Here is a 133,701-nt window from a genome sequence, read left to right as displayed (position 1 = left end):
TTCAGAAACTTCTAGCCAAAATCAATTAACAGATGAGGAAATGGACACCTAGCTTTGGGATGTGTTTCAGCCCCCCCCACCCCCAAGTCACACTGATAGTAGACATACAAAACTATCTTCCTGTTCAACACAGAAAGGTCCTCAGGTCAGTGGGGTAGTTGGGGGGGGGTTAGTTTGTGAAATAGGTTAGCAGAGTATTTTCCATTGTTAAGAGTAGGACCCATTACAAAGAAATCCCCCAGTGCCATCATCACCCTCTTCCCTCTCCAGAGGGATGGACTCTGATTCTGATGACTATAGGGACTAGTTCCAAGCCTGACCTCAGGCCTTATTTCTCTTAGAATCTCAGTGACCCACAAAGTCCGTCAGAAAGAGACCTGCCAGGACTCTCACCCTCCACATTTCCAGGCAAAGGAATACCTTATAGGTCACAGCTGCCCCTCTGGTTCAACCCTCCCCCCAAGAAATAAAATAAACAACAACAGTCTGACTAAACATGGAGAAATATTTATTATTAGAGAAAGTCCAGGGTCCAAAAAAGGAAGGCTAGATCCAGAGAAGAGGCACAGATAGAACCCCTCACGTGCTGAGGGGTCAAGAGGAAGAAGGGACCCAAGTGTCCAGGCAGCAGTTCTAGACGGCAGTGGCAAAGCCAACCCTGTTGTTGCCCACGTCAAAGACGGCATAGTAGGACCTGAGGAAAACATCTCCAAGGATCCAAGTGGGCTGATCATTTAAGAAGAAGTCAATGGATTGGATTCCCACCATGCAGTAGCCATCATCCTGCTCAACACAGAAAGGAAGCACTTATTCTGTTGCTTATACATTAGTTGGACACTGCTCAGTCCTGAGCTCTGGATCAGGGACATAGGTTTGGATATGTGCGAGTCAAGGACTGTGCTTAGAGCTTGTAGGCCAGCTGGTCCACCAAGCAGGGGCTAGTGAGAGGGATTTCTCAAATAGGTGAATTCAGGCTACAACGGCCCCCAGCAGGTCAGCTCTGCACAGGCCTCCTCCTGCTCCTGACGTGCTGCAGGTTAGTCTGGTCCAACTTAGATTTAAACCTTAGCGTATTCCTGATTAGCTGTGTAGCCTTCGGTCAATTTCTCAACCTCTCCAAATTTTCACTTGTAAAACAGAAATGAGCTTTGCCCACACCAAATGCTGTGATAATGCAGTGGGATGGCCACGCGGGGTGCTTTGTACAGTGGTAGCCCAGTGTCTGTCTCTACTAATGGGTGGCACTCTTCTGAGAGGGGAAAATAAAGGGGTGCTGCCATTAGTTGGAGAATGGCACAGAAAAGGAAGCTGAACATTTCTGACTCTGCATCCCTTCCTCCCTCCCACCCATATCCTGGTGGCTCTGCCCACGGAGAGCAGGACTTACACTAATGATGTAGTCAGAGGGCTTCAGAGGGAACCGCACACCATGGATGATGAAGTCGAGTGTGGGCAGGCTGTCGATGCTGTCACAGCTCACAAAATACTGCAGCGAGGAACAGGGCCCAGATTGCCTCATCTCCCACCTGACACATCCCCCTAAGTCTGCCACCTTGGCATCCCAGGCCCCAGCCCAAGCCCCCAGACTGGAGGGCACAGCTGCAAGAGAAACCTATGTACATGACACCAGCATTTCACATGTGGACCAATATAGATGGGTGGGATTTGGGGAGGCCTGAGGATCTTCTCCACCATGAAACGTTCCTCTTGCCTCAGTTTCCCCCTGAGAGCTTAGGAAGAGTCTCTTTTAAAATATATGGATCCGTAGAAAAAGCACCCATTGGTCCCCCAAAGTTAACAGGAATGGGCTCAGGACATAAAGGGGCAGGGTGGTGTGCCCCATGTGGATTAAAGGATTGTCCCTTTGTCACTCACTCTCTTAGACCATGTTCCAGTTATTTTGCTCTAACCCCAAAGCCCAAGAAGAATTTAATCCATTTCCCTGAACCATTGTTCTCAGAGGAAATTCCTGCCTAATAGCACCTTCTGTGTCCTCATCTTATCCAGAACCTTAGGCATCCCAGGTCCTTCTACCACCAATGCCTTGGGCAGATGAAAGCATGGAGACCAATATTTCAGCTATTCTCCAGTTCCCAGGAGAATCCACAAGTGCCTTTGGGCCAGTGTCCCCTGGGGCAGGGAGACTCCTCCACCACACCACACCTACCTCTCCAAACAGGCTCTCCTCGGCCCCTATGGCCTGCATTAGGGTACTCAGGTAACTCTCGGGCACGGTGAGCAGAGAGGTGCCTGTGTCCACAATGCCTTGGCAGCCCTCGGAACACACGCCAGAGGCCTGGTCACTAACGAGGAACCTGAATGCATGGTTCAAGAAAAACCGAAAGCAAGGACCACCTATCAGTTGAAAGAACTTGGGAACATAGCTCAGTTTCTCATCCATGTGCCCATGGGGTTAGAAACAGGGAATCTAATGTTGGAATTCCAAGTCTAAGCTGAGCTGGCTTTGAGGCTCCTGCAGAGGTCACCTGTGGTGGTCCTCTGTGCCCACCCATGCCTCCATAGCCTCCAGGTATGTGAGACAGAGGCTGCAGTGAAGCCCACTCCAAGAACAGCCAAACCCCAGGCCCCCACCACAAACTCACTCCTCGATTTCAATCTGCCAGTAAAGTTTCTGGGTGACAGAGGCCCAGTGGATGTCCCCTTTGTACAGGCGCTTGTCCACACCCCCGAAGATGATTTCTCCCCCATCCTTAGATCCTTCTTTCCTGCATGAGACAAAGGGAGGAGTAAGTCAGGGAGACGCTGCAGAAAAGGACATCTGTGCCAAGTAGTCACCTTCAGAGGGAAACAGAGCTTCCGGGCTTCAGATCAGGGTTCCCTGATGACAGGCTGTATTCCACTCAGAATGGGGTTACCTGAAGCTAGGCTAAATCTCCCTCAGACTGGGGCTCCCTGACACAGGGCTATGCATCCCTCATACTGAGGCTCCCTGCCTGGGCCTCCCAGTGCCTCAGGCTCCCAGTGATGCTGCCAGCAGAGCCCTGCCTCCAGGGAAGCTGCTAGTTGGTGGGCCTCCACCCCACCTAATGCTGTGTTCTCCTCTGCCTTTCACTTCCTGCCACTAATGGAATCTGTCACCGGGAATCCCATCCATGCCCAACTTGTTACTTTTCTGCTGGAATTGGAGAGCGGTAGGGCTCTGGTGGAGGGTAGGGAAAGACCTCCCATGTCCGTTCCAGAAGCTTCCCTGTAGGTAGGACTGGGTGGAACTCCTTCGGGTTTCATATAGAGTGAGTGTAAGCAGAAGCAGAAAGGAAGTCAGCAACATTTGGAGCAGAGGGACAGTGCTTAAGCTGCAGGGAGGAGATGTGAGCTCTCTAGAAGGTGGCCAGCTGAAGAGGAAGGAAGAAAGGCAAGGCCCATGGCACAGATGACAGAATGACTGCGGTGCCTGCTTATGTTTGTTGGAAGGATTTACAACTGCTGAGGAGTCAACTGTGAGCCTAGACCAGAAGACTCCAGGACCGGCTGGAACAAGAGATCAAAGGAGATGAAGCAATAGATTACAATACAAAAGAGGTACACAGTAGAAAACATTGGTCAGAGCTGTGAGCTCACTGGGACCTGACACCGGAGGCCGCCCCAAGAAGCCTGAGAATCAGGGCCGCAACACTCAAGTTTAGCTGGAAGTGGAGACTCTGTCCTGGCCAAGCAATGCAAAGAAAAGTGGGCTGGGTAGACAGAGATTGTGGTTGGGGAAGGATTCAGAAGCCCAGGAGAGAAGGGGTGCCTGGGTTATGTGCCTGGGCCGCCAATCCCCAAAGCGTTCCAGGCTCAGTTGTCCAGGGCAGCGCTGGGCCTGAGCTAGGAGCTGGGAATCCTTAGGGTGAGATAGATGCTCACCTGCCAAGGTAGACACTGAAGAGAGGACTGGAGAGAGCACCCTCTTTCAGCATGCCCTGCAAGGCGGTAGTGGCGTCCCCAGCGGACAAGCTGGGATAGGCCAGGCCCATGATGCCATCGAACTTTGCATAGACAAAAGTATAACCTGGCTCTTTCTCACTTAGGCCAAACTCCTGGTTGGGGACCTTGATGTTCTGGACCTGGAGGGGGATGCACAATGGAGGGGAGGTGACAAGTCTGACCATACCCATTGCCCCCAGTCTCTCCCCCAAGAGAGCCCCTCTAGGCTCATTCTTCAACCTTGCTCACCTCTACTCCTCCCCTTTTTGACAGGTCTTGCAAGGCCACCTTCTCTTCCAAGTAGCCTTCCCTGACTACAGCAGCACTCCACCCCGCCCTGACTCCCTCTCCTCTGAATTCCCCAGGCTTAAGCTCCTGAAGGAAAAGGACCATGTTCAACTGACTCATCATGGTGTCCCCAATGCCCAGCACAGGATGGCCCTCAGTGAGTATCAAAGCCATGATTACACAAGGCCCTGTTGTGCTGAATTCCTTTCCTGCAGAGCCCAGAGTTTCTATTGTGTTGCAGGGGCTCCATTAAGTCCCTCATAAGCTCACATCCTTCATTCTGGGGAGGGAGCTGCACTTACAGTCAGAGTGTCATAGCCAAAAAAGCCAGTGAGGCTACCGGTGCCATACTGCAGGGAGAAGGTCTTCTTATCGGTGTGGTAGGTGGAGGACTTGCTGGGGTTGTAGCGGGGATGTGTGGCTGCAGAGAGAGGCAGGATATGAACTCAGGCTGATGATTAGAGGGCTGCTTGGCTCTCAGGAGCTCTCTGGAACTTCCTACCTCAGCCTATTGCTCACACTGTGCTCACAGCCTGGGGCATCAGCCACCCAAGCTAGGGTCTTCAAGACAGCTCTGGCTCTCGGCACTGTAGCTTTGACCCCATAGCTCCCTCTGACTTACAGATGACTGGGCTGCTCCAGGACAATGGCCTCCCTGGAGACAGGCTGACCTAGACACCCCCTCAGTCATAGGCCCCAGTGGAGTGCTGGCACACTGACTGCTGAGTGACTACTCAGTCAAAGAAGGAGTTGAATGGGCCTCAAGGCATCGCTCATCCCCATTTTCCACCCCATCAAGACGCTGGTCACACCAGGATCCTGAGATACCATGGGGGAGGTCAAGGAGGAACCCTTTGAACCAGAGCTGTCAGAGCCTAAACCCCAAGGCTTTGGCAGGGAGCAGAGCAATCTTAAGAAAGTGAACATTGTCAAAACCATGCAGGGCAGTGACCACATCAGTACTGCTCTGTCGTATCCCATGGAGACACCCAGTGAGAACTTGCAAGTAGAGTAAAGTGGAATAGAATGTTGTAGAATTGTGTGGGATGGAATGGAGTGGAAATATTCACAAGGAAAGGAATGGCATGGCCCAGAGGGTACAAAATGAGGTAGGATGGAATAAAATAGGGTGGGGGTAGGTTGAGCTACAATTGGTCAGTAGGGAAGGCAAAGAAGCCACCCAGTTCTGGGCTGGGCCACCCTCTTCCCTCAGATTTGGGGACACTGTGAGACCACACAGGTCCTTAGTCCTCTGTAGGAACGAGCTACTGCCAGCATCCCCAGGGAGTGCCTGTGCCCTGCTGTGCCCACTGCTCCTCCCTGTCCAGCCCAGCACTCACAGCAAGCCTCGCTCTTGCAGTAGATTGAGGGCACCCACAGGTTGGAGGAGCCAGTGTCGAAAAGGACCAGGAAGTTCTGGGGTGGAGTCCCGATGCTGATCTCACCAAAGTAAGTAGCCTGGGGGCAGAGGAAAGGGGGGGCGAGGACAGGGCAGGCTGTTAGCTCACAAGGGAGCCAGGAGCCCACAGGCAGAGAAGTGAAGGGCGCAGCCCCTGTCCTCCAGCCCGCACCACAAACAGGAGCCCAAGCCTTCCATCCACACCTGCCCTGAACCCACAGCCCCTCAGTCTGGGGATGCCAGGACAGCCACAAAAAGCGCTGGTGGACTCTGCTAGTCCCCAGATCATCAGGGGCCCTTCCCACACTTTGCCCAAGCACTTGCCACAGGCGAGGAGGCCCCGATGGCAGGACTGGGAGAAAGGCACCAGCCTCAGAGTAAGACACCACAGAGCCCTACGCTTGGGAGCAGGACAGGGACACCCCAGGAGGGTCAGGACTCACATCCATGTAAGTCATTCGTTCATGGAGAACACTAAAGTCACCGAAGTTGTTGGCGAGGTACTTCTGAGCAGGGTCATACTTGTGGGTCTTCAGGAACTCCTCTAGCAAACCCTTTTCCTTCAGGGTCTGACGGACAGACTTGGCTTTCCTCAGGGGGATTCTACAGAAGACTGTGCATCAGAGCAGGGCCCTGCCTCCTTCTCCTTGCACTTCCTAGTCTCCCAGTCCTCTGTCTCTCTCTCTCTCTTCTCTCTCTCTCTCTCTCTCTCTCTCCCTGCCCTACTCTGTCCCCCACATGCTTTCTGTTTGTGTCTCTTTTTGTCTCTCCCAGTTTCTGTCTCAGTCTTTTTCAACCTGTGCCTCTCTCCTTCTTCCCCTTTCTCTTCCTCTTTCTCAGTGCTTGTTCCAAGATTCAGAAAACTACAATCTTCCATCTTCTCCTACACTTTCCCTCACCCTATCTTGAGGCCCTCCTACTGCTCTGGTCTTCCACTTTCAAATATCTCAGAAATTCCTTCCCAGGATGGGGATATGGGCTTTGGGCACCTCCTTTTTCAGTATGAGTGCAATTTTAGAGAAGGCAAAGTTTACCCCAAAAAGATTTCCAATTGTGGTCCTCTGGCACTGGGTGAGTGGCAGAGCATGGAGTAAGGGGAACAGTGGCAGTTCTGCCTCTATTGCTAACTCTGTGGCCTGGGGGATCAATGCTGTACTTATCAGGACACCAGGTCCACAGGGAAGGCAGCCAGGGAGCTCTGGAACTTATGAATCATGGTTTCTGCCCATGTCACCATGAGCATAGTCACCATTTGGCTATCTTCCTCCAAGAACTGCTGACTGCAATTGCCCAGAAGTCTCTGAGGGTCTCCCTGGGCCTAGTTCCCAGATCCAGAATTCCTGCTGCTTTGACTTCTTTCCCCATCTTAATCCCCATTCCTTCTGACCCTGCATTCTCCAGAAATTCTCTGCTAAGCCCTCCACATGAGTTGTGAAAACTGATAGTTGCTTCATGCCAACCACCTCTCCCACATTTGAGGACCAGGTTCTAGTGGCTCTCACTTACAATCCCCCATGGGCAGAGATCAGGGGGATTACAGTTCAAGGCCATGCCTGGCAAAAATCAAGACCCTATCTCATAAATACCAACACACATACACACACACACACACACACACACACACACACACACACACAAAGAAGGACTGGTGTAGTGACTCAAGTAGAAGAGACCCTGTCTAGGAAACATGAGGCCCTGAGTTCAAACTCCAGTTCCATGAGGAAAAAAAAAAAAGTTTCTAAGAGTAGCCAGCTCCTCACCAAATCTGTGATGGTCAAATTCCCAGCTAGGCATAGGTGTTGTATGTAACATACACCTCTTCCCACACACTTCATCTTGAGATTACTTGTGACACCTAAAACAATCCCAGTGCTAAAGCACAGTGCTAAATAATTGTTGTACTGTACTGTTGAGGGAATAATGACAAGAACAAAGTTTGTACATCACTTTTTCCTGAAAGCTTTCAGTCCATGTTTGATTGAATGCATGCACACAGAACGGGAGGTATGAAAGGCTGACATTAATCTATAGGTATAACAAGCAAGGCAGTGTGGCAGGCTGGGTCCCTCCTGACGTCCTGTAAGCCTTGCCATGTGTGCCTCTTTGACTTGTCTCCTAATACCTCAGAGGGGAATGATTTACATATACTGCTATTTCTGATGACATGATTTTGGCACCCCATAAGTTTGGGATCTTTAGGAAATTTTTAGGAAGGAGTATCTTATTACTTATCCAGACAGGATTATTCCTTTCTGTAGGAAGAAGCCATACCTGTCATTCAAGGGCTGCTTGGGCAGTAGCTACCCCTACTCTCTCTGTCTCAGGTCCACGTTTTTCTGAGACAGGGAAGGGACTATGCCTTTCCCATTGACTAGAAGTGTCCAGAAGGCAAGGCTGTCTCCTCCTGCCTGATTCCTCCATGACACCAACAAAGACAGCTTTCCCTTCTCCTAGCAGAAATCCCTGTGCAGAGCTAGGCAGCCGCTGGCCCAGCTCCCTCTTCCTTGCAGAGCTCCAGCTCCTGCCTAAGGCTCCCTGCACCACTAACCAGGCCCCCAGCTCACCTGGATATTGCTGCCTCCAAGAGTGGGAGGCAGAGCAAGGCCACCACTATCCACTTCATGATGCTGAGTCCCAGCTGCTCAAAGAGGAAAAGCTACTTCGAGTTTGGCTGGTGCAGTGGAGAGAAGACCTGAGTTCTCCTTCTCCCTTTATATTGCCAGGATCTGTCCCAGCCCCTGACTCGCTGCCCTGGGTAAGCATGACCCCAAACTAGGGTGTCCCTTGGGTGCCATGTACCAATTGTTTCCATGAGTTTTTCCCTCTGGAGCATGGCCACAATAGAATTTTCATCTTATTGACTTTTTAAATCAATCAGTAGAGACCAGGAGGTACTGGTGATAAGAGAGAACAAAGTTGCTGTAAGATGGAGTAGCAAAGATTACTCTCATCTAGGAAACAAGAGGCATGATGTGGGTATTTTGAGGTGAAAGCCAGAAAAAGATAGAGCCAAAGTGAGGGGAGTGGGATCTATAGGAAGAATTTCTCGACTTTGGTGTTAATGACATTTGGGGACAAGTATTTCTTTGTCTTGGGCACTGTTCTGGGCACCACACAATGTTTAGCAGCATCCATGACCCTTACCCACCAGATGCCAGGAGCAGTCCCCAGTTGTGACAACCAAAAATGTTTCCAGACATTGGGCATTTCCCCAAGGAGGGACAAAATCCTTGAGAACCCACGGTCTATAGGAGATGCACTTGGACATCCAACTAAGTCCAGCATCCCTGAGCTCTTGGAGATGGAGTCTGAGTATCTGGGGATTAGGGCCAGTAACTACCATGGTCATTATGAACATGCTGGTGGTGGGCACTGAAGGCAGCAACGATGGTGGTATGAGCAGTGCTGACTCTGGGTCATGGACGGGATGCCAGCAGCTGAAGTCAGTGTTAACTGGGGTGACACAAAGGCTTTCACAAGGTTAAAAAATGGGACATTTGTCCTAATTTATTGCATGCCCAGGATGCACAGAGCAAGCCATGCAGCTCTGGCTGTACCTCTCACCTGAGCCAGAACAGAGGTCTGGAACAAGGCATGAGAAGAGGGACCAGACCTGTCCCTTGCTGCCCTTCTTCTTTCTCTCTCTTTTACCACATTGTGACTCTACCTGTCTTTAGTTCTAAAATGTCTCTGCTCCCTGATTGTCCTCTTCTAAATCCTTGTCTGCTCTTTTCCTGGGCCCAAGTCTCACTTATCCTATTCCTCTATCCCTCACCTGCAGTCTCTCCCCTCCCTGACATCCCCTATCTCCCATCTCCACTCACCTCCCAGCTACAAGCTTCCTATGGCCTCAAGTAACCTGGAACTGGGCCGCCAACCTGGCCCAGGGAAACTCTCTGTCTGGGGATAAGTGGAAAAAGTCTCCCATGAGCACCCTCTGCCACCCCGTACCCCACACTCAAGACTCCAGTTAGATTTATCAGACCCTTGGGACATAGGCAGGAGGCCAGGACCAGACCTGCCAACCACTGATATCATCCTGCCAGGGAGTGATTTTCCACTCTGGCCACCACTGCCCACCGTCCAGCTGGTGCTTTGGAGCCTCCCCAGGCCCTATGATGAGGGAGGGAAGGAAGGGCGAAGTCTACCCAAGCCTGGACAGACGGGGTGGCCCCTGCCTGATTGTGTCTTAAGGCAACTCAACTCCCCTTGCAGTCCCCAGGGACACATTGAAGTCTGGGGTAAAATGAGAGGTAGGGAGTGGGGGAGCCCAGATTTAGAAGAGCAGGAAACAAGAAAGCTATTAAAATTGGAATCTTGTCAAGTTCATGGAATACTCTAAATCTTGTGCGGTCCACTGGACTCCCCAGCAGGGGCCTCCAGGGACCTTTCCTTACCTGGTAGGACCCGAGGATTCTGACAACTGTCAGACTAGCCTTCCCCATGTCCAAGTGACACCCCACTTCTTTGAGCATTCCTGGCTTACTGTAGCAGGCCCGGGCATCCCTGCTCAGCTGCCGGGCCTTTGGGGCTCTGCAACCCCTGACTGCCCAACCTGACCTTTGACAGCTCACTCAGTCTCCTCAGGGTGTCCAGGCTTCCCAAGTCTTCTCTTACTCTTGGATGATCCCATCTTCATCTACCCCATATCTAAAAAGCCCACTTTTCTACATGACAGGGATCCGTAGAAGTCTTCCAGGGCTACCTCCTACTGAGTACAGTTCATGGAAGCCTGTCCTACTCGCTCCCACCAAGTTCATCTTCTCCTAAACCTAGATGGTGCTGTTCCATGGTGTTGGCTAGGATAGGTCTCCAGTTGTTTCCTGGAAGTGCATTTTTCCTCTCCATAGACTACAAACTCTCAGAAGGTAGAGGCTGAGGCTGCCATCAGTGCCTGGGCCAAGCTCTGGAAATTGAGACTAGACGATGGAGTCCACAAGATTATTCTCGATGGGGCTTAGTGATATCTCCCACACCCCAGTAAGTACTGAGATTTCCACCTCAATGGGGTCTCCTGGGAGACCACCAGGAGGAGAGCTCAGACCTATGGTGTCTCCCAGGAAGGAGGAATTTTCTCCTCACTCTCTAATCCCACCTCCTCTTACATCTCCTGACTCAAAATATTGCTTATTGGTGGGGCGTGGTGGCTTATTCCTGAAACCCCAGCTACTCAGGAGGCAGACATCAAGAATATCAAGGTTCAAGACCAGCCTTGGCAAAACGTTAGCAAGATCCCCATTTCAATCAAAATCTTGGCGTGGTGGTGCACGTCTGTCACCCCAGCAACACAGATGGTGCAACTAGCCTGGGCAAAACCTCGAGTCTCTACCTGAAAAATAACTAAAAGAACAAGGGCTGGGGGGTGGTGTGCTCGAGTAGTAGACCATGTGAGGATTTGAGTCCAAACCCCAGACCCCCCTACCAAAAAAAGTCCAAACCTGTTACTCTGGTCCCAACCTATGTTTCTAAGCTCACTTTCTGCTACTAAGCTAGGCATACTCCTTGCTTCCTCCAAGGAGGCCTGCTATTTTCCCTCCTCCATGGCTTTGTCCTTATAGTACCCTCCATCTGAAAGAGCCTTTCCAGTACAAAGGCCAGTGTCTTCCCTTCTGTGCCTGCCTACTCTGAAGCCACCCTCTACTGTGGAGTACGTTGATTTTCTCTCTCTTATGGTGCTTACTGCATATCATCTCATATCCTGGTGAGTCGCCCCGAATGCTACAACTTGGAACTCAAAGAAGAGGTGTCTTCCTGCACATTTAAGGTCTCCAGAATCACTGTGGGAGCCATCAGTGTCTCTAGAATAGAGTGACAACTACCTAGCAAGCTTACTGTTGCTGCTTATCCTTCACCCGTGGCAGACATCGTTAAATCAATCATGCTACTCGTTCACACAGTGCACAGATAGAATCCTTCTGTTAGTGTACCCTGCAGCCTTTCTCACTGTATCATGAAATAACAATTCCCAAGTCTTTTTTTTTTTTTTTTTTTTTTTTTGGTGGTGGTACTGGAATTTGAATTCAGGAATCCACACTTGCTAGGCACGTGCTGTACCATTAGAGCCACTCCACCAGCCCTTTTTTGTTTTGGGTATTTTCAAGATAAGGTCTTGCAACCTATCTGAGTTGGCTTTGAACCTCAATCCTCCTGATTTCTGCCTCCTGAGTAGTTAGGATTACAAGTGTCAGTCACTGGCACCTGGCTCCCAAATCTTTTCATCAAGGGTATTCAAAAAGAATTCTGGGTACTAAATTTCATTTAAAATTCTGTATTGCATCACCAGGCACTGGTGGCTCATGAGACTCCATCTCGAAAAGCCTGTCACAAAAATAGGGCTGGTGGAGTGGCTCAAGGTGAAGGCCTTGAGTTCAAGCCCCAGTACCTCAAAAAACAAAATCTGTACCACTTTTTATAAAAATCAAGATGTGGCTGGGGTCTACTGCCCAATGGTAGAGTGTTTCCTTAACGTGTGAGATCCTGGGTTTGATCCCTAGTGCCACAAGTTTAATAAGAACTTGAAGCCACAACTGTTTACCCTTTCTAAATTATCTTCTAGCCCCTATTGTACACACTTAGATTTTAAGCATAACTGTAATCAGTGTGTAAATGCAACTTCTGTTCTTCTCTTATCACATAGGCACAATGCGTATGGCACATGTGAATGCATTTAGATAGGCCACCTGCGTATCACTTGGTTATGTGGCGCTCTATCATCTCGGCAGCTAAGATTACTTGGCCCTATTCATTGGGGTGCTTTCCAGTTTCCCTCAGCTATCCATAGCACTCAGCCTTACTAACTAAATTTCATCCCAGGGGCAGAGGAGTGAGCTGCCCACGACCAGAGGCATCTGAGTCAAGACCAAAGGGGCACTTTTGAGGAGCACGGGTAGAGGTGGCTCTTACTGTGAGTGTGAGATTCCCCTGAGCGTTCTAACCCCTGAGCTTGTCACATCAGTGCTGGGACAAGGACTCCATAATCCTTCTTGTCGGCAACTGCCTGCATGAATTTTCAGTAGTTTCAACTATTCTCTTGGATTTTAACTTTTTTCCTTAAATATGGTGTGTTTCATACTTACATCATTACCTGCACCAAACCCACTGCAGACATATTGGGCCTGAGATTTGTTTTCTGTTTTGTTTTTTTCAAGTCCAAGGGTTTGGGAGTGGGGTTTGAACTGAGAGCTTCGCACTTGCAAAGCAGGTGCTCTAACTCTGAGCCACACCTCCAGTACATTTTGATCTGTATATTTTGATCAGTTTATTTTGGAGATGGGGATCTCAAGAACTATTTGTTCAGGCTGGCCTAAAGCCACTATCCTCCTGATTTCAGCCTTCCAAGTAGCTAGGATTACAGGCGTGCATCACTGCCATCGGCAGGTTTATGCTTTTTTATTTTCACATAATTCTAGTCTTGCAGAAAACTTGCAAACACAGTATAGAACTCTCACACAGCTTTCATCCAGCATCCCCTGACATTGTCATCTCACATAATAGCCACACTACCATGATCAAGCCCAGGAAATTAACCCAGCTATTACACTATTAAGTAACCTTCAGTCTTTATGTAAATTTCACCAGGAGTCCCACCACTACTCTTTTCCTGGTCCACTGTACAATCTAGATTCCCACATTGCGTTTACTTTTCATTTCAATCTCCTCTGGTCTCTGACAATTCCTCAGTTTGTCTTTGTCTATTATGACTTTGCAGATTTTCCCTTTTTTTGAGGCAGGGTCTCCACACTAGCCTGGAACTGGCTGTATAGCCCAGGCTGGCCTCAAACCCAAGATCCTCCTGCCTCAGGCTCCCAAGTGCTTGGATTACAGCTGTGCACCAAAACATCCTGTTGGACTTAAGGTTTTAAAATAGGCTCTTACTCTCCAGCCAAAAATCGCTTCATGGAGGGTGTGCCAGACAGGTGCTTCGTATCTGTTTAATCATGCGGCCCTCACAGCAATCCCACAGATAAGTCGCCTTATCCCCTTCTCCAGAGGAGTGCATTTTATTCGCCTATACCACAGACATCTGGAGACAAATCTTTATAAATCAAAGGATAATCCCCTCTGGTGGTCTCTTGATTAATGTACCCTTGCTCAAAGACTATTGCTTGCTAGTCTAGTTTTGGTGGAAAAGGAAACTCCCTAGGTGGATGGAGGGGCATGATACAGATCAGGCCTGCTGTAGGAAGGGGAGGGAGAGGGTGGAGCCTCTGGATTAAGTAGAGTCTGGGATGAACACTGCTAGAACCCTTTCTTTCTCAGTCCTGTTTTGCCACTCCCCACCCCTTTAGCTAGTTGTTGTAGTTCTTCCCTTCCTCCTCCTCCTCCTCTTCTCCTTTCTCCTCCTCCATCTTTTGAGATAGTGTCTCTCCGTGTAGCCCACACTGCCTTCAAACTTTCCATCCTTCTGCCTCAGCCTCCAGAGTACTGGGATTATAGGCTTGCACCACTGAGCCTGGCTAAAGCTGGCTTTCTCTGTGTAATTGACCAACAGCTGAGCTGCATATTTCCAGGGAAAGAGTGGGACCAAAATTCCTAGGAAAGTTCTCTGCTTGGCCCATGTTAGGTTAGACACCCACTCCTGGGCCCATCAACTGTGACCAGAGGAAGGATCTTGTCAAGATATTTGGAAGAGTGTGGACAACAGCCTGGTGCCAGTGGCTCACGCCTGTAATCCTAGTTACTCAGGAGGCAGAGATCAGGAGGATTGCAGTTCAAAGCCAGCCCAGGCAAATAGTTTGCAACACTCTGTCTCGAAAAACACTTTACAAAAAGGGCTGGTGGAGTGGCTCAAGGTGGAGGCCCTGAGTTCAAGCCCCAGTATTGCCAAACAAAAAGAATTTACAGTTCATGTTTTATCGTGTTCTTTGCTTATTCCATCTAGGTGTTTGACTCTTAAGTTAAATAGTTAACTCATTCACAGTTAAAACCACCTAGTAGCTTACTTCCTACTGTTTGGTTCTGGTTTTTTGACAGCATCTCCTGTTTTAGGCCAACCTCGAACTCCCCATCTTTCTACTTCATCTTCCTAGGTGCTGGGACTACAAAAGCACACCACCATGCTTGGCTTCCTGTTCTTAAATTATTTATAATGCTCTCAACTCACTAAATATAATTAGCCTCAACGTTCAGATCTTGTCAAAATCTTCAGGAAACTAGTACCAATCCAGATATCTAACTTCAAGACCACTGGCAGCCCAGGAGTTTTAAGATACATTTTACTATGCATGGTTAGGTACTAGAAAACCACTCCAGGGCTGGTAGACTGGCTCAAGCAACAATGGGGCCTGCTTTGCAAGCATGAGGGCCTGAGTTCAAACCCCAGTACTGAGAAAAAAAAAAGAAAGAAAGAAACCACTCCAGGAGATCTAGTACTCCTTCTGGAAAAATGGAAGTTTTATTATCCTTCAGGGCTTAGCTGTTTCAAAAAGAAGGAAGAAGCTCTGTGATTTCATTTGTCAACAGGAGCAGACCAAAGAGGCAAACTTGGCGTCTGGTAAGCCTACCTCTACTTGCTGCTGAGTGTTCTACTCAGCACCACAAGATAAGAATTGAGCTTATGCAGTGTCCAAGTTGTGCATTGATATTGCTCCAATTTGGGTACACAAAAAATAATTTATAACTCTAGACATTATATGATTAATGAATGCTTTAAAAAGTTACATTTTGCTAAGACATTTGCAAAAGGTATACACAGAAAGAATGATAACTCTCAAACAGGGTGGGGCATGACACGTGGGTGCATTTGCATACCATGCAAACTTTATTTTGCTGTTCTGCAAGTGCAGCATAAATAACAAAGGTGATTTCAGGAACAAGCTTAGAACAACGAGAATATATTTCATATCAGGCAATAACAATAGGCTTAGGAAAATAATTTAATAACCTAAAGTGCCTTAAACTACTTCCTTAGGGTTCCCTAGGGAACAAAAGGAAATGCAAAGGGCAGGCCCATCTTAAGTATTGATCTTACAGCACGTCAACACTCTTCAGTAAGCAATTGTGGGATTCTGATGGTTAGTTTTCAGAGCTAGAGTTCCCTTTATTTTTCCTCCCAGGCAAAGGGAAGCTGGATTTGCTCTGGGGCTGGGATAGTTTACTAGCTAATAAAGTGAAAGGTTCGATCAGAGTTTTCCGGTCTGTGACAGTCACCTCCCACAGTCTCACTTTCTCGCTTTTCGCCCATTGCTGTGCCACTTCAGCATCCACTTGTCTCTGCTCAGAAAGGTCGATTTTGTTTCCTAATACAACAATTGCCACCTGCAAGAAAGTGGATTAAAGTTGACACTGGAACTCTGCCATCATCAGTTTCCAGGCAAAAATGGGTACATAAGGAAATCCATTCCATATACAAGCTACTTCACTGAAGTGATCCTCAGTGTGACAGCAGTATTTGTCACCTCACTCATCTCCCTGATTGCATTTGTGTTGGAAATACAGATGCACTATGGATTGCTGTCTGCAAAAAAAAAATGTTTTACATTAACAACACAAGTTCCTCAGCTCAAGTATGAATGGAAAACAGACTTGGAAACTGTATCTAGGAGGATGGTGTAAGATGATGGTTTCAGTGTGTCTGCATTTCATTTTGGCTACACTTGTTATTGGGGAGGTTTGCAATACAGTGATTCACTTCATTCCCAATCCCTGAAAAGTGCTTGCTAATGTGGTGTTAAAATGGGCCAATGTGAGTCCTTCACACCAAATACAAGTCAGTCATCGTAAATGTGCATTTTACCATTCACCACTCAATACCTGAGGTGACCAGAACACAGCAGTTACCACAGTGTTGAAGCCCAGGGGAAAGGAGAGGATGGTGCCCAGGCTTGTCCAAGAAGGCACTTCTGAGCCATGGTGGAGTTCTCTAGGAAGGCCATGCCTTCCTGGCAGGGTAAAGGTGCAGGACCAGGGCTCTGGGTGCTCCTCCACTGTACAGTAGGACCCATGTCCCCTACTGCCCTCCTCTCGTTCATCACCTTGATTTTCAGCTTCATGTTATCCTCCGGTGTGACTGCTGCTTCCATCTCCTGCCTGATGGCATAAACTCTTTTTGCCCTCTAGAATTTGGCAACCATCCCTCTGGCTTTAAATGGTCCCTTCATCTTCTTGCCAGACTGAAACCTGACTAGCCTACAGTCTAGCTTTCTCTACCATGCCTCTCCTACCACAACCACTGGGCCCTGAGAAGGGCTAGGGTGGATAAGTGTGTCTTTGTCCCTCAAATGCTGCTCTAAGTGTGTCCTTAAAGACCCCTGAAGAAGATGGTGGCACTAGTTTAAAGTATCTACTGATTCCACACACCTCTTCCCCCACACACTTAACACTGCTCATGAAAGACCTGCCTTATGGCACTACCGTGGTCATAGTTCCTAATGATTTCACTAACTAGGTGCTTCCAGTAACCTGGCCTCTCAGTTTTCCCAATGATACGACCTTCTCCTAACTTCACCATTCACTCCACAGGCGAATCCTACGCCCTGACATCGTAACTGCTCCCCTCTGCAGTAATTCCTGGCAATCCCGCTCTGGCCCACCTCTCCCATCACACCTGACACCCTAAGTTTAACAATTCTGTACACTACAAGGACATACAATCTACTGTGCTACTCCCTTTATCACTGCCCTCTACCTCACTCAAGTCCCCAGTTCCTGCTCATCCGGCCCAGGCTCTTGTCATTTACCCTTAGCCCTGGTTATCCCATCAGTTTCACCAGACACAACCTCCCTGTTAAGTTTAACTGTTACCCAGACTCTGTCCTATGCCACTTAGTTCATGTGGCTGGAGAAAAATATACAACCCTGCTGGCCGCTCCAATTCATAACCACCAACCTCAAGCTGGTGTTCTCCAGCAAACATGCCACATTTCACATCTACCCTAACTGGAGAGAACAGTCCTTGACCCTCTTCTCCAAGCTTCAACATCTCTTCTTCCTTCCCTACCTTCCTTTCAGCTGATGACTCTGCTGTTTCATAGTAAGAAAAGAAGCAATGGAAGACAACTTCTCATGTTTCCACCATACAGAACAACCTGCCATCTTCCCAGCCCATCCAACTGATTCTGGAACACATCCATCTTCTTTCACCTGGAAAAGGATGTCACTCCAGCAGTTACTCCTCCTCATCACCTGTTCTCCCCTCTGTATTAGTCATCCTGTTACCATACAACACGGTGTTACCTCTCATGTAAACACACCCTCTCTTTACACCTCATCCTTCTCCAGCTCCATCTCTTCTCCTTATAGCAAAACTGTTTCACAGCGCTGACTTTCTTCTGTGTTCCAATTCTCTCCTGTGCACTCCGCTCAGACTTCATCTCACAATTTCACTAAAACCGTTTTGTCTAGAACCATCTATTAAAGACTAACCAATTCTCAATCATTAGCCTTTCTGTCCTAACTGCAGAACTTGGCACAGTTTGATCACTCCTGGCTTTAAAAGCTTAGGTCTCCTCCTGGGAACTGGCCACCTGCTTCTCACCTGTTCCTCAAATGTCTACTCCAACACAAGAGCCAAAATGATACTTTAAGTTGAGGCTGGACATGGTGGTGCTTGCCTGTAATCCAGCTACACAGGAGGTGTAGGCAGCAGGATCACAGTCCAAGGCCAGCCCAGGCCAAAGGCATGTGATCTTATCTGAAAAATAACTAAAGCAAAGAGGGTGGAGGAGTGTCTCAGGTGGTAGAGCACCTGCCTAAATAAGCTCAAAGCCCTGAGTTCAACCCCCAGCAATGCCAAAAATTAAAAGTAAAAGCAGCTGAAAGTTGTTTAACTTCATTTGTACTAATGAAACTCCATTTTCATAAAATGTACAAGTTTAACCATACACTTGTCAAGAGTAGAGAAAAAGGCATTTCAATGAATCTTATGGAAGGTAATTTGCAATGAATCTACCCTATGACTCCATAACCCCATTTATGCTGATTGATTTTGCAACTATATTGTGTGCAAAATATTAAATGTTCAAGATTACTCACTGTAACCTAATTCATAATAGCAATGACTGGAAACAACCCATGTACCTGCCAATCTGGAACTGGTTAAGTATGATACATTTATGTCCACACAGTGGACATTATTTAAAAAGAAAGGAAATGTGGGTATGGTACTGATACAGGAAGAACTACAAGGTGTGTTAGATGAAAAATACAAGGTAAAGAACAGTATGCTACCTTGGTTAAACAAAAACAAAAAAGAAAAAAAAGAGGGGTGGGGTAATTTTAAAAATCCCTGTATCCCTACTAGCTTGTATTTACATAAAGAAATTTAGAAAGGTACCTACAAACTCATAAAGGGATAAAAGTACTTTAAAAAGGCTTGCCTGAGGTACGTGAATCATGTTTCCTAGTGTGTGGCAGGATGTGTGGTGATTAACCCTAGGGATCCTGCAGAGACCAGGCATGTGCTCTAAACTCCTCTAGGTTTAGGGGTAGAAGCACACACTTGGTAAGACTTCAGATCTAGGTGTAGGATCTTGTCGGTTAAGAACTTTACAGCAGTCTTCTTTACATATCATTTTTATTTTGAGCCATGCACAAACACTACTTATTTAATTTCTTTTTCTTTTTCTTTTTTTGGCTTAGGGATTGAACTCAGGGACTTGAGCATCCTGGGTGGGTACCAGGTACGCTACCAGTTGAGCCATTCTACCAGGGCATTTGTGTTTGTGAACTATGAGAGAGGGTCTTGCTTTATTCTGCAGGCCACCCTGGACCACCATCCTCCTGTTTGTGCTTCCCAACTTAGCTGGGTGTTGACAGGCTGTAGCCACCACAACCCAGCCATTGGTTGAGGTGGGGCTCTCACAAACTTTTTGCCCAGGCTGGCTTTGAACCACAATCCCACCAATCTCCACTTCCCAAGTAACCTTGACTATAGGCTTGAGCCACTGCACTAACCCTGCTTATTCAATGTTTTTAGATATGAAAATTAATAAATGAAACCTAAACCCAAAACCAATGGCTGTGATCTCACTACAAGTGAAAGGCAAAGTGCTGCCCTCAGGTCCTATGACTCGCTTTCCTAACCTGCTCTCTGGCCTCATCACTGCTTCCTGAATGCCGCCTCAGACCCTCGCACTAGCTATTCCCTCCACAGGGAGCGTGCTACTTCCCTGCTCACTTCCATCAAGTCTGCTGAACATCACCGCATCAGGGAAGCCTTCCCACTGTGCTCCAAGAGGACGCCAGCCCTCACTATATTCTCTCTTTACTTTTCTACAGTTTCACTCTTCGTGCGTACTTGTTTTGCGGCTCCCCTTCCTTCCCCCATAACGGAAGCTTTTATGGGAACAGGGCCTCTGTTCTTTTCTCCATTGTATTCTCTGACCCATGCCTGGCACACAGCAGTTGCTCAATAAGCAATTTTTTAAAACTGGGCTGCCTCTTAGGCCCATACCAACCATCTGAGAGACTACTATTATCCTCATTTTACAGATGAGGAAACTGAGGCAACAAAGCTGAGCAACAAAGCCAAGGTTTAAGAAGCAAGTATATCAGTGTTTGCTGAACTATTCTTTCAGCTTTTGAGGGACACGAAGGAGAATCTGGAGGAGACTCAAAAACATAATTGGGCTGGTGATAGGCTCAAGTGGTAGAGCACCTGCCTAGCAAGCATGAGGCCCTGAGTTCAAACCCCAGTACCATCATACACACAAAAAGGTCAGGCACCAATGGCTTATGCTTATAATTGCAGCTGCTTGCAGGCTGAGATTGGGAGGATTGCAGTTTGAGGCCAGCCTGGGATGGGGGAGGGCGTTTGTTCACAAGACCCCATCTCAACCAATAGCTGGGTGCAGCAGTCCACGCTTATCATCCCAACCTATGCAGGAGGCTGAAATTGGGAGGATCACGATTCCAGGTCAGCTTGGGCAAAAAACATTTGGAGAACCCTTTCAACTGAATAAAACTGAGTGTGGTGGCACAAGCCTGTCATCCCAGCTTCAGCAGGAAGCAGGTTCCAGGCTGACCCTGAGCAAAAGGATCCTGTCTCCAAAATAACCAAAGAAAAATTGCTGGAGACATACTTCAAGTGGTAGAATGCCTGTGTAGCAAACATGAAGCTCTGAATTCAAATCCCAGTACAACACACACACACAAAAGAGTTATAGCAGGTAAGCGTGGTAGCATATTCCTGGATCCTAACACTTGGAAGGTAGGGGCGGGAGGATCATGAGTTCAAGGCCAGCCTGGCCTACCAAGTGAGACCCTGGCCGGTCTCCAGGTACACTGAGATGTAAGTGATAGGATTGGCATGGGGCCAGTCTGGGCAAAAACGCAAGACCCTCTCTGAAAAAGAACTAAAGCAACAAGGGCTGGAAATGTGGCTCAAGTGTCTGCCTAGCAAGTGTGAAGCCCTGAGTTCAATCTCTAATAACTCCAATAATAAAATTAGATAAATAAATAAACAAACCACCAACTGGACGAAGGTATGGAAAAGCTGCATGTGAGTGTACAATTTCAAAGTAAAATATTAGGATAAAAATAAATGAAATTTAAAAGTCTAGGGTAAAAAGAGCTACCCGAGCTCTTGGCCAGTGCACGAAATGGCTCCCTGAAGGATGAGTCAGCCATGGGAAGCTCTGGGTAAGGTCTAGATAAGAGAGTTCCAGGCAGGGCATTTAGGGGGACAAAGTCGGCTGCAGGAGAAACAAAGTGGACCAGTGCAGTGAGAATGAGGACAAGGACAAGCCACGTAAGCCTTCACAGACCATGGTAAGGCAGATCTTATTTTTAGGTGGTAAATAGGTAGAAACTAATAATTACTTACTAGCTTGCTTTTGTCTGGTAAGGCTGGAGATAAAACAAGGAGGCTGTAAGAGGCCAGAGGACACGGTGATCCCAGACAACACAAAATGAACTATGTGGTACTCGAGATATGAAGTCATTAAAATCCAACTTGTACATAGAAAAACAAACCAGAGGCAGAAAGTCAGTGCTGGGCCTGAATGAATTCAGTTCATCCTGTCTTTCTCAGGCTAAGAAAAACATGATGGTTACAGATATTGAGAATAATAATTTAATGATTTTTAAATGTGTAAACTACCCAAAAATCCACACTATAATCTAAATAGTATTGTAATCCACACTTAGTATTTTTAACACGTGCACTTACCTCTTTTTTGTCTTTGAACTTATCTATTTCTTTCTTCAGAAGTTCTACTCTCTGGAAGGATTCAAGGTTATTCACACTGTACACAAGAACAAAGCCATCGGCGAACGAGAAGTAATGCTTCGGCAGCTCCACGCCTTCCTGCAGGCCTCGTGTGTCATACAGGTGTAACTGCTCCTTCACTCCCCGGTCTGTCTCCACGGACGCCATATACACATCTTCCATTGTTTCACTATCTTCCATGCCTGGGATTAAAAAGAAATTACTCTCTTTGGATAAGCCAATGTCAACTGTTCACTATTTTCTTGTCCTTTAGAGATTGGATTTCTTATTTTTCACATATAATAATCACATTCCTACTTTACTACTTCTCGAAAATGAAAAGCAGTTGTTCATAGTAAATTAACAAAGTGCTATTTAAAAATATTTCTTTTGGGGTTAGGAATGTAGCTAAGTGATGCAGCCCTGGGTTCTCAAAATAAAAAAGAGTTCTCCATGAACCTAAAAGTAGTACTAACATTTGGGCAATGAGCTGGCCACCAGTGGCCCACCCCTGCAATCCTAGCTACTTGGGAGGCTGAGACTGGAGACTTGCGGTTCAAGGCCAGCCCAGCCTGGGCAAATAGTTCATGAGACCCTATCTTCAAAACAAGCAGAGCAAAATGGATTGGAGGCATGACTCAGGTAGAGCCTGCTTTGCAAGCACGAAGCCCTGAGTTCAAACCCCATTCCCACCACAAAAACAAAACAAAACAAACCACTGGCAATGACATTTACCTTTACATATTTTTTTCAGGTCAAGAATCAAGGAACTTGGGTGGGGAGAAGGAAGGTGGAGGGGGATGGTGCCACAAACAATGTATACACACAAAAGTAAGTGTAAAAATGATAAAATAAAAGAAAAAATACAAACAAAATCATTAAATTCATCAAATTCATCAATTTAATAAAAAAGAATCAAGGAACTTAATTCCTAAATTGGACAGTTAAAGACTGATTTAAAAAGTAGCTTAGGGCTGGGGGGTAGGGCTCAAGGGGTAGAGCACCTGCCTAGCAAACTGGAGGCTCTGAGTTCAACTACCAATGCCACCAAAAAAAAAAAAAAAAAAAAAGTAGCTCCAATAATTAAGTGGCCTCTTTTCTTTTCCATCACAGCCAAGAACAGGATCTGGGAAATTTTTCTGTTTTTTGCAGAACTCCAGGGTCTCTTTAAGAGACTCAAAACTGCACGTGTCCAGGGTCAAGCAGAAAATCAGGCCTTTGATTCCCAAGTACCCACTGGGCAATCCCATGTGAAGTTTCCACAGGCACCTCAACCTACTCATACTCTCTTCCCTCCCCACACCTGTTCCTCCTCCTTGGTTTCTTCCCTGCATCACCATCTACTGGTCAGTTTTCAGAGTTCTTTTTGAGCAATGACCAAAAAAGTGTGAAAGTTACTATAAGGCAGCCAAGTCTACAATTTAAACATCTGCCTGATCACTGCCTCCTCCAGTGCCTCTAGCTGGTTATCTTCCCCTGAACTTTGGCAGCATAGAAAATACCTGGTAAAAGCCTCTTACCCTTTGAAGATGCTGCTGAAAGGGCAATTCTGGAGACCTTCTCATAAGAACCCCCTTCCCACTCTGCTCTTATTGGTCCCTGTACAGGAAACAGCATTTTATACTTTAACCTTTTCCATTTCTGTCCCTTGCAACTGGAGTATTAACACCTCGAGAGCCCAGATTGCATTCTATCTTTGTAGTTCTGAGAACAACTGACTTCAATTAAACAGAAGGGCCTTAGTAAATGTTGCTGAAGGAATGATCTCATAACTGATGTCCCAATTTCAGTTCCCTTCTTGCCTGGGACCTTTTAAAAACTTATTTCACCACTTCGTTCCCTTCATACACGGTTTGTCCCTTCAACTACACGTAAGTGGCTTAAGTGAAAGGAACCATTTTTGTTTGTTTTGTGTCTGTTTTTTAAGACAGGGTTGTGCTATGAAACCCAGGCTGGCCTCAAAGTCTCAATCCTTCTGCCTCAGCTTCCTGAATGCTAGATTACAGGCATGCCCACATTGAAAAGAATCATTCTGTGCACACAGCAAATACTCAATAATTCTACATTGATCAAGGAATTAAGAGGAGAAAATTAACACTTTTTTCAGTACTGGGGTTTTAATTCAGGGCCTCAAGCTTGCTAGGCCCCAGGCCAACACTGTGTTTTAATCAGTAGAGCAGAAGCATATGGTATGGTCCCAGTAACCATGTTCTTATTTATATTTTGTATTTTAAGGGCTGGGGGAGTGGCTCAAGTGGTAAAGTGCTTGCCTAGCATGCACAAAGCCCTGAGTTCAATCCCCAATACGGAAAGAAAATTTTTATATTTTAAAAGAGCTACGTTCAGAGGTAAAATTATATGAATTAAAACCTATACACACACCCAAATTATATTATGTTACACTTTTTTGAATATTCTGGTTATAGTTTTCCTAAACAATGTAAATACTGCAGAATGATTTATTGTAGATACCTTACATGAATTGTCCATAAGTACTAAGTAAAGCCTCTTAGGTATTAGTTTAAAATGAATAATTACATAATGATATATAGGTTGGATCATGAGAAAGCAAACATTTACTCTCATCAGCATAAATATTTACATTAAGGAATGTGTTTAGTGTTTAGGACAGAAAATGATTGATTACATGTAAGTGGCTCTGTGTCATCTTGTTATAAATTAAGCCTTTAAAAAATTAAAGGTTATTCTAGTAAGATACACACTTACTGGGCTTTGATTACAAAGAAAGTTTTCCTCTCTCCTGCTTTTTCTCCTCTTCCACCTCACTTTTGTCTACCATCTTCAGTTCAACATGACCGATAAAAGCCCTCTACCACTTTCCAGAATTTAGATACTACAGGAAAATAATCTTACCGATAGTATGATTTCCATAGAGAAGTTGCTCCAAAATTGCAGTTTTCCCCACAGATAACAGTCCACAAACCACAACCTTGCAGCCTTTTCCCATCTTCTCTCAGGATGTCACTGTGAAGAGAGTGAAAGGGCTTCCATAGAAAGTAAGGCCTCTCCTTACAAACTCCATTCCACAGCCTCCCATTTGCTCTGCTGACCATCGGTGTTATGACTTTCTTTCATACCCTCACAGAGATAATGTAGATACACTGCTGGAAGAACACACCAGTGGGTATGTACCTGTGACTATTTTGAAAAGAATATGTTTTATACAAATATATCAGTACTAATTAAGGCTACAGGAATGCAACAGAATCTTAAGATTCCATGAAAAAGACTGCCTTTTCCAGTATTTACCTGGAAAAATAAACATTTAAGTAAATATTTAAGAAGGCATGAAGACAAAACTTTTGGGGAAAGAGTGGATCTGATTTTTTTTTTTTCAAGAAGCATTAATGCTTCTATTACTGCTGTCAATCTTTTCCCAGTACAAAGATTGGATTTTGGTAGTTGCATGAGCTCTTAGTCATCTTTTGGAGGAAGACTTAGATAATGCTAGAAAAATTGCCTGGGCATTTTACTCTAGAAAAAGGGAAATTCATCCCTCCTTACTTCCTGTTATACCCATGGAGGAGCAAGGTCAGGTGACATTTTCTTCAAGACATCTGTTTTCCAGAAGGCAAGGTGCCAGGAGCCAAAGTAGAAAGGAAAATGGCTCACTCCATACAACAGAATAATCTGACTTTTAGAATTCAGATTTCCTCAATGCTTTTTGCTTTCTTTCCTCACCTCCATCTTCCCCCCAACTCTCCTCTTACCTACAAATGAACATGCCGTACTTTGGCTAAAGGGGCATTACAACTTCCTGCAGTCAGAGACAACTACAACAAAAGGGATTCTGGGTAGCTTTCTGTGCTCTCAGGCTCACTGGGCCGTCAAAACTAAAAACCCAATGCAGAACACATCTTAACAGGGACTGAACGGTAGCTACCTTTGTATACATGTTTGTTGCACAGCTTATGATTTTTACCAACTGTGAAAACATGAAGCAACATCTGAACATTCCTTAAGTCTTTTCTGCTTTATTCCCTCAAAGTCTATAATTTCTTGTGACCCAAACCACCCACAACTGCTCAGCTGATAAACAAAATTCAATGCTACTACCATTATTGCAGCACAGTAACACAGTGCTCATTTCTAAAGCAGTGCACTGTGTTTTGCCAGTACACAAACAAGCATCACGTCTGTGACACAACCATCATTTCCTGGGTGGCAAATCCAGGAAATAATCTTTTTCTCTATTTTCCAAGAATATTTACCACTTGCTTCCATGAGCTCCAGTTCTCTTAGGGGGCTTTTTCTTTAGATTTTCAATAGAACTACAATAGGAAAATGCTCAGGCTTTCTTTATAAGGGTGGTGCTTTGTGAAGCATTGGTCATATATGATATGGTATCACCTATGTCTGCAGCTATGGCCTATTTCAAAGGGTTTTCTACACATACCTCTGAACTGATGATTAATTTAATGTTACCTCATTTATCATAGGATTCTGTCCTTTTCGAATACTGTGGATTTTCTAATAATTATGATACCACTGAACCTTTCCTTCAAACATTTTAATGATAATAGCTGAAACTTAAAGGAGGTTCCTAGGTATATGAAAAGACTTGAAAAGAGAAAGAAATCCTTGGGTGGGGATGTAGCTCGGTGGTAGAGTGTTTGCCTAGCATGCACAAGGCCCTGGGTTCAATACCTTGCACCATGATACACAACAAATAAGTAATTTTTAAAAAAGAAATCTAGGACTGGTGGAGTGGCTCAAGCGGTAAGAGCACCTGCCTAGCAAGTGTGAGGCCCTGAGTTCAAACCCCACTGCTACCAAAAAAAAAAAAGGAAAACAAATAAAAAAGAAATCTACCTGTGGATGGGAAAATAATGGCAGTACAGTACAATTCTGTTAGAAAATGATGCTGAAATAATCTAAATTCTCATTTTCCTGTGGTTATTTCCTTTGCTCTGAAAGTCCCAGGAGCAATTCTTTCTCTTTTCCCCCATGGTGCTGGGGATTGAATCTAGGGCCTTGTGCATGCGAGGGAAGTACTTTCTTCTTCCTTTTTGTTCAACTAGGGGAGCCCCTATACCACATGACACCCATCTTCTGAAAAAGCTGAAGTGCCTTAAAATGGCAGACATGTAGAATAGCTAAGAGAAGCAGGGCTAGCTATAATGAAAAACACCCAAGCCCTCTGTAAAAAGGAGGCAAAACTGAGTGCTAGCACTTCATCCAACAGGAAAAATGCTGAAGCCAACAGAATCTTGAGCAATGCCAAAATCAAATACTGTATTCCAAAGAATCTTTGGAAAAGGTCTTAAAATAGCTGCTCTAAAAAAGGTGTCAAGCACTGGTGGTTCATGCCTAACTTCTTGGGAGGGTGAAAACAGAAGGATCAGGATTCAAGGCCAGCCTGGGCAAGGAGTTGACGAGACTCCATCTTAACCAATAGCTGGGCACAATGGCATGTGCAAGTCACCCCACGTTTCTATGGAAGCTGAGATCAGGAGGATTGCAGTTGCAGGCAAGTCCTGGGAAAAAAGTTCATGAGACCCCATCTCAATAGGAAAAAAAAAAAAAGCTGGGTGTAGTGGTGCACCTCTGTCATCTTAGTGATGGAGGGAAGTTTAAAGTAGGAAGCACACAGTCCAAGCCAGTGCAGACCAAAAACAAACAAACAAACAAAACACAAGACCCTATTGCCAAAATAACCAGAACAAAAAGGACTGAAGGCCTCGCTCAAACCCCAGTACCAAAAAAAGAAAAAAGGTAGTATACTATTAATTGTATTTTAATTTTGCTTTCTGATTTGGGACAAGGTCTCACTATGTAGCCAAAGCTGGTCTCAAATTTGATCCTCTTGTCTCACCCTCCTTACAGATGAGCACCACCACCCTGGCTCCTGTAATTGTACTTTGATCACTCACTGATACTAGGATTAGAAGATAAATTTCTTTAAAATATGCATTACTTAGCTGGGAGTGTAATCTTAGTTACTCAGAAGGTGGAGACCAGGAGGATCGTGCTTTAAGGCCAGCACAGGCAAAAAGTTACTGAGATCCCATCATAATAAAATGTGGTTGGCATGTGATCCCAGTGACACAGGAGTAAGTAGGAGGATCACAGATCACAATCCAAGGCTGGCCCCTGGCAGAGATGCTAGACCCCGTTTGAAAAGTAATAACAAAAAGGCAAATATACTTTCACATTTATGTGTGTATAAACAAATAAGTTGGTGATTCACTTTGCTGTTACCAGAGAAGACTTCATTAAGAGCAACTAGTAAACATAACTGAAGAGAGGCAGCTCAAAGCACTAGCTAAGAGATGAGCAAGGCGGTGCACCAAGTAGTCCCAGCTACATGGGAGAATGAGGCAGCAGGATCACTTGAACATACATGTTCATGCATTCGAGACCAGCCTGAGCAACTGAGTGAGATACCCCACCTTAAACAAACAAAAAACTACTAGATAAGGACTTTAAGGTTTTTCAGGAAGAAGAGAGAAGGAAAGGGATAAAACACAATAGCCTTCAGTAAGGATTTAACACTATTGAAAGGAAAGCAAAGATGAAAATACAAGTGTGACTAACCAAAGCATGGCTGAAATATTCTAGAGTCTTAGTTGTCCTTCAAATGGAAAACATTCTGGAAAAGCAGATTACATCAGGAGTTGTTGCATCACTGTAATCCCAGCAGTCAGGAGACTGTGGCAGGAGGATCCAGAGTTTCAGGCCAGCTGGGAACAGGGAGATGCTGTCTCAAAAAAGAAAACAGAGGCCCAACACTGGTGGTTCACACTTGTAATCCTAGGTACTCAGGAGGCCAAGATCAGGAGGATAGTGGTTCAAAGCCAGCCCCACACAAATATTTCATGAAACCTTATGTGGAGAAAATTCATCACAAAAAAGAGCTGATGGAGTGGCTCAAGTGGCCCTGAGTTCAAACCCCAGCGACACCAAAAAAAAAAAAAAATAAATAAAAGACCTGTTACCATCAATTAAAAAGTATGAATTTCTAGCTGGGTGCAGTGGTACATGTCTGTAATCTGCCTCAGGAGGCAGAGATCAGGAGGATTGAGGTTCAAGGCCAGCCTAGGCAAAGAGTTTGTGAGACCCCCATCTCAAGCATTAAAAAGATGGGTATGCTGGTTCTCGTCTGTTATCCCAGATACACAGGAGGCATACATAAGAGGATCAAGGTCCAGGCCAGCCCAAGGCAAAGGAAAAAAATAAAAAACCTAAAAGCAGAAAAGGGTTAGGGGAAAGGCTCAAGTGGTAGAACATCTGCTTAGTAAGTGCAAGGGCCTGAGCTGAAACCCCAGTGGAAAGGCTCTGGAGCAGATGGATGGTCATAGTGTTCCCTCAACACTGTGATGCTATGACAGGGGAAGCTGCTCAGCCAGAATAGGCATCACAGAGATGCATATACTGCACAAGTAGCTTACCGCTACTTGGTATAGTCCCCACCCTAAGAAACTGGTGTGCAATAAAATTAGTGAACCACTAACCGTCATCTTAATAGACAAGATCCAGTGCAGTCTTCAATGCATAACTGCTTTGCTTTCCAGGCTTGTCAGTAATGCTGCCAGAGGATAAGTACTGCTATGAAAAAACACTGAGGTCTGCCAATACTTTCCTTGAAGATCTATTAGAAACAGCTCCTCCAAATTACAATATTTCTGTTCTTTTGCATAAAGAGAAACTCTATTTTTATAAACAAAGCCAAACTTTTTTATTGCAACTAGAAAAATAATGCCGAAAATGTTCACATCCCAGGAGAGATGTTATAAATCTTTTCTAAAAAATAACATCAAGGGCCAGACATGGTGGTGCATGCCTGTAATCTCAGCTACTCAAGGCCAGTCTGAGCAAAATGCTGGGCAAGCAAGCCTGACATGTTGGCACACTCCTGGAATCCCAGGTCCGTGGGAGGTGAGGCTTTGCAAGAGGTGGAGGGCATGTCTTGCAAGCCTGAAGTCCTGAGTTCAAACTGCAGTACAGCCAAGCCACTCTGACATCATGTCCTACTTTCCAAACTTGGGTTGATCCCAGCCACACTACTTCTTTGGTATTCATCTATTAGTTCTGGCTTGATTCAGCCTCCTCATTTTTCTGTCTGCCACAACCAGCTCTGCACCTCCAGCTCATAAGTTGAGGTTTGGGGGTTTTATATGCTAGTTTGGTGCTGGGGACTGGCCCCAGGATCTCCTTCACGTGAAGCACCTGTTCTACCTCTGGGCTACACTCCTAGGCTTCAGATCTGTTCTTAAATGTCACCTTCTAATCCTAAACACGCCATCTGAAATGGTAGCCTCCGCCAGGTGTGTCTCTTGCACAATCAGCCCCGACTTGCAGGCCCGTCTCATGGTAAGCAGGACTCAAGAGGCACGGTGGTGCAGTACAACAGTGATGATGGTGATGCGACTGTCACCCAACACCCCCAGCCCTTCGTCCCCCTTGATGCTGACCCTTAGCACCGATCACCACACAACGCATGCTTACTTCTGTTTTGTGTTTGCGTCTAAGGAGAAGGCTAGAATGTCTGTGTGCATTGTTCGCTGCTTGTCCCCAACAGTGGGGAGAGCACTAGGAACGCATTAGGCATATAATAAATATTTCTCCAATCCATAACCAGGTGAGAAATCTTGCAATGGTAAAGCTGTGACTTAAAAAAACAAAAGAAAGAAAACATGAAATAGGAAAACACAAAAACAAAAACAAAAAACCCGAAGCATTTGCACCTGCCAAACAAGTCGTGGCAAATAAATACTGTGCATTTCTGCAAAACTGCGGTTCTGACGTTAGCAGATTAGGTTTCAAGCACGCGAATGAAAGGCGCCAGCCGTACCCCAACCACCTACAGGGGACAGAACCTGTTATGTCATATACAGGATTCGTGTGCGCCGTGGTGGCCGCCAGGGATGCCCCCACCCTCCAAGCTCCATCTCCACCAATGCCCACCTCGGGGTGCAGAGGCGTCGGGCCCAGGTCTCTGCGGCCAGCCGTTTGGGGACCCCGCCGCGACAACTCAGGTAAACAGACCTGACACTCCGCAGCCCTGAAGACACCTCGCGCGCACACTGCGCGGCTCCACCGAGGTCCGCGGCCAGCTGCTCTGGAGCCCCGCCCCCAGCCGGCCTCCTCCGCGCAGGGGACCACGGAGGACACTAGTTCTCCAGCCGGTGGACTCGCCACCTCTCTGTCTCCGCCCCTGTCTCTCGGGCTCAAGTTGGCGGGGTCGAGGGCGGGACAACCCCAAACCGCGCCCAATCCCAGCCGAACTCCGCCCACAGGACTCGCTGCCGGAACTACATATCCCATGAGCCTCTGGGCTACTGCAGCGTTCCACCGGAAGCAGGCTCGGTGAAGTAGAGGAGGAGCCCAAAAAGAATTGTGGGAGAAAGGTCCCTTCCTTTCCGTCTGGCGGTAGCCATCAGGTAGGCTGGGTTGGGTCCTTCGCTCTTGCATCCGCCGCTAATCGCCGTTCTTTTCTGCCATCCGGGCTTGAAGACTTTACGTTCTCGGACCGCCTCCTGCCCCCTGTGCGGCGAGAGTCTTAGACGCGATGCAGGGCAGCTAGGGCGTAGAGAGGCGTCCCCCAGAGTGCGGTGGGGAAAGACGTGATGGCGGCGCGAATTCGAGCTGGGCCCCGAGTCTGAAGTAGGCGTGGGGCAGAAGAATGGAAGGCTTGGCTTTGGGCGGACTAACGCGAGGCTGGCTTTTTGGATGGGAATATGGTTTTCCCTAGAAAGTTAGCCCTCGGTGATTAAGACGGCGGCAGCTGCACCTTTTCCTATGGCATCGGAGACAGCTCCTTGCCGCGGAGAGGGGAGGCGAGCCTTTGGGGACACGCCGTGTGTCGCGGCCGCTCGTCCCCTCGGTATCCAAGTAGCTATGTCCGTCCCGCTCACTTTCCAGTCGCTTCCCTGGGCTGTGGGGGTTGCAGGGGTGGGGGCTGCGCTAGCTGTCTGCTGCACTTGGTGCAGAGCTATTTCTAATCCCAGCGGTTTGCTTGTGGCCGGTGGGAACCAAGATGGACGGATGAGGTGCTCTCGGGCTGCTTCAGTGACGGCTGTGTGGTAACACCCGGTGTTGTCTGTCTCGAAGGTAGGCCAAGATGGGTGCGTACAAGTACATCCAGGAGCTGTGGAGGAAGAAGCAGTCGGACGTGATGCGCTTTCTGCTGAGGGTGCGCTGCTGGCAGTACCGTCAGCTCTCGGCGCTGCACAGGGCTCCCCGCCCCACCCGGCCCGACAAAGCGCGCCGCCTGGGGTACAAGGCCAAGCAAGGTGCGTGCTTGCACAGTTGGCATTGTGCTCATCCAGAAAAGCTAAAAACGGGAAGACACTGTCGCCCCGTTGTCTTGGCTTTGCTAGCAGTGTGTGTCGTTCAAAACATTGGAATTTTTTTTTTAATTTATGAGTCTTACAATCTGGTGTTGTTGTGTATAGGTTATGTCATATACAGGATTCGTGTGCGCCGTGGTGGCCGCAAACGTCCAGTTCCTAAGGGTGCAACTTACGGCAAGCCTGTCCATCATGGTGTCAACCAGCTGAAGTTTGCGCGAAGCCTTCAGTCTGTTGCCGAGGTAAGTGATGGTGCAGTGATGGTAGTGATGGTGGGCAGGAAGAATTTGAGCAGCTCTTCTCATTACACGGAGGGGAGCCTCCTTATGTAAGATAGGGTCTGTGGTTTTTGACTGACTTAGTCTTGGCAGAGTAGTTTTGCTGTCGGAACTGTCAGTCTGTTACTGATCTATGCTTGTATGTATACTGAAAAAAATACAATTAATGAACTTGTGGAAACTAAGCTTTTTAAATGGCAGTAAACTTGGTCTTAGAGCACATTGTCAGACACATTTGTTTCCATTACTAGCCTGCAGGTTTTCTTCTGGATTAATAAATAAAGGTATGCTCTGTTGTAGGAGTTAGCAAACGAAAGCCATACGCTAAAAAATTTTTTGTCTTAGGACTTCTGCAGGAATTTTGCTGGCTTCTCCCACGTAATAGAAATGATAGGATTGAGGCTGGGGGTGCAGCTGAGTGGTAGAGTGAGTGCTATGTGTTGCCATGGGAAGGTGGGGGTTCTAATAGCCTCAATTTTTTATCCAAATATTGCCGTTTGTGCCTTAGAAGGGAAAGGAGTGATGAGTGAATGATATGTTTCGGTGCGATAGGGGGTTTGTCCAGTGGCAGTACGGGAGTTTGAGCTCAGGCCCAAGCTTATTAGCCAAGCACTCTACCCCTTTCAGCCACACCTCCAGCAAATGATGTACCAACGCGTAACATTTTACAGTCTGTTTTATCTTGCCATACTTAACGGTGACAGCCTCTAGGGAGAGATGCTTATTAAACATGTGTGGACGGCTTTAGTCTTTTGTCTAGGAGTGATCCAAAGTTAACAGTAAGGATACTAACTTGGCTTCTATAAGCAATGTGGGAGGCTGACCTTAGGCCTTTATTCCTATTCTAGGAGCGAGCTGGACGTCACTGTGGGGCTCTGAGAGTCCTGAATTCTTACTGGGTTGGTGAAGATTCCACATACAAATTCTTTGAGGTTATCCTTATTGATCCATTCCATAAGGCTATCAGAAGAAATCCTGACACCCAGTGGATAACCAAACCAGTCCACAAGCACAGGGAGATGCGCGGGCTGACATCTGCAGGCCGCAAGAGTCGTGGCCTTGGAAAGGGCCACAAGTTCCACCATACTATTGGTGGTTCCCGCCGTGCGGCCTGGAGAAGGCGGAATACTCTCCAGCTCCACCGCTACCGCTAATAAAAGTAATGTTTGTAAAATTCATACCTAATAAACAATTTAGGACAGTTGTGTCTGCTTAAAGGTGTTATTTGTCTGTTAAAACTAGTCTGCAGATTATTTCATGAATGCTTTGTCAAGTTATGGAAGTGCAATAATGTTTGAAGACTTAAGTGATGGTGTATCTTGTTTCTGATAAGGTAAACATTTTGTCTTTGCTTTATCTTATTAGGGAGTTATGTCAGTGTTTAGAACATGCTGTGTGGTCTAATAGGTGTAAAATAAATTCTTAAAAGTTGAGTGCTGAAACTAGCTCTGTAGATTTGTTCAGTGCATGTGATGAAACTTACAGCTTTATTGGGATGATGCAATGCTCTGCTGGTTTAAAGTGGCTGGGGTTTTAGAGTTTGGCAGGTACAAACTTAAATACTGGATTTTGCTTTGAGGTTTTTAGGAGAGGAGTATATTCTAACCAGATAACATGGTTCTATGTAGAAAAGTAATTGCTACTTCTGAAAGAGAAGTATCCAAAATGCCACGGTTTTCAGAAGAATCAAACCGGTTGTAGGAGGTTTCTAAAATCTAGGTTAGCCTGTATAAAGTCTTGAGTCTCCACGGTACCATGGAAGTTAACAAGGGTTATATTACTTCATGGGATGAAGAATCTTGAATTTGGTACACAGCAGTCAACGGTAACATCTTTGCACATTAAGTAGATAAGAATTACCTACCTTAAGGTTTGTAAGAAAGTGGTACAAGCTAAGAAGGGAAGCTGGTATACCAGTGGCTATTCAGTTAGTGTGTTTCAAGTGTGAGCTTAAAAAGTTCAGCTTGAGTCAAGATTTTAAAATATCCATAACTATAGCTGATGAGCATTAGGAAATCTGTAGCCACATGGAGGTAAGATGCTCTGTCACCTGAGCCACATCCCCAGTTATTATGCTTGGCTATTGGAAAGTACATCTTTGCTCAGTTCAGTCAACACATACTGGGATAACTCAGTTTATCTGCTCCCATAAAGCTATTAGGAAAGCTGTCAATACAAGTTACTGTTGTCTGCAGTTAACTTTTCTCATCTGTGGTTAAATTGCCCTCAAAATTTCGTAGCAATCAAAAACCATCAATTAAGCTTACCACCATATTGGGGTTTTTTTTTGTTGTTGTATTTATGTTGTCTTCTAGTAGACTGGGCTATAGTTTCCCAGAGTAGATTTGAGTGTGGGAGAAATAAAGAAGGAATTTTCCTTAATACAAATGCCGAGTTTACAATCTTCATAATAGATGGCTTGGTTTTAAAATCTGATGATTCCCTGAACTGATTTTTCTCTTTTATTTTCTCTAGGGGTTTTAAAAGGTGCCTGCTTATTTCCAGAAAACATGCATAGCGGGCTTATAAAACATTGAAACCTAAATTCTTTCTGCTCAAAAGAAACCATACATATTGATTGTGTGTAGAGGTTGTTTAACTAAAGGAATAAATGTGTATTAAACTAAAGTGGACCTTATGTTATCTTTTGTCATCTAGTTCTAATGTGCTTTAAAGCAAACCAAGTAACTGCAACAACAAAAAACTACTGGCAGGAATATTTTGAGGGGAAATAAAACATTTTACTTAGGAGTTTTCTCTTGGTTCTTTGCTTGTTGTGCAAATCAGAAAAACATCTAAAGAAAAGATGCTAATTTGGGAAGGAGAGGGAGTACTCTGCCAAAGGTCAGTGTCACCTGTACAGAAAGGGTTTGCTCCCTGGACACAGCGACACGGCAGCTAGGGGACTCTTCATTGTTAATGGCATCCCTGAAGTAGAAAGCAAAGTCCTCACCATATAACCTCATGTTCTATTGTCCATGGGGTCTCCTCCCAGCCTCATTGTCTCTCACTTTCACTGTAGTACCTTTATGATGATAAATGTACCTAGATAGTAAACACCACCTTATTAGGTACTCTTTGACCACCCACAATCTGCTCCAATAATTTTTTTGAGCCAGGTCTTGCTCGCTGGCTCCATTCATGACCCCCTGCCTCAGCCTCCTGAGTACTTGACCTGGAGGTGTGTGCCACCACACAGCTTTTGCTTTTATTTCTCTGTCAGCATGTAAACAAAACTGCTCAAATTTTCTTTAGAACATTTAGGAAAATGAACAGACACCTAAATAATGAAGAGCAAGAATATAAACTGGGACGGTATTAATGGGAGAGGGGAGGGCAAAAGAGTGAAAGCGGTGAGTATGGCACACTTTCTATACAAGTATGAACATGGAACACTGAAACCTGTTGAAGTCACCTTAAGGGGACCAGGTAGGAGGGAAAATAATGGAGGGGATTAACCAATTTGGGTATAAAGCAAACATGGAAATGTCAACCCCCCCCTGTATAACTTTGATCCCCACATTTTTTTTTAATGAAGGTAAAACAGGTCCCTGTCCAAGGGTGGGTACTCCCTGAACAACTATAAAATGCTAATTTGAAAAATTTAAAAGAAGCCAGCCCCTGGTGGCTCACGTTTGTAGTCTTAGCTACTCAGGAGGCAGAGCAGGAGGATCACAGTTGGATTACAGTTCAAAGCCAGCCCCTGGCAGATAGTTCATGATGCCCTTGCTTCAAAATACCCAACATAAAAAAAGGGCTGCAGGGTGGTTCAAGTGGTAGAGTTCCTGCCTAGCAAACAGTTAAACCCTCAGTTATGCAAAACCAAAAACTTTTTAAAAGAAAAATATAGCACTTGAATCCTGGTGTGGTAGTACATTCCTGTAATCACAGCACTTGGGGAGGCAGAATCAGGAGGATCACAAATTCAAAGCCAACCTGGGCTACATAGACCCTATCTCCAAAATAGAAAAAAAAAAAAAAAAAAACTTGGTTTCTCACAACTCGAGATATCAAGGTATAGCTACCAGTATTTTACTGATGAGGAAGCACACAAGATTAAGCAACTTGTACAAGAACATAATCTAGACTTAAATCCATAAACAATTGTAGATAATACATTCAACATACTAAAACCTTCATGATACATCCCTGAATGATTGCATCCTTGTATCTTTCAATAGGACATTATGTACATACATATGTGTGTGTGTGTGTATATATATATTTTTTTTTTTCCTTGATGGTACTGGAATTTGAACTCACGGCCTCATGCTTGCTAGGCAGATGGTCTACCACTTGAGTCACTCCACCAGCCCTTTTGTATTGGGTATTTCTGAGATAGGGTCTCCTGAACTGTTTCCCAGGATCCTCCTGATCTCTGCCTCCTGAGCAGCTAGGGTTACAGGCCCAGCCCACAGCTACATTTCAATGAACAGCCACCCCACAGAGAACGACCCAAAGTTGCAGTGTTTATCCAGCAACCCTCTTCATAGCCTCATCATCACTCCCCAGTTCAGTTGGGAGGGCTGGCTAGACATGTAGTCTGTTCACAGATATTAGTTAATAGTGCAGTGATCATTAACATACATGTAGTTTCCAACTTTTGTTCATTTTCGGTTTTTTGAGACGGTTTCACTATGTAGTCCAGGCTGGCCTGGAACTTACTTATGTAGTCCTCAAAGTTGCAATCCTCCTGTGCCTATTTTTACACAGGATTAATAAATGAAAATAGAGGTTCTTAGTAGGAAACAATACAGTTGACCTTTGCCCTTACAGCTCATAAAGCGTTTTACTGTATGTTTCTAAATGAGGTAAGTGACACACATGTTGCAGCTTACTTTGAAGTACTGACAATGGACGCTCACTCCTCCAAAACTGACTAAGTCATTTAATCTAGTTGGCATGCCATGTGCCTCTGATGCGTTTGCTTGCAGTCCTCATGGCCATTTAGAGAGGTTCGTTATTTGGCAATGCTGGTTTGTTTAGAGACAAACAAGGTATAGTAGTTGAATTGTAAGTCGTCTAATCACTCAGCTTTCTATGATAGCACGAATACACTATTCAAGTTCTAGAGGCTGATTATTAGTAAGCTAGGAAGTTTCATTTCTCAGAAAGGAAAATTTGAGGAATGATCACCCCATTGAGGAATTCTGTCCAGTCGTCCCAGCTGCATTCCATTGGTGAGATCTGCTACAACCTGTCACCGACAACACATCCAGCATTAAGGCTGTGGTTCCAGTGAAAGCACTGTCAGCGTTCCACTCCTTCCCAGTGTAGTAGTTCTCTAACTTACTAAGGCTTAGTGGTGGTGGTGGTGGTGGTTGGCTGATTTCTCTTTTGAGGCAAGGTCTTAAAGTTCAGATTTTCCTGCCTCAGCTTCTGGAGTGCTGGGATTGCAGGTGTGGCCACTGTGCCCAGTTTGTTGTTGATGTTTTCCTCCTCCTCCTCTTTTGTGTAATATAGGTTGGTAGATTTACTCCTTAAGGTTCTCCTCATTTTTTTTTCTTCCTATTCGTTTTGCTGTGCTGGGAATCAAACCCAGGGTCTTACCTATGCTAGTTAAGTGCTCTACCACTGAATGGAACACCTAGCCCTTCTTCCCTCTCTTGTCATCTGTCACTGAGGAGCGAATTGTAGCCCCCCTCACACTCCCAAGTAAAATCAATACAAAACCTAGGGAAAAGACCAAGAAGTGCCAACCCCAAAGATACCCTCACTGAAGATGTCACTGCTGCTGCAAACTTTTCCTAACACAAACCCTCCTTCAAGGTAATGGTAGCAATTCATATGTCAGAACACACTGATTATTTTACATGATTTGTAAAATATTTCTGAACTTTTTTTTTTAACATTTTGAGCGATAGCATCACTATTGTTTCAAAATGTACTTTTCCTCTAATTATAACTCATGAATGTCACCAGATATTAGAAAAGCCATTGCCTTTTTAAATAAAATACAACTTTCATCTCAAGGTCTGTAGAGGTAGGATTGGGCAACTGGACCAGTGAAGACTTTCCTGACCTTCTGGACTGGTCATGGTCACCACTACCACCACTATGACCTTCTCTTAGACTCTGTAGTACAACTGGGACCAGGAGAAATCATTTGAACAGAACAAGTAGAATTCCTAGTAGAGGGAAACAAGGAAGAACTAGGGGGACATCCAGATAGATAATTAGATTTTACCAGGTAAAAAATACTCAGAGATGCCCTCACTTCCTCAGGCAAGCTTCTTACTCTCGTGTCTGTTTCCTCTCGTAAACACAAGATGATGCTGCATGTTTAGAGGTGGTAGAAAGGATGCTGGAGTCAGATATCTGGGGTTTGAACTGAAGGCCTCATACTTGCTAGGCAGGTGCTCTACCACTTGAGCCACTTCACCAGCCCTTTTTATGTTGGGCGTTTTTGAGATACAGTCTTGCTTTTTGCTGGACTGGCCTCCAACCACAATTCTCCTCATCTCTCTCTCTGAAGTCGCTAGGATTGCAGGTGTGAGCCACTGGTGCCTGGCAGATTGCCTGAGTTAAAACTCCCACCCCGCTCTGTTTTTGCAGGAATCATCTGGGGCAAGTGGCTTCAAGTCTTTTAAGTCTAAATTCTCTCATTTGTAAAAGGGTAAAACAACGAATGAAGGTTTTGTCAGTATTTTTCCAATTCTACCTGGAGAGGAAATGCTTTGCGAATCTAGATCAGACTTTTTAAAGAGAAATAGATCTATAGTAGAGAAAGTAGGATCTCTTAGGGTCTGACAGCTTGAATGAAATTTCACTTAAGAGTCAATTCCTAAGCCCAGGCTGCCTGTGAACCTCAAACACCTATAATCCCTGCACTCAGGGAGCAGGCCACCAAGTCCAGCCAGCCTGGGCTACATAGCAAGACCTGTCTCAAAAAACAAACAAATAAAACTATTCTTTTACCTCTAATTCTCAATTCTTGGCTTCTCCAAACAACTAATTGATAATTTGAGCTTCTAAATGGACCAGAAAAAGCTTTTTTTTTTCTGCACACCATAGGTTTGGACTGTCAGTTTATATCATCGTCATAAAATGTCTCATCTGAATTCCATTAAGTGTCATAACCCCCAGCCCTAATTAGTGACTGATAACATTAACTCTCTCTATAATGAAATGAGTTTAATTCTGATATATGTCATATTTGACGTGTGTAGAAAAATAAAGCCAGTTGCATCTTGAACATGGCCCACAAAGGACATTAAGAAAAGTGGTAATTTGAGCCGGGCGCTAGTGGCTCAGGCCTGTAATCCTAGCTACTTGGGAGGCTGAGATAGGGAGGATCGCAGCTAGAGGCCAGCCCAGGCAAATAGTTCAGGAGACCCCCATCTCCAAAATAACCAGAGCAAAATGGACTAGCGGTGTGCCTCAAGTGGTAAAGTGCCTGGTTTGCAAACATGAAGCCCTGAGTTCAAATCCCAGTCCCACCAAAAAAAAAAAGTAATTCAAGGGGTCAAGAGTCCCCATGCTAGCTATTTATCACCCCAGTACTCTTAAGTGGACACAGAAAGGCTAGAGAAGCTGGACAAGGAAAGAGAGGACAAGACTGAGTGTTATTCTAGTCTAGGTCCTACAGGAGTTGTTTCTGCCTGATCCCACAGGTAAACTGGAGTGGAAGACACACTTCCACGTTTGCACCAACTTGTGGCAAGAACACTGGGTTTCATACCACTGTGTCCAGCACCCATAGGCAAAGCCTACCCAGGAGCTTGCAAACTCCCAGGTGGTCACTTTGCCCCAGGAGCAGGCAAAGTGACTTCAACCTGTCCTATGAGAGAGCTACACACAGGCCTCTAGGAACAAAAACACAGAAACCGCAGAGCCACAGAGAAGCACAAAAGTAAAGTTACTGCATTTTCCTCTCCCTCAGTGACAGCATCTTCACGATCAATACTTCCTGTGGCCATTCAAGTATAATATTTCAAGTAAAATAAAACCAGCGAATGATTTTGTGTTAATTATCCAGTCTTGCATATTTTGGATCTGTTCTTAAAACATAACCAGTTCTAGGTAATTATTTAAATACAATGTTGCAGAGAACAGGAAGGCAGAACAGGTCTTGTTGGGGGGTTGATACCAGTGGGAAGTCACAGGATATAAGGGAAAGGTGGAGGAGGGTGAATGCGGTAGAAATATTAGGTACTCATTATGAAAATGGAAAATGAGACCTGCTGAAACTGTTCCAGGAAGGGGGGAGGAGAGGATAAAGGAGAATGATGGAGGGGTGAATTCAACTATGATATATCGTAAGAACTTTTGTAAATGTCACAATGTGCCCTCCGTACAATAATAATATGACAATAAAAATAAATAAATATGGCATTTTAAAATAGATTTGTGTCTTCAGTGGGGGCATGACTGTTCAATTATATGTAGTTTCTCTTATATACAATGGTTTTCTAACAGTCAACTAAATACTGTAATTTCTAGGCTACAGATGTTCCATAAAAATCTTCTCATCTATCTATAAATGTGATCGCTCTTAACAAGCTTGCTGAAAATCAGTTTTAATTTTGAACAGTAGTCAGTTAGTAGACTTAATGGCTAACCAAGTATAGAGACCATTCCAAGTCCTCGTAAGATGCTTGGATTTTTTAAGAACATTATTTAAGGGAATACTTAAAACAAAAAACTTTAAATTAAAATTAAATCCATGTCACAGATGGATACAGAAAAATTGTTTCAATATTTAAATGCACTTACAACGTGCAGGACTCGCAAACATCTTAAACATAGTGCTAGCATTGCAAGATCTTTTTCTTGCCAGGCATGGTAGGTCACACCTATCCCAGCTACATGGGAGGCAATTCCAGGCAATACCAGCCAAGCGTTGGTGGCTCATGCCTGTAATCCTAGCTATTCAGGAGACAGCGATCAAGAGGATCACTGTTCAAAATCAGCCTGGGCAAATAATCCACAAGACTCTACCTTGAAAAAACCAATACAAAACAAGGTTGGTGGAGTGGTAGTAGTAGAGTGCCTGCTTAGCAAGTGTGAGGCTTGAGTTCAAACCCTAGTACCACCAAAAAAAAAAAATTTATTAAGACACTGTCTCAAATAAGCCTGTGGTTGTGTGCTCCTGTAATCTTACATAGGTAGGAAAAACACAATCTGAAACTAGCCCAGGCAAAAAGCATGAGATGCTTCTGAAAAATAACTAGTTTTTTTTTTTCTACTGTTTGGACTGGCAGTGTGGCTCAAGTGGTAAAGTATCTGCCTACTAAGTGCAGAGTTCAAGACCCAGAGTTCAAACGCCAGTACCATTAAAAAAAAAAAGTCTTTTTGGCAGTACTGAGGTTTGAACTCAGGGCTTCATGCTTTCTCTTTTTTAAATATAGAAAATTGGAAAATACAGAGGCTAATAAATTATCTGAATTCCACCACTCAGAGAGAAACATGTAATCATTTTGGCTTATTTTCTTCCCCTCTCTCTCTCTCTCAACTTAGGAAAAAGTATAGGAAAGTTCTAGTTTTTGTAATGATGGAATGAGTAATTGGTGAAATAGGTAATCTGAACAAACTCTCCCTCTGAATTCAACTGGAGGGAAATGGTGTGTGCATGCGTGATACTAAGTCCATTTAAAGGCACTGGAGAGCTAACGAGCACTGAGGAATTATGGTTCCAGATCTGGAGGGACGTGGACACTCCAGAGCTGGCATGGCCTTCAGGGCTGCCTCTCCTGGCCCCTATTTTCTGAGAGTCAGAGAGGCTCAGCAAACCTTAGCAGCTTTGGTGATTAAAGGGATAAAAACACAGGGGTACCAGTCACTGGTCACCAAAAGTCCAGGGGAGGGTCAGGTTCCCTGCCATCTAGTCACAAAACAGCAAGAAGTTTCTGAAATTAATAGGTCATGACACTCTGTGGTTCAAAGCCTTCCAGTGACTTTCAACTTCAGAGTAAAAGATAAAATAAGGGAAAACAGGTCCACAAGACTCTTACACTAGCAGTTTTCATGCCTAGTTTGGGGGGTGGTGAAAGATCCTTATAACATCCTCCTTACTATTCTGAAAAGGAATGTATAGACAACTGATCAACAAACATAATTTCAAAAGTCAGTGCCCAAAGTATAACCTAGAGGAAAAAAGAAAAGTAATCTATAAGAATGCAATATGTATTTCGATATGCATATCTCTGGGTATTATTAGTTCAGAAGAGGTGGTGAAGTCTTAAGACGGTGTTTACCTGTGCTATCTGTGCCACCAGCAACTCAGATACCATAGCAGTCTTTCTATCAAGGACCTGGTTTCTGAAATGCTTGAAAATTTTTGCTAAAGTTCCAAACAAAACAAGTTCCTTCCATCACAAGGTAGCTACACTCCTAGAAAATACAACTTACATTAGAACTGTGCAAACCTGCGACTCACGCCTGTGACCCAGCTACTCAGGAGGCAGAGATCAGTATATATGTGCAACAAGTACATCATGTTTATACGTGCACTGAAGTTAAGTTGTAGGCACTGATAATAAGTGGATTTTTTTTTTTGGTGGCACTGGGGTTTTGAACTCAGGGCTTCATGTTTGCTAGGCAAGCATTCTACCCCTTAAGCTACTACATTAGCCATTTTTTTGTGTGATGAATATTTTCCAGATAGGGTCTCAAGAACTATTTGCTGGGGCTGACTTCGAACTGTGATCTTCCTGATTTCTGCTTCCTGAGTAGCTAGGATTACAGATGTGAGTCACCAGTGCCCAGCTAGATTTCTTTCCTTACTGTAAATGTCCGGCAAGACATTAGAAAGTCATGCTAACACAGGACAGTTCCCTATTGAGTGGGACTTTCCCAAACATTTGCAACCTTTTGCCATCCCTGGCTCCTATTCACAAAATTCCAGTAGCTCCACCTTCTAGCATTGTCACAATTGATACCATTACCAGGTGTGGTGGCACACACCTGTAATTCCAGGAGCAGGAAGGCTGAGGCAGGAGGATCTCGAACTTGAGGCCAGCTTGGGCTGCATAGAGGGATCCTGTCAAGGAAAGAAAGAAAAGAAAGGAGGGAGAGAGAAAGAGAGAGAGAGGAAGGAAAGAAGGAAGGAAGGAAGGGGAGAGAGGGGGGAAATCAAACCCCTGAGTGAGAGAAATCACTGCCTTTGCCTTTGCACACTGCTCCTTTAGGGATCTGGGGCTCTGTTAACCTCTCTGATTCATTTCCTCCTTCTCTTCTTGCTTTTGCCTCTGCAGCAGGACCTGCCACTCACCCTTTCTCAGATCTGATGAAGCCTGCAGCAGCTTCATGCTCTTTGCAAGAGTGCAAGAGCTGTTCCACCTGCAAAGTTCTCCCAAACACACGCATGGCTCACTCCCTCAGCTCCTTCAGGTCTTTGCTCCAGCATCACCTTCTCAGGAAACATTTCCAGACCCTTTATTTAAAATTTCGCATCCTCACCCTCACCCCTCAGCTCTCTCCCTGCTTTATTCCTTTGACATTTTTTGTGTTTTCTTTCTTTTGTTTTTTGTTTTTTGATACTGGAGTTTGAACTCAGGTCCTTGCATTTGTTGCTAGGTAGGCACTCTACACTTGAGCCGTTCCATCAGCCTGAATTTTTGGCAGTAGTAGGGTCTGAACTCAGGGCTTGGCACTTGCTAAGCAGGCTATCTACTGCTTGAGCCACACCTCCAGCTATGTTTTCTTTTCTTTCTTTTATTTTTATTTGCGGTACTAGAGTTTGAACTCAGGCCCTACACCTTGAGTCACTCCACCAGACTTTTTTGTGATTGGTTTTTTTCAAGATAGGGTCTTGAGAATTATTTGCCCAGGCTGGCTTCGAACCACAGTCCTCCTGATCTCTGCCTTCTGAGTAGCTAGGATTACAGGCATGAGCCACCGGCACCTGGTTGTGCTTTCTTATTTATAGTTTTCCTAGCCACCCTAACCCCAGAGGTTTTCAATATAATATAGTTAGATTTACTGTCTATTTTGTCCACTGCCAAGTTCAATAAGTATTAGTGGAACGGTTATCAGAACAGGGAGGTCTCCAGAAGAGAGGAGGTCTCTACCTGGCTCTTGGGTACCACAAAGAAAATAAATAAAAAAATAAAAAGTACACATCGAGGTAGAGACTAACAGAGTTTATTATCAAAAGAAAGATAGTACACATCCAGAAGTGGATGTGGTCAGATCTGATAAGAGGCACACTGAGTGCTCTAACACCAGTGAAAAAGTGGGTTGGGGTTTGACTTCAGTTTTGACTTAGGATAAGAGCTCCCTTTTGTTCTGGACACCCAGTACACTTAATCATCCCTGCTGCTACGCTGTTGTGACATTATCATTTGGGCCCAGAGATATCAAGTCTGGTCAGTTTACTAAAATTGAGTCCTTGAGACATAGATGTCTGTTTTCCTTTAAACAAAGGATGAATTTCATCAGACTCTTGTATTTTAAGACAGGTGTCTTCCTTAAGATAAATATTTTTTTTTCTTTGCAAACACTTATGTGATCAAAGGCCTGTGATTTGTTCCCAAGGCAATGTCTTTCTCTAAGATATCTTTGCTCATTTCCCAGAGCATCATAATCATTTTGGTCGTGCAAGAGGTAGAAAGAGCTATTTTGCTGTTGTTCTTAATCTGTTGCAGTTTAGTGAAGGAGTATGAAGCCTAAAGTGAAGAAAGTCGTGCTGTGTGTTTTGAATCAAGTCATTCCCTAACACAATGTTGATCTCTGAATTCCTGACTCCTGTTACCCTTGACTCATTTTCCCTGATCTATTCTGTCTCAGGAGGAAGGGAAGGGTGAGGGGAAAGGGAGGAGAGGAAGGGAAGGAGGAAGGAAGATGGAAAAGAAAGGTGGGCTTCAGGAAGTAGCAAAGGGTCTTGAGACCTAAATTCATCTTCTCTCCCTCAACTGACCTGTGAGTCCAGTGGGTGTCAGTTCCTTGCCCTCAAAGACTGTCTGTCCCTTTTTTCCTTCTCCTGGGAACAGGGCAGAGACATGGTGTTCTATCATGTCTTCACCTGATGACCTGATGCTTTATTTGTCAGCAGGGCCTGCCTGTGGTTCTTAAACCTTTTGTGAACGGATAGGTTAATTCTGTAGGGGAAATAGTAAATTATGTTACCCAAAGGCAGATGGTCAGAAAGGAGACTGCTTAAGAGTCCAAACCCTCTAATGATCTGCATTTGTGGCCCTGAAAATTCACAACTAAATGGCAGTCAAAAGTGGTCAAAGGGCTGGCCGAATGGCTCAAGTGGTAGAGTGCCTGCCTAGCAAGTGTGAGACCTTGAGTTCAAACCCCAGTACCGACAAAAAGAAAATGAAAGAAGTGATTATAGATATAGCAGAGTTTTCAAGGGCTTTAAACAATTGTTATTGTGAAAGTACCGAAGAAATAGGACTGAACTGAACAAAAGGGCATTAACAAAGAAATTCCACTATGAAATTCTAGTCATTTGCATAAATTAAAATACTAAATGATACCTAGAAGTCCCTGTCTTGAAGGGTAGTTCTTTAAAAAAAAAAAAAAATCCCACATTAGGACTGTGTATTATTGTCTACCACAAAATAACCTACAGTTTTAGAAAGCAGAAAAAATTGCTAATCTCTCTGAGGAAACAGTAAGAACTGGCAGCATGCCCCACTTTTACTTCTTCTTCCTCCAACACTGCCTCTTGTTTCAGTAGATCAGAATCCGTAATGTCAAGGTTAGTAGGATCACCCCATGTTTGTGGTAGGCGGAATAATGGTCCCCAAACACGTCCAGATTTTAATATTTGAAACCTGTGAGTGTGCTGTTACAAAACAAATGAAAATAACGGTTGCAGTGGGATTAAGGTTGCTATCAGTTGACTTTGAGATGGGGACACTTCCCATGGTCTAATGTAATTACAAGGGTCCTTTAAATATGTAAGAGGAGACAAAAGAGCCAGAGAGACAGCAAGGTGAGAAGGACTCAGCCTGACTGCTGGCTTTGAACCTCCAGAGGAAACACCTTGATTTAGTTCGATGACATCTGTGTCGGATCTCTGACCTACAGAGCTGTAGGATCATAAATCTGTATGTGGTAAACCACTGTTTGTAGTAACTTGTTGAAAAACTAGAAAACCAATTCCATATTGTTCTGCTGTTTGCATTTGTCGTTTAATCTCACATGCAGAAGTTACTCTGTCCCACCACATCCCCCGCAAAACCCTTTCCACTGGTGGCAGTTTCTTCTGAATCATCCTCTGTTTCTCAGTGGAGAATTTTGAGGACAATTTGGCCTGTTGGACATTTGGCAACGTTTGGAGACATTTTCAGTTGTCACAACTGGGAATGGGGTGATGGGGAGCAGGGTTTGTGACTGGCACACATTGGGTGGCGCTGCAGACCTTCCTGAACATCTTACAGTGCTGCCTGGTATGGCGGCTCGTACCTGTTGTCCTAGCACTCAGGAGGCTAAGGCAGGACATAGCCTGGACTGTGTAGGGAGACCCTGTCTAAAAGAACAACAAAACCAAAACATCTTACAATGAATGAGCACGAGAGCTCCCCACAACAAAGGATTGTCCAGCCAAAGTGTTAAGAGCATCACTGTGGAGAAATTCTAAGTATCGATCAGCTTATGTAATACATGGGGTTGGGGGTAAGTGCTACATGTGAGGAATTTCTGTACCTGCTCCTCTCACCCCTACTTTTTTTTTTGGTCCTGCTTTCTTCCTTTCTCTTCCCTTCCCTCTGTCCCTTCTTTCTAACCTTCCCCTTCTTTCCTTAACCCCCTTTCTTCCTCCATCCTTCCCTCCATCCTTCTCTTGCTCCTACAGGGTCTTGTTATTTAACTCAGGCTGGCCTCCTGCCTTACCCTCCCCAGGGCCATCTTGTTTTCTTTACACCATGCATGTTCTCAAAGGGGTAACATGATTCTCTCGAGGGGGCAAAAACTGGTTCTTGGAGAGTATCTTAGTTCAGGCAGCTATAAAAAGTTATCACAGACTGGGTGACTTGAAGAATATTTATTTCTCACAGTTCTTGGGTCTGGGAAGCCTAAGATTAAGGTGCCAGTAAGTCCCAAGTCTGATGAGAACTGGGTTCCTGGTTTGCAGACAGCTTTCTTCTAGTTTTTCCCTCATATGGCAGAGAGAGCAAACTCTTGTGTCTCCTTCCATAAGAGCACTAATCCTGTTCATGAGGGCTGCATCTTCCTGACCTAATTGCCCTCCAAAGGCCCCACCCTAATATATGGGGTTGCAAAACTGTATTTGGGTGTATGCAAAAACTCAGTCCACAGCAAGGGACAGAAAACCTCAGATAATCTTGTTCCTTAGTATTTATATTATAGGGGGACTTTAAATTATATTTAATTTTTTCTTAGGTAGACCATAATGAAAAAAAATTGAGAAATACTGCTTTTTACTAGTGTACCATTAATTGTGTGTAAAGATGATCTTTCTTCCAATCTTTTTTGTTAGATTTCAGGGGAGCTCACCCTATAAGCTAGATCACTCCTGTTGCTTTAGCCCAGCAATGGGCAGTGAGCATAAATTCTTAAATATTTCTGCAAGCTACTAAATTCATTGTTATTTATTTATTTTTATTTTTTATTTTTTCAGTACTGGGGTTTGAACTCAGGGCCTACACACCTTGAGCCACTCCATCAGCCCTTTTTTGTGAGGGGGTTTTTTTGAGATAGGGTCTCATGAACTATTTGCCTGGGCTGGCTAGGAACCATGATCCTCATGATCTCTGACTCCAGAGTAGCCACGATTGCAAGTGTGAGCCATCAGCGCCCAGCTACCAGCTAAATTCATGTTTAAACTTGCATGCTTATGAATTTTTAAAACTGCACGTGAAGAAAGACATACAAAATTACTGTCCAACTACTAACATCTAGTTTAAGATCTTTTCCCTGCCTTTAACTCTTTCTTCATTTTTACTGAGACATTGATTTCAACAAAAGGAGTCACACTGTGTGTCACAGTCATGCATATATAACCACAAGGGCTAGAAACTCTAAAATAGAATATTTTTAGTTTCACCTAGCTAATGCATCCTTTTTCTGTTAACCAATATGTCAAAAGGGTTTTACGTGCACTCTACCAATAGCATAATAAATATTTTTGTGAGAATGAGAGTTTTGGCCTTGAAAACTTTGCATATTGTCTGGGGTTGTAGTGCAGTGGTAGAGCGTTTGCACAGCATGCATGAGGCCCTTGGCTTGAGTGCAGCACTGCAAATAAACAAATACACGATAGATAAATAAATTGAATTTACATTCTTTATTTTTGGTGCTGAGACTTGAACCCAGGACCCCCAGACATGCCAAGCACACACTCTACCTCTGAATTCCAACCCCAGCACCTACATTTACATACTATACATTACATATTATGAGTGTTATTAATGCTTAAAACAGGTTTCTTTTTTTTTTCATTTTTCTTTTATTATTCATATGTGCATACAAGGCTTGGTTCATTTCTCCCCCCTGCCCCCACCCCCTCCCTTACCACCCACTCCGCCCCCTCCCTCTCCCCCCCCAATACCCAGCAGAAACTATTTTGCCCTTATTTCTAATTTTGTTGTAGAGAGAGTATAAGCAATAATAGGAAGGAACAAGGGTTTTTTGCTGGTTGAGATAAGGATAGCTATACAGGAAATTGACTCACATTGATTTCCTGTGCGTGGGTGTTAAAACAGGTTTCTAAATTTAAATTATCCAAGAATGACATAGTAATGAACTGAACTCCATCCCAGTCTAAAAGAAACGGGAAAAATTTATGTATGTGTTTATCATTTGCTCCCTCCTTGCTCATACAGAAATTATGGGGTTTTTATCACAAAGAAAACCTGAACATCTTCTCCACTTTCTTCATCCCTCCCAAAAAACTACAACCATAAACTGAAGCCAAACATCAAGCAAAATTGTATTCTTCTGTTTTGTCAAGTGTATACAGAAGCATGCACCAGGGCCATGTCATCATGATGACATGTCTTGTGTCTTTGAACGATTACACGATTCTTCAGTTATGTGAATGATGTCACTTTGTTGCTGTTCCTGGGGTTCTTTTGCTTTCATATTGCACATGTGTTAAAAATTGAAGTCCCTGCTTGAACTTTTATTTATGCTGAGCTCAGCCCTGTGGACTGCCTCATTATACAGTGCCTGCAGGGTGGTACTTCTGGGCATGCAGCCAGCCCTCCTAGGTCAGCAGGAACCATTTCAGCTCAATTTATAAAGCAAAAGAAAAGGGATCTGGTTGACCTACAAGGATCAATTCTGCAAGAATTAACATTAACCACAATGGCAATTATTCACAGCTTGCCTGTCACCCTTCCTCAGAGATTTTCCCCCTCCCCTAAACGAAAACATCCATTCTTGCTCTCTTGAAAAAAGAAGTGCTCACAGGGACTATCACAAGACTGACAGTCCAATAGCTTTTTAAAAATCTGCGGAGATTGTTTAAGGGATCCGTATGATAAATTATCATTGTTATTTTTTTGCTGGGTTTGAAGTCAGAGCTTTATGCTTGCAAAACAGGTGCTTTACCACTTGAGCCACACCTCCAGTTCATTTTTGCTCTGGTTGTTTTGGATATGGGCTCTCAAGAACTATTTGTCCAGGCTGGCCTTGGATTGTGAGCCTCCTGATCTCAGCCTCCCGTAGCTAGGATTACAGGTGTGAACCACTGGCACCCAGCCAGCACCCTTTTGCCTCTGTATTCCACATTTGGAGAAGTTGGGTGATTCCACTGGGGCCACCTGGATGCTACAGGTTAACTCTATAAGATCAGCTGATTTTTAACAATCTAATTTCACTTGCAACCTTTTTTTTAATATTTAATTTTCATAGAACTTTATTTGAAGGTCTCTAATTTTTTGAGTTTGCAAATCCACTCAATCTAATGAAAGCATAGCCACAAAAAGCTGGAACCTGCTTGATAATATTACTGACTTTGAAATATTTTCAAACGGGCAATGAGATGTTTTAAGAACTTTTAAATGTTCACCTGCAATCTTAGCTCCCTCTGGGCAGGCAGCAAAGATAATCACTAATCTTGGAGAATCATGGCACAGAACCTGGACATCTGTGGGAGAGGGCATTATTCTGCCTACCACATGCCTTTGATTATTAGGCAATAAAGAAACAACTTTAAAGAAAAAAGAAACAACTTAGGTTTCCATCATATTGATCTCTCTGCTCAGCAAGGATGTCCTTTCTGTCACGTTTACACTCCTGTGCACAGTTGTCTTCTGGATCTCTTGTAGCTTCCTTTCTATTTTTTCCTTAGCCTACTTCTCAACTGCCTGTCTGCCACCCTGTGAATTTCTACTTAGCATTCAATCAAAAATCACCTCTTTTGTGATGGAATTTCTCTGATGCTCCTGTGATACTTGTTACATCCCTTTATTACAAGTCTTTCTACATAACATTTGTCCATTCATCAGTACACAAGTTTGTTTGTTTGTTTGTTTTCCGATACTAGAGTTTAAACTCAGGGCTTACACCTTGAGCCACTCCACCAGCCCTTTTTTGTGAAGGGAACAAGTCTTTATTGCAGAATGACTGTATGTCAGGAAAATGAAATACACCAGTGGACGATATAGATAAGGTCCTGCTCCCACGTGTCCTGTATTTTAGTAGAAGTGATAATAAACAAATGGATAAGATAATTTCAGATGGTGGAGAAGTGGGTTTTGCTAGGCAGGTGCTCTACCACTTGAGCCATGCCTCCAGCCCTTTTTTTGTTTAGTTATTTTTCAGGTAGGGTCTTGTGCTTTTGCTCAAGCCTGCCTCGGACAGCAATCTTCCACCCTATGGCCTCCTGCACAGCAGGGTCCACAGGCATGCCACCATGCCTGGCTTATCATTTGAGACGAGGCATGGGGGTCTTGCTAACTTTTTGCCCAGGCTGACCTCAAACTGTGACCCTTCCAATCTCTGTCTCCCAGGTAGCTAGAATTATAGGCCTGAACCACTGCGCCTGACCTACAGGCAAAGTCTTAAATGCCTGCTCCAGCAGAAGATTAAATATATTCAACTCAAGTACGAACAAGCAAATTATGAACCCTATACCATGGTCTTTTTTCCTCATTAGGAGGCTCTGTGTCTTTTGAGGACAGAGACTGGCATATCTTGATCATTAGGGCTTAACAGTGCCGGTCATAGGGCAGGTACAGAAAATGCTGGCTGAATCACATACATAACCTGGCCACTGCCAGTTTGATTTTTGTGAAGCAGAACATTGACCCTGGCCTTTGCTTCTTTGCTCTAACAGTAGTTTAGATACTTGGTACAAGGTGGGAAAATTGGTTAAGAGAATTTTTTTTTTTTTTGGCAGTACTGGAGTTTGAACTCAGGGCCTCACATCTGCTAGGCAGGTGCTCTACCACTTGAGCCGCTCCACCAGCCCTATTTTATGTTGGGTATTTTTGAGATAGGTTCTCCCGAACTATTTGGGCTGTCTTTGAACCTTGATCCTCCTGATCTCTGCCTCCTGAATAGCTAGGATTACAGGTGTGAACCAGTGCCCAGAGAGAAGTTTGATTTTTATAGAAATAGTATCATGTAAAGATCAGGCTATGCCTCACTCCAAAGTTATTCTATGTTGTACAGAATGGTAGCTTTCAGGCTGTGCCTAGCCCTGAATGACTTCATTTTACAAAACCTTAGTTTGCTCCATTTTGAGTGTGAATGCTCAGGCAGAATGACTCTGTACCTTGTTTGTGCCTATAAATAATCACCAGAACAAATCACAGGACAGACTGATAAATAACTTATTTATATAAATGAAAGATTACTACCTATGAACTTACCAGGCTATATCAAGTATACGTGAACATGTGGACCTATCAAAACCATCTCAGAAAAAGCAGGTCCATGAACATGCCCAACACACCAGACCAAGGAATGATGCAAACTTCCCTCATCTGGATCATACAAAACGAGGAACACTAGCTGAGTGTGGGCGGCTCACGTCTGTAATCCTAGCTATTCAGGAGACAGAGATCAGGAGGATCATAGTTCAAACCCAGCCCTGGGCAAATAGTTCTTGAGACCCTATTTCAAAAAAATCCCATCATCAAAAAAAAAAGGTCTGGCAGAGTGGCTCAAGGTGTAGGCCCTGAGTGCAAACTCCAGTACTGCTAAAAAGAAAAAGAAAGAAAAAAAAAAGGAGAAACACCTAGCACTGTGTGCAGTGGCACACACTGACCTGTCATCAGACCATCTGGTAACTACATCAAGGATCCACACTTCACGTATTCTGTGTCTGGGGCTTCATTTCAGCTCAACTCCCTGGGTTGACCTGATCCACTTGTACTGCCATCTATCCTGATCCAGTAAGCCTGGAATCAGCTCTGTGCCTTGAACCAGCATCGAGCCTTGAACCAGCTCTGCCTATTGACAAGGTTAGGCCTCACTGGTCTGCAGCTAGGCTGAATCTTTCCTAACCACTTACTGTGAGTCTCTGCTCCTGTATCAGCTCTGGCCTTCAGCCAGGCCTCTTTGAACCCTGAGGCTGTTTTAATCCTTTCTCTGCAATCATGTAACTTCTATATTGTTCTGAAGTGTTCTATGTGAACTGAGAGTTAATTTTAATGATTAAGATTGGAGCCAGGTGGCCATGGCTCACGCCTGTAATCCTAGGATCATGGTTCAAAGCCAGCCCAGGCAAACAGTTTGTGAGACCCTATCTTGAAAAAACCCATCACAAGAAAGGGCTGGTGCAGTGGCTCAAGGTGTAGACCCTGAGTTCAAGCCCCAGTACCACACAAAAAATATCAGAGTAAAAGAACCTGTTTGTCAGTTGGCTCATGTCAAGTGACATCAGTAAATACTTGGAAAATTAACGCCAACAAAATTGATGTAGTTTGTGAATTCATTGTTGGTTCATAAATGCTTACATTGTGGAAAGACACAAACGTTTCTGACTATGTCTTTTGACATAACTTGCTCAAGACATTCCAAGAAATAGAAATAGAAACTATTTGAAACAGTTCAACTACACCGTATGCAAAATTGACCATGTATTGATTTAACAAATTAAGTCAAATTAGCCTTATTAATACTTGCTGAAATTTTATCAATGTTAGGATAATTTTGATTAAGATGTTTGTGTCCATAGCTTGTCAAAGAGTCAACTATCAGCCAGGCGCTGGTGGCTCACACCTGTAATACTAGCTACTTGGGAGGCTGAGATCAGGAGAATCGCAGTTTGAGGCTGGCTGGGGAAAATAGTTCACAAGATCCTATCTCTAAGCATAACCAGAGCAAAATAAACTGGACTGGAAGTGTAGCTCAAGTAGTTAAACCTCAGTCACACCAAAACCAACCAACCAAACAAACAAAAACCCAGTCAACTACCTATGGGTTTGAAATGATTTACATTAAACTTACATTAAAGAGATTCACATGTGAAAACAGCAAGGCCAAATTTCCAGAAAACAAAACAGCGTTTTTTTGGGGTTTTTTTTGGCAGTATTGAAGTTTGAGCTCAAGGCCTCTTGCTTGCTAGGCAGGTGCTCTACCACTTGAACCCAAATTGCTTTTTGAAAAAGCCCTAGTGGGGCCAGCAGTCAAGGCTGGACCAGGCTTGGGGAAGCATCCAGGGTTGGAGCACATGGGACAGGTGTGAACATGGGACTTAAATGTGCGGTGTGAGGATGTGGGACTCACCCTAGGAGGTGGTAGTTAAGGCTATAAAAGGACTAATGGGAGGAGGGAGCTATGTGACTGTGCCACTTCGCAGATCTCTGTACTTGCTTTCTGTCCCAGTGTATACTGTGATGAGAAAGGATTTTTAGTAGCTGAGACCTGGAAATCCTACCAGAGGGTATCCCTCACCCCAGTTGGCAACATGTCCCATGTCCTCACAAGATGCCCGTCAGCTCCTGTCCACTCTACCTGGAGGAGGCTGATCTTAGGACAGGTTCCCATGAGTAGAGACCATGAGGACAGATGGGGACACAGAACCTTGTAGAGATGAATGACTGCTAGTGAGTGGAAGAACCAGCATTCAACTCTGGACAGATCTCAGCTGTGAGGGAGGCAAAGTTCAGGAGGATCCTGTTTGGAGGCCAGCTCCCTCAAAAAGTTCCTGAGACCCCATCTCAATCAAGAAAAAGCTGGCAGGTGGCTGGTTCCTGTCATCCCAGCTAAGCCTGAGTCATAAATAGGAGAATCAAGGTCCAGACCTGCCTGGGCATAAACCAGTGAGACCCTATTAGAAAAATAACTAATACAAGCTAGGTGCTGGTGGCTCATACTTTTAATTCTAGCTACTTGGGAGGCTGAGATCATGAAGATCATGGTTCAAAGCCAGTCTGGGGAAATAGTTCAAGAGATTCCCCCCCCCCCGCTAACTCTCTAAAAACAACCAGAGCAAAACAGACTAGAGGCATGACTCAAGTGGTAGAGTGCCTGCTTTGTGAGTACGAAGCCCTGAGTTCGAACCCCAATTCCACCAAAAAAACCCTAAAGGGCTGGGGTCATAATTCAAGTGATGGAGTGCCTGCCTAGCTAGTGTGAGGTCCTGAGTTCAACCCCAATACAGTGGGGGAGGGGAAGAGGAGAAGGAACATCCAGGATAGGATGACTCCAGAGTCCCTCTCTTTACTGGCTGTCCTTCTCCAATGAAGAATCTCGAAGAAGTGGAGGCTAGAGGAGCTGAACTTGTTTAAACCATGTCCCCAGATTTTGTGACTTTCACAGATGTGACATAGACTTCTCCCAAGATGTGTGGGAATGTCTGAAAACTGTTCAGAGGAGTTCGTGCAGGAAGGTGACATTGGAGAACTATAGGAGCCTGGTTCCAGTGGGTCTTTACATTTCTAAACTAGAGGTGATCTTATTGGGACAAGAGAAGGAAGGAGACCCGGGTGAGGAAAGGAGAGATGTCAAGAGGCCTGTGTCCAGACCGGGTATATATGTAGGTGACCAAGAAATTATCTCCAAATCAGGACATTTATGAAGAAAAATTATTTCAGGCAATAGTAATGGAAAGACTTACAAGCCACGACCTTGAAGGGCTGGGCGTGTAGCTTAATGGTGGAACACTTACCTAGTATGCACAAGGTCCTGGGTTCAGTTCCCAGCACTTTCAAAAATAAAAAAAAATTAAAAAACCGAAAAGCTATGACTCGAATATTCCCCATTAGGAGAAAACTGAAAATGTGAAGAGCCATAGTCAGAAAACACATTTTAGGCAAAAGATAACCACATATATAGACACCCTTATTGAGAAAAGAGATCACTTTACCAAATCCAGGACAGATTTTCAGCTGAATTTATTAGCTTATACAAAACAGATTTTCCTATGGAAGACAATATATAATTTTGATACAGATAAGAAAACATATTTTATTGCAAAAAAAAATGCAAGCAAGATTACGGAGAAAAGAAACTTTCAAAATGTAGTGACTGTGAGAAAACATTCAGGAAAATCTTGACCCTTACTCTTCACCAAAGAATTATACTGAAGCCAGGTGCTGGTGTCTCAGGCCTATAATCCAAGCTATTCAGGAGGCAGAGATCAGGAGGGTCACGGCTCAAAGCCAGCCTGGGCAAATAGTTCCTGCGACCCTATCTTGAAAAAACCCATCACAAAAAGGGCTGGTGGAGTGGCTCAAGGTCAAGGCCCTGAGTTCAAGCCCAGTACCATTAAAAAAAAAAAAAAAAAAAAAGAGTTCATACTGGAGACAGACCCTGTGAATGTAGGAAGGCCTCTAGCCAGAGGGTCCACCTTGCTCAACAACAGAGAACATACACAGGAGAGAAACCCTTGAGTGTGCTGATCGCAGTGGAATTCTCATCTTACTCACATCAGAGAGGTCATGCTGGGGGAAAGCCTTATCAAAGTACACAGTGTGCTCAGCCTTTAGCTAGCTTGCCCACCCTGCTCGGCACCAGAGGGTCCATACTGGAGAAAAACCCTAGGAACGTGTGGAATGTGACAGGCCTTTGGTGACTTCATCTCTAGCTCATCATCACCGTGAACCTGGATTGTTGATCCCGAGTTCATGTCCTGGCAAAGTCAATGACTGAAGACACTGGACCAAGTTAAAGAGTAAAGCAAGCACAAAGTTTATTGACAGGATAGCAAATCTCCCTGCACAGAAGGAGCTTAGTGAACGAGTTAAGTCAAGGAATGGCTGAAGTCTAGGAGATAATAATGGGCTCTGCCTGACTATAAAGTCTACTCGGTCTATCTTGAAACCAGTTTGTGATTGGATGTCATTTTAGTTGACTTCTTGCTGAACTGACCACCTGGCCACCCCATCCTTATTGAACTGGACACTTCAGGAGGATCTGGTCAGCTTGCCCTGGCCTTGATTTACACTTTATAGCTGCCTTTTGCTATTCTGGTGAGGCATTTGCTGGCTTACTTTCCTTGAGGAGCCTGTTTCTCATCTCTTTGGATGTTCATTTTCAAAGATGCTTTCCTGTCTCCCTTATCTAGGAGAAAGACCAATGTATTTTATTATCTTGGTGAGAGGCCTGCTCCTCATATCTCCTTAGAGGTTTCCTTTTAAAGAGGTCTTCCTTTCATTCTTATCTAAAACAAAGTCACTCTGCCATTTGCTCCCCTCACATCCCAAAGTCACTTCTGCCATTTGCTGCCCTCAAAACAGGATTCACAGTGGGAAAAGACCATATGGATACATTGACTGTAGGAAAGCTTTTATGTTGGATACTTCTTTTATATACCACCAGCAATATTACCATATGAGTAAGAATTTCTTTGATACTATTGATTGTGGGAAGACTTTCACCAGCCATGTAATACTTATTCAGCTTAAGAGAATTCATACTGAGGAGAGACCTTGCAAACATAGTATGTGGGGGAAAGCTTTTAGCCATGTCTCATTATTGGCCATAAATCAGAGAATTCATACAGGAGAGACCTTTCATGGATGTAATATCTATGAGAAAGCATTTAGCCATTGTGGCGCACTTACTCTTCATCAAAGAGCTCTTACTGGAGAGAAACCCTACAAATGTAAGAAATGTCAGACAGCTTTTCTATAGTCTGTATACCTTGCTTGTTATCAGAGAATTCATACTGGAGAAAAACCTTATGGTTGTAAGGAACTTAGCAATACCTTCAGCCAGAATGATACCTTGTGCAACATCAGCAAATACACACTGGGCAGAAATACTATGAGTGCAAGGAGTGTGGGAAGGCCTGAAGTCAAATTGCATACCTTCTTACACCAGGGAGTTCATATTGGCAGGAAGCCTTATGAATTTATGGAATGTGGGAAGGCCCTTAGCAATGGCTCATATCTTGTTCAACATGAGAGACTCCAGCCAGCAAAAGGCCAAATGAATGTCTTCAGTGTGGGGAATCATTCAGACAGAGGGCATTCCTGATTTGTCATCTAAGATGTCATACTGGGATTCCATTTCGTGTGTGGGGAGCAGGAAATATTTCTCTCTCCCTACCTTACTTCTCCATACTTTATCCTGTTTGACAAAAATATTTTTTTAAAAAAGTTACCTTGCTGATGTTTATGGGAAAGCCTTTAGCTATTGTAAAACCCTTACTTTATCAGAGAATTCATACAGGAGAGGAACCTCTGAGGTAAAGACTGCAGCAAAGCCTTCAGCCAGATCCTGCATCCTTCACTACACAGAGGAACTCACACTGGAGAAAGACCCTATGAGTGTAAAGAATGTGAAAAGTGTCTTCAGGCAGGGTGTATATACATCTTGTCATCATAAGCAAATTCATTCTGGAGAGTCAGCCACAATTATCTGATCCTCACTCCCATACCAGCAAGTCCTGCAGACTTAATCTTCTAAAATCTCCTAGGTCCTCTAGGAGCTATCTGTTCTTCTCCAGGCATGTCACATCATGGTAGTCCAAGACACCACTGTCTTGTGGATTTCTGCAATATGAAACTATTGTCTTCTTTTGTTGCTCTCAAGTGCACCTGTAACACTGTAGCCAGTTTAATCTTTTAAAGACAAAAAATCTATTCTTCTTTTCCATTTAAAAAAGTTTTGCCTGTTGCCTGTAATCCTAGCTACTCAGGAGGTAGAGATCAGGAGGATCACGGTTCGAAGTCATCCCTGGACAAAGTTTATGAGACCCTATCTCGAAAATACCCATCACAAAAAAGGGCTGGTGGAGTGGCTCATTTGGAAGAGTGCTTGCCTATGAGAACCTGAGCTCAAACCCCAGTATCACCACCAAAAACAAATTAAAAAAGCTTTTACATAAAATTATTTTAATTTATATTTTCAAGAATTTTATTATAAAAGTAACATAAAATGTAAAAATGTTCCTGAAAATGTACAAAGTGAAAGGAAAATATTTATCTATAATATCACCACTGAAATCAAACCATTATAAAACTTTTGGTGTATATAGTAGTGATAATACTTTATATGCAATTTTTCATACTGATTTTCAAATTTAATTTTATATGATCGGCATTTTCACTTTATTACCTCATCTTCACAATTATTCTTTTAAAAAGCTAAACAGAGGCTCCAGAGCTATAGGTGCAGCTCTAAACCACCTCCCCAGAGCCCAATTCCCCTCTTCCTTGGGGAGAGTACTTTCTTTCTTTCTGCTTTCCTGTAAAACTTTGTTGCTGCATTGTAAATAAATAAATAAATAAATAAAAAGTTGAGGGGAATTTACTCATGTTTTCTTTTGACTGGTCATGTGGGGATTTGTCAATTCTGTCTATATCAATAGTGCGGTATCATTTCACATAAATACTTTTCTAAATTTAGGGTTATTTGTTAAGATAGTTGGGGAATTATAGAATCAAAGTTTTTTTTTCTTTAATGTGAAAGAAAAAGATGGAGTCACATCAGTAGTATACTGATCAGAAATGAAACCAGTGAAAAAACAGCTCAAACAATGAATAACAGACTCTTTGTTTCCTTGGATGATTGTTGTATTTAAGGAGGAATGGAGAGTTTTTGGTTTTAAGGTAATTTTAATGTTCATTAAAGTAGTATATACACCCGCCTTAAGAAATCAAATAATGCTATAAAACTCATGATGAAAACCAGTGGTTCCATACCCTGTCCTTCTTGGGTATTTGCCCATATATTTCTAAATGATATCCCTAAAGTGTTATTTCTTTTATCCATAACTGTCGGAGACAAGGCTCCCTTTGTGAGCCATTCTGTCTTGACCTTGCCCTGGAACATTTTGCGGTTGTTTGTCCCAACTTCTCCATCTCCAGCACAAGATGGCGCCGTCCCTGCTTCTCTTCCGGGAGTTTACCTTGCCGCTGGCGCGAACGTGCACCCTATCAGAAGTCCTATAGCAGAACCAGCCAACCAGCCTGCACCTCGTCATACCCCTCACTCCCTCAGCACATAAATACCCCTGTGTGAACAATGAAATTTTGCAGCTTGATCAGATTTCCTGTCTTGCTGTCTCCTTCGTGTCTCTTGTCCCTTCATTCTTCCCCTTCTAGGTTCGCTACCCACGCTGATGTGTCCTGCTGGACGGGACATTAAGGCACCAGTTTGAATACTCCATGCCACAGAAGAAAAAGGAAGAGCCTTGAAGAGACCTCCGTGACCACAGGTTCCCCTTACAACTAAAAAAAAAAAAAAGAAAAAAAAAAACCTCACTGACCAACCAGTGCCTCCATTTAAAGCACATCTACTACTCCAATGTCTCAGACCACTTCATCCAGTGCTGGCCATGTGAACCCTCCCTTCTCATCTCTAGTATCATCCACCTCACATACAACTTATTATCCTCAGTTCCATTATGTTTCCTTAAGCAATTATTCCTTACTAGAACCGCCCATAACAAAGCCTTATGCCATTCAAAACCAAATAAAGCATGTCCCATAAAAATACCAAATATAAATAAATTACAGTACAAATACATGTTTCTTCTGCTATCTCAATATAAGACCAGGCTGAGATGATTTTCTAATGAAAACAAAAATTTATAAAAGTATTCAAAGCTATATTTTCTATTTATAATACAATCTAGTCTAATCTAATTTAGACATATGCCATACTTTTACTTGAGTATATTCCTAAAAAGAACATACAATATGGACCGTGATTCAAGTGTGCTCTGATGATATTTGGGTCAAAGATAAAGAAACCGATAAAAAACAGTTACTGATCCCAGGACTGATCCAACTTAAAACTATTTATTTAAAAGTAAAAATATAAGCTTAAAGTTATATTATCACCTGTATAATTTAAAACCTAAAGCAATGAATTCCTAAGATTCTTTACTATAAAATATATTAAATTGTTGTACACGTAAAACATGAAGATCTTACCCTGATCCTAGACCAACTGATAAATACCCTAAAATATAGTAACATTAGTCATAACTTAACAACGAACACCCTTCAAATGTCCTTCATTAGTCAACACCAAATAGAGATCAGATATTATGAAAATTAGGCCTTCAAGATATAATTTAAAAAATAACAAGTTTCAAAGAAAATTGCAACAAAAGAAACCCCAATACTTATAAATAATCCCAAATTTAGGTGTAGATATAAAAAATAACATCACAAAATTTATTATTTATCTGTAGAGACTTGAGAGTAGACGCCTGTCTCCCATGCTACACAATAACCAATACAAAATGGATCAAAGACCTTACACATCAGATCTGAACCTTTGTAACTCCTACAGGGAAATATAGGAGAAAATGTAAGACACAAACATAGGTGATTATTTTCTGAACACAACTGCAATTGCCCCGGAAATAAGAACAAGAATTTATACATAGGATCTCACCAAATTAAAAAGTGTCTGCATATCAAAGGAAATAATTGCCAGAATCAAGAAATGGCACAGTGAATAGGACAAAATATTTGGCAACTATTCAATGAATAAAGGATTAATAGCCACAATAAAGGTGGCTATTAAATGAAACAAAAGGTGCTCTAAAATTAAACAAAAGCACAGACAACCTAAACAAATAATTGGGTAAATGTATCGAACAGTTGTCAGAAGAAGCACAAATGTCTAAAAAATACATTAAGAAATGTTTAACATCTTTAGCCCTAAAGGAAAAGCAAGTCAACACTATCCTGAGTTTCCATTTTATCTCAGTCACAGTGGTAATCAAGAAAACAAACATCAAAAATATAGATTAAGATGTGGGAAAAAAGAAACCCTAATACACTATATGATGGAATGTAATTGGTGCAAGTGCTATGGACATCAGTATGGAGATTTATCAAAAAAGTAGATGTGACCAGCTAATACTAGTCTTGGGTATATACGTCCAAAGGAGTGTAAATCAACATACAAGAGAGACATGCATACACATGTTTATTGCAGCAATATTCACATTAATGAAGCTAGCTACATAATAACCAATGAATGAATAATGAAAATGTGGTATATATAAACAGTGTAGTATTCACCTTAAAGAAGAATTAAATTGTTTTTGCATGCAAATGAGTGGAAGTGGAGATCATCATGTTGAGAGAGAGAAGCCAAGATCAAAAAGGTAAATATCACATGTGAAATCTGTATCTTAAATGGTGATGATGATGATGATAATAATAGCAATTGATATGTATATAAAATGGAGACTGGTGGATATCAGCAGGAGCGGTGGAAGCAGAAAGTAGGGGGTACTTCAGAGTGATAATGTATACTAATAAAACAATACATGATTTCAATTCAACTGGTTATCAAAATAAAAACCTAAATAAAACGTGTAACTTCCCATAAAAGTTAAGCGCCCTCTAAAACAACCCCCAAAACACTCAAAAAACAAAATCAACAGGCACCTCTAAAAGTATTATAAATATTAAAAGGCAGGGACATTATAAAGAAAAGGGGTCACATAAACCAACACCGTCTGCCATGAGAAATGCACCCTGAAAATTTCACTCTGTGAAGTGAGGAAGGGTTATCTCCATGAGAGATGGCCGATCTTAAAGACTAAAGATGTCCAAGACTTCCCTGCATTGGTTCCTAAACAGTCAGATTTCAATATCTTATTTAAAATGCTCAGATATTTCTCAGTGTAGCAAAATCATGGTAAAATTCACTTAACTATTTGGACTTAATATTCTGCCTTAACTAAATTCTCTAAACACCTTTCTAAAAAGACTATGAAAAAAAGGGTATCAACAAAAACTCAAAGGTCAAACATTTCACTTCTCTCCTAGCGTACAGGTAAAAAAATTAATTTGTTACAAAAATTAGTCATTTAAAAAATGTTCCGTTCCATTATTAAAATTATTTTAACTACTTCAAGGGCAGCATTACATCTAAATATCACCCATTTAAAGTCATTCCTGAGAACCCTTACAAGCATCCAAGATTTTAAAAATTATAATGTTCCCCAAAATATCTTTTCAAAACTAAATCCTCAGGTCTAATACACAAACATATCTAATATAACAATATCAAGTCAGCCTAATGTCATTCAATTAAAAAGTTTGCGGCGGGAGCTGCTCTGGGCTCGGCGGTCGCCGCGCCCGCAGTCTGGAGGCCTCCGGAGCGGCCCGGGCGCGCAGCGGCCGGGGCGCCCCTCCGCGGGAGCCCGCAGCCGCCCGGGGCGCGCATCCAGCCGCGGCGCTTCGGGCCGGGCACGCTGCGCCCAGGGCGCACTGGCGACCCCGCCGCAGCTCCGGAGCTGGTGCGGCGCGGGCTGGCCAGAGGGGCGGCCCGCCTCCCCAGCGCCCGCCCCGACTGGCTTCTCCCCGTGGCGGTGGGAGCCTTGGCGGCGGCCGCCGGCTACTGCAGGCGCACGGGAGCCCGAGCCGAGCCGAGCCCGAGCCGCGCCGCCGCCGCCGCCGCCGCTCGCCGCTCCCGGGCTCCCTCCCAGCGCGCCGGCCGGGGGTGGGAGGTGGGGGGCGGCGGGCCGGAGAGCGAGGGCGGGCGAGGGGGCGCGCTCAGGGGTTGGCGCCGAAGATCGGACCCTCTTCGGCGAGGGTCATCATCTGTACTTCTTTGCTATCCACTGGAACAAGATACCTATGCCCAGCTCCAATGTAACCCCCTCCCACACACACACCCAGCCTAAGCTGGGGGCAAAGAGGGCGAGAAATGTGGATTTCATTAACTGGGGACTCAGAACCAAGGACATCTTCCCAAATGGGAAAGTCCAAAGACCTCTGAAAGATCGGGATGACTGGAGGCTCCAGGACCCCGAGGCTAAGGAGAAACTGGAACTGGATCAACTTTAACACATTCCCCTTGTTACTTTCCCTCTACAAGCTACCCCTACCCCCGCCCCCAACAAAAACGCACACCAGCTCTCAGGAAGTTAACAGGTCTTTTGTTTCCTGTGGTGTTGCCTTTGGGAAATTTGCATTGAGTATAACAGAAAATTACTACTGTTTACTCAAAGTTAAAGGATTGCAAAAAGAGAAAACATAGTTTTTACTTTTTCTCTTTGTCCGTGTGTTAGACAGAAAGTGGAGTTGTTACGTTCATGGTATGAATTGCAAAACGTCAGTTTGTAACAATAAAGACTGTAGGTTTATTTAAAAAAAAAAAGTTTGTCCCATTACCCTCATGAAAAACAATATCCTGTTATCCTAAAGTTAAATGAGAACCAAACCTTTTAATTACTATTTTCATTATATTTGGAATGTTGGTGACATGCCACGTTCCAGTAAGTCACTTATTCTCAATGTAGTTAACCAAATAAAGATTCACCTGTACACAAATTTAAAAAGAAACTGTAATGCCAATTCACCCATAGTCATTAATACCTCTAATATTTTTTCAAATACATTTATATAGTTCTTGATTTAATGCTCTTAAATTAAAAACATATTCTTCTTCATAATTGTAGATTCAAAGTATCTGCTTTTGTTTATTTTAAATAAGCATACCCAGACACATTAAAAGCCACCCAGTGCACATAAATTATATTGCCTCAATGGTTTATCAACTGTCCACATCCAATTAAATGTACAATGAATAAAAATTACAAATAACTTTTACCCAAAAATCCATAATACAATATAAAAATCTATTGCCACACAAAACAAAAATTAAAATTAAAATAAGAAATAATAGTGTACAAGACACCACTAACCAAAATACCACTAAATATAATTTTACAAAATTACCTATTAACAGCTCTATCCAGCATCCTATACATGCAAAATCATTCAGGATTGTAACAAGTATTAACCAGGCTTGAAAACATATGCACTCTCAAATAAGAAAGGCCATAAAGTGTCCACAATCACCCTAGAATAAAAATAACTACCATAAATACTTTTAAAATATTATAAACTTTAAAATGGCTGTCTCTATTTAATTCTCACTGTGGGCCAACTTAAGTCAGAAGACTCCTTTATGTTGAAAGCAATGCAATCACACACAATAAATTAAAATTTTCACTAAAAGACTTTTAAATGTCTCCCACTAATTATGCTAGTACTCAGAACTACTAATTGGGATGCCAGGAAATAAATACAGAAGAATGTATACATCAAACATCTCACTGAAAAGCTCTTAACAAATGTCATAGTTGTGTGACACCACTTATGGACCTGCTCACAGCTAGGTTGCACAGGAGTAAGTCCTGTCACACTCATGTAGATGTTAAACAATAGATAAAGAACTTACAGAAACCTACTAACTTAGCAACAACTCATAATAAATAAACAAGCTAGATCTTTCACTGGTAAGATCAGTTATCCTCTGTTCATTCTTAAAGTTAAAAAATATGGTATAATGTATAAAATCCCTTACCAACATTATTTAAGAGGATTTTAATGCCATAATCCAAGACGTTCTCTCATAAATTAAAAAAATCATAATTACTAAAAAACCTTCACAATTAACGCTCCCCCCACTTTTTTCCATTGCTAGGAAGGCATTTGTGCCTTCATAGAAGTTGAATGATTTATGTTCTGAACAATCAGTGCCTCCTCAGTCCAGAAGGATCTCCACAGCCACATCAGTGCTATGTCTCGTTGTACATTCAGCATTAATGATCTTACAACCCCATGATTTTCTGTGGACACCTGGTTAAAAACAGTGTAATATGGATACGAATACTTCTCTGCAACCTTTTATATTATTTTTATCATATCCTGTGCTTTTGCAGTTTGCATTCCTCTCTAATCTCTCACATAATTACCTCTCCATTACAAAATCACAGCATACTTCTGGTATCATCCTTTCCTGACATTTCGCAGATGATCTAACCATGTCACCTCTCAGACAAATAGTGAGAGATTGTCAGCCCATCGTTAGGCAATATTGATGCCCTTTGTGAACTGAATGAGTGTGCACTGTGTCCTCAGAAATAGCAAATGCCTAATGCAGTAATCCCTTTGAGCAAAAATATGCACATAAAGTTTACAAAATACAGACACCCATGTCCCAAGACCCTTTGATTAGTAAGATCTCCCTAGACACAATGCCTTCATGTATGGATAATAATCATCAACACATCAGAACAAAATGATCAAAAGTTACGAGGTACCTAACACAAAATAACTACTCCAACATAGGTTTAAATTAAACCCCCTAACCTACAGTAGATTATATAAAGAGCCTTGGTGGTAGAACTATTACTTTTGTCCATAACGTCCCAATTCTACTCCACTGGAATATGTTTACTTATTTCCTTACAGCTCACCACTTTGCTTCCTTAGCGAAAAGAGTATTTGCCTCACTTTTACCTCATAAGTACTCTTAAAATTCTTCTGTGAAACACATGCAAGAATAGAAAACTCGTGGGAAATAAGGTAAGGTTTTACATCTATTGAAATCCTTCTTTCAGCCCACTCCACTGACAATATGAAAGCCCATCCATATGCAATTCCAGGTAGGTGAGAGGGTGCCTTAACTGGTATTGCCATATTTTCATGAAGGTATTCTTTACTGACTTGGCAAGGGTAGGTATATTAGATGATGCCACAGTCAGGAATTAGAGGTCTTCATAATTTCAGATATATTTTAAAAAATCATCAGGAGACATTTATATTTTGCATGCATACTTTTAAATCCATAATAGCTATCTGAGTTTACTAGTAAAGGCAAAATTTTATTGTATGCTTTCTGAAAAATGGTATGAATTAAATCTCTACCACCATAAGTTTTAATGTCAAATAGTTAGAGACATAAGGACAGATCCACTACATTTTGTAGTTCTTAAACTAATATAACCCATAAAGTTCTCTAAAATCCTTTCCCCCAATGACTGTTGTTCATTTATTAACAATAAAAAGACTTTAAATCAACAATACGAGAAATAAAATGTTTGACAAAGAAAAATAGATTCTGTCTTATAAGAAATGCTCTACAATGTACTTACAAAATTCCTCAAATCATAAGCTCAGAATTTACTAGATGAGAGAATATAACAAATGTGTAATTTTATTCATGGTTTTTCCATATAAATTAAGCCTAAGTCTTGTACTCTTTTGACCTGTGCAAAAAGCCTGGAAAATAATTTTTTGAGCTCTCAGTCAGTCAGTGTGGGTTGATGTATAGATTCATATATGTTATATTATTTATTTACACCTCTAGTGCATTTGGCATAATAATTGGCAAATTACATGATTATTGAAAAATTTAAAAGACAGTGTAAGATGTGACTTGATTTGTAGAATGATAATCTTCCAAAGGTGACTATGTTTTCACTTCTTCTAGAATGATCCCAGTCTAATGGTTTGATGAAGGGAGGTGAGGCCTCTGAGAATATTAACCACAGTGTACTCCCATCCTCCTTCCCACTACAACCTAGAACACCTCTACTGTACTGCCAAACACTTACTTACTCCAACAATTTCTGTTCAATAACTGAATAAGTGAATAAATGAATCTTTAAAGAACTGATGATGAGACAGCCTTGCGGTACATCTGGAATCCCAGCACTAGGAAGAATGGGGTAGGGCATGGTGAGTACAAGGAAAACATTAAGAAGGCTGAGGCAGGAGGACTGCATTTGCAAACAGACTGGGTTATATAGCAAAAGCCTGACTCAAAAACCAAAGGCAAAACAAACAAAAAGTAACTGCAAGTGTGGTACTTCATAATGAAGGGGAAAGAGTAGAAAAAATTTACACTAGAAAAAAATATATTTAATCAAATTGGAGGAGAATGCTTGAAATTATACTTATGTCTTTAAAATACATTGCATGGCAACGAGCAGCACATCACCAAAGCACTATGGGTAGTGGAAAGCATGTGGCAGACTCTGATTGGTTAGAGGCAGCGGCATTCTGGTAGCCAATTGGCTATATGGATAGCGTCAAGTTGTTTGTGACATCACATTTGCAGTGTCAGGGTGTAAAGGCTGTGGAGCTGTCCACCAAGACTCAAACCTCGCTTCCTCTTGACTCCTTCTCTACAAAAGCGATTCTTAAGGTGAGAAAGAATGGGCTTGGTAGCAGTAGTAATATCTCTGCTTCTGATGGGGCTAGTGTAAGCTCTCCTCCAAAGTCTATAATTACTCATTCCTGGGACATCTGAGGCTTCCACTACTTTTCCTATATGGTCCAACATCTCACATCTAGCTTTTTAGCATGAATTCCTTTACCATTCCTTAACAAATATAAGTCCTACTAAAACCTAAAAAACTTTCATACCAGCAAAAAGTAAATAACATATATCCCCTAAGAAATAACCAAAATAAATACAAAATGATACACACATATATTCCTTTGATGTATCCCAATATAAACACAGGCTGACATGATTCCCTAAAAAGGGCTGGGAACTCACACCTGTAATCGCAGCTACTCATGAGAAGGCAATCAGGAGGATCACAGGTTGAGGCCCAATCTCTCAAAATGTTAGTGAGATCTCATTTCAACTGGAAAAGAGCTGAGTGGCCCCACATGACGGGCAATCCCAGTTACCAGGTAAGCATTTTCTTTGTTGTCATCCTTGGGACTAGTTGTAAGGACAGGATGTTTTGCAGGTGCCTAGTCTAGAAAGGAAAAGAAAATATGGTACATATGTACAATGGAGTATTCTACAGGCATAAAGTAGAAAGAAATTATATTGTGTGCAGGAAAACAAATGGAACTAGAGACCATGATGTGAAGTGAGGCAAGGCAAGCTCAGAAGGACAAGTATGATTGCTGCATATGGTGATTGTCTGTAATACCAGGTACTCTGGAGGCAGAGATCCTGAAGATTGGGTTCAAGGCCAGCCCAGACAAAACAGTAGTGACTCCCTATTGCAACAAATAAGCATAACATAGTGAACACCTGTAATCCCAGCTCAGCAGGACGATATAGGTAGGTGAAGTGTAGTCCAAGGCCAGCATTGGGTAAAACATTGAGACCTATTCAAAAGATAACTAAAAAAAAAAAAAGATCCAGAGGCAGGGTTCAAGACAGAGTGCAAGCCTTCAAATGTCAGACCCTGGGTTTTACCAATAGTGCCACAAATAATAAAGATATGTATGGCATATTTTCACTCATTTAGGGCATCTAGACCTAAAAAAATTTATTTGTCATGATTGCAAAAGGGGGACTGTTGGAGGACGAATTGGTATAAGTGGAAGGCGTAAAGGAGAGAGCATTGGGGGGGGATAATATGACAAAAGTAGTATATATTATAAATATATAAATATATATTATATAATAGTCGTGTAAATATGTATATATATTCATATATATATAGCATAGTGATGCCCCCAAATACTGTTAAAAACTTGAGGGGAGCCAAGTTATGGGAAAGAAATACAGACAGGGTCACTAAGTCCAACTTCATTATATGCATCTACATAAATATGTTGAAAGCTCTTTGTACAACTAATCTATGCTAATAAAAATAAATATTCAAACAAAGAAGGGCTCTTGAGATGGTGCAGGTCACCTCCCATTCATCCATGTATTCCGGTACAGTTGAAGGGTACATCAACAATGTTGGTAGTCAAGGTAACAGAGAGGCATCCTGGTAGAAGAAATTGTATCATGAAACACATTTGTGCTTGTTTTCTCACAGGTTCTCAGAGAGATAACAGAGCAGTTCCTAAGCGATTATTGATTGAATATTGTTAAGAATGAGGTAGGCGATAAAGTGGTCATAGGGCAGTGCAGAGCAAGTGGTATTCAATATTTGGGTAGAGGTTCTCCTGTCATCATAGTAATATGTCCTGGATTTTTTTGCAGGTCTCCAATGAAAAGAGAACAACCTGTCTTGAAGATGCCATTAGCCTGAAATTAATCCATGTATCCAGGTAGAGCTCAGTATTCCAGGACATCTACTCTGAGGAACGCAACTAGTAAGCATCCTGAAGAACAAGTGTTTTCTGAGGTCATGTTTTATGTGTTTTTTCAGGTTCCCCAGTAGAGAACTCAAAAAACCTGGAAAGATTCTTTATAGAGGCTTGTTAATAACCTGGTTGGTGATTAAGTAATCATACTACAGCAGAGTAAAATATGTGTAGGCGGCATGGACAGAAAAGGCAGAATCAGAGACTAGGGCTATAAATTTGAATATTGTACTAAATGATCTTTATGAAATCATACCGGTTGCCTTCCAACACACTCCTCCTCACCAACTTAAAATATGTAGGAAATGTAAAACAATTCTATAATTCCTCCTGTCCTAGATGATTCCACAATCAGTGAATGCCTGGCATTATCAGTTCTGTTGATGAAAAATGTCCAAAACAATAAGAAAATAGGCGTTTATGTCGTAACACACTCGTTTTGTATGTCAGACAAAATTTCTCCATGCTTAGATAATATGAAAAAATTACATAACAAAATGATTAAAAGTGACGTGTCTAGAAAGAAATACTTATTTAAAAAATTTTTAAGCTGAATTCCCTAACTTCATTTAGCTAATGTAAATAGACTTGGTGGAAGAAGTTCTCCATGTGTCTGACACCTGCACTCCACTTTGCTTTGTGTGCATTTACCTGATTTGTCTTAATAAATCCTTTGCCAGTCTTTTACCTCAAAATTTGGCCTAAAATTATTTTCTTTGATTAATTTAAAAACCACAAAAACCATGAGTAATGAATTGAGTATTTCTACTCCACTGACAATCTCTTCAACCCATCTCCAGTGACAGAAGTTTTGTCCAGCCAGTCAGAATGTCACACTGGTCCTGCATCATCATGGGAGACCACCAGGTAGGAGATGGGGCATTGCCCTGCCTTGAAATTTGTTTTGCTTTTCCTTTTTTTGTGTGATGCCTTACTTGTCTCTGTTCCTTTTGTGCTGCCTTGTGAAGAATTTAGGATGTACTTTGTAATTTACCCACTCTTAATATCTGTTTCGGGTATCTGCCTTTTAGAAAATGAGAGTTTTGTATGAGAGTTTCAAATGAGCCCCAGTTGGATTCTAAATACCACATCCCTTAGTGTGATGGTACAAACCAAGAAACCTGGATGGGTGGAACCCATACATTTGATCACTCAGTTGCCACAACTGCCATTCTTTTTCTGGCAAAATGGTAAAATGTCCTTCTGTGACCCAGGGAAAACTGTGGGCATGTGGGGTAATGTCCAGAAGAATTTTCCTTCATAAGCAGCACACTTTGATCCAAAATTCTTTTTAGACACATACCTCATTCCTAGGATTGTAGGAACATTGAAAGCTTATATAGAAGTTGTGCATCAAGTGGTGGTTTTCTTGCACCTGAGCCACTCACATCCCCACCATGCTGTGATGATCTATGACACATGATTTTTACCTGGCCCATTTCTGGGAGAAAAGTCCCAAGAAGCACACTTCACATACTCCAAACTTGTAACTGAATTCACCCTTAGCACCCTTTACTCTTGCCATTATTAACAATAAAAGTAGAAAATACAATAGCTTCTTCATCACAGCCTCCCACCTCTTATATTCTTGTGATCACTTCCCCAAACACCATGCCACCAGCCAGTTACACCTTTGTTCTTTTCACTACTCATGAGAATGCTTGAGTTTACTTGCATGTTCTGTCAACAGTTCAATTTAAAAACACTTTATAATTGTAAACTGCCTTACTTTGTTTTTTATTAATGACATTCTGTCATATTTTTGCCTTTAGTTTCTTCACTTAAGAAAATCTTTTAAACACAGGACTTTTGTATCATAAATTACAATTGCAAGTTAGCATGTAAAGACTGCTGGGTCTTGGTATATTCTCTCTCATTTCTCCTTTCATGGTTTTGGTAAGATGGATTTGCCATTCAGAGTTATTTTAAAGCATTGTTAATTTCACAGGACTTAGCTAACATACAACATTCTGCAGTCCTAAAACTTATATGACATAAAAAGGTATAGAAAAGTTCTCTGCATAATCCAAACAATGTTGAACAAATCAGTGGAGGTAAGGGGATGGGAGCCCTTCCCCAGCTCCTGTCCAACGACGTGACCAAAATCGCCTATAAGTAAGGGGCATAAATGGCAAACGTTGTTATCAGACAGCTCTCTCTTTTTTTTATAAATATGATGAAAAAAGCTATTTCCTTTGGAATTTTATTTAACAAAAATTAAATATTCCTGGGCTGGAAGACTGGCTAATGTACAGCATCTGCCTAGTAAGCAATGAGGCCTTGACTTGCATCCATACTACTGCTAAAAAATGTGAAAAAATTTATCACCCCTTAATAGTAACCTTTCAAAGGTTACACATTCATTCTATCTTTTCCTCCATAGACAGTTCTTTACTACTGATTTGAACAAAAATAAATACTGTCATATAAAGCAGACTTTTCATATACTTGTTTTACCTGGAGAGAAGATGAGATACCAAATCTGCACCTAAACAGTAGGCTCCCTCAATTATCTCTAAGAATATTTATCTAAATAAAAATGTTGGTGAAGCCCTAGGAAGACTATGATTGGAGATTTAAAAGAAAAACCTCTAAAATTAAGTCATAAAAATTTCTGTTTTAATATTGCAAGGGGCATTTGTCATAAATTTATAATCTTTCTCCCAGTTTGTCATAAAATGCCCTTTTGCTAGATTCCTGATCAAAGTGGACTTTCAGTGATCTCAATATAGGCCTGCAGTATCATATTTCTGTAAGGAAGGGATATCTCCTCACCAGACTCTAACAAATTTACTCAGTATGCTCTAAAATGAGGAAAACATGCTCCTTTCTAATCACATTGGCCTTGGGGGCCTATTTAAAAGGAGCTCCAATGAAAGTCTTCTATTTCCTTCCTTTCCTTCCTTTTGTATTTTCCTCCAAACACAAACAGCAAAACTAAAGAAGACGAATAAGTTCATTAGTATTTTTTACAATTCTTTCTTAAAAGATATATTAAGAAATTAATATTTTAAAAATTTTAAAAAGTGAATCTTTTAATGCAATACAAATGCCCCCCATATAATTTAAAAACTATATATATGTGGCTTATTAATGGCCAAAATTTACTACTGTTTTCATTTCTGTAATTAAAAACAATACAATGGCCTAAAATTGCATATGTAGATCTTTTGATGACATCAGAGTCAACGTGGCTGTAGCTATTCCTTTGATTGCGGGGAGAACACCGTCCTCCGGGAAGACTTGGCGCCAAGCGGAGTTCGCGATCGCCTCGGCAAACGCAACCGAGAGACAGATCCAGGAGGAGAGTGAGGATGGCGAACGGTGAGTGACCCACCATGGGACAAGCAGTGTCGTCACATGATTTGTTTCTGTCAGGCCTCAAGGAGGCCCTCAAGACGCGAGGGGCGCGTGTTAAGAAAAAGGACTTAAAGTTATTCTTTTCTTACATAGGAGACCTATGTCCTTGGTTTCCTCTTGAAGGAACCATCGATGGTAAAAGATGGCTCCGGGTCGGAGACTGTTTAAAAGACTATTATAAATCTTTTGGCCCCGAAAAGGTCCCTGTGACCGCCTTTTCTTATTGGAACTTGATTAATGACATCCTCAAAAGTGTACCCTTTGATAATGGTACTTTAAAACTTGTTAAAATCGGGCAAAATGCTATGCAGACGGCTTCCCGCCCTCCTACAGGGGTCTCTGATGGTGGAGGACCCACGGATGCTGTCAAACATCTTCAAATAATCGAGCTTTTAAAACCCCAAATCCCCGAACTCACGTATCACCCCTTAATGTTGCCCGAATCTCAGATTCCAGATTTAGATCCCAATACATTAGATATTGTGGGAAGTACCTTCTCCTTGCTTAACACTTCCAACCCCACCCTTGCTAAGGATTGCTGGCTTTGCATGACCACAGGAGCAATAATGCCCATGGCAATACCTGTTAACTCCACCATAAATAATCGGGATAGCGCCAATCTGGACTTCCCTTTAAAGTACAGCCTATGGATGCACCTACAGTATGCCTTCAAGGCAGGATGCTAAATAATTCTTATGATATTGACGTTGGGGTTAGTTCTTTTGGAAATTGCTTATCAGTTCTAAATTATTCCTCACCCACCCCAGCTCTTTGTCCCCCCAACGGTACAGTTTTTTTTGTGTGGAGGAAACTCAGCCTTCCCCAGGCTTCCAGCAAATTGGACTGGTGGCTGTGTTGTTGCCTTATTACTCCCAGATATTACTGTTGTCTCAGGAGATGAACCTCTGCCCATTCCTAGCTTAGACACCTTAATTAAAAGACATAAACGGGCAATACAAGCCTTACCGCTCCTTGCCAGCCTTGGAATAACAGCAGCTATAGGCACAGGTACAGCTGGCTTAGGCACGGCTATACACTCTTACCGTCGCCTATCTCAACAACTTGTAGATGATGTACAAACTCTATCTGGAACCATTAAGGATTTACAGGACCAAATAGACTCCCTGGCAGAAGTGGTCCTTCAGAACAGGCGAGGCTTAGATCTGCTAACAGCCAACCAGGGAGGTATCTGCTTGGCCTTAGGGGAAAGATGCTGCTTTTATGCCAATAAATCAGGCATAGTACGCACCAAAATTAAACAGCTTCAAGAAGATTTAGAAAAGAGACGAAGGGAGCTATTTGAAAACCCCCTCTGGACTGGGCTTAATGGAATTCTACCCTACCTTCTTCCACTATTAGGCCCCTTGCTAGGTCTACTTTTAATTGTGATCATAGGGCCCTGCATTATAAACAGGCTGATACAATTCATTAAAGAACAAATTAACACCTTAGCCTCTAAGCCTATACAGGCCCATTATCATCGCCTGGATATGGAAGACCGTGCTCCTGAGACCTTCTTTTCAGTAGAAACTCGCTAAATGCTCCACCTGGGTTTCCAAATTTTCTCTCTGCCACCCCCTCTTCTTATATAACATTCTTGACCACTCATCGCCCATTGGGCCCTCCTCCGCTGGGCCCCTCTGCTTGGGGGAGACAGCACCCAGGGAGAGTGATCATAAAGGCTTTTCTAAACGAGGGTGCAGGTAAGACTGCAGGAGGGTGGATCCTAGGATCCCCAGACCCAAGACCTCTGTATGACATGCCCTGGTGCATGGCGGTTGGCATGCTCCTAAAAAATCCGCCTCCTCAAAAAACATGCCGAGGAGATTCTCTTGAGAACTTAGCAAGGACGCTTGCTTACAAAGCAAAAATGATCTCCACCCTGAGGAACTGGGCCTCTGTCATCCCCTCTCAATAAGCCGACATATTCTGGTCATGTTTGTATAAGAATAAGGGGGAAATGTCGGAGACAAGGCTCCCTTTGTGAGCCATTCTGTCTTGACCTTGCCCTGGAACATTTTGCGGTGTTTGTCTTCCTGGGGCATCTTGCATTTCTCCGAACATCCTGTGTTCATGCAAATACCCTGCGGTGTCGCACCACCCGCCCAACTTCTCCATCTCCAGCACAAGATGGCGCCGTCCCTGCTTCTCTTCCGGGAGTTTACCTTGCCGCTGGCGCGAACGTGCACCCTATCAGAAGTCCTATAGCAGAACCAGCCAACCAGCCTGCACCTCGTCATACCCCCTCACTCCCTCAGCACATAAATACCCCTGTGTGAACAATGAAATTTTGCAGCTTGATCAGATTTCCTGTCTTGCTGTCTCCTTCGTGTCTCTTGTCCCTTCATTCTTCCCCTTCTAGGTTCGCTACCCACGCTGATGTGTCCTGCTGGACGGGACATTAAGGCACCAGTTTGAATACTCCATGCCACAGAAGAAAAAGGAAGAGCCTTGAAGAGACCTCCGTGACCACAGGTTCCCCTTACAACTAAAAAAAAAAAAGAAAAAAAAAAACCTCACTGACCAACCAGTGCCTCCATTTAAAGCACATCTACTACTCCAATGTCTCAGACCACTTCATCCAGTGCTGGCCATGTGAACCCTCCCTTCTCATCTCTAGTATCATCCACCTCACATACAACTTATTATCCTCAGTTCCATTATGTTTCCTTAAGCAATTATTCCTTACTAGAACCGCCCATAACAAAGCCTTATGCCATTCAAAACCAAATAAAGCATGTCCCATAAAAATACCAAATATAAATAAATTACAGTACAAATACATGTTTCTTCTGCTATCTCAATATAAGACCAGGCTGAGATGATTTTCTAATGAAAACAAAAATTTATAAAAGTATTCAAAGCTATATTTTCTATTTATAATACAATCTAGTCTAATCTAATTTAGACATATGCCATACTTTTACTTGAGTATATTCCTAAAAAGAACATACAATATGGACCGTGATTCAAGTGTGCTCTGATGATATTTGGGTCAAAGATAAAGAAACCGATAAAAAACAGTTACTGATCCCAGGACTGATCCAACTTAAAACTATTTATTTAAAAGTAAAAATATAAGCTTAAAGTTATATTATCACCTGTATAATTTAAAACCTAAAGCAATGAATTCCTAAGATTCTTTACTATAAAATATATTAAATTGTTGTACACGTAAAACATGAAGATCTTACCCTGATCCTAGACCAACTGATAAATACCCTAAAATATAGTAACATTAGTCATAACTTAACAACGAACACCCTTCAAATGTCCTTCATTAGTCAACACCAAATAGAGATCAGATATTATGAAAATTAGGCCTTCAAGATATAATTTAAAAAATAACAAGTTTCAAAGAAAATTGCAACAAAAGAAACCCCAATACTTATAAATAATCCCAAATTTAGGTGTAGATATAAAAAATAACGTCACAAAATTTATTATTTATCTGTAGAGACTTGAGAGTAGATGCCTGTCTCCCATGCTACACAATAACCAATACAAAATGGATCAAAGACCTTACACATCAGATCTGAACCTTTGTAACTCCTACAGGGAAATATAGGAGAAAATGTAAGACACAAACATAGGTGATTATTTTCTGAACACAACTGCAATTGCCCCGGAAATAAGAACAAGAATTTATACATAGGATCTCACCAAATTAAAAAGTGTCTGCATATCAAAGGAAATAATTGCCAGAATCAAGAAATGGCACAGTGAATAGGACAAAATATTTGGCAACTATTCAATGAATAAAGGATTAATAGCCACAATAAAGGTGGCTATTAAATGAAACAAAAGGTGCTCTAAAATTAAACAAAAGCACAGACAACCTAAACAAATAATTGGGTAAATGTATCGAACAGTTGTCAGAAGAAGCACAAATGTCTAAAAAATACATTAAGAAATGTTTAACATCTTTAGCCCTAAAGGAAAAGCAAGTCAACACTATCCTGAGTTTCCATTTTATCTCAGTCACAGTGGTAATCAAGAAAACAAACATCAAAAATATAGATTAAGATGTGGGAAAAAAGAAACCCTAATACACTATATGATGGAATGTAATTGGTGCAAGTGCTATGGACATCAGTATGGAGATTTATCAAAAAAGTAGATGTGACCAGCTAATACTAGTCTTGGGTATATACGTCCAAAGGAGTGTAAATCAACATACAAGAGAGACATGCATACACATGTTTATTGCAGCAATATTCACATTAATGAAGCTAGCTACATAATAACCAATGAATGAATAATGAAAATGTGGTATATATAAACAGTGTAGTATTCACCTTAAAGAAGAATTAAATTGTTTTTGCATGCAAATGAGTGGAAGTGGAGATCATCATGTTGAGAGAGAGAAGCCAAGATCAAAAAGGTAAATATCACATGTGAAATCTGTATCTTAAATGGTGATGATGATGATGATAATAATAGCAATTGATATGTATATAAAATGGAGACTGGTGGATATCAGCAGGAGCGGTGGAAGCAGAAAGTAGGGGGTACTTCAGAGTGATAATGTATACTAATAAAACAATACATGATTTCAATTCAACTGGTTATCAAAATAAAAACCTAAATAAAACGTGTAACTTCCCATAAAAGTTAAGCGCCCTCTAAAACAACCCCCAAAACACTCAAAAAACAAAATCAACAGACACCTCTAAAAGTATTATAAATATTAAAAGGCAGGGGCATTATAAAGAAAAGGGGTCACATAAACCCAGACAAAACAGTAGTGACTCCCTATTGCAACAAATAAGCACAACATAGTGAACACCTGTAATCCCAGCTCAGCAGGACGATATAGGTAGGTGAAGTGTAGTCCAAGGCCAGCATTGGGTAAAACATTGAGACCTATTCAAAAGATAACTAAAAAAAAAAAAGATCCAGAGGCAGGGTTCAAGACAGAGTGCAAGCCTTCAAATGTCAGACCCTGGGTTTTACCAATAGTGCCACAAATAATAAAGATATGTATGGCATATTTTCACTCATTTAGGGCATCTAGACCTAAAAAAATTTATTTGTCATGATTGCAAAAGGGGGACTGTTGGAGGACGAATTGGTATAAGTGGAAGGCGTAAAGGAGAGAGCATTGGGGGGGATAATATGACAAAAGTAGTATATATTATAAATATATAAATATATATTATATAATAGTCGTGTAAATATGTATATATATTCATATATATATAGCATAGTGATGCCCCCAAATACTGTTAAAAACTTGAGGGGAGCCAAGTTATGGGAAAGAAATACAGACAGGGTCACTAAGTCCAACTTCATTATATGCATCTACATAAATATGTTGAAAGCTCTTTGTACAACTAATCTATGCTAATAAAAATAAATATTCAAACAAAGAAGGGCTCTTGAGATGGTGCAGGTCACCTCCCATTCATCCATGTATTCCGGTACAGTTGAAGGGTACATCAACAATGTTGGTAGTCAAGGTAACAGAGAGGCATCCTGGTAGAAGAAATTGTATCATGAAACACATTTGTGCTTGTTTTCTCACAGGTTCTCAGAGAGATAACAGAGCAGTTCCTAAGCGATTATTGATTGAATATTGTTAAGAATGAGGTAGGCGATAAAGTGGTCATAGGGCAGTGCAGAGCAAGTGGTATTCAATATTTGGGTAGAGGTTCTCCTGTCATCATAGTAATATGTCCTGGATTTTTTTGCAGGTCTCCAATGAAAAGAGAACAACCTGTCTTGAAGATGCCATTAGCCTGAAATTAATCCATGTATCCAGGTAGAGCTCAGTATTCCAGGACATCTACTCTGAGGAACGCAACTAGTAAGCATCCTGAAGAACAAGTGTTTTCTGAGGTCATGTTTTATGTGTTTTTTTCAGGTTCCCCAGTAGAGAACTCAAAAAACCTGGAAAGATTCTTTATAGAGGCTTGTTAATAACCTGGTTGGTGATTAAGTAATCATACTACAGCAGAGTAAAATATGTGTAGGCGGCATGGACAGAAAAGGCAGAATCAGAGACTAGGGCTATAAATTTGAATATTGTACTAAATGATCTTTATGAAATCATACCGGTTGCCTTCCAACACACTCCTCCTCACCAACTTAAAATATGTAGGAAATGTAAAACAATTCTATAATTCCTCCTGTCCTAGATGATTCCACAATCAGTGAATGCCTGGCATTATCAGTTCTGTTGATGAAAAATGTCCAAAACAATAAGAAAATAGGCGTTTATGTCGTAACACACTCGTTTTGTATGTCAGACAAAATTTCTCCATGCTTAGATAATATGAAAAAATTACATAACAAAATGATTAAAAGTGACGTGTCTAGAAAGAAATACTTATTTAAAAAATTTTTAAGCTGAATTCCCTAACTTCATTTAGCTAATGTAAATAGACTTGGTGGAAGAAGTTCTCCATGTGTCTGACACCTGCACTCCACTTTGCTTTGTGTGCATTTACCTGATTTGTCTTAATAAATCCTTTGCCAGTCTTTTACCTCAAAATTTGGCCTAAAATTATTTTCTTTGATTAATTTAAAAACCACAAAAACCATGAGTAATGAATTGAGTATTTCTACTCCACTGACAATCTCTTCAACCCATCTCCAGTGACAGAAGTTTTGTCCAGCCAGTCAGAATGTCACACTGGTCCTGCATCATCATGGGAGACCACCAGGTAGGAGATGGGGCATTGCCCTGCCTTGAAATTTGTTTTGCTTTTCCTTTTTTTGTGTGATGCCTTACTTGTCTCTGTTCCTTTTGTGCTGCCTTGTGAAGAATTTAGGATGTACTTTGTAATTTACCCACTCTTAATATCTGTTTCGGGTATCTGCCTTTTAGAAAATGAGAGTTTTGTATGAGAGTTTCAAATGAGCCCCAGTTGGATTCTAAATACCACATCCCTTAGTGTGATGGTACAAACCAAGAAACCTGGATGGGTGGAACCCATACATTTGATCACTCAGTTGCCATAACTGCCATTCTTTTTCTGGCAAAATGGTAAAATGTCCTTCTGTGACCCAGGGAAAACTGTGGGCATGTGGGGTAATGTCCAGAAGAATTTTCCTTCATAAGCAGCACACTTTGATCCAAAATTCTTTTTAGACACATACCTCATTCCTAGGATTGTAGGAACATTGAAAGCTTATATAGAAGTTGTGCATCAAGTGGTGGTTTTCTTGCACCTGAGCCACTCACATCCCCACCATGCTGTGATGATCTATGACACATGATTTTTACCTGGCCCATTTCTGGGAGAAAAGTCCCAAGAAGCACACTTCACATACTCCAAACTTGTAACTGAATTCACCCTTAGCACCCTTTACTCTTGCCATTATTAACAATAAAAGTAGAAAATACAATAGCTTCTTCATCACAGCCTCCCACCTCTTATATTCTTGTGATCACTTCCCCAAACACCATGCCACCAGCCAGTTACACCTTTGTTCTTTTCACTACTCATGAGAATGCTTGAGTTTACTTGCATGTTCTGTCAACAGTTCAATTTAAAAACACTTTATAATTGTAAACTGCCTTACTTTGTTTTTTATTAATGACATTCTGTCATATTTTTGCCTTTAGTTTCTTCACTTAAGAAAATCTTTTAAACACAGGACTTTTGTATCATAAATTACAATTGCAAGTTAGCATGTAAAGACTGCTGGGTCTTGGTATATTCTCTCTCATTTCTCCTTTCATGGTTTTGGTAAGATGGATTTGCCATTCAGAGTTATTTTAAAGCATTGTTAATTTCACAGGACTTAGCTAACATACAACATTCTGCAGTCCTAAAACTTATATGACATAAAAAGGTATAGAAAAGTTCTCTGCATAATCCAAACAATGTTGAACAAATCAGTGGAGGTAAGGGGATGGAGCCCTTCCCCAGCTCCTGTCCAACGACGTGACCAAAATCGCCTATAAGTAAGGGGCATAAATGGCAAACGTTGTTATCAGACAGCTCTCTCTTTTTTTTTATAAATATGATGAAAAAAGCTATTTCCTTTGGAATTTTATTTAACAAAAATTAAATATTCCTGGGCTGGAAGACTGGCTAATGTACAGCATCTGCCTAGTAAGCAATGAGGCCTTGACTTGCATCCATACTACTGCTAAAAAATGTGAAAAAATTTATCACCCCTTAATAGTAACCTTTCAAAGGTTACACATTCATTCTATCTTTTCCTCCATAGACAGTTCTTTACTACTGATTTGAACAAAAATAAATACTGTCATATAAAGCAGACTTTTCATATACTTGTTTTACCTGGAGAGAAGATGAGATACCAAATCTGCACCTAAACAGTAGGCTCCCTCAATTATCTCTAAGAATATTTATCTAAATAAAAATGTTGGTGAAGCCCTAGGAAGACTATGATTGGAGATTTAAAAGAAAAACCTCTAAAATTAAGTCATAAAAATTTCTGTTTTAATATTGCAAGGGGCATTTGTCATAAATTTATAATCTTTCTCCCAGTTTGTCATAAAATGCCCTTTTGCTAGATTCCTGATCAAAGTGGACTTTCAGTGATCTCAATATAGGCCTGCAGTATCATATTTCTGTAAGGAAGGGATATCTCCTCACCAGACTCTAACAAATTTACTCAGTATGCTCTAAAATGAGGAAAACATGCTCCTTTCTAATCACATTGGCCTTGGGGGCCTATTTAAAAGGAGCTCCAATGAAAGTCTTCTATTTCCTTCCTTTCCTTCCTTTTGTATTTTCCTCCAAACACAAACAGCAAAACTAAAGAAGACGAATAAGTTCATTAGTATTTTTTACAATTCTTTCTTAAAAGATATATTAAGAAATTAATATTTTAAAAATTTTAAAAAGTGAATCTTTTAATGCAATACAAATGCCCCCCATATAATTTAAAAACTATATATATGTGGCTTATTAATGGCCAAAATTTACTACTGTTTTCATTTCTGTAATTAAAAACAATACAATGGCCTAAAATTGCATATGTAGATCTTTTGATGACATCAGAGTCAACGTGGCTGTAGCTATTCCTTTGATTGCGGGGAGAACACCGTCCTCCGGGAAGACTTGGCGCCAAGCGGAGTTCGCGATCGCCTCGGCAAACGCAACCGAGAGACAGATCCAGGAGGAGAGTGAGGATGGCGAACGGTGAGTGACCCACCATGGGACAAGCAGTGTCGTCACATGATTTGTTTCTGTCAGGCCTCAAGGAGGCCCTCAAGACGCGAGGGGCGCGTGTTAAGAAAAAGGACTTAAAGTTATTCTTTTCTTACATAGGAGACCTATGTCCTTGGTTTCCTCTTGAAGGAACCATCGATGGTAAAAGATGGCTCCGGGTCGGAGACTGTTTAAAAGACTATTATAAATCTTTTGGCCCCGAAAAGGTCCCTGTGACCGCCTTTTCTTATTGGAACTTGATTAATGACATCCTCAAAAGTGTACCCTTTGATAATGGTACTTTAAAACTTGTTAAAATCGGGCAAAATGCTATGCAGACGGCTTCCCGCCCTCCTACAGGGGTCTCTGATGGTGGAGGACCCACGGATGCTGTCAAACATCTTCAAATAATCGAGCTTTTAAAACCCCAAATCCCCGAACTCACGTATCACCCCTTAATGTTGCCCGAATCTCAGATTCCAGATTTAGATCCCAATACATTAGATATTGTGGGAAGTACCTTCTCCTTGCTTAACACTTCCAACCCCACCCTTGCTAAGGATTGCTGGCTTTGCATGACCACAGGAGCAATAATGCCCATGGCAATACCTGTTAACTCCACCATAAATAATCGGGATAGCGCCAATCTGGACTTCCCTTTAAAGTACAGCCTATGGATGCACCTACAGTATGCCTTCAAGGCAGGATGCTAAATAATTCTTATGATATTGACGTTGGGGTTAGTTCTTTTGGAAATTGCTCATCAGTTCTAAATTATTCCTCACCCACCCCAGCTCTTTGTCCCCCCAACGGTACAGTTTTTTTTGTGTGGAGGAAACTCAGCCTTCCCCAGGCTTCCAGCAAATTGGACTGGTGGCTGTGTTGTTGCCTTATTACTCCCAGATATTACTGTTGTCTCAGGAGATGAACCTCTGCCCATTCCTAGCTTAGACACCTTAATTAAAAGACATAAACGGGCAATACAAGCCTTACCGCTCCTTGCCAGCCTTGGAATAACAGCAGCTATAGGCACAGGTACAGCTGGCTTAGGCACGGCTATACACTCTTACCGTCGCCTATCTCAACAACTTGTAGATGATGTACAAACTCTATCTGGAACCATTAAGGATTTACAGGACCAAATAGACTCCCTGGCAGAAGTGGTCCTTCAGAACAGGCGAGGCTTAGATCTGCTAACAGCCAACCAGGGAGGTATCTGCTTGGCCTTAGGGGAAAGATGCTGCTTTTATGCCAATAAATCAGGCATAGTACGCACCAAAATTAAACAGCTTCAAGAAGATTTAGAAAAGAGACGAAGGGAGCTATTTGAAAACCCCCTCTGGACTGGGCTTAATGGAATTCTACCCTACCTTCTTCCACTATTAGGCCCCTTGCTAGGTCTACTTTTAATTGTGATCATAGGGCCCTGCATTATAAACAGGCTGATACAATTCATTAAAGAACAAATTAACACCTTAGCCTCTAAGCCTATACAGGCCCATTATCATCGCCTGGATATGGAAGACCGTGCTCCTGAGACCTTCTTTTCAGTAGAAACTCGCTAAATGCTCCACCTGGGTTTCCAAATTTTCTCTCTGCCACCCCCTCTTCTTATATAACATTCTTGACCACTCATCGCCCATTGGGCCCTCCTCCGCTGGGCCCCTCTGCTTGGGGGAGACAGCACCCAGGGAGAGTGATCATAAAGGCTTTTCTAAACGAGGGTGCAGGTAAGACTGCAGGAGGGTGGATCCTAGGATCCCCAGACCCAAGACCTCTGTATGACATGCCCTGGTGCATGGCGGTTGGCATGCTCCTAAAAAATCCGCCTCCTCAAAAAACATGCCGAGGAGATTCTCTTGAGAACTTAGCAAGGACGCTTGCTTACAAAGCAAAAATGATCTCCACCCTGAGGAACTGGGCCTCTGTCATCCCCTCTCAATAAGCCGACATATTCTGGTCATGTTTGTATAAGAATAAGGGGGAAATGTCGGAGACAAGGCTCCCTTTGTGAGCCATTCTGTCTTGACCTTGCCCTGGAACATTTTGCGGTGTTTGTCTTCCTGGGGCATCTTGCATTTCTCCGAACATCCTGTGTTCATGCAAATACCCTGCGGTGTCGCACCACCCGCCCAACTTCTCCATCTCCAGCACAAGATGGCGCCGTCCCTGCTTCTCTTCCGGGAGTTTACCTTGCCGCTGGCGCGAACGTGCACCCTATCAGAAGTCCTATAGCAGAACCAGCCAACCAGCCTGCACCTCGTCATACCCCCTCACTCCCTCAGCACATAAATACCCCTGTGTGAACAATGAAATTTTGCAGCTTGATCAGATTTCCTGTCTTGCTGTCTCCTTCGTGTCTCTTGTCCCTTCATTCTTCCCCTTCTAGGTTCGCTACCCACGCTGATGTGTCCTGCTGGACGGGACATTAAGGCACCAGTTTGAATACTCCATGCCACAGAAGAAAAAGGAAGAGCCTTGAAGAGACCTCCGTGACCACAGGTTCCCCTTACAACTAAAAAAAAAAAAGAAAAAAAAAAAACCTCACTGACCAACCAGTGCCTCCATTTAAAGCACATCTACTACTCCAATGTCTCAGACCACTTCATCCAGTGCTGGCCATGTGAACCCTCCCTTCTCATCTCTAGTATCATCCACCTCACATACAACTTATTATCCTCAGTTCCATTATGTTTCCTTAAGCAATTATTCCTTACTAGAACCGCCCATAACAAAGCCTTATGCCATTCAAAACCAAATAAAGCATGTCCCATAAAAATACCAAATATAAATAAATTACAGTACAAATACATGTTTCTTCTGCTATCTCAATATAAGACCAGGCTGAGATGATTTTCTAATGAAAACAAAAATTTATAAAAGTATTCAAAGCTATATTTTCTATTTATAATACAATCTAGTCTAATCTAATTTAGACATATGCCATACTTTTACTTGAGTATATTCCTAAAAAGAACATACAATATGGACCGTGATTCAAGTGTGCTCTGATGATATTTGGGTCAAAGATAAAGAAACCGATAAAAAACAGTTACTGATCCCAGGACTGATCCAACTTAAAACTATTTATTTAAAAGTAAAAATATAAGCTTAAAGTTATATTATCACCTGTATAATTTAAAACCTAAAGCAATGAATTCCTAAGATTCTTTACTATAAAATATATTAAATTGTTGTACACGTAAAACATGAAGATCTTACCCTGATCCTAGACCAACTGATAAATACCCTAAAATATAGTAACATTAGTCATAACTTAACAACGAACACCCTTCAAATGTCCTTCATTAGTCAACACCAAATAGAGATCAGATATTATGAAAATTAGGCCTTCAAGATATAATTTAAAAAATAACAAGTTTCAAAGAAAATTGCAACAAAAGAAACCCCAATACTTATAAATAATCCCAAATTTAGGTGTAGATATAAAAAATAACGTCACAAAATTTATTATTTATCTGTAGAGACTTGAGAGTAGATGCCTGTCTCCCATGCTACACAATAACCAATACAAAATGGATCAAAGACCTTACACATCAGATCTGAACCTTTGTAACTCCTACAGGGAAATATAGGAGAAAATGTAAGACACAAACATAGGTGATTATTTTCTGAACACAACTGCAATTGCCCCGGAAATAAGAACAAGAATTTATACATAGGATCTCACCAAATTAAAAAGTGTCTGCATATCAAAGGAAATAATTGCCAGAATCAAGAAATGGCACAGTGAATAGGACAAAATATTTGGCAACTATTCAATGAATAAAGGATTAATAGCCACAATAAAGGTGGCTATTAAATGAAACAAAAGGTGCTCTAAAATTAAACAAAAGCACAGACAACCTAAACAAATAATTGGGTAAATGTATCGAACAGTTGTCAGAAGAAGCACAAATGTCTAAAAAATACATTAAGAAATGTTTAACATCTTTAGCCCTAAAGGAAAAGCAAGTCAACACTATCCTGAGTTTCCATTTTATCTCAGTCACAGTGGTAATCAAGAAAACAAACATCAAAAATATAGATTAAGATGTGGGAAAAAAGAAACCCTAATACACTATATGATGGAATGTAATTGGTGCAAGTGCTATGGACATCAGTATGGAGATTTATCAAAAAAGTAGATGTGACCAGCTAATACTAGTCTTGGGTATATACGTCCAAAGGAGTGTAAATCAACATACAAGAGAGACATGCATACACATGTTTATTGCAGCAATATTCACATTAATGAAGCTAGCTACATAATAACCAATGAATGAATAATGAAAATGTGGTATATATAAACAGTGTAGTATTCACCTTAAAGAAGAATTAAATTGTTTTTGCATGCAAATGAGTGGAAGTGGAGATCATCATGTTGAGAGAGAGAAGCCAAGATCAAAAAGGTAAATATCACATGTGAAATCTGTATCTTAAATGGTGATGATGATGATGATAATAATAGCAATTGATATGTATATAAAATGGAGACTGGTGGATATCAGCAGGAGCGGTGGAAGCAGAAAGTAGGGGGTACTTCAGAGTGATAATGTATACTAATAAAACAATACATGATTTCAATTCAACTGGTTATCAAAATAAAAACCTAAATAAAACGTGTAACTTCCCATAAAAGTTAAGCGCCCTCTAAAACAACCCCCAAAACACTCAAAAAACAAAATCAACAGACACCTCTAAAAGTATTATAAATATTAAAAGGCAGGGGCATTATAAAGAAAAGGGGTCACATAAACCCAGACAAAACAGTAGTGACTCCCTATTGCAACAAATAAGCACAACATAGTGAACACCTGTAATCCCAGCTCAGCAGGACGATATAGGTAGGTGAAGTGTAGTCCAAGGCCAGCATTGGGTAAAACATTGAGACCTATTCAAAAGATAACTAAAAAAAAAAAAGATCCAGAGGCAGGGTTCAAGACAGAGTGCAAGCCTTCAAATGTCAGACCCTGGGTTTTACCAATAGTGCCACAAATAATAAAGATATGTATGGCATATTTTCACTCATTTAGGGCATCTAGACCTAAAAAAATTTATTTGTCATGATTGCAAAAGGGGGACTGTTGGAGGACGAATTGGTATAAGTGGAAGGCGTAAAGGAGAGAGCATTGGGGGGGATAATATGACAAAAGTAGTATATATTATAAATATATAAATATATATTATATAATAGTCGTGTAAATATGTATATATATTCATATATATATAGCATAGTGATGCCCCCAAATACTGTTAAAAACTTGAGGGGAGCCAAGTTATGGGAAAGAAATACAGACAGGGTCACTAAGTCCAACTTGATTATATGCATCTACATAAATATGTTGAAAGCTCTTTGTACAACTAATCTATGCTAATAAAAATAAATATTCAAACAAAGAAGGGCTCTTGAGATGGTGCAGGTCACCTCCCATTCATCCATGTATTCCGGTACAGTTGAAGGGTACATCAACAATGTTGGTAGTCAAGGTAACAGAGAGGCATCCTGGTAGAAGAAATTGTATCATGAAACACATTTGTGCTTGTTTTCTCACAGGTTCTCAGAGAGATAACAGAGCAGTTCCTAAGCGATTATTGATTGAATATTGTTAAGAATGAGGTAGGCGATAAAGTGGTCATAGGGCAGTGCAGAGCAAGTGGTATTCAATATTTGGGTAGAGGTTCTCCTGTCATCATAGTAATATGTCCTGGATTTTTTTGCAGGTCTCCAATGAAAAGAGAACAACCTGTCTTGAAGATGCCATTAGCCTGAAATTAATCCATGTATCCAGGTAGAGCTCAGTATTCCAGGACATCTACTCTGAGGAACGCAACTAGTAAGCATCCTGAAGAACAAGTGTTTTCTGAGGTCATGTTTTATGTGTTTTTTTCAGGTTCCCCAGTAGAGAACTCAAAAAACCTGGAAAGATTCTTTATAGAGGCTTGTTAATAACCTGGTTGGTGATTAAGTAATCATACTACAGCAGAGTAAAATATGTGTAGGCGGCATGGACAGAAAAGGCAGAATCAGAGACTAGGGCTATAAATTTGAATATTGTACTAAATGATCTTTATGAAATCATACCGGTTGCCTTCCAACACACTCCTCCTCACCAACTTAAAATATGTAGGAAATGTAAAACAATTCTATAATTCCTCCTGTCCTAGATGATTCCACAATCAGTGAATGCCTGGCATTATCAGTTCTGTTGATGAAAAATGTCCAAAACAATAAGAAAATAGGCGTTTATGTCGTAACACACTCGTTTTGTATGTCAGACAAAATTTCTCCATGCTTAGATAATATGAAAAAATTACATAACAAAATGATTAAAAGTGACGTGTCTAGAAAGAAATACTTATTTAAAAAATTTTTAAGCTGAATTCCCTAACTTCATTTAGCTAATGTAAATAGACTTGGTGGAAGAAGTTCTCCATGTGTCTGACACCTGCACTCCACTTTGCTTTGTGTGCATTTACCTGATTTGTCTTAATAAATCCTTTGCCAGTCTTTTACCTCAAAATTTGGCCTAAAATTATTTTCTTTGATTAATTTAAAAACCACAAAAACCATGAGTAATGAATTGAGTATTTCTACTCCACTGACAATCTCTTCAACCCATCTCCAGTGACAGAAGTTTTGTCCAGCCAGTCAGAATGTCACACTGGTCCTGCATCATCATGGGAGACCACCAGGTAGGAGATGGGGCATTGCCCTGCCTTGAAATTTGTTTTGCTTTTCCTTTTTTTGTGTGATGCCTTACTTGTCTCTGTTCCTTTTGTGCTGCCTTGTGAAGAATTTAGGATGTACTTTGTAATTTACCCACTCTTAATATCTGTTTCGGGTATCTGCCTTTTAGAAAATGAGAGTTTTGTATGAGAGTTTCAAATGAGCCCCAGTTGGATTCTAAATACCACATCCCTTAGTGTGATGGTACAAACCAAGAAACCTGGATGGGTGGAACCCATACATTTGATCACTCAGTTGCCATAACTGCCATTCTTTTTCTGGCAAAATGGTAAAATGTCCTTCTGTGACCCAGGGAAAACTGTGGGCATGTGGGGTAATGTCCAGAAGAATTTTCCTTCATAAGCAGCACACTTTGATCCAAAATTCTTTTTAGACACATACCTCATTCCTAGGATTGTAGGAACATTGAAAGCTTATATAGAAGTTGTGCATCAAGTGGTGGTTTTCTTGCACCTGAGCCACTCACATCCCCACCATGCTGTGATGATCTATGACACATGATTTTTACCTGGCCCATTTCTGGGAGAAAAGTCCCAAGAAGCACACTTCACATACTCCAAACTTGTAACTGAATTCACCCTTAGCACCCTTTACTCTTGCCATTATTAACAATAAAAGTAGAAAATACAATAGCTTCTTCATCACAGCCTCCCACCTCTTATATTCTTGTGATCACTTCCCCAAACACCATGCCACCAGCCAGTTACACCTTTGTTCTTTTCACTACTCATGAGAATGCTTGAGTTTACTTGCATGTTCTGTCAACAGTTCAATTTAAAAACACTTTATAATTGTAAACTGCCTTACTTTGTTTTTTATTAATGACATTCTGTCATATTTTTGCCTTTAGTTTCTTCACTTAAGAAAATCTTTTAAACACAGGACTTTTGTATCATAAATTACAATTGCAAGTTAGCATGTAAAGACTGCTGGGTCTTGGTATATTCTCTCTCATTTCTCCTTTCATGGTTTTGGTAAGATGGATTTGCCATTCAGAGTTATTTTAAAGCATTGTTAATTTCACAGGACTTAGCTAACATACAACATTCTGCAGTCCTAAAACTTATATGACATAAAAAGGTATAGAAAAGTTCTCTGCATAATCCAAACAATGTTGAACAAATCAGTGGAGGTAAGGGGATGGGAGCCCTTCCCCAGCTCCTGTCCAACGACGTGACCAAAATCGCCTATAAGTAAGGGGCATAAATGGCAAACGTTGTTATCAGACAGCTCTCTCTTTTTTTTTATAAATATGATGAAAAAAGCTATTTCCTTTGGAATTTTATTTAACAAAAATTAAATATTCCTGGGCTGGAAGACTGGCTAATGTACAGCATCTGCCTAGTAAGCAATGAGGCCTTGACTTGCATCCATACTACTGCTAAAAAATGTGAAAAAATTTATCACCCCTTAATAGTAACCTTTCAAAGGTTACACATTCATTCTATCTTTTCCTCCATAGACAGTTCTTTACTACTGATTTGAACAAAAATAAATACTGTCATATAAAGCAGACTTTTCATATACTTGTTTTACCTGGAGAGAAGATGAGATACCAAATCTGCACCTAAACAGTAGGCTCCCTCAATTATCTCTAAGAATATTTATCTAAATAAAAATGTTGGTGAAGCCCTAGGAAGACTATGATTGGAGATTTAAAAGAAAAACCTCTAAAATTAAGTCATAAAAATTTCTGTTTTAATATTGCAAGGGGCATTTGTCATAAATTTATAATCTTTCTCCCAGTTTGTCATAAAATGCCCTTTTGCTAGATTCCTGATCAAAGTGGACTTTCAGTGATCTCAATATAGGCCTGCAGTATCATATTTCTGTAAGGAAGGGATATCTCCTCACCAGACTCTAACAAATTTACTCAGTATGCTCTAAAATGAGGAAAACATGCTCCTTTCTAATCACATTGGCCTTGGGGGCCTATTTAAAAGGAGCTCCAATGAAAGTCTTCTATTTCCTTCCTTTCCTTCCTTTTGTATTTTCCTCCAAACACAAACAGCAAAACTAAAGAAGACGAATAAGTTCATTAGTATTTTTTACAATTCTTTCTTAAAAGATATATTAAGAAATTAATATTTTAAAAATTTTAAAAAGTGAATCTTTTAATGCAATACAAATGCCCCCATATAATTTAAAAACTATATATATGTGGCTTATTAATGGCCAAAATTTACTACTGTTTTCATTTCTGTAATTAAAAACAATACAATGGCCTAAAATTGCATATGTAGATCTTTTGATGACATCAGAATCAACGTGGCTGTAGCTATTCCTTTGATTGCGGGGAGAACACCGTCCTCCGGGAAGACTTGGCGCCAAGCGGAGTTCGCGATCGCCTCGGCAAACGCAACCGAGAGACAGATCCAGGAGGAGAGTGAGGATGGCGAACGGTGAGTGACCCACCATGGGACAAGCAGTGTCGTCACATGATTTGTTTCTGTCAGGCCTCAAGGAGGCCCTCAAGACGCGAGGGGCGCGTGTTAAGAAAAAGGACTTAAAGTTATTCTTTTCTTACATAGGAGACCTATGTCCTTGGTTTCCTCTTGAAGGAACCATCGATGGTAAAAGATGGCTCCGGGTCGGAGACTGTTTAAAAGACTATTATAAATCTTTTGGCCCCGAAAAGGTCCCTGTGACCGCCTTTTCTTATTGGAACTTGATTAATGACATCCTCAAAAGTGTACCCTTTGATAATGGTACTTTAAAACTTGTTAAAATCGGGCAAAATGCTATGCAGACGGCTTCCCGCCCTCCTACAGGGGTCTCTGATGGTGGAGGACCCACGGATGCTGTCAAACATCTTCAAATAATCGAGCTTTTAAAACCCCAAATCCCCGAACTCACGTATCACCCCTTAATGTTGCCCGAATCTCAGATTCCAGATTTAGATCCCAATACATTAGATATTGTGGGAAGTACCTTCTCCTTGCTTAACACTTCCAACCCCACCCTTGCTAAGGATTGCTGGCTTTGCATGACCACAGGAGCAATAATGCCCATGGCAATACCTGTTAACTCCACCATAAATAATCGGGATAGCGCCAATCTGGACTTCCCTTTAAAGTACAGCCTATGGATGCACCTACAGTATGCCTTCAAGGCAGGATGCTAAATAATTCTTATGATATTGACGTTGGGGTTAGTTCTTTTGGAAATTGCTTATCAGTTCTAAATTATTCCTCACCCACCCCAGCTCTTTGTCCCCCCAACGGTACAGTTTTTTTTGTGTGGAGGAAACTCAGCCTTCCCCAGGCTTCCAGCAAATTGGACTGGTGGCTGTGTTGTTGCCTTATTACTCCCAGATATTACTGTTGTCTCAGGAGATGAACCTCTGCCCATTCCTAGCTTAGACACCTTAATTAAAAGACATAAACGGGCAATACAAGCCTTACCGCTCCTTGCCAGCCTTGGAATAACAGCAGCTATAGGCACAGGTACAGCTGGCTTAGGCACGGCTATACACTCTTACCGTCGCCTATCTCAACAACTTGTAGATGATGTACAAACTCTATCTGGAACCATTAAGGATTTACAGGACCAAATAGACTCCCTGGCAGAAGTGGTCCTTCAGAACAGGCGAGGCTTAGATCTGCTAACAGCCAACCAGGGAGGTATCTGCTTGGCCTTAGGGGAAAGATGCTGCTTTTATGCCAATAAATCAGGCATAGTACGCACCAAAATTAAACAGCTTCAAGAAGATTTAGAAAAGAGACGAAGGGAGCTATTTGAAAACCCCCTCTGGACTGGGCTTAATGGAATTCTACCCTACCTTCTTCCACTATTAGGCCCCTTGCTAGGTCTACTTTTAATTGTGATCATAGGGCCCTGCATTATAAACAGGCTGATACAATTCATTAAAGAACAAATTAACACCTTAGCCTCTAAGCCTATACAGGCCCATTATCATCGCCTGGATATGGAAGACCGTGCTCCTGAGACCTTCTTTTCAGTAGAAACTCGCTAAATGCTCCACCTGGGTTTCCAAATTTTCTCTCTGCCACCCCCTCTTCTTATATAACATTCTTGACCACTCATCGCCCATTGGGCCCTCCTCCGCTGGGCCCCTCTGCTTGGGGGAGACAGCACCCAGGGAGAGTGATCATAAAGGCTTTTCTAAACGAGGGTGCAGGTAAGACTGCAGGAGGGTGGATCCTAGGATCCCCAGACCCAAGACCTCTGTATGACATGCCCTGGTGCATGGCGGTTGGCATGCTCCTAAAAAATCCGCCTCCTCAAAAAACATGCCGAGGAGATTCTCTTGAGAACTTAGCAAGGACGCTTGCTTACAAAGCAAAAATGATCTCCACCCTGAGGAACTGGGCCTCTGTCATCCCCTCTCAATAAGCCGACATATTCTGGTCATGTTTGTATAAGAATAAGGGGGAAATGTCGGAGACAAGGCTCCCTTTGTGAGCCATTCTGTCTTGACCTTGCCCTGGAACATTTTGCGGTGTTTGTCTTCCTGGGGCATCTTGCATTTCTCCGAACATCCTGTGTTCATGCAAATACCCTGCGGTGTCGCACCACCCGCCCAACTTCTCCATCTCCAGCACAAGATGGCGCCGTCCCTGCTTCTCTTCCGGGAGTTTACCTTGCCGCTGGCGCGAACGTGCACCCTATCAGAAGTCCTATAGCAGAACCAGCCAACCAGCCTGCACCTCGTCATACCCCCTCACTCCCTCAGCACATAAATACCCCTGTGTGAACAATGAAATTTTGCAGCTTGATCAGATTTCCTGTCTTGCTGTCTCCTTCGTGTCTCTTGTCCCTTCATTCTTCCCCTTCTAGGTTCGCTACCCACGCTGATGTGTCCTGCTGGACGGGACATTAAGGCACCAGTTTGAATACTCCATGCCACAGAAGAAAAAGGAAGAGCCTTGAAGAGACCTCCGTGACCACAGGTTCCCCTTACAACTAAAAAAAAAAAAGAAAAAAAAAAACCTCACTGACCAACCAGTGCCTCCATTTAAAGCACATCTACTACTCCAATGTCTCAGACCACTTCATCCAGTGCTGGCCATGTGAACCCTCCCTTCTCATCTCTAGTATCATCCACCTCACATACAACTTATTATCCTCAGTTCCATTATGTTTCCTTAAGCAATTATTCCTTACTAGAACCGCCCATAACAAAGCCTTATGCCATTCAAAACCAAATAAAGCATGTCCCATAAAAATACCAAATATAAATAAATTACAGTACAAATACATGTTTCTTCTGCTATCTCAATATAAGACCAGGCTGAGATGATTTTCTAATGAAAACAAAAATTTATAAAAGTATTCAAAGCTATATTTTCTATTTATAATACAATCTAGTCTAATCTAATTTAGACATATGCCATACTTTTACTTGAGTATATTCCTAAAAAGAACATACAATATGGACCGTGATTCAAGTGTGCTCTGATGATATTTGGGTCAAAGATAAAGAAACCGATAAAAAACAGTTACTGATCCCAGGACTGATCCAACTTAAAACTATTTATTTAAAAGTAAAAATATAAGCTTAAAGTTATATTATCACCTGTATAATTTAAAACCTAAAGCAATGAATTCCTAAGATTCTTTACTATAAAATATATTAAATTGTTGTACACGTAAAACATGAAGATCTTACCCTGATCCTAGACCAACTGATAAATACCCTAAAATATAGTAACATTAGTCATAACTTAACAACGAACACCCTTCAAATGTCCTTCATTAGTCAACACCAAATAGAGATCAGATATTATGAAAATTAGGCCTTCAAGATATAATTTAAAAAATAACAAGTTTCAAAGAAAATTGCAACAAAAGAAACCCCAATACTTATAAATAATCCCAAATTTAGGTGTAGATATAAAAAATAACGTCACAAAATTTATTATTTATCTGTAGAGACTTGAGAGTAGATGCCTGTCTCCCATGCTACACAATAACCAATACAAAATGGATCAAAGACCTTACACATCAGATCTGAACCTTTGTAACTCCTACAGGGAAATATAGGAGAAAATGTAAGACACAAACATAGGTGATTATTTTCTGAACACAACTGCAATTGCCCCGGAAATAAGAACAAGAATTTATACATAGGATCTCACCAAATTAAAAAGTGTCTGCATATCAAAGGAAATAATTGCCAGAATCAAGAAATGGCACAGTGAATAGGACAAAATATTTGGCAACTATTCAATGAATAAAGGATTAATAGCCACAATAAAGGTGGCTATTAAATGAAACAAAAGGTGCTCTAAAATTAAACAAAAGCACAGACAACCTAAACAAATAATTGGGTAAATGTATCGAACAGTTGTCAGAAGAAGCACAAATGTCTAAAAAATACATTAAGAAATGTTTAACATCTTTAGCCCTAAAGGAAAAGCAAGTCAACACTATCCTGAGTTTCCATTTTATCTCAGTCACAGTGGTAATCAAGAAAACAAACATCAAAAATATAGATTAAGATGTGGGAAAAAAGAAACCCTAATACACTATATGATGGAATGTAATTGGTGCAAGTGCTATGGACATCAGTATGGAGATTTATCAAAAAAGTAGATGTGACCAGCTAATACTAGTCTTGGGTATATACGTCCAAAGGAGTGTAAATCAACATACAAGAGAGACATGCATACACATGTTTATTGCAGCAATATTCACATTAATGAAGCTAGCTACATAATAACCAATGAATGAATAATGAAAATGTGGTATATATAAACAGTGTAGTATTCACCTTAAAGAAGAATTAAATTGTTTTTGCATGCAAATGAGTGGAAGTGGAGATCATCATGTTGAGAGAGAGAAGCCAAGATCAAAAAGGTAAATATCACATGTGAAATCTGTATCTTAAATGGTGATGATGATGATGATAATAATAGCAATTGATATGTATATAAAATGGAGACTGGTGGATATCAGCAGGAGCGGTGGAAGCAGAAAGTAGGGGGTACTTCAGAGTGATAATGTATACTAATAAAACAATACATGATTTCAATTCAACTGGTTATCAAAATAAAAACCTAAATAAAACGTGTAACTTCCCATAAAAGTTAAGCGCCCTCTAAAACAACCCCCAAAACACTCAAAAAACAAAATCAACAGACACCTCTAAAAGTATTATAAATATTAAAAGGCAGGGGCATTATAAAGAAAAGGGGTCACATAAACCCAGACAAAACAGTAGTGACTCCCTATTGCAACAAATAAGCACAACATAGTGAACACCTGTAATCCCAGCTCAGCAGGACGATATAGGTAGGTGAAGTGTAGTCCAAGGCCAGCATTGGGTAAAACATTGAGACCTATTCAAAAGATAACTAAAAAAAAAAAAGATCCAGAGGCAGGGTTCAAGACAGAGTGCAAGCCTTCAAATGTCAGACCCTGGGTTTTACCAATAGTGCCACAAATAATAAAGATATGTATGGCATATTTTCACTCATTTAGGGCATCTAGACCTAAAAAAATTTATTTGTCATGATTGCAAAAGGGGGACTGTTGGAGGACGAATTGGTATAAGTGGAAGGCGTAAAGGAGAGAGCATTGGGGGGGATAATATGACAAAAGTAGTATATATTATAAATATATAAATATATATTATATAATAGTCGTGTAAATATGTATATATATTCATATATATATAGCATAGTGATGCCCCCAAATACTGTTAAAAACTTGAGGGGAGCCAAGTTATGGGAAAGAAATACAGACAGGGTCACTAAGTCCAACTTCATTATATGCATCTACATAAATATGTTGAAAGCTCTTTGTACAACTAATCTATGCTAATAAAAATAAATATTCAAACAAAGAAGGGCTCTTGAGATGGTGCAGGTCACCTCCCATTCATCCATGTATTCCGGTACAGTTGAAGGGTACATCAACAATGTTGGTAGTCAAGGTAACAGAGAGGCATCCTGGTAGAAGAAATTGTATCATGAAACACATTTGTGCTTGTTTTCTCACAGGTTCTCAGAGAGATAACAGAGCAGTTCCTAAGCGATTATTGATTGAATATTGTTAAGAATGAGGTAGGCGATAAAGTGGTCATAGGGCAGTGCAGAGCAAGTGGTATTCAATATTTGGGTAGAGGTTCTCCTGTCATCATAGTAATATGTCCTGGATTTTTTTGCAGGTCTCCAATGAAAAGAGAACAACCTGTCTTGAAGATGCCATTAGCCTGAAATTAATCCATGTATCCAGGTAGAGCTCAGTATTCCAGGACATCTACTCTGAGGAACGCAACTAGTAAGCATCCTGAAGAACAAGTGTTTTCTGAGGTCATGTTTTATGTGTTTTTTTCAGGTTCCCCAGTAGAGAACTCAAAAAACCTGGAAAGATTCTTTATAGAGGCTTGTTAATAACCTGGTTGGTGATTAAGTAATCATACTACAGCAGAGTAAAATATGTGTAGGCGGCATGGACAGAAAAGGCAGAATCAGAGACTAGGGCTATAAATTTGAATATTGTACTAAATGATCTTTATGAAATCATACCGGTTGCCTTCCAACACACTCCTCCTCACCAACTTAAAATATGTAGGAAATGTAAAACAATTCTATAATTCCTCCTGTCCTAGATGATTCCACAATCAGTGAATGCCTGGCATTATCAGTTCTGTTGATGAAAAATGTCCAAAACAATAAGAAAATAGGCGTTTATGTCGTAACACACTCGTTTTGTATGTCAGACAAAATTTCTCCATGCTTAGATAATATGAAAAAATTACATAACAAAATGATTAAAAGTGACGTGTCTAGAAAGAAATACTTATTTAAAAAATTTTTAAGCTGAATTCCCTAACTTCATTTAGCTAATGTAAATAGACTTGGTGGAAGAAGTTCTCCATGTGTCTGACACCTGCACTCCACTTTGCTTTGTGTGCATTTACCTGATTTGTCTTAATAAATCCTTTGCCAGTCTTTTACCTCAAAATTTGGCCTAAAATTATTTTCTTTGATTAATTTAAAAACCACAAAAACCATGAGTAATGAATTGAGTATTTCTACTCCACTGACAATCTCTTCAACCCATCTCCAGTGACAGAAGTTTTGTCCAGCCAGTCAGAATGTCACACTGGTCCTGCATCATCATGGGAGACCACCAGGTAGGAGATGGGGCATTGCCCTGCCTTGAAATTTGTTTTGCTTTTCCTTTTTTTGTGTGATGCCTTACTTGTCTCTGTTCCTTTTGTGCTGCCTTGTGAAGAATTTAGGATGTACTTTGTAATTTACCCACTCTTAATATCTGTTTCGGGTATCTGCCTTTTAGAAAATGAGAGTTTTGTATGAGAGTTTCAAATGAGCCCCAGTTGGATTCTAAATACCACATCCCTTAGTGTGATGGTACAAACCAAGAAACCTGGATGGGTGGAACCCATACATTTGATCACTCAGTTGCCATAACTGCCATTCTTTTTCTGGCAAAATGGTAAAATGTCCTTCTGTGACCCAGGGAAAACTGTGGGCATGTGGGGTAATGTCCAGAAGAATTTTCCTTCATAAGCAGCACACTTTGATCCAAAATTCTTTTTAGACACATACCTCATTCCTAGGATTGTAGGAACATTGAAAGCTTATATAGAAGTTGTGCATCAAGTGGTGGTTTTCTTGCACCTGAGCCACTCACATCCCCACCATGCTGTGATGATCTATGACACATGATTTTTACCTGGCCCATTTCTGGGAGAAAAGTCCCAAGAAGCACACTTCACATACTCCAAACTTGTAACTGAATTCACCCTTAGCACCCTTTACTCTTGCCATTATTAACAATAAAAGTAGAAAATACAATAGCTTCTTCATCACAGCCTCCCACCTCTTATATTCTTGTGATCACTTCCCCAAACACCATGCCACCAGCCAGTTACACCTTTGTTCTTTTCACTACTCATGAGAATGCTTGAGTTTACTTGCATGTTCTGTCAACAGTTCAATTTAAAAACACTTTATAATTGTAAACTGCCTTACTTTGTTTTTTATTAATGACATTCTGTCATATTTTTGCCTTTAGTTTCTTCACTTAAGAAAATCTTTTAAACACAGGACTTTTGTATCATAAATTACAATTGCAAGTTAGCATGTAAAGACTGCTGGGTCTTGGTATATTCTCTCTCATTTCTCCTTTCATGGTTTTGGTAAGATGGATTTGCCATTCAGAGTTATTTTAAAGCATTGTTAATTTCACAGGACTTAGCTAACATACAACATTCTGCAGTCCTAAAACTTATATGACATAAAAAGGTATAGAAAAGTTCTCTGCATAATCCAAACAATGTTGAACAAATCAGTGGAGGTAAGGGGATGGGAGCCCTTCCCCAGCTCCTGTCCAACGACGTGACCAAAATCGCCTATAAGTAAGGGGCATAAATGGCAAACGTTGTTATCAGACAGCTCTCTCTTTTTTTTTATAAATATGATGAAAAAAGCTATTTCCTTTGGAATTTTATTTAACAAAAATTAAATATTCCTGGGCTGGAAGACTGGCTAATGTACAGCATCTGCCTAGTAAGCAATGAGGCCTTGACTTGCATCCATACTACTGCTAAAAAATGTGAAAAAATTTATCACCCCTTAATAGTAACCTTTCAAAGGTTACACATTCATTCTATCTTTTCCTCCATAGACAGTTCTTTACTACTGATTTGAACAAAAATAAATACTGTCATATAAAGCAGACTTTTCATATACTTGTTTTACCTGGAGAGAAGATGAGATACCAAATCTGCACCTAAACAGTAGGCTCCCTCAATTATCTCTAAGAATATTTATCTAAATAAAAATGTTGGTGAAGCCCTAGGAAGACTATGATTGGAGATTTAAAAGAAAAACCTCTAAAATTAAGTCATAAAAATTTCTGTTTTAATATTGCAAGGGGCATTTGTCATAAATTTATAATCTTTCTCCCAGTTTGTCATAAAATGCCCTTTTGCTAGATTCCTGATCAAAGTGGACTTTCAGTGATCTCAATATAGGCCTGCAGTATCATATTTCTGTAAGGAAGGGATATCTCCTCACCAGACTCTAACAAATTTACTCAGTATGCTCTAAAATGAGGAAAACATGCTCCTTTCTAATCACATTGGCCTTGGGGGCCTATTTAAAAGGAGCTCCAATGAAAGTCTTCTATTTCCTTCCTTTCCTTCCTTTTGTATTTTCCTCCAAACACAAACAGCAAAACTAAAGAAGACGAATAAGTTCATTAGTATTTTTTACAATTCTTTCTTAAAAGATATATTAAGAAATTAATATTTTAAAAATTTTAAAAAGTGAATCTTTTAATGCAATACAAATGCCCCCATATAATTTAAAAACTATATATATGTGGCTTATTAATGGCCAAAATTTACTACTGTTTTCATTTCTGTAATTAAAAACAATACAATGGCCTAAAATTGCATATGTAGATCTTTTGATGACATCAGAGTCAACGTGGCTGTAGCTATTCCTTTGATTGCGGGGAGAACACCGTCCTCCGGGAAGACTTGGCGCCAAGCGGAGTTCGCGATCGCCTCGGCAAACGCAACCGAGAGACAGATCCAGGAGGAGAGTGAGGATGGCGAACGGTGAGTGACCCACCATGGGACAAGCAGTGTCGTCACATGATTTGTTTCTGTCAGGCCTCAAGGAGGCCCTCAAGACGCGAGGGGCGCGTGTTAAGAAAAAGGACTTAAAGTTATTCTTTTCTTACATAGGAGACCTATGTCCTTGGTTTCCTCTTGAAGGAACCATCGATGGTAAAAGATGGCTCCGGGTCGGAGACTGTTTAAAAGACTATTATAAATCTTTTGGCCCCGAAAAGGTCCCTGTGACCGCCTTTTCTTATTGGAACTTGATTAATGACATCCTCAAAAGTGTACCCTTTGATAATGGTACTTTAAAACTTGTTAAAATCGGGCAAAATGCTATGCAGACGGCTTCCCGCCCTCCTACAGGGGTCTCTGATGGTGGAGGACCCACGGATGCTGTCAAACATCTTCAAATAATCGAGCTTTTAAAACCCCAAATCCCCGAACTCACGTATCACCCCTTAATGTTGCCCGAATCTCAGATTCCAGATTTAGATCCCAATACATTAGATATTGTGGGAAGTACCTTCTCCTTGCTTAACACTTCCAACCCCACCCTTGCTAAGGATTGCTGGCTTTGCATGACCACAGGAGCAATAATGCCCATGGCAATACCTGTTAACTCCACCATAAATAATCGGGATAGCGCCAATCTGGACTTCCCTTTAAAGTACAGCCTATGGATGCACCTACAGTATGCCTTCAAGGCAGGATGCTAAATAATTCTTATGATATTGACGTTGGGGTTAGTTCTTTTGGAAATTGCTTATCAGTTCTAAATTATTCCTCACCCACCCCAGCTCTTTGTCCCCCCAACGGTACAGTTTTTTTTGTGTGGAGGAAACTCAGCCTTCCCCAGGCTTCCAGCAAATTGGACTGGTGGCTGTGTTGTTGCCTTATTACTCCCAGATATTACTGTTGTCTCAGGAGATGAACCTCTGCCCATTCCTAGCTTAGACACCTTAATTAAAAGACATAAACGGGCAATACAAGCCTTACCGCTCCTTGCCAGCCTTGGAATAACAGCAGCTATAGGCACAGGTACAGCTGGCTTAGGCACGGCTATACACTCTTACCGTCGCCTATCTCAACAACTTGTAGATGATGTACAAACTCTATCTGGAACCATTAAGGATTTACAGGACCAAATAGACTCCCTGGCAGAAGTGGTCCTTCAGAACAGGCGAGGCTTAGATCTGCTAACAGCCAACCAGGGAGGTATCTGCTTGGCCTTAGGGGAAAGATGCTGCTTTTATGCCAATAAATCAGGCATAGTACGCACCAAAATTAAACAGCTTCAAGAAGATTTAGAAAAGAGACGAAGGGAGCTATTTGAAAACCCCCTCTGGACTGGGCTTAATGGAATTCTACCCTACCTTCTTCCACTATTAGGCCCCTTGCTAGGTCTACTTTTAATTGTGATCATAGGGCCCTGCATTATAAACAGGCTGATACAATTCATTAAAGAACAAATTAACACCTTAGCCTCTAAGCCTATACAGGCCCATTATCATCGCCTGGATATGGAAGACCGTGCTCCTGAGACCTTCTTTTCAGTAGAAACTCGCTAAATGCTCCACCTGGGTTTCCAAATTTTCTCTCTGCCACCCCCTCTTCTTATATAACATTCTTGACCACTCATCGCCCATTGGGCCCTCCTCCGCTGGGCCCCTCTGCTTGGGGGAGACAGCACCCAGGGAGAGTGATCATAAAGGCTTTTCTAAACGAGGGTGCAGGTAAGACTGCAGGAGGGTGGATCCTAGGATCCCCAGACCCAAGACCTCTGTATGACATGCCCTGGTGCATGGCGGTTGGCATGCTCCTAAAAAATCCGCCTCCTCAAAAAACATGCCGAGGAGATTCTCTTGAGAACTTAGCAAGGACGCTTGCTTACAAAGCAAAAATGATCTCCACCCTGAGGAACTGGGCCTCTGTCATCCCCTCTCAATAAGCCGACATATTCTGGTCATGTTTGTATAAGAATAAGGGGGAAATGTCGGAGACAAGGCTCCCTTTGTGAGCCATTCTGTCTTGACCTTGCCCTGGAACATTTTGCGGTGTTTGTCTTCCTGGGGCATCTTGCATTTCTCCGAACATCCTGTGTTCATGCAAATACCCTGCGGTGTCGCACCACCCGCCCAACTTCTCCATCTCCAGCACAAGATGGCGCCGTCCCTGCTTCTCTTCCGGGAGTTTACCTTGCCGCTGGCGCGAACGTGCACCCTATCAGAAGTCCTATAGCAGAACCAGCCAACCAGCCTGCACCTCGTCATACCCCCTCACTCCCTCAGCACATAAATACCCCTGTGTGAACAATGAAATTTTGCAGCTTGATCAGATTTCCTGTCTTGCTGTCTCCTTCGTGTCTCTTGTCCCTTCATTCTTCCCCTTCTAGGTTCGCTACCCACGCTGATGTGTCCTGCTGGACGGGACATTAAGGCACCAGTTTGAATACTCCATGCCACAGAAGAAAAAGGAAGAGCCTTGAAGAGACCTCCGTGACCACAGGTTCCCCTTACAACTAAAAAAAAAAAAGAAAAAAAAAAACCTCACTGACCAACCAGTGCCTCCATTTAAAGCACATCTACTACTCCAATGTCTCAGACCACTTCATCCAGTGCTGGCCATGTGAACCCTCCCTTCTCATCTCTAGTATCATCCACCTCACATACAACTTATTATCCTCAGTTCCATTATGTTTCCTTAAGCAATTATTCCTTACTAGAACCGCCCATAACAAAGCCTTATGCCATTCAAAACCAAATAAAGCATGTCCCATAAAAATACCAAATATAAATAAATTACAGTACAAATACATGTTTCTTCTGCTATCTCAATATAAGACCAGGCTGAGATGATTTTCTAATGAAAACAAAAATTTATAAAAGTATTCAAAGCTATATTTTCTATTTATAATACAATCTAGTCTAATCTAATTTAGACATATGCCATACTTTTACTTGAGTATATTCCTAAAAAGAACATACAATATGGACCGTGATTCAAGTGTGCTCTGATGATATTTGGGTCAAAGATAAAGAAACCGATAAAAAACAGTTACTGATCCCAGGACTGATCCAACTTAAAACTATTTATTTAAAAGTAAAAATATAAGCTTAAAGTTATATTATCACCTGTATAATTTAAAACCTAAAGCAATGAATTCCTAAGATTCTTTACTATAAAATATATTAAATTGTTGTACACGTAAAACATGAAGATCTTACCCTGATCCTAGACCAACTGATAAATACCCTAAAATATAGTAACATTAGTCATAACTTAACAACGAACACCCTTCAAATGTCCTTCATTAGTCAACACCAAATAGAGATCAGATATTATGAAAATTAGGCCTTCAAGATATAATTTAAAAAATAACAAGTTTCAAAGAAAATTGCAACAAAAGAAACCCCAATACTTATAAATAATCCCAAATTTAGGTGTAGATATAAAAAATAACGTCACAAAATTTATTATTTATCTGTAGAGACTTGAGAGTAGATGCCTGTCTCCCATGCTACACAATAACCAATACAAAATGGATCAAAGACCTTACACATCAGATCTGAACCTTTGTAACTCCTACAGGGAAATATAGGAGAAAATGTAAGACACAAACATAGGTGATTATTTTCTGAACACAACTGCAATTGCCCCGGAAATAAGAACAAGAATTTATACATAGGATCTCACCAAATTAAAAAGTGTCTGCATATCAAAGGAAATAATTGCCAGAATCAAGAAATGGCACAGTGAATAGGACAAAATATTTGGCAACTATTCAATGAATAAAGGATTAATAGCCACAATAAAGGTGGCTATTAAATGAAACAAAAGGTGCTCTAAAATTAAACAAAAGCACAGACAACCTAAACAAATAATTGGGTAAATGTATCGAACAGTTGTCAGAAGAAGCACAAATGTCTAAAAAATACATTAAGAAATGTTTAACATCTTTAGCCCTAAAGGAAAAGCAAGTCAACACTATCCTGAGTTTCCATTTTATCTCAGTCACAGTGGTAATCAAGAAAACAAACATCAAAAATATAGATTAAGATGTGGGAAAAAAGAAACCCTAATACACTATATGATGGAATGTAATTGGTGCAAGTGCTATGGACATCAGTATGGAGATTTATCAAAAAAGTAGATGTGACCAGCTAATACTAGTCTTGGGTATATACGTCCAAAGGAGTGTAAATCAACATACAAGAGAGACATGCATACACATGTTTATTGCAGCAATATTCACATTAATGAAGCTAGCTACATAATAACCAATGAATGAATAATGAAAATGTGGTATATATAAACAGTGTAGTATTCACCTTAAAGAAGAATTAAATTGTTTTTGCATGCAAATGAGTGGAAGTGGAGATCATCATGTTGAGAGAGAGAAGCCAAGATCAAAAAGGTAAATATCACATGTGAAATCTGTATCTTAAATGGTGATGATGATGATGATAATAATAGCAATTGATATGTATATAAAATGGAGACTGGTGGATATCAGCAGGAGCGGTGGAAGCAGAAAGTAGGGGGTACTTCAGAGTGATAATGTATACTAATAAAACAATACATGATTTCAATTCAACTGGTTATCAAAATAAAAACCTAAATAAAACGTGTAACTTCCCATAAAAGTTAAGCGCCCTCTAAAACAACCCCCAAAACACTCAAAAAACAAAATCAACAGGCACCTCTAAAAGTATTATAAATATTAAAAGGCAGGGGCATTATAAAGAAAAGGGGTCACATAAACCCAGACAAAACAGTAGTGACTCCCTATTGCAACAAATAAGCACAACATAGTGAACACCTGTAATCCCAGCTCAGCAGGACGATATAGGTAGGTGAAGTGTAGTCCAAGGCCAGCATTGGGTAAAACATTGAGACCTATTCAAAAGATAACTAAAAAAAAAAAAGATCCAGAGGCAGGGTTCAAGACAGAGTGCAAGCCTTCAAATGTCAGACCCTGGGTTTTACCAATAGTGCCACAAATAATAAAGATATGTATGGCATATTTTCACTCATTTAGGGCATCTAGACCTAAAAAAATTTATTTGTCATGATTGCAAAAGGGGGACTGTTGGAGGACGAATTGGTATAAGTGGAAGGCGTAAAGGAGAGAGCATTGGGGGGGATAATATGACAAAAGTAGTATATATTATAAATATATAAATATATATTATATAATAGTCGTGTAAATATGTATATATATTCATATATATATAGCATAGTGATGCCCCCAAATACTGTTAAAAACTTGAGGGGAGCCAAGTTATGGGAAAGAAATACAGACAGGGTCACTAAGTCCAACTTCATTATATGCATCTACATAAATATGTTGAAAGCTCTTTGTACAACTAATCTATGCTAATAAAAATAAATATTCAAACAAAGAAGGGCTCTTGAGATGGTGCAGGTCACCTCCCATTCATCCATGTATTCCGGTACAGTTGAAGGGTACATCAACAATGTTGGTAGTCAAGGTAACAGAGAGGCATCCTGGTAGAAGAAATTGTATCATGAAACACATTTGTGCTTGTTTTCTCACAGGTTCTCAGAGAGATAACAGAGCAGTTCCTAAGCGATTATTGATTGAATATTGTTAAGAATGAGGTAGGCGATAAAGTGGTCATAGGGCAGTGCAGAGCAAGTGGTATTCAATATTTGGGTAGAGGTTCTCCTGTCATCATAGTAATATGTCCTGGATTTTTTTGCAGGTCTCCAATGAAAAGAGAACAACCTGTCTTGAAGATGCCATTAGCCTGAAATTAATCCATGTATCCAGGTAGAGCTCAGTATTCCAGGACATCTACTCTGAGGAACGCAACTAGTAAGCATCCTGAAGAACAAGTGTTTTCTGAGGTCATGTTTTATGTGTTTTTTTCAGGTTCCCCAGTAGAGAACTCAAAAAACCTGGAAAGATTCTTTATAGAGGCTTGTTAATAACCTGGTTGGTGATTAAGTAATCATACTACAGCAGAGTAAAATATGTGTAGGCGGCATGGACAGAAAAGGCAGAATCAGAGACTAGGGCTATAAATTTGAATATTGTACTAAATGATCTTTATGAAATCATACCGGTTGCCTTCCAACACACTCCTCCTCACCAACTTAAAATATGTAGGAAATGTAAAACAATTCTATAATTCCTCCTGTCCTAGATGATTCCACAATCAGTGAATGCCTGGCATTATCAGTTCTGTTGATGAAAAATGTCCAAAACAATAAGAAAATAGGCGTTTATGTCGTAACACACTCGTTTTGTATGTCAGACAAAATTTCTCCATGCTTAGATAATATGAAAAAATTACATAACAAAATGATTAAAAGTGACGTGTCTAGAAAGAAATACTTATTTAAAAAATTTTTAAGCTGAATTCCCTAACTTCATTTAGCTAATGTAAATAGACTTGGTGGAAGAAGTTCTCCATGTGTCTGACACCTGCACTCCACTTTGCTTTGTGTGCATTTACCTGATTTGTCTTAATAAATCCTTTGCCAGTCTTTTACCTCAAAATTTGGCCTAAAATTATTTTCTTTGATTAATTTAAAAACCACAAAAACCATGAGTAATGAATTGAGTATTTCTACTCCACTGACAATCTCTTCAACCCATCTCCAGTGACAGAAGTTTTGTCCAGCCAGTCAGAATGTCACACTGGTCCTGCATCATCATGGGAGACCACCAGGTAGGAGATGGGGCATTGCCCTGCCTTGAAATTTGTTTTGCTTTTCCTTTTTTTGTGTGATGCCTTACTTGTCTCTGTTCCTTTTGTGCTGCCTTGTGAAGAATTTAGGATGTACTTTGTAATTTACCCACTCTTAATATCTGTTTTGGGTATCTGCCTTTTAGAAAATGAGAGTTTTGTATGAGAGTTTCAAATGAGCCCCAGTTGGATTCTAAATACCACATCCCTTAGTGTGATGGTACAAACCAAGAAACCTGGATGGGTGGAACCCATACATTTGATCACTCAGTTGCCACAACTGCCATTCTTTTTCTGGCAAAATGGTAAAATGTCCTTCTGTGACCCAGGGAAAACTGTGGGCATGTGGGGTAATGTCCAGAAGAATTTTCCTTCATAAGCAGCACACTTTGATCCAAAATTCTTTTTAGACACATACCTCATTCCTAGGATTGTAGGAACATTGAAAGCTTATATAGAAGTTGTGCATCAAGTGGTGGTTTTCTTGCACCTGAGCCACTCACATCCCCACCATGCTGTGATGATCTATGACACATGATTTTTACCTGGCCCATTTCTGGGAGAAAAGTCCCAAGAAGCACACTTCACATACTCCAAACTTGTAACTGAATTCACCCTTAGCACCCTTTACTCTTGCCATTATTAACAATAAAAGTAGAAAATACAATAGCTTCTTCATCACAGCCTCCCACCTCTTATATTCTTGTGATCACTTCCCCAAACACCATGCCACCAGCCAGTTACACCTTTGTTCTTTTCACTACTCATGAGAATGCTTGAGTTTACTTGCATGTTCTGTCAACAGTTCAATTTAAAAACACTTTATAATTGTAAACTGCCTTACTTTGTTTTTTATTAATGACATTCTGTCATATTTTTGCCTTTAGTTTCTTCACTTAAGAAAATCTTTTAAACACAGGACTTTTGTATCATAAATTACAATTGCAAGTTAGCATGTAAAGACTGCTGGGTCTTGGTATATTCTCTCTCATTTCTCCTTTCATGGTTTTGGTAAGATGGATTTGCCATTCAGAGTTATTTTAAAGCATTGTTAATTTCACAGGACTTAGCTAACATACAACATTCTGCAGTCCTAAAACTTATATGACATAAAAAGGTATAGAAAAGTTCTCTGCATAATCCAAACAATGTTGAACAAATCAGTGGAGGTAAGGGGATGGGAGCCCTTCCCCAGCTCCTGTCCAACGACGTGACCAAAATCGCCTATAAGTAAGGGGCATAAATGGCAAACGTTGTTATCAGACAGCTCTCTCTTTTTTTTTATAAATATGATGAAAAAAGCTATTTCCTTTGGAATTTTATTTAACAAAAATTAAATATTCCTGGGCTGGAAGACTGGCTAATGTACAGCATCTGCCTAGTAAGCAATGAGGCCTTGACTTGCATCCATACTGCTAAAAAATGTGAAAAAATTTATCACCCCTTAATAGTAACCTTTCAAAGGTTACACATTCATTCTATCTTTTCCTCCATAGACAGTTCTTTACTACTGATTTGAACAAAAATAAATACTGTCATATAAAGCAGACTTTTCATATACTTGTTTTACCTGGAGAGAAGATGAGATACCAAATCTGCACCTAAACAGTAGGCTCCCTCAATTATCTCTAAGAATATTTATCTAAATAAAAATGTTGGTGAAGCCCTAGGAAGACTATGATTGGAGATTTAAAAGAAAAACCTCTAAAATTAAGTCATAAAAATTTCTGTTTTAATATTGCAAGGGGCATTTGTCATAAATTTATAATCTTTCTCCCAGTTTGTCATAAAATGCCCTTTTGCTAGATTCCTGATCAAAGTGGACTTTCAGTGATCTCAATATAGGCCTGCAGTATCATATTTCTGTAAGGAAGGGATATCTCCTCACCAGACTCTAACAAATTTACTCAGTATGCTCTAAAATGAGGAAAACATGCTCCTTTCTAATCACATTGGCCTTGGGGGCCTATTTAAAAGGAGCTCCAATGAAAGTCTTCTATTTCCTTCCTTTCCTTCCTTTTGTATTTTCCTCCAAACACAAACAGCAAAACTAAAGAAGACGAATAAGTTCATTAGTATTTTTTACAATTCTTTCTTAAAAGATATATTAAGAAATTAATATTTTAAAAATTTTAAAAAGTGAATCTTTTAATGCAATACAAATGCCCCCATATAATTTAAAAACTATATATATGTGGCTTATTAATGGCCAAAATTTACTACTGTTTTCATTTCTGTAATTAAAAACAATACAATGGCCTAAAATTGCATATGTAGATCTTTTGATGACATCAGAGTCAACGTGGCTGTAGCTATTCCTTTGATTGCGGGGAGAACACCGTCCTCCGGGAAGACTTGGCGCCAAGCGGAGTTCGCGATCGCCTCGGCAAACGCAACCGAGAGACAGATCCAGGAGGAGAGTGAGGATGGCGAACGGTGAGTGACCCACCATGGGACAAGCAGTGTCGTCACATGATTTGTTTCTGTCAGGCCTCAAGGAGGCCCTCAAGACGCGAGGGGCGCGTGTTAAGAAAAAGGACTTAAAGTTATTCTTTTCTTACATAGGAGACCTATGTCCTTGGTTTCCTCTTGAAGGAACCATCGATGGTAAAAGATGGCTCCGGGTCGGAGACTGTTTAAAAGACTATTATAAATCTTTTGGCCCCGAAAAGGTCCCTGTGACCGCCTTTTCTTATTGGAACTTGATTAATGACATCCTCAAAAGTGTACCCTTTGATAATGGTACTTTAAAACTTGTTAAAATCGGGCAAAATGCTATGCAGACGGCTTCCCGCCCTCCTACAGGGGTCTCTGATGGTGGAGGACCCACGGATGCTGTCAAACATCTTCAAATAATCGAGCTTTTAAAACCCCAAATCCCCGAACTCACGTATCACCCCTTAATGTTGCCCGAATCTCAGATTCCAGATTTAGATCCCAATACATTAGATATTGTGGGAAGTACCTTCTCCTTGCTTAACACTTCCAACCCCACCCTTGCTAAGGATTGCTGGCTTTGCATGACCACAGGAGCAATAATGCCCATGGCAATACCTGTTAACTCCACCATAAATAATCGGGATAGCGCCAATCTGGACTTCCCTTTAAAGTACAGCCTATGGATGCACCTACAGTATGCCTTCAAGGCAGGATGCTAAATAATTCTTATGATATTGACGTTGGGGTTAGTTCTTTTGGAAATTGCTTATCAGTTCTAAATTATTCCTCACCCACCCCAGCTCTTTGTCCCCCCAACGGTACAGTTTTTTTTGTGTGGAGGAAACTCAGCCTTCCCCAGGCTTCCAGCAAATTGGACTGGTGGCTGTGTTGTTGCCTTATTACTCCCAGATATTACTGTTGTCTCAGGAGATGAACCTCTGCCCATTCCTAGCTTAGACACCTTAATTAAAAGACATAAACGGGCAATACAAGCCTTACCGCTCCTTGCCAGCCTTGGAATAACAGCAGCTATAGGCACAGGTACAGCTGGCTTAGGCACGGCTATACACTCTTACCGTCGCCTATCTCAACAACTTGTAGATGATGTACAAACTCTATCTGGAACCATTAAGGATTTACAGGACCAAATAGACTCCCTGGCAGAAGTGGTCCTTCAGAACAGGCGAGGCTTAGATCTGCTAACAGCCAACCAGGGAGGTATCTGCTTGGCCTTAGGGGAAAGATGCTGCTTTTATGCCAATAAATCAGGCATAGTACGCACCAAAATTAAACAGCTTCAAGAAGATTTAGAAAAGAGACGAAGGGAGCTATTTGAAAACCCCCTCTGGACTGGGCTTAATGGAATTCTACCCTACCTTCTTCCACTATTAGGCCCCTTGCTAGGTCTACTTTTAATTGTGATCATAGGGCCCTGCATTATAAACAGGCTGATACAATTCATTAAAGAACAAATTAACACCTTAGCCTCTAAGCCTATACAGGCCCATTATCATCGCCTGGATATGGAAGACCGTGCTCCTGAGACCTTCTTTTCAGTAGAAACTCGCTAAATGCTCCACCTGGGTTTCCAAATTTTCTCTCTGCCACCCCCTCTTCTTATATAACATTCTTGACCACTCATCGCCCATTGGGCCCTCCTCCGCTGGGCCCCTCTGCTTGGGGGAGACAGCACCCAGGGAGAGTGATCATAAAGGCTTTTCTAAACGAGGGTGCAGGTAAGACTGCAGGAGGGTGGATCCTAGGATCCCCAGACCCAAGACCTCTGTATGACATGCCCTGGTGCATGGCGGTTGGCATGCTCCTAAAAAATCCGCCTCCTCAAAAAACATGCCGAGGAGATTCTCTTGAGAACTTAGCAAGGACGCTTGCTTACAAAGCAAAAATGATCTCCACCCTGAGGAACTGGGCCTCTGTCATCCCCTCTCAATAAGCCGACATATTCTGGTCATGTTTGTATAAGAATAAGGGGGAAATGTCGGAGACAAGGCTCCCTTTGTGAGCCATTCTGTCTTGACCTTGCCCTGGAACATTTTGCGGTGTTTGTCTTCCTGGGGCATCTTGCATTTCTCCGAACATCCTGTGTTCATGCAAATACCCTGCGGTGTCGCACCACCCGCCCAACTTCTCCATCTCCAGCACAAGATGGCGCCGTCCCTGCTTCTCTTCCGGGAGTTTACCTTGCCGCTGGCGCGAACGTGCACCCTATCAGAAGTCCTATAGCAGAACCAGCCAACCAGCCTGCACCTCGTCATACCCCCTCACTCCCTCAGCACATAAATACCCCTGTGTGAACAATGAAATTTTGCAGCTTGATCAGATTTCCTGTCTTGCTGTCTCCTTCGTGTCTCTTGTCCCTTCATTCTTCCCCTTCTAGGTTCGCTACCCACGCTGATGTGTCCTGCTGGACGGGACATTAAGGCACCAGTTTGAATACTCCATGCCACAGAAGAAAAAGGAAGAGCCTTGAAGAGACCTCCGTGACCACAGGTTCCCCTTACAACTAAAAAAAAAAAAGAAAAAAAAAAACCTCACTGACCAACCAGTGCCTCCATTTAAAGCACATCTACTACTCCAATGTCTCAGACCACTTCATCCAGTGCTGGCCATGTGAACCCTCCCTTCTCATCTCTAGTATCATCCACCTCACATACAACTTATTATCCTCAGTTCCATTATGTTTCCTTAAGCAATTATTCCTTACTAGAACCGCCCATAACAAAGCCTTATGCCATTCAAAACCAAATAAAGCATGTCCCATAAAAATACCAAATATAAATAAATTACAGTACAAATACATGTTTCTTCTGCTATCTCAATATAAGACCAGGCTGAGATGATTTTCTAATGAAAACAAAAATTTATAAAAGTATTCAAAGCTATATTTTCTATTTATAATACAATCTAGTCTAATCTAATTTAGACATATGCCATACTTTTACTTGAGTATATTCCTAAAAAGAACATACAATATGGACCGTGATTCAAGTGTGCTCTGATGATATTTGGGTCAAAGATAAAGAAACCGATAAAAAACAGTTACTGATCCCAGGACTGATCCAACTTAAAACTATTTATTTAAAAGTAAAAATATAAGCTTAAAGTTATATTATCACCTGTATAATTTAAAACCTAAAGCAATGAATTCCTAAGATTCTTTACTATAAAATATATTAAATTGTTGTACACGTAAAACATGAAGATCTTACCCTGATCCTAGACCAACTGATAAATACCCTAAAATATAGTAACATTAGTCATAACTTAACAACGAACACCCTTCAAATGTCCTTCATTAGTCAACACCAAATAGAGATCAGATATTATGAAAATTAGGCCTTCAAGATATAATTTAAAAAATAACAAGTTTCAAAGAAAATTGCAACAAAAGAAACCCCAATACTTATAAATAATCCCAAATTTAGGTGTAGATATAAAAAATAACGTCACAAAATTTATTATTTATCTGTAGAGACTTGAGAGTAGATGCCTGTCTCCCATGCTACACAATAACCAATACAAAATGGATCAAAGACCTTACACATCAGATCTGAACCTTTGTAACTCCTACAGGGAAATATAGGAGAAAATGTAAGACACAAACATAGGTGATTATTTTCTGAACACAACTGCAATTGCCCCGGAAATAAGAACAAGAATTTATACATAGGATCTCACCAAATTAAAAAGTGTCTGCATATCAAAGGAAATAATTGCCAGAATCAAGAAATGGCACAGTGAATAGGACAAAATATTTGGCAACTATTCAATGAATAAAGGATTAATAGCCACAATAAAGGTGGCTATTAAATGAAACAAAAGGTGCTCTAAAATTAAACAAAAGCACAGACAACCTAAACAAATAATTGGGTAAATGTATCGAACAGTTGTCAGAAGAAGCACAAATGTCTAAAAAATACATTAAGAAATGTTTAACATCTTTAGCCCTAAAGGAAAAGCAAGTCAACACTATCCTGAGTTTCCATTTTATCTCAGTCACAGTGGTAATCAAGAAAACAAACATCAAAAATATAGATTAAGATGTGGGAAAAAAGAAACCCTAATACACTATATGATGGAATGTAATTGGTGCAAGTGCTATGGACATCAGTATGGAGATTTATCAAAAAAGTAGATGTGACCAGCTAATACTAGTCTTGGGTATATACGTCCAAAGGAGTGTAAATCAACATACAAGAGAGACATGCATACACATGTTTATTGCAGCAATATTCACATTAATGAAGCTAGCTACATAATAACCAATGAATGAATAATGAAAATGTGGTATATATAAACAGTGTAGTATTCACCTTAAAGAAGAATTAAATTGTTTTTGCATGCAAATGAGTGGAAGTGGAGATCATCATGTTGAGAGAGAGAAGCCAAGATCAAAAAGGTAAATATCACATGTGAAATCTGTATCTTAAATGGTGATGATGATGATGATAATAATAGCAATTGATATGTATATAAAATGGAGACTGGTGGATATCAGCAGGAGCGGTGGAAGCAGAAAGTAGGGGGTACTTCAGAGTGATAATGTATACTAATAAAACAATACATGATTTCAATTCAACTGGTTATCAAAATAAAAACCTAAATAAAACGTGTAACTTCCCATAAAAGTTAAGCGCCCTCTAAAACAACCCCCAAAACACTCAAAAAACAAAATCAACAGACACCTCTAAAAGTATTATAAATATTAAAAGGCAGGGGCATTATAAAGAAAAGGGGTCACATAAACCCAGACAAAACAGTAGTGACTCCCTATTGCAACAAATAAGCACAACATAGTGAACACCTGTAATCCCAGCTCAGCAGGACGATATAGGTAGGTGAAGTGTAGTCCAAGGCCAGCATTGGGTAAAACATTGAGACCTATTCAAAAGATAACTAAAAAAAAAAAAGATCCAGAGGCAGGGTTCAAGACAGAGTGCAAGCCTTCAAATGTCAGACCCTGGGTTTTACCAATAGTGCCACAAATAATAAAGATATGTATGGCATATTTTCACTCATTTAGGGCATCTAGACCTAAAAAAATTTATTTGTCATGATTGCAAAAGGGGGACTGTTGGAGGACGAATTGGTATAAGTGGAAGGCGTAAAGGAGAGAGCATTGGGGGGGATAATATGACAAAAGTAGTATATATTATAAATATATAAATATATATTATATAATAGTCGTGTAAATATGTATATATATTCATATATATATAGCATAGTGATGCCCCCAAATACTGTTAAAAACTTGAGGGGAGCCAAGTTATGGGAAAGAAATACAGACAGGGTCACTAAGTCCAACTTCATTATATGCATCTACATAAATATGTTGAAAGCTCTTTGTACAACTAATCTATGCTAATAAAAATAAATATTCAAACAAAGAAGGGCTCTTGAGATGGTGCAGGTCACCTCCCATTCATCCATGTATTCCGGTACAGTTGAAGGGTACATCAACAATGTTGGTAGTCAAGGTAACAGAGAGGCATCCTGGTAGAAGAAATTGTATCATGAAACACATTTGTGCTTGTTTTCTCACAGGTTCTCAGAGAGATAACAGAGCAGTTCCTAAGCGATTATTGATTGAATATTGTTAAGAATGAGGTAGGCGATAAAGTGGTCATAGGGCAGTGCAGAGCAAGTGGTATTCAATATTTGGGTAGAGGTTCTCCTGTCATCATAGTAATATGTCCTGGATTTTTTTGCAGGTCTCCAATGAAAAGAGAACAACCTGTCTTGAAGATGCCATTAGCCTGAAATTAATCCATGTATCCAGGTAGAGCTCAGTATTCCAGGACATCTACTCTGAGGAACGCAACTAGTAAGCATCCTGAAGAACAAGTGTTTTCTGAGGTCATGTTTTATGTGTTTTTTTCAGGTTCCCCAGTAGAGAACTCAAAAAACCTGGAAAGATTCTTTATAGAGGCTTGTTAATAACCTGGTTGGTGATTAAGTAATCATACTACAGCAGAGTAAAATATGTGTAGGCGGCATGGACAGAAAAGGCAGAATCAGAGACTAGGGCTATAAATTTGAATATTGTACTAAATGATCTTTATGAAATCATACCGGTTGCCTTCCAACACACTCCTCCTCACCAACTTAAAATATGTAGGAAATGTAAAACAATTCTATAATTCCTCCTGTCCTAGATGATTCCACAATCAGTGAATGCCTGGCATTATCAGTTCTGTTGATGAAAAATGTCCAAAACAATAAGAAAATAGGCGTTTATGTCGTAACACACTCGTTTTGTATGTCAGACAAAATTTCTCCATGCTTAGATAATATGAAAAAATTACATAACAAAATGATTAAAAGTGACGTGTCTAGAAAGAAATACTTATTTAAAAAATTTTTAAGCTGAATTCCCTAACTTCATTTAGCTAATGTAAATAGACTTGGTGGAAGAAGTTCTCCATGTGTCTGACACCTGCACTCCACTTTGCTTTGTGTGCATTTACCTGATTTGTCTTAATAAATCCTTTGCCAGTCTTTTACCTCAAAATTTGGCCTAAAATTATTTTCTTTGATTAATTTAAAAACCACAAAAACCATGAGTAATGAATTGAGTATTTCTACTCCACTGACAATCTCTTCAACCCATCTCCAGTGACAGAAGTTTTGTCCAGCCAGTCAGAATGTCACACTGGTCCTGCATCATCATGGGAGACCACCAGGTAGGAGATGGGGCATTGCCCTGCCTTGAAATTTGTTTTGCTTTTCCTTTTTTTGTGTGATGCCTTACTTGTCTCTGTTCCTTTTGTGCTGCCTTGTGAAGAATTTAGGATGTACTTTGTAATTTACCCACTCTTAATATCTGTTTCGGGTATCTGCCTTTTAGAAAATGAGAGTTTTGTATGAGAGTTTCAAATGAGCCCCAGTTGGATTCTAAATACCACATCCCTTAGTGTGATGGTACAAACCAAGAAACCTGGATGGGTGGAACCCATACATTTGATCACTCAGTTGCCACAACTGCCGTTCTTTTTCTGGCAAAATGGTAAAATGTCCTTCTGTGACCCAGGGAAAACTGTGGGCATGTGGGGTAATGTCCAGAAGAATTTTCCTTCATAAGCAGCACACTTTGATCCAAAATTCTTTTTAGACACATACCTCATTCCTAGGATTGTAGGAACATTGAAAGCTTATATAGAAGTTGTGCATCAAGTGGTGGTTTTCTTGCACCTGAGCCACTCACATCCCCACCATGCTGTGATGATCTATGACACATGATTTTTACCTGGCCCATTTCTGGGAGAAAAGTCCCAAGAAGCACACTTCACATACTCCAAACTTGTAACTGAATTCACCCTTAGCACCCTTTACTCTTGCCATTATTAACAATAAAAGTAGAAAATACAATAGCTTCTTCATCACAGCCTCCCACCTCTTATATTCTTGTGATCACTTCCCCAAACACCATGCCACCAGCCAGTTACACCTTTGTTCTTTTCACTACTCATGAGAATGCTTGAGTTTACTTGCATGTTCTGTCAACAGTTCAATTTAAAAACACTTTATAATTGTAAACTGCCTTACTTTGTTTTTTATTAATGACATTCTGTCATATTTTTGCCTTTAGTTTCTTCACTTAAGAAAATCTTTTAAACACAGGACTTTTGTATCATAAATTACAATTGCAAGTTAGCATGTAAAGACTGCTGGGTCTTGGTATATTCTCTCTCATTTCTCCTTTCATGGTTTTGGTAAGATGGATTTGCCATTCAGAGTTATTTTAAAGCATTGTTAATTTCACAGGACTTAGCTAACATACAACATTCTGCAGTCCTAAAACTTATATGACATAAAAAGGTATAGAAAAGTTCTCTGCATAATCCAAACAATGTTGAACAAATCAGTGGAGGTAAGGGGATGGGAGCCCTTCCCCAGCTCCTGTCCAACGACGTGACCAAAATCGCCTATAAGTAAGGGGCATAAATGGCAAACGTTGTTATCAGACAGCTCTCTCTTTTTTTTTATAAATATGATGAAAAAAGCTATTTCCTTTGGAATTTTATTTAACAAAAATTAAATATTCCTGGGCTGGAAGACTGGCTAATGTACAGCATCTGCCTAGTAAGCAATGAGGCCTTGACTTGCATCCATACTGCTAAAAAATGTGAAAAAATTTATCACCCCTTAATAGTAACCTTTCAAAGGTTACACATTCATTCTATCTTTTCCTCCATAGACAGTTCTTTACTACTGATTTGAACAAAAATAAATACTGTCATATAAAGCAGACTTTTCATATACTTGTTTTACCTGGAGAGAAGATGAGATACCAAATCTGCACCTAAACAGTAGGCTCCCTCAATTATCTCTAAGAATATTTATCTAAATAAAAATGTTGGTGAAGCCCTAGGAAGACTATGATTGGAGATTTAAAAGAAAAACCTCTAAAATTAAGTCATAAAAATTTCTGTTTTAATATTGCAAGGGGCATTTGTCATAAATTTATAATCTTTCTCCCAGTTTGTCATAAAATGCCCTTTTGCTAGATTCCTGATCAAAGTGGACTTTCAGTGATCTCAATATAGGCCTGCAGTATCATATTTCTGTAAGGAAGGGATATCTCCTCACCAGACTCTAACAAATTTACTCAGTATGCTCTAAAATGAGGAAAACATGCTCCTTTCTAATCACATTGGCCTTGGGGGCCTATTTAAAAGGAGCTCCAATGAAAGTCTTCTATTTCCTTCCTTTCCTTCCTTTTGTATTTTCCTCCAAACACAAACAGCAAAACTAAAGAAGACGAATAAGTTCATTAGTATTTTTTACAATTCTTTCTTAAAAGATATATTAAGAAATTAATATTTTAAAAATTTTAAAAAGTGAATCTTTTAATGCAATACAAATGCCCCCATATAATTTAAAAACTATATATATGTGGCTTATTAATGGCCAAAATTTACTACTGTTTTCATTTCTGTAATTAAAAACAATACAATGGCCTAAAATTGCATATGTAGATCTTTTGATGACATCAGAGTCAACGTGGCTGTAGCTATTCCTTTGATTGCGGGGAGAACACCGTCCTCCGGGAAGACTTGGCGCCAAGCGGAGTTCGCGATCGCCTCGGCAAACGCAACCGAGAGACAGATCCAGGAGGAGAGTGAGGATGGCGAACGGTGAGTGACCCACCATGGGACAAGCAGTGTCGTCACATGATTTGTTTCTGTCAGGCCTCAAGGAGGCCCTCAAGACGCGAGGGGCGCGTGTTAAGAAAAAGGACTTAAAGTTATTCTTTTCTTACATAGGAGACCTATGTCCTTGGTTTCCTCTTGAAGGAACCATCGATGGTAAAAGATGGCTCCGGGTCGGAGACTGTTTAAAAGACTATTATAAATCTTTTGGCCCCGAAAAGGTCCCTGTGACCGCCTTTTCTTATTGGAACTTGATTAATGACATCCTCAAAAGTGTACCCTTTGATAATGGTACTTTAAAACTTGTTAAAATCGGGCAAAATGCTATGCAGACGGCTTCCCGCCCTCCTACAGGGGTCTCTGATGGTGGAGGACCCACGGATGCTGTCAAACATCTTCAAATAATCGAGCTTTTAAAACCCCAAATCCCCGAACTCACGTATCACCCCTTAATGTTGCCCGAATCTCAGATTCCAGATTTAGATCCCAATACATTAGATATTGTGGGAAGTACCTTCTCCTTGCTTAACACTTCCAACCCCACCCTTGCTAAGGATTGCTGGCTTTGCATGACCACAGGAGCAATAATGCCCATGGCAATACCTGTTAACTCCACCATAAATAATCGGGATAGCGCCAATCTGGACTTCCCTTTAAAGTACAGCCTATGGATGCACCTACAGTATGCCTTCAAGGCAGGATGCTAAATAATTCTTATGATATTGACGTTGGGGTTAGTTCTTTTGGAAATTGCTTATCAGTTCTAAATTATTCCTCACCCACCCCAGCTCTTTGTCCCCCCAACGGTACAGTTTTTTTTGTGTGGAGGAAACTCAGCCTTCCCCAGGCTTCCAGCAAATTGGACTGGTGGCTGTGTTGTTGCCTTATTACTCCCAGATATTACTGTTGTCTCAGGAGATGAACCTCTGCCCATTCCTAGCTTAGACACCTTAATTAAAAGACATAAACGGGCAATACAAGCCTTACCGCTCCTTGCCAGCCTTGGAATAACAGCAGCTATAGGCACAGGTACAGCTGGCTTAGGCACGGCTATACACTCTTACCGTCGCCTATCTCAACAACTTGTAGATGATGTACAAACTCTATCTGGAACCATTAAGGATTTACAGGACCAAATAGACTCCCTGGCAGAAGTGGTCCTTCAGAACAGGCGAGGCTTAGATCTGCTAACAGCCAACCAGGGAGGTATCTGCTTGGCCTTAGGGGAAAGATGCTGCTTTTATGCCAATAAATCAGGCATAGTACGCACCAAAATTAAACAGCTTCAAGAAGATTTAGAAAAGAGACGAAGGGAGCTATTTGAAAACCCCCTCTGGACTGGGCTTAATGGAATTCTACCCTACCTTCTTCCACTATTAGGCCCCTTGCTAGGTCTACTTTTAATTGTGATCATAGGGCCCTGCATTATAAACAGGCTGATACAATTCATTAAAGAACAAATTAACACCTTAGCCTCTAAGCCTATACAGGCCCATTATCATCGCCTGGATATGGAAGACCGTGCTCCTGAGACCTTCTTTTCAGTAGAAACTCGCTAAATGCTCCACCTGGGTTTCCAAATTTTCTCTCTGCCACCCCCTCTTCTTATATAACATTCTTGACCACTCATCGCCCATTGGGCCCTCCTCCGCTGGGCCCCTCTGCTTGGGGGAGACAGCACCCAGGGAGAGTGATCATAAAGGCTTTTCTAAACGAGGGTGCAGGTAAGACTGCAGGAGGGTGGATCCTAGGATCCCCAGACCCAAGACCTCTGTATGACATGCCCTGGTGCATGGCGGTTGGCATGCTCCTAAAAAATCCGCCTCCTCAAAAAACACGCCGAGGAGATTCTCTTGAGAACTTAGCAAGGACGCTTGCTTACAAAGCAAAAATGATCTCCACCCTGAGGAACTGGGCCTCTGTCATCCCCTCTCAATAAGCCGACATATTCTGGTCATGTTTGTATAAGAATAAGGGGGAAATGTCGGAGACAAGGCTCCCTTTGTGAGCCATTCTGTCTTGACCTTGCCCTGGAACATTTTGCGGTGTTTGTCTTCCTGGGGCATCTTGCATTTCTCCGAACATCCTGTGTTCATGCAAATACCCTGCGGTGTCGCACCACCCGCCCAACTTCTCCATCTCCAGCACAAGATGGCGCCGTCCCTGCTTCTCTTCCGGGAGTTTACCTTGCCGCTGGCGCGAACGTGCACCCTATCAGAAGTCCTATAGCAGAACCAGCCAACCAGCCTGCACCTCGTCATACCCCTCACTCCCTCAGCACATAAATACCCCTGTGTGAACAATGAAATTTTGCAGCTTGATCAGATTTCCTGTCTTGCTGTCTCCTTCGTGTCTCTTGTCCCTTCATTCTTCCCCTTCTAGGTTCGCTACCCACGCTGATGTGTCCTGCTGGACGGGACACATAACTTTTAGGCATTGTCTATAGACTTTCTATTATGGAAGATGGGAATTTTTTTAATTATTGATTTTTTAAGTTGAAAAACGTTGTATATCTTTAGGGTGGGCAACCTGGTGTTTGGAAATATGAATGCACTGTAAAATACTAAATTAAGCTAATTAACATATGAGTGACCTCAGATGCTTTTTTTGTGGCCAGAGTACTTAAAAACTATTCTTTTTCCTAGTGTACAGTAACTGATGTTATATAATAGATTTCTCTCTCTCTTTCTCTCTCTCTCTCTCTCTTTCTCTCACTATGTACCTACCCCAGGCTGGCCTCAAACTCTCAGTCCTCTTACCTCAGCCTTTGAGCTGATATCTAGCACAATAGATCTTGAACTTATTCCTCCTGTTTGAAATTTTGTATCCTTTGACCAAAGAGAAAATGAGAAAATTTTTTTGGTGGTACTTACTGGGATTTGAACTCAAGGTGTCACACTTGCTAGGCAGGTGACCTATGACTTGAGCCACTCTGCCAGCTTGAGAATGCTTTTTTTTCATGGTGCTACGGATTGGAGCCCAGCTCTTCTGTCTCAAAATTTTAAAAAAGTACTCAGTAAATCTCAAAAAAAAAAAAAATCTCAAAATAAGCCAAAAGAACTCTCAAAATAATAATAACCCATAACTCAACCTCAGTGGTAGAACAATTGCCCAGCATGTCTGAGGCCTTGGGTTCAATACTCAGATCCCCAAAACAAACAGACAAACAACAGACCCATCTCTTACTATCATAGCTCTTATAAGTGCAGACATATTGGCAACCCAAATGTGTGCACACATACGCACACACACCAGTAAAACAACATTTCTCTTCCTTATCCATATTACATTGGTTTCTGTTTTGTGGAGTGTATTCTCCAGTAATTTTTGTGAGCTTTTTTTTTTTAATTCACCTATCTGAAAATATCTTTATCCTATGCTTTCATTTGATGGATGAGTTTTGAGATGGAAAGCATTTTTCCCTCAGAACTGTGAAGGCATTCTTTAGGTACTGCGTGTTGCCCTTGGGATGTCTATTGCTTCAATCTGTTATCTTGTTTGTTCTTTTAAAATTTTTAATGATTCATTTATTCACATGTGCATACATTGTTTGGGTCATTTCTCCCCCCTGCCCCCCTCCCCCACCTTCACCCCCCCCTTTCCAGGCAGAACCTGTTGTGCCCTTGTCTCTAATTTTGTTGAAGACAAGACATAAGCATAAAAAGAAAGACAAAGCGTTTTTGCTACTTGAGATTAGGAAGCTATACAGAGAGATTCCTAGCATTGCTTCCATGTACAAATGTGTTACAACCCGAATTGATTCATCTCTAATTGATCTTTACACTGGTTCCTGATCCTCTTCTCACGTTGACATGTTGCTTTAAGGGTTCTGTGACAGTTCCTCTGGAGTGGGGACATCAAACACTTTCGTGTTTTGGGTTTCCTACCTATCCTCATACCTCCCATATGTGCTCTCCCCTTGTCATGTGATCCAAGTCCAACCACATTGCTGTATTTACCTAGATCTAAAGTCTGCATATGAGGAAGAACATATGATTTTTGGTCTTCTGATCCTGCCTAACCTTGCTCAGAATGATGTTCTCCAGTTCCATCCATTTTCTTGAGAATGATAAGATTTCATTCTTCTTCATGGCTGAGTAAAACTCCATTGTGTATAAATACTACATTTTCCTGATCCATTCATTACTAGTGGGGCATCTTGTTTGTTTCCATAATTTAGCTATTGTGAATAGTGCTGCAATAAACATGGGTGTGCAGGTGCCTCTGGAGTAACCTGTGTTGCATTCCTTTGGGTATATCCCCAGAAGTGGGATTGCTGGATCATATGGCAGATCTATGTTTAGATTTTTTAGAAGCCTCCATATTGTTTTCCAGAGTGTTTGCACTAGCTTGCATTCCCACCAGCAGTGTATGAGGGTTCCTTTTTCCCCACATCCTCGCCAACACCTGTTGTGGGTGGTGTTTTTGATGATGGCTATTCTAACAGGAGTGAGGTGGAATCTTAGTGTGGATTTGATTTGCATTTCCTTTATGGCTAGAGATGATGAGCATTTTTTTCATATTTTTTTTTTTGCCATTTGAATTTCTTCTTTTGAGAAAGTTCTGTTTAGTTCAGTTGGCAATTTCTTAATTGGTTCATTGATTTTAGGAGAGTTTAGTTTCTTAAGTTTCCTGTATATTCTGGTTATCAGTCCTTTGTCTGATGTATAGCTGGCAGATAATTTCTCCCACTCTGTGGGTGGTCTTTTCAGTTTAGAAACCATTTCTTTTGTTGTGCAGAAGCTTTTTAATTTTATGAAGTCCCATTTGTCCATCCTTTCTCTTAGTTGCTGAGCTGCTGGGGTTCTATTGAGGAAGTTCTTGCCTATACCTATTATTTCCAGAGTGTTTCCTGCTCCTTCCTGTACTAACTTCAGAGTTTCAAGTCTGATATTAAGGTCTTTGATCCATTTTGAGTTGATACTAGTACAGGTTGATAGACATGGATCTAGTTTCAGTTTCTTGCAGATAGATAACCACTTTTCCCAACAACATTTGTTGAAGAGGCTCTTTTCTCCATTGTATATTTTTGGCCCCTTTGTCAAAAATAAGGTGGGTATAGTTGTGTGGATTCATATCCAAGTCCTCTATTCTGTTCCACTGGTCTTCATGTCTGTTTTTGTGCCAGTACCATGCTGTTTTTATTGCTATTGCTTTGTAATATAGTTTGAAGTCAGGTATTGTGATACCTCCAGCATTGCTCTTTTTGCTGAGTATTGCCTTGGCTATTCATGGTCTCTTGTGTTTCCAAATGAACTTTAGGATAGATTTTTCAATCTCTATGATGAATGTCTTTGGGATTTTGATGGGAATTGCATTAAACATGCAGATTGCTTTTGGTAGTATAGCCATTTTTACAATGTTGAGTCTACCAATCTATGAGCATGGGAGATCTTTCCATCTTCTGTAGCCTTCCTCAATCTCTTTCTTCAGGAGTTTGTAATTCTCCTTGTAGAGGTCATTCACATACTTTCTTAAGTTTACTCCTAGGTATTTGATTTTTTTTTAGGCTATTGCAAATGGAATTTTTTCCATATATTCCTTCTCAGTTTGTTCATTGTTGGTGTATAGAAAAGCTAATGATTTTTGTAAGTTGATTTTGTATCCTGCCAACCTGCTATAGCTGTTTATGGTGTCCAAGAGTTTTGCAGTAAGAGTTTTTTGGGTCTTTAAAGTATAGGATCATATCATCTGCAATAAGGATATTTTGGCAGTTTCTTTACCTATTTGTATTCCTTTTATTTCTTCTTCTTGCCTAATTGCTCTGGCTAGAAATTCCAGTACTATGTAGAATAGGAGTGGAGATAGTGGGCACCCTTGTCTCATTCCTGATTTTAGGGGAAATGGTTTCAGTTTTTCACTGTTAAGTATGATGCTGGCTGTAGGTTTGTCATATATAGCCTTTACAATATTGAGGTACATTTCTTCTATTCCTAGTTTCTTAGAGCTTTTGTCATGAAGTGGTGTTGGATCTTGTCGAAGGCTTTTTCTGTATCTATGGAGATGATCAAGTGGTTTTTGTGTTTGCTTCTATTGATGTGCTGCATTACATTTATAGATTTGCGTATGTTGAACCATCCCTGCATCCCTGGGGTGAAGCCAACTTGGTCATGGTGTATGATCTTTCTGATGTATTGTTGGATTCGGTTTGCCATTATTTTATTGAGGATTTTTGCATCAATATTCATTAAGGAAATTGGCCTGTAGTTCTCTTTTTTGGAGGTGTCTTTGTCTCGTTTTGGGATGAGAATAATATTGGCTTCATAAAATGTGTTAGGCAGTTTTCCTTCCCTTTCTATTTCGTGGAACAGTTTAAGGAGGGTTAGTATTAGTTCTTCTTTAAACATCTGATAGAATTCAGCAGTGAATCCATCAGATGTTTCTTTTTTGGGAGATGCTTTATTGATGCTTCAATTTCTTTTTGTGTTATAGATCTATTCAAGTGATTAATATCCTCTTGGTTCAGTTTTGGATGGTTGTAAGTTTCTAGAAATCTGTCCATTTCTTCAAAATTTTCAAATTCATTAGAGTACAGGCTCTCAAAGTAGTCTCTGATGATTTCCTGGATTTCCATGGTGTTTGTTATCTCCCCTTTTGTATTTCTGATTTTACTGATTTGGGTTTTTTCTCTCCTCATTTTAGTCAGGTTTGACAGGGGTCTGTCAATCTTATTTATTTTTTCAAAGAAACAGATTTTTGTTTCATTGATTCTTTGTATGGTTTTTTGTTTGTTTGTTTCTATTTCATTGATTTCAGCCCATATTTTAATTATTTCTCTCCTTCTGCTTGTTTTGGGTTTTGCTTGTTCTTGTTTTTCTAGGAGTTTGAGCTGTAGTATTAGATCATTGATTTGAGATCTTTCTGTCCTTTTAATATATTCATTCATGGCTATAAACTTTCCTCTTAGAACTGCCTTTGCTGTGTTCCATAGGTTCTGGTATGTTGTGTTTTCATTTTCATTAACTTCCAGGAACCTTTTAATTTCCTCTTTTATTTCATCAATGACCCATTGATCATAGAGCAATGTGCTGTTCAGCTTCCAATTGTTCACATTTTTTTACTGCTGTTTTTGTTGTTGATTTCTAGTTTTAATGCTTTATAGTCAGATAGAATGCATGGGATCATTTCTATTTTCTTATATTTGCTGAGGCTTGCTTTGTGTCCTAAGATATGATCAATTTTGGAGAAGGTTCCATGGGCTGCTGAGAAGAATGTATATTGTGCAGAAGTTGGATGAGATATTCTGTAGACATCACCTAGGTCCATTTGATCTATGGTGTGATTTAATTCTAGAATTTCTTTATTGATTTTTTTGTTTGGATGACCTATCTATTGGTGATTGGTCTTGCACTACCACTGTGTTGGAGTTTATATATGTTTTTCGGTCCTTCAGAGTATATTTGATGAAATTGAGTGCATTGACATTGGGTACATATAGGTTGATAATTGTTTTTTCCTTTTGGTGTATTTCCCCTTTTATTAGTATGGAGTGTCCTTCTTTATCTTGTTTGATCAATGTAAGTTTGAAGTCTACTTTGTCCAAGATAAGTATTGCTATCCCTGCTTGTTTTGGGGGGCCATTTGCTTGGTAAATCTTCTTCCAGCCTTTTACTCTCAGCCAGTGCTTATTTCTGTTGATGAGGTGGGTCTCCTGTAGGCAGCAGATTGTTGGATCTTCCTTTTTAATCCAGTTTGCAATTGGTGTCTTTTGATGGGGGAATTTATTCCATTAACATTCAGTGTTAGTATTGATAGGTACGTGGTGATCCTTGTCATATAGTTGTCTTTGTTGTTTAAGGGTTTGATTGTGTGCAGCTGAATCAATGTTACTTTTTACTTTCTTGCCTTTTCTTCTCCTGTGGTTTGGTATTGCCTGTCCTTTCATGGTTTTGTTTGCTTTCACTTTCTGTGTACAGAATTCCTTGGAGAATCTTTTGTAGTGGTGGCTTGGTGGTCATATATTGTTTTAGTTTCTGTTTATCATGGATGACTTTTATTGCTCCATCTATTTTGAATGATAGTTTTGCTGGGTAGAGTATCCTGGGGTTGAAGTTATTTTCATTCAGTGCCCGGAAGACCTCACTCCATGCTCTTCTTGCTTTCAAGGTTTTCATTGAGAAATCTGCTGTGATTTTGATGGGTTTACCTTTGTATATTACTTGTTTTTTCTCTCTTACAGCTTTCAATATTCTTTCTATAGTCTCTGTACTTGTTTTAATGATAATATATCATGGGATAGTTCTATTTTGGTCAGGTCTGTTTGGTGTTCTGGAGGTTTCCTGTACCTGAATGGGCATAGTTTTCTCTAGATTTGGGAAATTTTCTGTTATATTTTGTTGAATACATTACAAATTCCTTTTGCTTGCACCGCTTCTCCTTCTTCAATGCCCATGATTCTTAGGTTTGGTCTTTTGATGGAGTCAGTGAGTTTTTGCATATTCTTTTCACAGGTCTTGAGTTGTTTGACTAATAGTTCTTTAGTTTTTCCTTTAATTGCCATTTCATCTTCAAGTTCTGAGATTCTGTCTTCTGTTTGTTCTATTCTGCTGGAATGGCCTTCCATTTTGTTTTTTATTTCTGTTTCATTCTTTTTTCTGAGGTTTTCCATATTGTGGGTCACTTCTGCTTTGTCAATTTTTGTCCTTAATTCATTTATCTCTGTAAGTATGGTGTTCTGTTTCAGTTTTATGTTTATTTAGGGCTCCTATGATTTCATTTATTTGTTTTTGTGGTTTCTCATATTCTTTATTTTTGTTGTCTTGGAATTTCTTGAGTGCTTCTGTATGTTTTGGTTGACCATGTCTAGTAACATCTCTATGAAATTCTCATTAACTACTTGCCAGATTTCTTCTGCCAGTGTGTTCTTGCGGGCTTTGTTGGGTTCCTTGGTATAGTTTATCTTTGTTTTGTTGGAGTCTGGGTCTGGGTCTGGGTCTGGGTATCTGTTTTCTTCATTTCCCTCTGAATCCTGTATTAAGTTATATTTGGGGGGAGAATGGTTTACATACTTTTTTCATCTTCCCATATTTCCACTAGGTACCATCTCTGTACCTGGACTATGTTATGTGTAATTTGGTATTAGCTGAGTTACAACAGTAATACTAACAAACTCAAGAAAGAAGGAGAAAAAAGAGAAAAAATGGGAGAGATGGTGGACAATCAAACAGCAAATCAGATAGCCAAACCCTTAAAGAAAGGAAAAAAAAAAAAATCCCCGGTTCAGGAACAGTAGTATTTCAGTCTTAGTAGTTCTGGTGTTACTCTTTTAGCATCCAATCATGTCTGTCTGTGTCTCTTAGGCAGGTTTGGAGCCCTCCTGTGGTGGGCCTGCTGTGTGGGGGCCTGGTGGAGTGGCTATGTGGCAAGCCTGCAGAGCTGGGGGAGGGGATCCGGTGGCCCCACGTGAAGCTGGGGCCTGGCGGAGCCCAAGGGGCAGGGAGCCCTGTGGAGCAGACCATTGGCTCCGTGGGCCTATGGAGCTGAGATTACCAGGCCAGCTGTTCTTTTAGTAGATTGTGGAGTGGAGAAGCCTTCCATGATCGAGGGGTTCAGAGTGCCATACTTTCAGCTCTCCCTGGTGCTTTACCTCAGCCAAGTGTGTCTCCAGTGTCTCAGCAAGATCCCTAATTCACAGAGCTCATGCAATCTGCAGCTGTGTCCCAGTCACCATCTTGGATCCCTTCTTGGTTTATTTTTGTTGTTGTAACAGAATTCCATAGTCTGAGTAAGAAATTTATTTGGCTTACAGTATAGAAGCTAGAAAGTCAAAGGGCAGGGTGTTGGCAGCTACTTGACATCTGGTGAGGGCCTTCTTTCTAGGTCATCCCATGGTGGAAGGTGGAAGGCCAGCACAGCAGGTATGTGGGGAGAGATCCAACTTGTAGCCTCCCAGCCTTCTAAAATCAGTATTAACTCATTCATGAAGTGGAGCCCTTGTGACCTAACTACCTTCCATTGGGTTCCCCACACTCACATTGTTGCACTGAAGATGAAGTTTCCAGCATGTTTTTTATTTTTTTTCTTTGGTGGCTCTGGGGTTTGAACTCAGGGTATCTACCACTTGAGGCACTCAGTCAGCCCCTTCCAACATGTTTTTTGGGTGATATATTAGAACCATAGTACTTGTGATCTAATCTTTCTTTCTGAATGTTTTTATAATTTTCTTTTTATCTTTTGATGTTTTGAAATCTCACATTTGCCTTGAAGATTTTTTTTCAGTAGAGGATGGGGATAATCTGTGAGCATTTAAATCTGAAAACACATTTCATCTAATTTCAAATAAATTCTCTTTAATTATCTCTTTAGTTGGGTATCAGTGGCTCACACCTGTAATCCTAGCTACTCAGGAGGCAGAGTCAGGAGGATCACAGCTTGAAGCCAGCATGGGAAAAATCATTCATGAGACCCTATCTAGAAAAAAACCCATCACAAAAAAGGGCTCAAGATGTAGGCCCTGAATTCAAACCCCAGTACTGCAAAACCAAAAAACCAAAAAAAAAAACCTCTTTTTTTTTCTTTCTGAAACTCCTCTTATACCTCCTGGATTAATCCTTAGGTTTGTAAAAAAATAAAATAGCCTCTATTCTAATGTTCATCTCTTTGTTTCTTTGTTCTACTTAATGAGGATTTTCTTGGCTTTATCTTCCAACTTTTCTGAGCTTCAGGAACAAAGTTGTCTATGCAAGTCACACACAATGTTGTTTAGATTGCACTCATTACATGTAGCCATAGCCCTTTTCCTACTAAATTCTTCTCTGAATGAGTGTTCCTGTTCCAAAGCATAAGCAATTATTGAGAATAAAGGACTAAGAACAGACAAAAAACTCAGTCTGCATCTGAAATATTCTATTAACCTTCCACTCCACAGAGAAAATAAATTGATTAAGAATAGAATGGAAGCTGGGCATGGTGGTACACACTTGTAATCCCAGCACTGAGGAGGTTGAGGCAGGAGGATCTTCAGTCTTAGACCAGCCTGAGTTACATAGTGAGACCCTGTCTCCAAAAATCCTAGGGCTGGGAGGTAGCTCAGTGGTGGAGCATGGAAGAGTGTTTGCCTTAGTTTGAGCAGGGTCCTACGTTCAACCCCTAATACTGCAAAAAAGAAAAGAATGAAAAAGAACGGAAGGACCGTAGATCACATTGGTGGTAGAGTGTTTCTAGCATGTGTGGATTTGATCTCCAACACTGAAAAAGTAAATAAACATTCTTACATTGGGCAGAACCAAGGAGTGTGGAGTGGAAGCCTTTCTGGGTCTCCCTTCTCACCTAGCGCTGTTCTTTCTCTGCAGCACTCTTTCTCCTTCTATTACCATTTAAGAAGTTCTACCAGAGGAGGGAATGCAAATCCTCCCCTTGAAGGCACAAAGGCTTTAAGCATTAACACTACAATGTGGTCCTCAAATCAGAATGGACTGCATACATCCATCTTCTCTAAAATTGCCCTCTGTTTGAATGGTAATAGCAGCAACAGTATTCTGTCTCACAAGCTATTCCAAATGCAATCTTGATGTTCCTTTTATGAAGAAATAAGATCTATATTCTCTACCCTGAATTCTGTGTCTGTGACTTCCTTGCAATCACTAATGCAGCAACTTGATGATGTATCACTGCTGGGTTTTTGTTTTGTTTTGTTTTTTTGGTGGAATTGGGGTTTGAACTCAGGCCCTTGTGCTTGCTAGGCAGGCGCTCTACTGCATGAGTCAAGGCCCCAGCCCCTTTTTTGTTTTAGTTATTTTTTTGGATAGAGTGTTGATTTTTTGCCTGCAGTCAACCTCAGACCTTGATCCTCCTACCTATGGTCTCCTGCATATCTGATATTGCAGTAGCACATTACCATGCAAGGTTTTTTGCTTAAGATGGGAGTTTTGCTCTTTTTCCCTGGCTGGCCTCAAATGTGACCCACTACATTGATGCTGTATCACTTCTGAGGCTTGATCAGAAAAGCTGACCAGACCCCTGCCTTGCCCACTGGAACACTTGTACTGGATCCCTCAGTTGCTCTGAAAGCAGTCTGTCTGCCCCGAGGCCACCATGTCACAAGTTGTCTGTTACTGGAACCAGCAATGCTCCAGGGAGGAGGGAGGAGGCTTCCACTTGACTCTTGGATACAGAGTTTGTGATGTCACACACACACACACACACACACACACAAAAGAAAAATAATTTTAGGACATATTGAGGTAGAGACCAAGAAAGTTTGTTAGTAAAGTGAAGCAGAGACAGAAAGATAGTACAGAGCCCAGACATGGGTGTGGACACATCTGATAACAGGTGCAATGAGTGTTTTAACTTCAAGGGTATTTATAGTGAAAAAGTTGGTCAGGGGTTTCCTTGAATTTACCTTAGGAAAAGTGCTTTCCTTTGTTCTTTGTTTGACACCTGGTATAATTAGTTGCTTTTGCTGTTACCAATTAGGCCCAAAGATTCAAAGGCTGGCCACTCATTAAATTTGGGTCACTATGACATCGATGTTGAAACACCCCTATAAACAAAGGACAGGTCCTGACAGATTCTCCCTTCAGGATGAGTGTTTATCCTCGTGATAAGTATTTTCTTTTATAGACATTTTTGTATCAAGTGGAGTTGTTTTCCCAAGGGTTCTTTCCCAGGATAAGAGTCTTTCTTTAAGATATCCTAGCTCAATTCTCAGAATGCGCTAATTTTTGGGCAAGCGGGCAAGGTCAGAGGGAGAGAGCTTCTCTTTTCCCTTTTTTACTCTTCTTACTAAATATTGCAGCTTGTTGAGAAGGTGTAAGGCTTCAAGCAAAGAAAATAGTGCTTGTGTGATTTTAATTAAAACATTGGTCAATATAGTGTTTATCTCTGAATTCCTGGCTGCTGTTTTCCATGCCTCAATTTCCCTGATCTTTCCTGCCTCAAGTCCATATGAAGAGCCCCTATGGAGAAGCCCTGCAACTACTCAAAGTGGAAGAAGTGCCCAGCAGGCTCCTAGGAACTCCAGCCCCTGCTGCTCCAGCTCCACCTACTGTCTGATTGCTAAGAGGCCGTGACTCATGGACATCATCAGAGATGATAAAATGATTGCTGTTATTTTTCCCTTAATTTCCCTGGCCCCAATTGCTGCTATTCTAAACCTCTAAGTTATGGATGGGGTGATTTCTTGTACTGCAATAATAATTGGAGTTAAATCAATTGGATCAGTGAGGATTTGTTACTTACAAGTGAGAGAAACTGATTCTGGCTAGCAGAAGAAAATATTTGCAAATTAAGAATGAGAGGGGTAGGTGGTGTGGCTCATCTGTGGCTTGACTAGCATGCATGACCCTGGGTTCTATTCCCAGAACAGTAGGAAAAAGGAAGGAGAGAGAAGATCACATTAAGAAAAAATGGAATGATGGAGATGAAGATGAAGAGCAGAAATCAGTAAAATTGACAACAAATTTAGTGAACCAATAAAGTAAGAAATTGGGGTTTGGTGAAAAGCTAACAAAGTAGCTACATTTCCAGTAGGACTGATAGAGAACATCGTTTTTACATTTATTCACAAGAAAAAATTTTAAAAACAAAAATAATCAAAATTAGAAATGAGACTGTAGAATTGATAAAGATTAAAGAGATAAGAGGATATGAACAACTTTATTCCAATAAGCTTGCAAATTTGTAAATCACAAACTTCTAGAATACCAATTTATTCAAGTGACTCAGGAAGAGTAGGAAAGCCTAAATCTGCAATGACCAATGTGGTTGTCACCAGTTACATGTAGCTATTGGCCTTTGAAACAGGGATGCAACTGAGGGAGGATATTTTGCCTTTTATTTAATTTTAAGTTTTCATTTTTTTGATGCTGGGAATCAAACCCAAGACCTTGAGTATGAGCTGTATCAATGAATTACATCCTTAGCCCAAGTAATTTAAATTAAAAAACTGGACCCGTGTAAGACATTTCCCCATTAACACAATTTGACTGTTTTGGTAGGACTCTATTTCATCTTAGCTCTGGCATCTCACACTATTACATGTTGCAGTGTGTGTGTTGGATGGGGTACTGTTTGTAGTACTGTCCAGAAACACATCACTGATCTTTTTGGTGTTAATGGATTGATTCAGTCTGGATGAATTTTTTCCTGTGCACAGATGCAGTATTGGGATTGTGCTTATTTCAGTATTTTCTGAGGACATAAAATGAGAAGACATGCTTTATATACTAATACCTATGCATATCATAATTGATAACTAAGTTGAAACATTTATTATTTAGTTATGACATAGTTTTTCTAATTAAAAAAATAAGTAGAGATGAATTTTAATTTTTTTTTTTTTTGTGGTGGCACCAGGGTTTGAATTTAGGGCCTCATGCTTGCTAGGCAGGTGCTTTACCACATGAGTCACTCTACCTGTCCTTTTTTGTGTTGGGTAGTTTTGGAATAGGGTCTTGAGAACTATTTGCCTGAGGGTGGTTTCGAATCATGATCCTCCTGATGTCTGCCTCCTGAGTAGCTAGGATTACAGGAGTGAGCCACTGGTGCCCAGCTGAATTTTAAATTTTGAATAAAGGTGTATTATTGATACAGAACTGGGGGGGCATGTATATAGAAGCTGGTACTATGATGGGAGTAGAGGGAAAAGCCTGGAAGAAGGTAAGTCGCAAGTGTCACAGGAATAGCAGTTAGCCAAGCACCAGTGACTCATGCCCTTAATCTTAACTACTTGGGAGGGTGAGACTTTGGAGGCTGGAGACCCCATCTCCAAAATAACCAGAGCAAAATGGGCTGGAGGTATGGCTCAGGCAGTAGAGCACTTGCTTTGAGAGGGCCTGTGCCAAAACTGTCTGTCGACATTTGATGATGTCACTGCTCTGAGAAATAGATGGGTGTGAATTCATGTGTCTTAAACACTTCTATATTCTTTTCTTTTCTTTTTTTGGCTTTTTGGTTGGACTGGGGTTTGAACTCAGGGCATCGCACTTACAAAGCAGGTGCTCTACCACTTGAGCCATGCCTGCAGTCATTTTGCTCTGGTTATTTTGGAGATGGGGTTTTGTGAACTATTTGCCTGGGCTGGCCTCAAACCTCTGTCCTCCCAATCTTAGCTTCTGAAGTAGCTAGGATTACAGGCATGAGCTTCTAGCACCTGGCTCTGTTTTCATTTCTAA

At 41.1% G+C, this 133,701-nt stretch overlaps 3 protein-coding genes and 1 pseudogene across 6 annotated transcripts; 2 read left to right on the top strand and 2 right to left on the bottom strand.

The window, feature by feature from the left end:
• Positions 1-511: 511 nt before the first annotated feature.
• LOC109700939 (gastricsin-like) lies at positions 512-8,769 on the bottom strand. The gene is made up of 9 exons (XM_074043816.1): positions 8,176-8,769; positions 6,055-6,214; positions 5,553-5,670; positions 4,515-4,633; positions 3,865-4,064; positions 2,604-2,726; positions 2,168-2,315; positions 1,388-1,486; positions 512-783 (listed from the first exon to the last, which is right to left on the bottom strand). Exons 1-9 carry the CDS (start codon positions 8,232-8,234, stop codon positions 634-636), a joined length of 1,176 nt encoding a protein of 391 aa, XP_073899917.1. The 5' UTR covers positions 8,235-8,769; the 3' UTR covers positions 512-633.
• Positions 8,770-14,975: 6,206 nt separating this feature from the next.
• Nkiras1 (NFKB inhibitor interacting Ras like 1) lies at positions 14,976-30,959 on the bottom strand. Of its 2 annotated transcripts, XM_074043813.1 has the most exons (5): positions 30,687-30,959; positions 24,633-24,743; positions 23,279-23,357; positions 21,720-21,961; positions 14,976-15,868 (listed from the first exon to the last, which is right to left on the bottom strand). In XM_074043813.1, the coding sequence occupies exons 2-5, from the start codon at positions 24,648-24,650 to the stop codon at positions 15,626-15,628; spliced, it is 582 nt and encodes a 193-aa protein (XP_073899914.1). In that variant the 5' UTR covers positions 24,651-24,743; positions 30,687-30,959; the 3' UTR covers positions 14,976-15,625. The 2 variants fall into 2 exon arrangements, with proteins under 2 accessions (XP_073899914.1, XP_073899916.1); XM_074043815.1 differs by lacking the exon at positions 23,279-23,357 and having other exon boundaries at positions 30,687-30,957.
• Positions 30,960-31,015: 56 nt separating this feature from the next.
• Positions 31,016-34,977, top strand: Rpl15 (ribosomal protein L15). 3 transcript variants are annotated; one of them, XM_020169559.2, is made up of 5 exons: positions 31,016-31,162; positions 31,833-32,014; positions 32,177-32,313; positions 33,198-33,508; positions 34,825-34,977. In XM_020169559.2, the coding sequence occupies exons 2-4, from the start codon at positions 31,843-31,845 to the stop codon at positions 33,501-33,503; spliced, it is 615 nt and encodes a 204-aa protein (XP_020025148.1). In that variant the 5' UTR covers positions 31,016-31,162; positions 31,833-31,842; the 3' UTR covers positions 33,504-33,508; positions 34,825-34,977. The 3 variants fall into 3 exon arrangements, with proteins under 3 accessions (XP_020025148.1, XP_020025147.1, XP_073899913.1); XM_020169558.2 differs by lacking the exon at positions 34,825-34,977 and having other exon boundaries at positions 33,198-33,550; XM_074043812.1 differs by lacking the exons at positions 31,016-31,162; positions 34,825-34,977 and adding an exon at positions 31,236-31,385 and having other exon boundaries at positions 33,198-33,550.
• Positions 34,978-54,902: 19,925 nt separating this feature from the next.
• On the top strand, positions 54,903-128,068 carry LOC141411405 (uncharacterized; annotated as a pseudogene).
• The last annotated feature ends 5,633 nt before the right edge of the window (positions 128,069-133,701 follow it).

Source organism: Castor canadensis, chromosome 10, assembly GCF_047511655.1.
Source record: "Castor canadensis chromosome 10, mCasCan1.hap1v2, whole genome shotgun sequence".
Classification (NCBI taxonomy): Eukaryota; Metazoa; Chordata; class Mammalia; order Rodentia; family Castoridae; genus Castor; species Castor canadensis.
Note: the sequence above shows the minus strand (reverse complement) of the source record. Positions and strands in the feature narration are given on the sequence as shown.

What these genes read in the sequence shown, in the direction of transcription:
- LOC109700939 (XM_074043816.1), bottom strand. Translation starts at nt 8,234, where the DNA reads ATGAAGTGGATAGTGGTGGCCTTGCTCTGCCTCCCACTCTTGGAGGCA. An exon ending in AACGAATGACTTACATGGAT is followed by an intron (nt 5,671 to 6,054) that starts GTGAGTCCTGAC and finishes CTCTGCCCCCAG; the next exon opens with GCTACTTACTTTGGTGAGAT. An exon ending in CTGCAAGAGCGAGGCTTGCT is followed by an intron (nt 4,634 to 5,552) that starts GTGAGTGCTGGG and finishes CTCTCTCTGCAG; the next exon opens with CCACACATCCCCGCTACAAC.
- Nkiras1 (XM_074043813.1), bottom strand. An exon ending in TTCAGCAGCATCTTCAAAGG is followed by an intron (nt 21,962 to 23,278) that starts GTAAGAGGCTTT and finishes TTTTAATCCCAG; the next exon opens with GCATGGAAGATAGTGAAACA. An exon ending in AGTTCAAAGACAAAAAAGAG is followed by an intron (nt 15,869 to 21,719) that starts GTAAGTGCACGT and finishes ACTTTCTTGCAG; the next exon opens with GTGGCAATTGTTGTATTAGG.
- Rpl15 (XM_020169559.2), top strand. Translation starts at nt 31,843, where the DNA reads ATGGGTGCGTACAAGTACATCCAGGAGCTGTGGAGGAAGAAGCAGTCG. An exon ending in GGGGTACAAGGCCAAGCAAG is followed by an intron (nt 32,015 to 32,176) that starts GTGCGTGCTTGC and finishes TGTTGTGTATAG; the next exon opens with GTTATGTCATATACAGGATT. An exon ending in GCCTTCAGTCTGTTGCCGAG is followed by an intron (nt 32,314 to 33,197) that starts GTAAGTGATGGT and finishes TTCCTATTCTAG; the next exon opens with GAGCGAGCTGGACGTCACTG.